General features: G+C 38.6%; 1 protein-coding gene across 1 annotated transcript; it reads right to left on the minus strand.

Moving 5' to 3' along the window:
- Positions 1-24,350: 24,350 nt before the first annotated feature.
- Positions 24,351-91,514, minus strand: FRMPD4 (FERM and PDZ domain containing 4). The gene is made up of 16 exons (XM_008948064.1): positions 91,353-91,514; positions 88,983-89,085; positions 54,789-54,834; positions 45,595-45,699; positions 44,314-44,421; positions 41,081-41,212; positions 38,945-39,064; positions 38,045-38,181; positions 36,760-36,886; positions 34,373-34,462; positions 33,612-33,794; positions 30,089-30,227; positions 28,499-29,560; positions 26,909-28,165; positions 25,022-25,702; positions 24,351-24,985 (listed from the first exon to the last, which is right to left on the minus strand). The coding sequence occupies exons 1-16, from the start codon at positions 91,507-91,509 to the stop codon at positions 24,351-24,353; spliced, it is 5,082 nt and encodes a 1,693-aa protein (XP_008946312.1). The 5' UTR covers positions 91,510-91,514.
- Positions 91,515-102,477: the final 10,963 nt, after the last annotated feature.

Consider the following 102,477-nt stretch of genomic DNA (forward strand, 5'->3'; position numbering starts at 1 on the left):
CCAATAAAGAAAAAATTCAGACACTGCTGTCCAGCAAAACAAAGGACATTAGTAAGGGCAAAATAGACATGCTGCTAAAGCTGCTCTGTTTTCTGCAGGTATAAAAATTCTGAATTTCACCCAGTGCTGAAAATCTACAGTAAGACTACAGACAAAAGGGCTGATTTTCTTTTCCCTAAACAAGAGTATAATTGCTTGGGTACAACAAAAGTTCACTTTCTGCCATCAGGTCTTACACAGTTCCAAAGAGTAGTTTCAATTTGTCATTCTTTGTCTTGTTCTTAATGATTAGAACAAAAATACACTATACATTTTCTTCAGTGTAAGGTGATTTTATACTTTTCAGTCCTAGTATTCCTACTGTTTGGCTTAAACATTCTTGTAAAGGGCAGAACCTAACCTCTACTTGTCATTTAATAGAAAACACATTGTATGTTATTCCATTGTAGAACCTCACTGTAAGTACTGGGTTGGAAACGGTCACAAGTACAACAGCCTGCAGTCAGGCTTTAATTGCCTTGGGAAAATGTGGGCATTCTAACAGCTGCTCCAAAGATTTTGTATAGGTCTTCATATTTCCAATTATTCATCACCTTCACAGTATGTGTGCCTTTTCCTCCATTTTTATCACTTTTCCTTCACGTAGTAGCCTGGTGCTCCATATTCTAATCTAGGTCTGATCACAGCTGCATGCATGTTCTATTTTAGTGGCAGTCCAGAAGAGAGACAGAGAAGCAAGGCAATATGCAATCTTTTTTTCATTAAATAAGTAAATTGCAATGCGATGTAATGTGTTTCAGTAGCATTTCCATTTTTTTCCACAGTTTTAGAGTTAAATCCTTGCCTACAGGGTCTATGGGACAGGGATACTGTTTCCCCTTCACAGTGCAAACGTTGCACTTTATAGATAATGTCTGTTAATTGATGGCTTGGTCCTGTTCACTTAAATATGAAGACATAAATTATAAAACTATATTAGCCTGGCTGCATTCAACTATGAAAAAAAAAAAAAAAAATCATGTAGTTTCATGCTCAAAATTTTGAGATCCATAAATATGTCAAAAATCCCTTTGCAGCATCAGTAGAATAACTAGCATCTTGACCTGGATGATATTATTTTCTTCTGGAGTAACTATGGAATTTCATGCATACATTATGTGGTTTAGATAAACTTTTTAAATCACCTCTTCCCCTAGAAAGAAAATCACATGCAAGTTCCACAAATGGACACGGGCAGAACAATTACCTCATTAGGGGGAGTGCACTGTGTTCTCATGAGACAGCAACACACCTCTTTTAGCTCTTCCACTGAGGCTGTAATGTGCCTTGCCTTTCTGTAGGAGGAGTTGGTCCCAACCTTTTGTAAATCATGAAGGAACAGTGGAAGATCACTACTACCACACAGCTTTATAAATCTGCTTACCTTTCTTCAAGGTTTTTCCCTTGAAAAACAGAATAATCCTTAGGATGATGAATAAGAGTTGTAGCTATGAACAATATTACTTTATTTTCTCCAATATTCTTAAAAGCAGGGCAAGGTGATATATCCCTTCCTTCTCCTGCACAACCTGTTTACTCTGCTTTTAATCACCAGACCACTCAGAAAAAGTGCACTGGGAAAAAAAATATATAGAGACGTTGACACTTGTCCTACCTCAATAGAGATGAAGTATACAGAGGCTATCCATGAACTGTGACATGTGGAAGAGGACCTACCAATGGAATAATAGAATCATAGAATAGTTTGGGTTGAAAGAGATCTTCCTTAAAGGTCACCTATTTCCAACACCCCTCCCCTGAGGGGGTCACCTATGGGCAGGAACACATTCCACTAGGTAAGGTTGCTCAAAGCCCCATCCAACCTGGCCTTGAACACCTCCAGGGATGTGGCATCCACAGCCTCCCTGGGCAACTTGTTCCAGTGCCTCACCACCCTCATGGTGAAGAACTTCTTGCTTACATGTGATCTAAATCTACCATCTTTCAGTTTGAAGGCATTACCCCCTATCCTTGTAAAAAGTCCTTGCAAAGAAGAGAATGTAACTTTTATTTCTGTTTTTGTTGTTTGCAAAAACACTATTGTATTATTAAAAAGAACATTTATAAAACTTTCAAAAGCTTCTGGAATACATAAGAACAAAATATTATTGCTTTCTGTTATTTCTGTAATATCTATTCTGTTATCTTAGGCAGACCTAAGGCCCGTACCTAGAAGTAGCCTCAAATTAAGATATGAAAACGTCAATCCAATTTTATTGCTGGGAGTAGCTTAATTTAGTTTGTCTGGAACACAGAGGAGTTCTTTAGTGGTTTTCCAAAGGTAGTTTCAGGCACTGTATTGTTTCACCTAACATTTTACATGAACATTCAATATCATTTTTACATACATAATTGTATCACAGTCAGATTACAATGACTCAATTACTTTTTATCTCATTGTCATTCTATAATGTCTGGCAATGTAGTTTGCGATACTGTAAAAGAAACAGTATTTAGGATTCAGATGATAAAACTCTGGATCATCTCCAAGAGGATCCTTTTAGGCTCATTTCAAACTTACTGTCTTGTTATTCTTCAAAACTCATTTCAGATTCAAGTACTACTCAGTTCACATCATATTTTACAAAAGAAAAATATTAAAGTACATCTGTTACCCATGAAACACAGTGCAGAGACTGATGAATGAATGAAAAAAGAAACCAAATCATGGAAAAGAGACTGTCTTAGAATACATGAAGAGAAAAAAAGGAAGCCAAAATGGAAAGACAAACACTTCTGAAACCTCCATTCCTAGATTTCAATAAAAATTATCATCTCTAATTCTCAACAATGACTTGCAGACCACTACCTTGGATCACAGTATAGCAGAAAACCCTACATGACTAAGCCCTTTAAACTTGCTGGTACTATTTATCTTCTCCCGTCACAGAGCTTCAGCAGGTCAAATGCCTATTTTGGAGATTCTAAAAGGATCGTTAAAAACAAAATTAGTCAGCAAGCTTATTTATTGTAGCAAGTTAAAAATTAGCTACTTTGTGGCTCAAATTGCAAGATGACCAGGAAAAAAAAAAAAAAAAGTGCAAATTTTACCTGTAACCAATGATTTTTTTAATGGGCTCAATGGGACAAATGAAGAATGCCCACTGCTTCTCTGTGGAACCCAGATCTCTTCTTGGAGGTAACAACACGCTGCTAAAAGTCTAGCTTGATTCTCTTATAACTTTCTACATGTTAGTTTCAGATCCAACAAATGACAACTGAGCTGTGAAAACTAAATCAGGTTATGTCCAGCTCCGTAATACTGCTTCTGGAGCCCGCATCTGTGCCCTTATCTACATTGAGAATGTTTTCAGATGACCCAACCAGCTTTCTGAACACCGATAGAGTGAGAGAAGAACCCAGGAGTTCCATAAGGCTATTCATCTAGGGTATTTGTCCAAGGGAAAGTTCATACCCTATGGAACTGAAGGGGGGGAAATTACATGCAGACAGAACAAATCAATTTTGTAAATGCAGTTATGGCATATGGATAGAGCTGATGTAATGTCCCATACACTATGGTAGAGTTTCCTATTCAAGCATGAAATATGAAATAAAACTACTGGAGCAATGGTGGGATTCATATTGTGGTTATATCTAGAGTGCATTCAAAATCATCAAAAACACAAGAACCAATGAGTGTCAATTCTCATGAACAGTTCTGACCACTGGGTTACAAGTCTACTTTCTTCCCAGTCAGTGGTGTTTAGTGTTTCTAAACTTGAACACTTTTATTAGCAGAATTATTTAGAGAATTTAGCACTTATTCACAAATCGTTTTAAAATGGTGCAGACAAGGAATTGACTACTTTTTGCAAATACAACCTTCTACATTCCGATGCACGCCTCTCCTTGTTTCTACTGTTAGAGCACAGAAAGCATGTGCACTTCTTTGAATTTCAAAATCAGAGGACAAACCTTCACACCTTCCCCTCTCTAGAGAAATGTATCTCTTCTGATTCTTTCTGTCCCTCCAAGGAAAAAAGTATGAGGGGGTTGGGGGAAAAGGTGTTGTTTGCCTTGTTCTTTCAGTGCTGTGGTTTGGTTTGTTTTGGAGTTGGGTGTTTTTTGGTTTAGGGTGGGTTTTTTTTTGTTCGTTTGTTTTTTAGTGTAATTCTGGTCATAATTACACCAAAGGAAAAAAAAACAACAAAACAAAACAAAACCAAAACCACAACAGAATCTCAGGAGGAAGAAGATGTGTGCTTTTAAAGGTCAGAATTACGCAACTTTCAGAAAATAGTATTTTTAAGAGTGACATTTTAACAGCACAGAAAAAATCAGCATAATGGAACTGACAGTTCTAAAATATGAAACAGTGAAGGACATGGATTTGATTCTAAAGTTCCTTTCCTGTTGAGGTGTGGGGCCACCTACTGAGTTGTCTGCACTTCCCAGGCTCAGAGCAGTGCAGCCTCTCAGGGAACGAATGCCAAGATGGTTTTAATGTTTTACTGTATAAATTCTTATCTGAGGTGCTCTCATGGTGTGTTAAATGATCACCCACAGCTTTTATACCTGTACAGATTTTCCAGCAGATTGAGAACTTTAATGAAAAGAGCATGATTCACACAAAATAATTTCAGTCTAATTTCCCTCTAGGTGTTACAAGCAGTAATTCTTATTGACCTTTATTTTTTTTTAATTATTAAATTAAAAGCATTAGTAAAATGTTAGTCATTAACATTTCCCCCTAATTCTGCAAAGAATAACTACAAGCTACAAGCTTTTGTGATTTGATCCAGTCTCATAGACTTAATGGATGTGATTAAATTATTTTATGCAAAGCAAACATTTGCAGTGTTTCTCTTCTTGCTCCTGTCCCAACCTAAGCAAATAAACTGACTGCCAGCATCAGTCTCATGCTTCTCATGTGAAACCTACTGTGAACTTTCAAAGCCCAGTACTGTAAGGGAGAACCTCATGTACTTCTAAATAAATTCACAGATTAATTTGCTTAATAGTTTTGAACAATTAAGGTTACGGCCCTAGTCATTTGTCTACTAAGTATTGTGTGGGAAATTAAATGCAACCAGAAGAAAATAATTCTTTGCTTTTTTTTTTCCCCATTGCTTAAAATGCCTCTCCAGAATAAAGTATTTTTCCCACATCCATTTGCCCTCGACAAATTTGAAGGAAATTTGAAGGGAGTGAAATTACATCACTTATATGTTGTACTTTTGTAATAAAAAGTTAGCGTTCTAGAATGAGGAAATCACCCAGCAGAACTGAATGTAGATTGGTGACAGAACTACTTATTCAGCATTGCTTTCCTTCACATGCATCTCTTCTGGCATTGCCAAATCCCTGATGAGACTTCAGTTTGGATGTGTAATGTACCAACAGAAAATTTTCTTCAAAGGATTATTAAAAGCCTTTACTTATCAATCCTTAAAATCCTTAAATACCTTCTAATTTGTTATGTTTAAATGAATTATTCGAGATCATATAATCAGCTAGTGGCAAAATCAGGAATGGACATCAAATGCTACTCGAGGGTTTGGCTTCCTAACCTTATAGGATAGGAAAAGAGGTAACAAGCTCCTGCCATGTGCACACACTTGCTCTCTTCCCTTGTATGCTGCTGCACAGCTTTAAAATGATTAACATTTGACCTGACTGGAGAAAGCTGGATAGAAAGTTGTGAAAGAACTTGTTTCAGGACTACCTCTAGGTTATGAGAGATGCCCTTTTAGAGTTTGGTATCGCTCAGATACAATTTCTACCCAGAATATTTTGAACAAATTCCATGAACTGCCTCAAAGTCAAATGGTAGTAAAAGAAACTCTCCGTGTTATGAAGTATGAGGAATTCCTCAGAGTTCTCAAGCAAAAATGTTTACCTTTTGTAACCTGAAATTTGTCACATAATTATTGCTACACAGTGCACTGCAGAATAATACATTTTTTTCTAAACCAGTTATTCAACTGAAATTTGAATTTTGAATTAGTTTATGAAAACTAAATACCAGCATTTTCAGCAGCTTCTCAAACTTCAGATATGACAGAGTACATTCATAGCCAGAGACATGCTTAAAAGCAGATAGAGACTAAAGATGATGTTGGGCACTTCTGTACCCAATTGCAGGGTTTCCAAAGGGCTTGGGCTCTGTGCTTTCTGTTGATGTTGTAAAACGCATGCCTTACTTCCAATAACATTGGTGAGATGAAGATAAATTGCCTGCAGCTGCAGCAGAGGGATATAATGGGGTCAAAACTTTTCTTGTTGAGTGTTTCTAAAAGGACAGTTGTTTCTTATTTCCAGATCAACCACCAGAAAAACCTCATGAAAGTATTTAGAAACCCGTGGCCAGGTGCTAATGATTCCTATCCTAAATCTCTTGCTTCTTACAATGACTTTCTGTACACCTTCTCTTATATTAGGATATGAACAAACTAGCTAAGATAAGCCTGTCCTAGCTATCAAGCTAGCAAACAGAGGACATGACAAGAGTGAGATCTTCCTTTTTGCAGGGTTATTTGAGTGGTTTCTTTTTTTTTTTTCCTTGATAATTCAGCTCCCAGCTGGTGACCTTCAGTGGTTACAAAATACAGATGGTAGCAATAGTAACCAGGACAATTGCCTTTGCTAGCCAGGCAGTTTCAACACTTTTGTCTGCAAACAGTCTCTAGACTGTTCTCATTCAGGGTGTCTCTCAAAATCATGGGTCAAGGGACCTGATGCAAACTGTGGCATTCTCCTAATTAGGGGGCATTAGGTGACTGTCTTGGTGACATCTGGGCCCCACAGTTTTCTTTGGCTATCTGAGACTCTGCAAACAGAATTTAGGATGTTGCTTTTGACCTAGAAATGCATATAGGGCCAGCTTTTTTGACCATCTGTGTCTGTCCTTTCGCAATATCAATCAATATTAGCAAAGGTGTTTAGCTTCTACATGTTAAAAGATGAGATTTTTTTTCTCTCTCTAGAATTCATTCTCAAATGTAATTTTTAAAATGGCTGCTTCTATGATTTTTAACTTTTAGGGCATACCCTGAGGATGCTTCTCTGTGCTTTCTTTTAAATGGGAGTTAATTAAATTCTTTGTTTGTGATTTTTCTTTCCTTGGAGACAGGAATATGCTACACTTTTATTCTCAGCTGGGTTCCAAATTTTCACATCTGTCAGACAGCACAGATTAGGGCAGGCCACCCAAAGAATAGGGCTCTGAATAGCAACCCCCAGGATGAAGTAAACAAATATTTTTCCAATGTTAGATACACCTAAACAACCAAACTAACCAGAGCAGCAAGGCTCATCCACTTGAAAAGTCTGGACCTGGACAAATGCCCTCCACCTAGATAATACAGCTGAAGAGGAACATTCAGGGAAAACAAGTGTGATAGAGCTGGGTCTGATGGAGGCAAACAGCTGTGTTGCAAAGCTGCTCATGAACAAACTAAATCAGCTTCAGTGAGCAAGATATTACCAAGGTTAACAAGTGTTACCATGAGCATACTTGCAGTCAGTGGAGCAGGACAATACTGCACTGTCTCACCGAGTGGAAGCTATTGGTAGGTAATGGCTGGAAAGCCAAGACTGGTTGGTTTTTTTTTGTCACAACTTTCATGAATAAAGACCTGTGGCAGAGTGTTTAGTGCAGCTGATGATGGATGCCACTTCTGACAAAAGTATTAAATAACAGGCTGGAGAGTATTTAGTAAAATTTTATAGTGAATATTTCTACTGAAATGGGCCTTAGGAACTTACACCAGGCCACTTAAAAATAGGAGCTGAAATGCTGCTAGAAAAATGAGAACTAAAAAGAGAGCTCTGCAATCAGAGAATTATACTGAGTTCTTGAAGTCAGTACATATATTCAAGGGTTATATCTATACTATGATTAAGTCTGCATAACTTCAAAACTTAACCTAAAATATGAAATAAAAGATGAACACAGGAATTAATACCTGTATAATGGCCTGTAACAACATCGAAAAATTGACATATGAATCCTGCTTTCTTGTTTTCTTTTGATTTTTATGCTTTCTCTCTTTTTAAAGTTATCCAATAAGATTTCTGTTGTTAAATGTGACATAAGATTTTTCCCTGTCTTCATGAATCTGAGAATTCTCCAAAAACTGAGCTGCAGCCAAAGATTTAAAATGTGCCCATTCAAATAAAACTGGGCTATATAACAAAAAAATATCTGCAAATCAGAAGCAAACTGTTATCAGTACTAGGGTTAATCTCATCAACATTTACAGATTTATAAAATAGAGTTCTATATAGCTGCACTAGCCTCCCTGACCCCCTACACAGCACCCATTTAGTCAGTGGAGAAAAAGAAAAAAAAAAAAAGAAGAAAAAAAACCCAACAATTTCTTGGGCACAAATAATCTGGCTTATTTTGTTACCTTCATTAGAATGCAGTATGAGAAGAATTCTGCTACAGAATTGCCCCTTGTTTTTCTGTTGCCTATAATGTGAAGGTTAAACGATTAGTATCTTATCTGATAAATACCATCCTGAGTGTTAATGCAAAACCAACATTGTAGTTGGAGCTGTCTGAAAATAAAGAGATGCAACAACCAGCCCTCCTTGCCATTCACTGTGTCAAAAGAGGCATCCACAAAATTAGAATGAGGCTTTTTTTGTCTGGAAGTGGCAGCAGAATAAGTAACAAAGTGAATAAGCAGAGTCAGTTGATCCTACATTTTCAAAGGTAAATCCAGTGAAAATTATCTGTGCAAAACTTTTGTAATTTATTGTAGAGGTTCATACACTCATATTAAATATTTACTTTCCACTCCTTTTAGGCCAATATGAAACAGATGCTAAAATCTCTTTCTGAAAAGCTATGAGCTTTGAGAAAGTTCAGATCTGCCTGTCAGTCTCATTATTTGCATGTTCAATATTATTACTAGGATTTTCCTTAAGTGATTTCCATGCTGTTCCTCTTGATTGTTCTAGCAATTGGAAGAAAGATAAATATGCCCCTTCTGATTTGCTTGTTTAACCTGAGTGTTAAATCTACTAAAATTAATTTTCCTTTCATATGTTTGCTAATAAGGAGACATTAGCAATCAGAAGATAGTCCCATTAAGCATTTGATTCACACAGGATAGAGATGCAGTGTTACATTTCTCCAGCAGCATTGGCCTTATTCATCAGATCTTAATGAAGGATTGATTTTGATGCAATCTTTAATGACTACATGAACAAAAAGATTAAGTCTTTCAGTCCAGCTTATCTGAGACTGTGACAATAATTTTAAAAGCTTAAGGTGACAGACTGAGACAAGACTATTCTAACGTAACCAAGCCACTAAAAATACCAGGCTGTCAAGACAGCTATCAAATACTGATTGAGTGTTTGCACAGAAGAAACAGAAGTGAATATTTGTTTCCAAATTAATAAGGATGTATTCCGGAATGGTCAGTTGTTCTCCCTCACACTTTGTGCGTACTCCAGAGATCTCAACAAAGTCATAAAATGCAATAACCTGTTCCAGGGCAGCACCTACTTTTCCTGGGCAGTTTTAGAAAACGTGAAATGACAAAAAGCAATTGAAACTGGCACCACCACTTAACTTTAGAATTTTTAGTCTTTTAAGAATATAATCTCTATCTTCCAATCTTCTGTCACTAGAGATTTTTTTTTTTTTTACATAACTAAACCCAAAATAATTAAAAATATTACTTCTCCTAGTTTCTGTGTGCTTTTTGTTAAAAGTCATGTCATGATTTAAATATCAAATCAGAAAATAGAAGAGATAAGATGTATTTGGCAGTTTGAATGAATATTCCTTCTGTAATAAAAAAGTCTTCATAAAACTAAATTTGCAGATGGGTCATCTATAACTATTTCTTTGCCATGTACTGTAACTTAAAAACTTCTTCCACCAACCTGATGTGGTTTAGACCTTTTGAGGTCTATCTTTTGAAGTCAGAGTGATACGGCAGCAGTCCATTAGGGTGAACTGCATATAGAGAAAATAATAATAGAGCTTAAATGGTTTCTCTTGCTGTGAACTGGGTAGGTCTAATCTAGCATGGCAGCAGAGACACAAATATTTCAGTTGAGAATCAACTTTTCTTTTTACTTCCCATTGAAGTGTTTTTTCCTTCTTTTTCTCCATCATTTCTTTAGTCTAATGGATCTAATGGACCTACATAATTACTGAGACTGGAAAATTGGACACCTTTGAAATTACAGTCTTGGAAAAAGTTATTTGCAACTATATGCACACACATGCACTTTGGAAATCCACTCAAGAATCTTTATTTTTAGAATAAAGAGTATAGACTATTTCAAGTTGGATACATGACAATTTATTTCTTTCTGTTTTTTTCTGTTGATCATTTTATACATTATATTATCTTTTGTTCTTTGTTCCCATTTCCATTTCATTTTTTATCTTGCTATAAATAAAAGTACAGAAAACAGAAAAATGTCTGTACTCAACCTTTTGATTTCAATTTGATTGCTGCTTTCACTTTTGGAAGACTTGAGGTCATATTAAAAATATTTCTTAACTGCTTCTCCCCCTTCCCCCTCCCAAAAAAAATCTGAAAGGTAGTAGACTGACTGTAACAAAAAGCTATGTAGCCTTCATATTACCTGATCTAGGAGACAAAAAGAAAACAAATCTTTCATTTAATGCTTTGAAACATGTGTTGCTTAAATGCATTACTATAAAAGAGTTTTATTTTTCTTGTGTAGAATTGTCACACAATCTCTTCCAACTTCCATTTGGTCAAGTATTTAATATATCATCCAAGAGTCTTACTATGAAAATCAAATAAAAGACTCAGTATTACTATAAATCAACTTGATTTCTCCTGGTGAAATCACAAAGCTTCTAAGGAGAAGATAAAAAAAGTACTGCCTCTCTTCAAAGATCCTTTTTTCTGAAACACCACCCAGCAGCTCATGCTTGTTGGTGATACTGCTGTAATACAGCAGAGATCCTCAAGTTCCCTAGACCCTTCAATCTAAACACATTGTCTGTCCCTGCCTCTATCCACCTCCTAGCCTTAGTTCACACTTTTTAATGAAAAATTGTCATGAGTTATGTAATAGTGGAATAATATCTAGTTGGTTTCTTTCCAGTCCTGCTCAGAAAGTGGGCTATTCTGCTTGGATGGGCCACACAGTTTATGCTGCAAAGTTCCAATGGCACCAAGTGCTCATCCTCAGTTTTGAACCTCTCATCCCACTTTTTAGTTTTGTTTGCTTTCCCCTCCCCTCTGAGCTTGGCCAATGTTTCTCCTGCTTGAAAAAGAAACAAGGGGTGGGGCATCCACAGCCTCCCTGGGCAACCTGTTCTACTGTCTCACCATTGCCATGGTAAAGAACTTCTTCCTCTACAGATAATCTAAATATACCCTCTTTGAGTTATAGCCATTACTCCTTATCCTGTCACTACATACCCTTGTCAAAAGCCCCTCCCCAGCTTTCTTGTAGGCCCCCTTCAGATACTGAAAGGCTGCTATAAGGTCTCCTTGGAGCCTTCTCTTCTCCAGGTTGAACAACTCCAGCTCTCTCAGCTTGTCCTTATAGAAGAGGTGCTCCACCCCTCTGATCATCTTCTAATCTAGGTCACCATTTCTCCCCTGTCTCAGCTTGCTCAAATGGGCCTTGACGAATATCAGGCAAAGTCCGGTTCTTTGAGAACTGCCTAAACTCTAAATCTTTGTTCCTATTCATGTATGTCTGATGGGTTTTGGTTTATGGGTTTAATTGGTCTGTTTCTTTGCCATTTGCAAAACAGAAGTGTCCCTAGCTTAAAAATACTACCAATATCATTCTCATTACAACTTTCTTCTACGGTTATGTGACTTTTTGGTTTGACCTAGCACAGCTGTTTGGCATGCTTATTATTAAAGGCACACTGAATTTCAGATAACTGCAAGACATGTCCTTGCTCTTCACAGAGTGTCAGATGCCTCTCCCTTAAAATATGACTTTTTTGAGAGTCTGATAAGACATTCTGGAAGTTCAGACCAGTCTTAATGAAAGTCTTAGATGAAATCTTTCAAGATAAAAATCTTCTAGATAAAGAGCCTTCCAAGGCAAAATTGAAAAATTATACAAAAAGCTAAAAATAACCTAACTATGAAAACTGGCTACAAGTATTAACCAGGCTGTTAACTAGAAGTGCTCACATACTCCATGAGCTACTCTACAAGGATACCTGAAAGTGCTGGGCTTTTGGGAACAACAGCACCTCTGGCCTAAAAGCAGCAAATTTGCTCAGCCTGTGTACTGGAGTCCTTTAGAGAGGCAAAGTCCTGTATCTGGGGAAGAATAACCCGAGGTACTAATACAGGCCAGGAGACAAGTGGCTGGAAGACAGCTTTGAAGAAAAGGGGGTGCTGGTAGGCAACAAGTTGAACACGAGCAGCATCCTGGGCTGCATTAGCAAGAGTGTGGCCAGAAAGCCAAGGCAAGTGTTTCCCTCCTCCCCTGCTCAGCACTTGTGAGAGCCCTTCCCGGGCGCTGGGCCCAGCTTTGTGCTCCCCAGTACAAGAAAGTCAGTGACATGCTGAAGTGCATCCACCAAGATGGTTAAAGGATGGAAGGGGAGAGGCTGAGAGAACTGGACTCATTCAGCCTAAAGAAGAGAAGACCGGAAGGAATATTGCTGCTATCTTCAACCAGCTCTTGGGAGGTTATAGAGATGGTGGAGCCAGACTCTTTTCAAAGGTGCACAAAAACAGGATGAGAGGGGATACATGGGGATTTCTGATTAGAGACAGGAAAACCTATTTCACCTTGAGTTGTCCAGCACTGAGACAGGTTGCCCAGAGAGGCTGTGAAACCTTCATCGTTGGAGGCATTAAAAAAATCAGCTGGTCCCAGAGTAACTTGACCTTCCAAAGTGACTGATGCTGTGACTACATCTCCTGTTGCAGGAGTAAGGCCATGTGGCTGAGCTCCCAACCTGCTACCTTCATAGGTTTCAGAAGGAATAATACATGTTAGTTTGTAGCATGAGTGACAACCTCCTGTGACATCCATTGCTTTTTATGAGCATTGCTTTCAACACAGAAATTCTGTGCTCCATTTTCAGTAGAAAATTACATTTACTTTTCCCTGTCTTTTCTATCTTTTATCCTACTTCAGGTCTCCAATGTTTCCAGAAAGAAGGTTAGAAAAGTAAAAAATATCTTGGTCAGCTAAATTAAACAATGTTGTCCATTCAGTGACATAGCCATGCTGAGAAACTTGGATCTCAATTGTAACTCTTCAAAACGTTTTATTAAATGTAAATGTCACTCTTTACACTATGTGAACTTCTGAAGGTATTTAATAAATTCTGCAGCTTTTTAAAAAGCAGTGTTATTTTGTTGTGTTTCTTTTCCCATTTTGTTTGGTTTATTTTTTAAAGAGGAGTATCAGGATAAAATTTTGGAATAATCAGATGCCCTGAGGGACTGAAGTAATAGAAGTGGGATAAATGTGCAGTGTCAACAAATAATTGTAATAATTGCTGGCACTCATCAATGCCAGAATGATTAGGAGCTACTGATTTGCTGATACTGAAAAATGTAAATAAGATCATATTATGTACATGTGAGATATTGTCAGAAGAGATAAGTATCAGTGGTCTGATTAAGCAGGTTCTGAAGAATCATCTGTACCAAAATGTTAAACAAGCTTGAACTTAGCTAAAGAAAACCAGTGGGAACCTGAGTATGTGAAGTGGAAAGTTGCTATCAGAGGTTGAAGAAAACTGCTCAAGAGGCCCCACTTGCAGAGAAGATGAGTAATATTTTAATCCAGAAAGAAAAATGAAGTTTCTAGGGATGGAAGGCTACAGAACCCTTATTCAGGAAAATGAGGTATAGAACCTGAGTGAATATCAATACAGCAGGTAAAAGGATTTGTGGGGGTTTTGTTTGTTTTGTTTTAACTCCAGAAAATTGCTTTAAAAATGAATTTTAAAAAAATCAGGGAAAGACCCAAGTCAAGCACTCAAAAAGAATATTACAAAATTAGACCAGTCTGCCTCTGTAAAATTTATTTTGCCCTTTCCCATGTGCATGTTTTCTGCAGAACTCTTGTTCAACACACAGGCACTAGCATGGCATATGAAGCAGGACATGTAGAAAGATACACGGTGAAGGCAGTAACCAGATTTGACTGTACAGAATGGGGTTCTACTCTTTTGCCTGTCAAAAAAATTCAACATGTTGCTGTATCTAGGATGGTTCACATCATTCTCTATAGGCTTCCCCGTGGAGAACACAAGAAGTTCAAAAGCCTCTTTTTTCCTGAGGTAAAAGAAGTATTAGTTCTGACTCTTCAACACTCTTCTCTAAGTGAAATGGTCAAACAGGGAAATATAAGCAGGCTTGTTTATCGTGCCCATTGTTTTAAATTAAAGGAACAATTATCCACACACAAAGGAACTGGCCTTGATAAATTAAGGTTGCGGGGGAAAAAAATTTCAATAATTTTTTTTTTTTGAGTCTGTTTTATTTCTCAATCTTTATTTAAGAACCACCATAATGTTCTGATCGTCTGTTTTCAGGAGAGCTCATAAAACAACTTTAAAGAATTCAAATTAATTTAATTTTAGGGTTGCAGCCTCTATCTTTTTTGATGCAATGGTACAATCCAAAATGACACTGTCACTCTCAGCTGCCAGCCAAAACTGAACTTGTGCTAGGTCAAGAAGTGTTTGCAGAAGCAAGTCTTACAGTAACTCTTGTATCATAATGATCTGGATGGAGCAAGATTGATGGGTCTGGTCCTAGAAACATTGCCACAGATTGGAAGAATTTGATAACTTTAAAATATCTAACATTTCTAGATAAATTATTAATTAAGAAACAAACAAACCAATGTTTGCTCTTCAGGTTGCTCCTACAGCATTTTGTGCATTTATTCTGCAGCACCAAAAGAAGGGACAGAAGTTAATTAACAACTATTTTACTAGACTCGCACTGACATCACTGATGATGCACATTCAAAGTAAAGAGTGAATGTGTCGCATTACTTTTGATGTAGTTCTTTTCTGAAGTGCTGGCAGAATGTTTTAAAACCATCAGAATGTACTTTGCTCTTTGTCAACAAACCCACAGCTTTTAGAAAACTTTAACCTCCAGGTAGATACCATATTGGCCATTTTGAACTGAGAAAGAGATTTAATGAAAGCTGTATGCAACGTTGAGTAGTTTCATGGGAATCGATGTGTATCCTGAACAATAAATGTAAACAAACAGCTGTTACAATCCCATAAAATGGCCCATCTGAGATTGTGAAATTCATTTGTACAAAGCCTTAGCCTTTGAATCAGAATGTAAGAACTACGTGAAGGTTTTGTGAAGCTCTTTTAAATTATCAGCATATGGTCTAAGAAAAACACATGACATTTATTTAAGAAAAGGGAAAAAGTCTTTTGACTTCTTATTTAAAACTATGACGTTATTCCTGAAATAAAGTTTCACATTCTCCATCTGCCTTTTTTCTACTGTTTATTACTGGTATTATTTACTAATACTGATCTACAATTTACTTGATCCAGGATTTCAAAATAGGAGAAAAGGCCCAGTTAGGAAGCCTTCCCTCTATAAATTTTGCAAAATATAATTTATGTAATTTCTATACAAATACTAATAAGGATTCAGAAAGATCTATTGTTAAAGTGTGAACAATTATGAAGTGCTGTTAATGACTCCTATATAAGTTTGGTGCTAAACGAAATATTGAGATTTATACAGAACCTAAGCACTCCTTTTCAGGCTACCAAAGCTCATTTCTTTATCTTCAGCACTGATGGTACGCAGTGTATTGTATGTGTGCAAGAAGCACTGGCAGACAGTTCTGGGGCTTACTCAGGGAGACTAAGGAGGCTTCTACAGCCCAACTCGAATATGTATAGCATGATGGTGACAAAATCAACACCAAGTTAGAGAGTATTGTCGGAGCTGGACATGTCTTCTGTACTCTGTTAGCTTGATTATGCTTTTCAGAGGAGCTAGTGGGATACCATGGGATAGAAGTAGGAAGGGAAAACACTATAAAAATTATAGATAGTACAAAGAGATAAATGTAGAAAGCTTCGTAAACTTCCAGAATCAATGAATGTCAATACTCTTATAATTTCTCAGCCGAATTCTTTCACTTACTGGCATTAAGAACATAGAATTTTAAACATCTACAAGGCAAGCTCCACTAGTAATGAATCAGAGAGAAATGGGCATTTCCAAGATGTGACTCTACTTACCTGGTTTTGATCTCCACTTTCAAGGGATGTGAGTAGCATCTTGTAGCGCTGACTTCTCTCCAGCTTGAAGGGAGCCCAGCATGACTAGCTCGGATTTTAATGCCTAGTGTAGAAACATCTCCAGTTTTTTAAATGATCCTAAATGTTCCTCTTTCACTAACCATATTCCACTAATTATCCCGGAAAAGAAATTTTTATTTAAGAACCTCAAATGTATTTAAGCAAGTAATATTCAGCTCTAGCAACTAAAAGAAAACCTTTAATATTACTAGGTCTGGAACTGTTCCTTATTGTTTCTACTAAATTAAGCTGTAGTTTCATTCTTAAGCGTCTTTGGTTTAATTCATATTCTGTTCAGTCTTCAACCAGCTGACAGATCAAACAAAAATCAGATTTGGAATTACTCAGCATGGAAAAAATGAGAAGTGACCATGCTAACTGAAGAATACCGAAGTAACTGAAGTAATACAAAAAGTCACTTCGGCAAAACTGTCCTATAAATTCCCACAGTGTCTTAAAACTTTATAAGCAAAACATTAAGAAACGTGAGTACAAATAAGGCAAACATTTAGACAAGAAAAAAGTCTGAAAACTTATGGTCTAACTAGCTGAATAACATCCTCAAACAGATAATGGAAATAGCTGCACATCACTTGATTTAAATGCATTTATTCTGGAGAAACAATGTGCTTCATGCCTCTTCAAGCACTTCATCGACTCAAAGATGGGAGGCATCATCAGCTCAGTGATGAACAAACGTCACTCGCAAAAGTTAAGAGCAGATGATCTTGTCTTCTGCTGACCACTTGCCCGATATAGAAAGATATTATCGTTAACAGGCAGACTAACAGCCAAATTTCTCCCTCTGCTCTTAAATCATATGCAAACAATCCAAGGTGCCCACTACCAGAGGGAGGAATACATTAATATGCTCACTCACTGCATAGGATGCAAAGAAGGGAGTGAGCTGGCCAAGGATCCAAGCCATGGGAGATGGAATTAGCCAGGTCATGAGTCCAGCTATGTAGTAGGGACTCATCTTTCTCCCCACCATCCTGGGAATTCCACTAGCTATACACAAACAAGAAGCGTTTCTGGCAACCAGAATCTCTACACAACACACCCACTGTATAAGCAAACCCCACTGCAAGCAGAGTCAGCTCTTACAGAGGTGGCTTCTTGCCCCGCCTCCAAGTTAATGTGGCAGGGGGGGGGACCTGGGGGGGATCTCCTCATCAGTTCCCACCCAAGGCTGGGCAGATCCTGGGTGAAAACAAATCAGGAGGGTCTGTCTTGGCTGGTTGTGGACATCATCCCTGTGCCAACCCTCATTCAGGGCTGGGGGTTTAAACCCCAGTACTTCACCTTGACAAACACTAAGTGATGTGAATTACAATTCAAAATAGTGCAGTGTGAATACAAATGGTAGGGGGACCTTCATCTCATGATACGCATCACTGAGACTGAGCTGGTTGTCTAGACTATTGCCAACAGAGAGAAAAAAGCACATCCAGGAGGTGATTTAACTCAGTCATCCTTGAATGAGCCTCTGGAGAATGAGCCTCTCTCTCTTCTGACATTGACTAGTGAATGTTTAGTTGATTTATACCTGATAACCAGCACTTAGACAACTAAAGTCAAGCAAGATGAATTCTACTCTGGGGGCAGAAAAAAGAGGTCCACTGTAACTTAGGAGTTCATCAATTTTAATTGACTGAGGAGAATGAACGGAGCATGCTGGTAATTCACAGAATGACTGGGAGCCACCAGTGCACTTCAGGCATGAAAAGCAAATGGGATGCACATGTCATGTGCCAGACAAAAAAATTTCCATAGACAGATAAATAATAAAACCACTATATGAAGATGAGTCAGATCTCATCTGAAATTTGTTGTACAAGCATCAGTAACAGAAGAGAACTATTTAAATCAAAAATGCATTAGAACTAGCCTTTTATCCTAGGCTTTGGTTAGAAAATAAAAAGAGGTCCCTAAGTCTTACATCAGTGATGGTCTGGAACAGCCTTCTAGAAAGAGAGACCATGAGACCCCCAGGTGCTTTTAATATGGGTCTTGAAGCTGCCTATCTGCACTGAGAAAACACAACCAGACTCAGTGGGAACGTGGCACCTTTCAATCCAAAGGTCCTATGAACATAGGAGATATAAATGGTGCAAATTATTCTGCAAGGTAAAAGACTCCTAACTTACTCATGTTTAAACTGAGAAATACAAATAAGGACATTCAGGAATGATAAGGTGATTTTAAATGAGATTCATTTTCAACAAGCTTTGCAAAGAAAAGTGCATTTTCCCAAATTTCAGAATAAGCAGGGAGGGAAAAATAAAGCTTAAAAAAATCAGAAAATGGAAAAAAAAAAGTAGACTACAGTATCTTGAGATGGTTTTTACATAAGTTGTCAGTGAGTAACTCAGTTAAAATTAAGTTTCTTGTAACAATTTTTACTTATAATACTACAATTTTATAGGAGCCCTCAAGCCTACACTGACTATACCAATTTGTATATTGTTTCACATACAAGACAAGACTTTGTGTAGAATCAGTTTTCTTTTTATCATCCAGTAGTTAATTTACTCATTTATGTGGGTCTTTCATACAGCAAGAGAAGGGACAAAAAACATTCAAAACTATTATTTGAAAGATGGGCAGGAGAAATTCACTCAGGAGGAAGAATAACAGCATTAGAAATGACTTTGTAAAATGTGAAAACGATTTAATTGGAAATCTTACCTTCAAGCCACAAGCAGAGCCATGTGGACCGAGCAGGCTATCTCCACAGGGACACTTGTCCAAGGCTCCTCATGACATTATCCAAGTTTTGGTGGAAGTCCCTGAACCTTTTCATCAGATGCAACTTCCTTCTTCTTGAGCATCCACTGGCAGGAAATGTCCACAGAAGCACCTCTGAGGCAAAGATTAGTTTTGTTTTTTTCCAGACACTGTATTTCACCTGAAGTCCAATTGTACAAATGAAGCAGGTGAACTTGTTTGTTCTGGGGAATACTTATCCTTTCTGACTTCTCAAGGAATGCATTGCTGCCTTGCTCTCATAGTTCTTCCATACATTTAAAGAAGGTTTTCTTCTTAATATTCTGTTTCATTGTTTTAAAGAGAAGATGCTGCAGTAAACATTTTCCTTTTTAGAAGGCAGAACTACTTTTAAAAGCAAAACCCTGTGAAACATCCTTGATGAGAAATATATCAAATACATCTCTTTTTAAGATACAGTTTTCAAGTGTAAAAAAGGTAACAATGATAGGAGGGAGAAATAAAATGGGAAATAACTAATGAAAAAATAAAGTGTAAACCAAGAACTAAATATAATTATCTGCAAAGTATGAAAGAAAATTTTAATCACAGCTATAAACCCTTGAAATTTAGTATGATAAATTGCTTGTATTTAAGTGCTTAATCCAAGTAATGTCCTGCATAGCTAACTATGCTTCAGAGACGTTTGTTGAAACTGGACTGATATAAGGTACATCTGGCTGCTTCAGGCAGTGATCCTTCAGCATTATTAAGGAGAAAGTCAGCTGTACAATTAGCTGTACTACATTTGCATCTGTAACTTATTTGCTTGTAGAACTGATCTGTAGCAGAAGCCCTCAAGTATTTAATGAGACTGGGAAGCTTTAAAGCTTTTCACTGAAACATGCTGACTTTGTCAAGAACCAAGCGAGAGAGGCACATGCTGTTTTTTGCTGTTACTGCAGAAAGCATCTGAAGATAAGCTGGAAAAGAAAGCTTGGGTTTATGTATTAGGAAAAGTTTGATGTTAGGGCTGTTCTTTCGGAAGGCTGTACAGTTTTTCCTTGGGCTGTCCATGCAAATTCAAGAGGTATCAGAAATTTCAGAGAGGATAATGGGATGATCAGTATCAGAAAAACTACAGACCAGGAAGTTCTTCAGGCATCTATGGCCTCTGTACTGCTGACTAGATCCTCAGCTGCATCTATGGCCACATGGGCAGAAGAAGAAGCAAAGTAAGACTGGATCCTTTGGCATCTCTTGCAGCAAAACCAGCCCTGCCTATCTGAAAAATGGGATTTGCATGAGGTAGTCCTTCCATGGAAGCTGTTAAGACTTCCTATTTATATTAAGGAACTCCACACTTCTACTAGAAACCAAAGCCTGGAGCACTAGCTGAAGCCTTCATGTTGGCACCATAAATGTCTAAATACACCACTTTCAAACCTATCCTGTATACAAACTGAGAGTTTAGCACATGAAAAAGAATGTTTTTAAGGATAAAGCTATTGATGACATTTACTGTCACCCTATGCTGTCATTTTAAAGGCATAAACAATATGGAAGAATCTTGCAATGCACTGCTAAAAAGGATTTAGAAAACCTCTTTTTTTTTTCTCTGAAAAGCACTGAAAAAGTACTGATTTTCTTTCAAAAAAAAACCTCAAACCAAACCTCTGTAAAAACCATTGTGTACTATCTCAATGTCTTCTGTATCAAATCATGATATAAAAAAGTTTTTTATATTTGTTAGCAGTCCTCTGCAAATTCCGTACTAGAGCCAACTACCTTTTTTCCCTCTTTGCTTATAGTAAGAAACAACAATACACTTTTATAAGCTTAATTCCACCTTTGTTGATACAGACTGCTGTTCCACTGTCCTTTAACGGCAATTCACAGGTGGAATAGAGACTAGAGATTGGTCTTTGAGAAAGAAACATAACTTACCAGTAATTAGTTTTCTTTCAAATTCATGTTCTATAAATAAATCTATTCTGAGGGTACCCCTACACCTTTTCACTCCAGACTGCAGAGATTTTCCTCTTGCAGTAATCACAGATGATGTAGTCACACTGTTGTCATCACCTCTGGCACAATGTCAAAAAATCCACGGCATGGCATAAATCATTTTAATTCTTTCTCAATCACAGAGACACTGTCTGAAATATTGAAGGAAACCTTGCTAATAGAGCTCAAGATGTCATCTTTCTTTTTTTTCACTCTCAAAATCCGTGTTTGTTCACACTGAGCAACTTTACACAATTATTATCTAGCAGAGGTTCTTGATGTTCCTTATGCAACAGCACTTCTAGATTGACTCTGTCAAGAGCTGTCACAGCTCTTGAGGCAGTTCATCAGAGATGGCACAGTGACTGGGGAAAGAATGGTAGACATGTAGCAGTTTAATAACTCAACAGTCTCACAGAAGCTGTATACTCAAGATGGAAGTATCAATTTCTTAAGTTTTATAGCAAATACTGAAACAGCAATCATCCATCTAGATAACCACTGGATCTGTCAAAGAGATACACACAGTCTGCATGTTGTGATAAAGTCTGGACTACAAATATAAAGGGAGTTCTTTTGCTCATAAGATATAAAATATGGCATGTTTCTTAAAATCATAAAGGAATGTGAAGGAAAACATAAATCAAACTGATGTTAAGACATCACCTTCAGCAAAAATGATGGCTGCATCTTAAGAGATGGTCTGTCTTTGAAGGAAAGTCAGAGGGAACCACAGGGGTATGAATTTGTCTCATTTTTTAAACAGAGAAGATGACAACAATGAAAGCCACCTTTTTTTTTTTTTTTGAGAAGTAGAATCCATGAGAACATGAAACACCAAATTCAGATTCCCATAACTTGCTTGGCAGAGGGAAAGATCTCAATAATCTTAAAACTTAAGGCTGAGATGGATGTTAAATTTACTTCAGTAAGGGTGAGAAATTTAAAAAAAAGGACCATATTGCTTCAATTTGAGCAGGTAACTTATAATAGTCTGAACTGATGGGAATTGGGAGCAGACCAACAAACACATTGACCCAAAAGCTTAACCTAGTTAATAATGTGCAGTCCCTTCCATTACTTAAAATTATAACTTTCTCTCTGACAAGAAGCAGCATGGAGAAAAGCATTTCAAGATGAAGATGAGCCAAACAGCCCACAATCTGCAATAACAGGTATAGGAGTAGCAGCAAAAAGCTCTCTGAGAAAAGGAGGAGTCATTGATACTAAAACTCTGCCCCATCACTGTAGTAGGCATCCTTCGTCTTGCCTTACCTTGACTGAAACTGGGAACACAGTGCCTAGAGGATATGTTTTAACCACACCATCAGGGAGTTGTCCAAAGAGGCAGCCTGATTGCTGAACTACCCTCATGAAAGTGTTGAAGACACATGAAGGAACATTTGAGAAAGAGCGAAATTAGTATTGTGGTACACAAAATTATCTGTATCAACTGATACATCAATCTAATTCTGACAGATCCACTGGTAGAGCTCAGACAGACTTTTTAAAAAAGTTGAGGAGGGTGTGGTAGATGAGCTACAAATAAATTAGGTTAGTTCTCTGTGACCCTCAAGGGCTAATCAAATTCTGGGAGAGAGAAAGAAAATCCATGCACAAGCTCCCCAGGTTACGTTTAAAAAAGGACAGTTGAAGGTGAAGTCCTCACCTGAGTGAGCACTTTCAGATATGATGGAAAGCCTTGCATGCAGTTCAGATGCAGTGGCACTCCATGATACTGATGTGAAGCTTCCAGCCCTGTGGTCAGACCCTGTCTGATCCTATTGCCCAAACAGTAAAACCCAGAGTGAAACCATCTGAAGCTACTTCTTGGAAAGGCGGAGGCAATTTAAATGTCATTCCCCAGTGGAAATTGCCTTCATGCTGCCACCACAAAAGAAAGCTCTCATACTTCAAGGAACCACAATGCTGATTTAGGGGTTCTGTATACGCAATAATCCTTCGGTCACTTAGATCAAGAGGTACTCCCTTCGTCTTACCATGATGGAAAGGTTAGGGGAAAATGCCTCCTTGAGTACAAGTCTGGTTGCATCAGAATAAAAGTCTCCTTCTGTTCCAAGGGTAGCGGCAAGCATTCCAACATGGCCAGTATTAGCAGTGTGTAGTTTTGGCCTCACAGATGAGAAGAGGCCTTTGTGGCTTCCTGGGAAACTAGGTGAAACTGAAAGCTTCCGCTTTGGCTGTCTATCAAACACAAGACTACAAAATGTTTTCCAGAAAAGTTCAGATGGGAGAGATTATTCACAGATTGCCTTTGTCATCACTCAGAGAAGAACTGTCCCTAGCTGGAAATATTTCAGAGATATGTATTGTATTCTGAAAACTTAATTTTATTTCTAACTTATTTACAGTTAAACATTCAGAATCATAAAATATTAAGTATAAAATATTTAACAAAATAGATGCAGTTCATGTTGTTCAGGTGCACCATAGGTATATGATGAAACAGTAAACAGCATAGGAATTGCCTGACGGTCCTCACATTTACCAGGGAAACAGGTACGTAGACCTGCCATGTATCTTCTGGACTGACCAGTCATGGCATCAACCTTTCATTTCAGAGAACATCACCACCACTCTGGTTACTGTGTCCTCAGTGCTTCACAGTCACCTTCACTGTCTGAAATGCCAACACTAATGTTCAATATATCAGATCCCCTCTGAAGTTGGTATTTTCAATACTTTTTTTTTTTTAATTATTATTATTTTTAATACAGAATTTCCTAGAAAAGAAGAATCAGGTAATTCAGGCCATATGAACAAAAAAGTCATTTATTATATATATATTCTCTAGTAAGTTATAATAGTCTCTTGGATTTTAAATGTCTTTTTGCTATTTTCAATGCTTAAAAATTATAATTTTAAAACATTAAATATTGTTATATACATTATGATTTAATTTCTCATATCTAAACATGGAGCATTCTCCAAGTGAAAACTTGGATGAAACAGAGGACAACTTCATTGACATAACAGGCTTTAAAAGTTCACTTCATACAACCATAAATTTGAATATATGAAAAATAGCCAAACATCAATTTGCTCCTATATGGGATTTTTTTCTGTTTGTTTTTTTCTGGTCTTGTGGAAAGGGTTTTTTGGTTTTTTTTTTGGCTTTTGTTTTTGTATAAACAGAAGGACAGATCTGGTAATTACTTTTCTCAGTGTTCAGTACTTTAACTTTTTTTTTTTTAAATCTCATACCTATTTTATATAAAATAACAAAATATACAGAGAAAGCTGAGTTTGTTACATTAGTTCATACACATACAGTAAATAAAATTTTTTTTACGTATGGCTTTGCAAAGGTAGATTATGAAGTGACTTTTGTATTTTATTTGTTTAAAAGCATTTTAAGAGAACGTGTTAGTGTGCTTACAATAGCGGCCATGGTAGTCGAATGTCGAGCCAAGAGTTTAATGCTAGGATCACTGGAGGTCTTGCCTGACACTGCTTCTGCAGCCTTCAGAAGACAAATGTAGTTTATTACAACCTCATCTATCTTAGCTATAATTTCCTGCTGCTGTGTTTCAGAGTTCATGACTTTAACTAAACGCATGCAGGCTTCTGTTAAGCAACAGAGTACTTGAAAGCTGGAAGTCATAGCTAAAAGCATTTCCTCAGGGCTTTTATCAGCCATGGCCATTTTCCTGCAGGCACTTCCCAACTGTCTCGATTCCATAGATAACAGTTGTTTGTACTTAGAAAGTTTAAGGTCATATGTTTCTGGATGTAAATCTTCTCTCTTGCCCATACTTGCTCGGACCAATGAGAGTAGCTCATTGGCATCCTTTTGTGCTGCAATAAATCCATCAGGCATTGCATACGTCTTCTCTTTCAACACATTAATTCGTGTGATTTGTGCATCAAAGGCCACATCATTGAGATTCACGTCAATTTGACCACCTTGGATGTCAGCACTGCTCTTCTCATGTGCATTGACTGCCTCTTCTTGTGGGGGCTCAGCAGCTTCCGGGGACTCCAAGATTTTCTGCTCGTTTTCACTGGAAAACAACTGGTCAGCTCGTTCTGCGAGCTTACATGAGGCCTGTGGTTCAAAGAGACATGAGAGCTCATGGCTGTCTCGGTCATCTTCATCATCGTTGTCATCATTTCCTCTGCTTAGGAAACAATAGCTAAAGGGGCCATGACACCTCCAGGCACTGGTGTCTAGCTTCCACAAGGGCAACATTCGACACTGCTTGGAGTCCTTCTGACTGGCACCTGTGCCCAAACACCTCTTACTGTCCTTCCTTTCAGTGCTGACGTACACACAGCTCTGGGAATAACTTTTTGACAGCTTTTTGCCCAGGGGGAGCTCCACCCTTCTCTCCGATTTGGATTCTTCCCTTTGGGTGTTGTCCAGGCATTTCAAGCTGGCTGCGGCTGCCTTCTTTTCAAACAGCATCTCATTGCCTGCAGATCCTCCAATGATGCTGCTGCTGCGTCTCAGCACTTTCCTGTTGTGCGGCATCCTGAGGCTTCCTCCTACCATGTCATATGGCCGTAAACTAACTGTTGCCCCACAAGCCTGATTTACTTTGGGAATGTCACAAGAGTCTTGATTTTGACTTGGCACCTTTGATTCTGATAGCATGGATGATAGCATGATGGAGTCAGCTAGAGGCTGTCCAGGAAAAGCTGTAGGCATGCCTCCTTGTCTTCCCTTTTCAGGCTCTGTGAAAGCTACACTAGGGGTAGTAGAAGAGCAGATAGAATAATTAAGCATCACTCTGATAATATTCAGAACTTTTAAATATCTTTACCAGTCAGGACAAATGGATTCCTGGTATTTCCCAGTGGCTTCCATGCCTCAAAGTATTTCACAAAAAAATTAATTGCTAGTTCCTCGTGTCTTTTATATTTCATTAAGATGGCTCTTAAAATCTACAAATCATGTAGAGCCATTATTATCAACAAATTATAATCTATGAATAGTTAATTGTTCATTCCACTACAATGCACTTATTTGAAAAAAAGGAATAGAAAATCATTGATAAAGTATCCTAAATCTCCCCCAATGTATGGTTGGCATGTTTTCTATTAACTATTTAGTTAAGCATTTAAAATACAATCTTTAACTTCACCTGAGAGAGTATGGAAAGATGCATTCATGGTAATTTTGGCTCAGTTATGTGGTTTTTTTGACAAAAAACCCCCCACATTTCTCATTCTAGCTCTTAGTCCATTCCATTTTCAGATTTTCACGCATTAACATAGTACTGCTACATGTGGGTTGCAAACCAGGAAGGTGGAAACATTTAAAACACAACCAGAAGAATTTTCAATGCTATCTCTGGAACACTGAATTGTTTTATAAAAACACAAAATCTTTTAAAATTGGAATTTAAAAATGTAGTAATGATTCTACATGCAAATTATTCTTTAAGGAAGCACCTACTGTCAGATGGTGAAGTACATACATGCTTAATACGGTAGTGACATGTTCTCACATTTCGAGCTTTTTATTCCTACTTGCATGTTTTTGACAATCTGCTAAAATAGCATGTAAAATACATAATAAATGAATCACAGTTTTTTCTCTCCTACATTAATATGCCTTGAGGAGTCATGATATAATCTAACAAGTAACCTGTAACTTAAGTGACTATGGATTTTGGAGAGGCTTTCAAAGAGTAGAAGAGAGGCCTCTCCTTCCCCCAAAGATTTTTAACTATAAGGAGAGGGTTTTTTTAAAAATAATTAATCTCTGTAAGCAGTTCATAAAGAATATCTCAACCCGTACAGATACACTAGAAGTCTAGTCCCATTGCCTGCTACAGCTTGATGATGTAGTTTCAGGTAAAGGTAATGCAAATGCCTCATCTAGTCCTCAACATTAACATGGAACTTTAAAAATCAAACATAAGAAACACTTTAATACTGCTGTACCTGTAGTTTCTTTTATCTTGGGGATTCGATGACATCCCTCTCTCAAGGTGCCAAACAGTGGTTCAGCATTAATTGCTGAATGCACGACAGGCACCGTCATTCTGTGACACACAGCTTCAGGCTGCTGGTGCAGGTCCTTGTACGTTGTTCCATGGTTTGGAAGAATAGCAGCTCTTTCATCTGCTGGGATATAGGCAATGCCCTTCATTGATGGGTCAGAGATAATGTGCTTAACATCAGAGGTACAAAGAGGAGATTCAACGGGAGTAGCACACGTGCTGCTGCCTGTGCTGCATCCCGCATCCACTGAAGAGCACTGAGAGCTTTGCAGTGAGAAATGGCCTTCACTTTGCAAAGATGACATGCGTTTAGCCAAGTGATATTCACAAAGTCTAGCCACACTCTGCTCAGCTTCTGGAAGCTTTGAAGGATGGTCATCTGCAGATAAATCGGTATCTTCTGCGTCATTTAGGTCTTTGGCTGAAGACACGGGAGTCATATCAGACAGAAAGTTTTCACCTTGGCTAAGCACCGAGGTATCATCCTGATCTACCTCTGGAGCTACTTCATCCTTACAGTCAGTTTCTGTTTTACCAAGGACAGGAACTCTTGGAAAGGTCTTCCCATTCACTGTTTCTGTGCTTGGCTTATCTGTTGCCCCATCCTCGGCAGTGTACCATCTTTGGCGAAAGGCAGTTCTCTCTACATTAAAAGTGCTTAGGCGCTGACTGTCTCTTGCTGAAAGAGTTCCAAATTTAGCTTTTACATCTTCATCAGTCTCTGCTTTTTTAGTTCCCTGTTGCTTTTTCACAGTAGCATTGCCATCAGAGGGTGCTTTTACTTCGCTGTCTGTCATCTTATTTTTCCTTTTACTAGTGCAAGAATACACCAAGGATCCCATGTGCAATTTGCTAAAATAATCAGTGACAGATTTTGTTTCCATGGTCTCTGGCTCCATTTCCATGTTATCTGAATGAAGAATCTGCTTTGAAGGCACAACTTTTGACTGTAGCTCTGCAGCCTGACGACCAGGCTTCATGCATGGCCCTCCAGCCTGATTCTTAGCAATGGGAAATTCAGTTTGCTCTTCCACAAGAGGTTGGTAGCCTTCACTTGTGGTCAAAAACATACGTGCAGTGTTTTCTGACTGTTTCTGTGCTGCGGCTAGTTCAGAGCTTTCAGTCATTTCAGAGGAATTTGTTTCATTGCCAGAATCTGAAGATGACTCAGGGCTATATGCTCGCAGGATAGCTACACCTGCAAGCCACAAAAAATAACAGTCAATTAAATGACAGCAGCTGAAGCACCTGGATAAGTGACAAGCAAAGGGGGTATGTTACAGACAAAAATATGGTTTGTAAGAATACTCTGACTTTATTGCACAGTTCCCGGAACAGGTAGTTTAATAACAACATAACAGTAGTTCCGTTAAGTACTATGGAATATGATGTATGCAAAATGATGGGGGAAAAAAAAAAAAAAGGAAAACCAAAACCGAAAAAACCAACCCTCATAAATGGAGTATTTTCAAAGCTAAATGGATGAGATGGAATGATTTTCAATGAATAAATGTAACTATGGCGAAAGAACCTGAATTGTCATTCGTCTGCTGTTCCTCTGAAGCAGCCAAAGCTTCTAGTGCTTGAAGTGTAGAGACTACAGCATCATCTAGCCCCTTCTCACACTTCCCCTCTGTATTAGTAGGGACAGCATCGATAAGTGACACTGGAATGTCATCATTGCCTAGATTACTGGGTTGCTCCGTGTTGTCTCTAGGCTGTGTTGCTTGATTCTGAGAGTCTTCCTCATCTGAACTGTCCCTGAAGCCAGGTGGGGGAGCAGCAATGGCCATGTTTAAGGTATGTAATAAGAAATCATCTTCATTATCATCACCTTCTGGAGGTGGAAGTGAAGTCAAATCAATAATGTCATCACTAGAACCAGAAAGGCTGAGAAGAGCAGGCCTATTGATTTCTCCTACCATAATGTCTTCTTCACAGCTTACTTCATCTTCATCTTCGGCATCATCTGTGTTTTCTGAATAACAAATATCATGCAGCAAAGGCTCTTCTATCCCTTCTGCAGCTCCAAATATTTTAGCATCATTTATAGTTGCATAAACAGAATTTGTAGCGAACTGAATGCTTTCAGTATCTGGTGATAACTCCAGGCCTTTAATGTCATTGGCATTATTAATATAAATGGCTCTTTGTTTTTCTAGTACTTCTGGACTTTCATCCAAAAGCCTTTCATAGCCAAGAGTCTGGGGACTGATACCATCCAAGTTGTGATCTCCAAATATAAATGAAACTTTTGCTCCCCTGGGCGAATCCTGTGCTTTCTTGCCCGCTTCCAAACCTGAGAGTGACAGCAGTGAAGGCTGAGCAAAGTTTCTGCTTTCTTCTGCTTCAGTGGGGTCACTTTGCTTGGTCAGATGCTGATCAAATGCACCTGAATTATATGTATTTTCTATGTACAGATGTCTGTGCTCCTTTTGACATAACAGACTTTCAGAAATATCTACAGTCTTCTGCTTTGGATCAGCAAAAGATATTTGAGTCTCCTGATCTCCTTCAGTCAGGAAAGTTGTCGGTTTTGGTATACAATTCCACTCAGAAGCAAGGAGATTATGCTTCCCTCTATTTTCAATTCCTATAGCATGATGAAATAAAATCAGTGTTGTGAAATCAAAGAGCAAATTCATGCAATTTTTAAACAATAACTTGTCAATGCTGAGCAATAAACACTATGAATAGGACAGCTGAGCCATCAAACACTTCAGAAAAGCATTTTCAAACTCTCCTCTTCTCTAAATTAAGTATCTGTTGAATTAATGACCTAAAGTTTAACTGGTAGCTTTGTTCTTAATCAAAAAACTAAACCTCATTTCGATACAAATGCTATTCCACGAATAGCAACACAAAACAAAAACCTGAGCTGGTTTCTCCAACACCATACGTATTCTTACAAAAGATATATGCATGTAAAATAATAGCACTCACAGGGAGCATGCAAGAAATTAATCTCCTGGTTTATTCTACCATTAAAATGCTATCATTGGCTGGATATTCGAACATAAAGCTGAACTGGTATACTATGGTGCTATGTCTGAGGCAGCAATCAGATCTCATTTCACAGAGCCTTGACTGGACCACTGTTGACACACTGTGCAACGAGTACCTGTTTCTCGGCCTCCTGCATTTTTCTTGTTGGCCATGTTAAATATTGAGCGCCTTGAGTCAACCAGCAGTCTATAGTATCCAGCTGTTAGGCAAGCAAGATTCATTGCATCTGATGACTCCATCAGTAGAGTAATAGGCTAAGAAGAATTAAGACCAAGTCTTGGTTAAGGCTGTTCCTCCTCAGTCTGTTTACCTGCTAACAATACTACTATATGGAACCAAACACACCACAAACACCACATTGAAAAATACACACGAAAACTTTTCCTCACTTCTAATATCAAACAGTAACAAACATTTAGAAAAGACTGGAGTTGCAGTAAGACACAAGTCCAATAGCTGATTTTGCCCTCTCTCTCTCTGAATGAAGCTAACCATTTTAAGACTCTTGCTCCATCTTGCATAGAATCGTTATTCTCACCAAAGGACTGTTTGCTGTTACTCTAAAACTGCCAAGGGCTAAGAACCTGAAACATTAGGCACTGGAAGCTTGCAATAGTACGGGAATCTGCAGCTTCCCAGAAAATAAGGCACCCTAAGAGAAAAGATGTAAAGAAGCAAGATACAGGAAGCAAACAGCATCAGAGAAAGCTGAGGTTCAGAAAACACAGTAGTGAGATTAAAGCTATCATTACACAGCAGTGACAGTGAGTATTACAATGGCAACTTAAATGATTTTTATGTTTGTGGCCTGGCATTATCAAAAAGACAAGTGATGAAAAAAATAAGCAGACAAACAGAAACAAAGAGAAAGGGGAAAGATCCTCAGAAGAGAGATCAGCAAAGAAAACAAACTCAAAGCATTTAGAAAATCAGACCTAGCAAAAATGAGAGACCTCAAAGCTTTGAAAAACTGTGGTTGCCAAGCTAGTGAGCATCAAAGCTGACACATCCATGTGAAGCATACTTTAATTCCCTTTTCTTTTGCCATGATATAGAAATTTCTTTACCTAAAACTTTTGTTCATGTGTCTGTAGCTTTTAACAACAAAAGCTGCTCTTCTAATATTTATTTTGAAGTTGCTAGCCTCTACAATTCCTAGAGATCAAATAAAAATTAAGCCACTTACCATGACACATAGATAGAATTTACACTGTAGACAACCCATCTTATCACTCACAGTTTATAGTGACTCATAGTTATGTGGGCATTTGTGACAATTTATCATAACTTAGCACACCAAGCTCGTTGTCACAAGACAGATGCAGAGATCTGCATCATTTGTTCCAAGAGGCCCATGACATGCAAGAAGGATGGCTCTCCAAGTTACTCAACCCCTTACTAGTGAAGACTACTGATTCTGATGGAGGCTGTGGCCAAAACACAAAGGATGATCATAGCTTACTACCAAACCCACAATAAGCCTGATAATTCTTTAATGCCTGTGCTGCAGCACCATAGCCCAAAAGATCTCTAGTGCCCTGAATATTGTATGAAAAGTTTTCAACCATATAGAAAAATGTATGCATGTTTTTTCCTTTAAAGTATTTTGTACTACAGTTTGAGATTCTATTAAATACATGCTTCTCTCAAAACATTCAACCCTAGCTATAAAAGTTAACTACAAATTATTAAACCTACAAAGGGCTAATTTATCATCATCATCATAGAATCATAGGGGTTGGAAGGGACCTCGAAAGATCATCTAGTCCAACCCCCCTGCCAGAGCAGGACCACCTAGAGTACATCACACAGGAAGGCGTCCAGGCGGGTTTTGAATGACTCCAGTGAAGGAGACTCCACAACCTCTCTGGGCAGCCTCTGTTCTTTCAAATGACTACTAAAAACTAATATTTGAAATGCCATGTTCATCTCAAATTTTCTGCAGTGACTGACAGAAATCAGTGATCTCCACAGAAACCTCAGATTGCTGAAAACAGTGCTATGAACTGCTGAGCAGCTAAACATTTTTGCTGCTTCTGTCAAGTGATACATGCTTGAGAAGCCATTAAAAAGAACCAAAAATAAAATTATAATCTAAACTTTTAATTCATACATTCATTAAGACTATGTTGGCATATATAACATATATTGACATATTCAGAGTCCAGATAAATGAACATACTAATGTAGGGTAGCCAAGGCATGAAACCACTAGTTGAGAATGCCTACTTGTGTGTGCCTGCATCTCTTCCACAGGACATACTGATAACCCCTACTTGTGCCCCACAAAGAGGCAATTTTTTGTCAAATTCTATCTAGAGCCTCCTAGATTTGTAATTTTCATGTCAGGTTTAAGATCGCATGTGTTGAAATGGAAGGAAATGGGTCTGCAGTAACAGTATTATAATATAGAACAACATAATACCATGGTAATATATAATACTATGATATACAGTGCTGCATTTTACATATGAGCAGATGGGAAGGATTTAATTCCTATATTATTTTCTCCATCTGTAAAAAGGTGATAACAGCTTTCTCACAAGGAGACTATGAGTTTAGCACAGTAACGCAGGAAGAGTATCCTGAGCTCCTCGGATGTTATCATTGCTAAGTAAGGTGAAAGAGATGCTGTGTTCACCAGCCTGTATATTTCTCTTAGGCTGCTGTCAAAGAGCATCTAGATTAATTTACAGCAATGTTTTTTTTCATTAACTAAAATACAGGGAAACAATTCCAGGTCAATAAACCTAAAGCATTCGAAGCAAAACTTTAGTAAAATATTCCTTGTGTATGTTTTTATTGTGTATAGCTGGGCAAGCAAAAAGAACCATCAGGCTCTATTTCTTTTAGTAAAATACTTAAGTTTGAAATATAATGAGAATTCTTCCTTCCGTCTCTGATTATCCTAGTCTATGAATCCTTTCACTTCAAAACCAAATAGAAATCACAACAAGAAGAAGCAGGACAGTATAATATACAAAACTCCACTCATTGCCACTAGATGCCACAAATGTAAAGTGTTAAGTGGGATTTAAGAGAAATTAAATCACTATAGGTAGAGGAAGAGCATCTGTGAATATATTACATAAGGCAAAGCTCTGAACTGGAATTATAAGGACTAAAAAAAAAACCACTTTGCCTTTTTACATACAGTTTATTTCATTGGCATGTGCTAAGGAACTACTTGCAGTGAACTTTGCAGTTAAAACACTGGATTCTCTAATGGAATAATATTGCCTGTTACACTAAAAGGAGCTTCTAGGGGCTCAACGAGCTTCAAAAGAAGGCAAATTTCATCCTCTCTTCTTCTCAAGACAGACATCAAGGAAGACAACAAAGCGAGTTGCTTGGGGTCAGCCAAGAGAAAACTCAGAACAGGACACAAGAGCTGCAAACCACCAGTCTGGTGCAACATAGGCCCCTCAAATTCCCTAGCACTCTACCTGCACCGTGACCCAAAAAAAAGCTAAAACTGCACCCTTAGAATATGATTGGCATGAAAAATGTTCAGAACAGTACAGCTTGATCAAATACACAGAGACAAAACCATTATTTATTTTTATTTATTTAATTAAATTTATTTATTTATTTTTTTATTTAATTTATGTATCAGTATAAATCAACAACAAACTTACCTTTACATCTAAGACATGCAGCTCAACTCTAACATTGCTTTCATCTTCTGTAAACATCTCAATCCTGTTCACATGGCTGAAGTCTGCCAGAAGAGCCACCAGGTTTGTTTTGGTGTTTATCACATGACTGATTCCGTACCGTGGCCCTACTAACAGAGTCACTTCTGAACGCTTTTCTCCCTGCTGCAGCAGAAGAAGACAAAAAGTAAAAACACGACAGGTACTGCACAGTGACAGAAATCACCACTGCCTTCTTTCATTTTCATGGAGCTACATTTGCATGGCATTTCTACATTAAAGATTACTATGTTTTTCTGAGAAAATGTGATACACAAAAACATACTTGATGCATAATTAAAAACAAAAAGTAAAGGAAATCTGCTGCTGGATATTGACTATACTCTAGTTTTTAGATAGATAATTGGACACACAGAAAGATGGACAAATGGACTCTGCTTTTGTTAAAATAAAATTGTCATTAAGAGTTTTCCAGACTAAAAATGATAGTATTCTATAGTTAATCAGATCGTATTATTTGCTAAAAAGGTGCTACCTAACTCCAGATCCCCAGTAAAATTTAAAATTTTAACAGGAATGTTACTTTCAAGATGAAAAGAAAAAAAAAAGGTGATTTGGGCTCAATTAACAATGATGAATAGAACTTAAGCCTCTAAAGAAAACTACATGGTCCAATTTTTTGCAAAAAGGCACTTGGATTAAAAAAAATCAGAGCAGAGAGACTATTTCAAAAGAAATATTACCACCAGCGTTGCCTTGAAAACACGCCCTCCATATAATCGTAGATCACTTAGGAACTTTAGGTAATGCACCTTGGCTTGCAGAGCAGAGAGCTGAGGAAGGAGAAAGAGGGTAGGTAAGCGGTAGTGGTGGAAGGCAACAAATTACCAAATTCAGAAAGAAATCTAAAGACAACAGATTGCAATAACAGCTCTTTAGAGCTTGAAACTAAATCATTAGATGTTTGAGTTTCAGATGAGGAGAAACAGTTTCATTCTCAAAATTAAGATCTTGCTTGTTCAGTTAAAATGCACTGAGGACTTGGGTATGGGCACGTCAGAGCACTGCAAGAACATCGTAACTGCTCCAATGAAGGGAAAATGTGAAATTACTCAGATTAAACATCTGCTCATTGAGGGATTTCAAGGCTAGACAGCAGCTTTCCATTCATAATCATCATCGGTTCTTAAACATTTATGCACCTATACAGAGAAAGACAATAAAGAATTTGCTTTTGTCAGCTATGTTTATTACATTTTGCGAGGTACTTGTGGCATACGGTGTATTATTCCACTTCATTACTGCATTTACTATTTTTTAAAACAAAATTCTTCCACTATATTTAGTAGTGAATCATCTCAAAGCTAAATACAGTACATCAATACATATGATTATATCATACAATAGCTGTCATAATTTATCTCCTTTTTTAGTCCTCTGAGCTTAAACTACCTACTTAAAAAGAAACAACTTGGAAATATTTTATGAGACTGAATGGAAACAAGAAAGATCTCATTTCACCTAACCAGTCTGGACCCAACCCTTATAAGTCCTTGGCGCAAAATTCTTATATCAAGACTTTTAAAATATAAAATAAAACAAATTCATCTCAGCTGCCATTCTCATTTCAGCCTCTAGATTTCTAATCCAAAATCTTATTTGATCTTGAACAGCATTTTAAGAGCCCTATCCGTAGGTTTTTCTAAATACCAAGGAGGAAGTGAATCTGAAGCAGAGCAGCTAGTGGTAATGCCTTCCCCTTCATGTAACTGCTTGTTTAGTTGATGGAGAAATACACAGGGATTGTAGAAAATGGGAAAATCTTGAGAATGACAGGCTTCCCTTCATGCAGAGGGAAAGAAGTTCCCCAGAAAGAAATCTGGTTTTGTGTTAGTACCTACAACCGAGACAAAAGTTGAAGCTCAGATCAAAAAGAATGAATCAAAGCCAACAGGTCTGCTTGCTGCAAGAAGGGATGGTTGCAACCTCTCTTCTAACCAAAAACCTATACTGTATGTCACTGTCATCACCTGCAAGGACTGTGGCACTGATAGCTTCCAAAGTACACCCATATTTATACTTCCAGGATAAACAATAAGCAATTGGCATTATTTAGCTTTAGCTTCAGCAGTATAGAAGATGTGCAGTGCTTCAGTCAAAAAGGTGGCTTTTCTTCCTAAACATCACAGGCCAAACACATGGAGCTACTACATTCACAGCCATGATGTGATCTGAAATCTCCAAGCAAGATTTCTGTTGATCACAGTGAACCTTAGCTCTGGCACCAGGTGTTTTAGAGTTTTTCTGTTCAGAAACAGTGTGTCATGAAGCAGGATTCAGCTCATTTTATGTCTCCACTAGTCACTCTGAGGTTCTTTTTATAGTCCGTGGAGAGAAATAAGCATTTCTAGGACACAAGTCATCTGACCTATTTTTGGTTCCTAATGTGGGATGGGATGAATCGCTCCCTAGAAGTGCCTATTTCGCTCCATTGACTACAAAGGGATTAGATGACTTGCATAAAGAAACCTCACTATGGTGTCTAAAACAAGCCTTAGCTGTACCCATGTAACAAAAGCATTTCTCAGAGACACTGTCTTCTACATTTTTTGTTTTCCAGACGGAGTGAAAGCTTAGTGCTAAGAAAAATATTTTACAACAGCAAGAAGGGTCATTTACTGTAAGGACCATCATCTATCCAGTTAGATCTTGGCCAGAGAAAAGTCTCTATCTACAGCATAAGGGCAAACAATCCTGAAAAACTGTATTTATGTCGGGCCCACAGGTTGACATGGTTCAGATGAGAGCATCAGAGAGAGAACAGTAACTTCCCTAACAAGTATGCCATTAATAGGAAGCTCTAAAGGAATTAAACAATATGTATTTTTATCCTACATGAAGTACTAATAACTGATTTTCTGTTATTGTCAATAGAAAAACATAGTTTTGTTGGTGTATAATTAATTTTTTTTAATTGTTCTTGGCCATGTTGTACGGAGCACTAAAAGTTAAATCTCTGAAAATATAATGGCTAGGTGCTTCTCTGAAGGAATATCTTTAAACATTTCCCATGCATGCCACCCTTTCTGTTCTTTAAAACATATTTTCCATTAAGATGCAAATGTAATACCTTTTTACCCGGAGGAACTAGGTTTTGATTTGCTTTGACAAGGTGTGAAAGTGCTTTCTTTATGTTCTTTTCTTTCATGCTTTGCAGCACAGCAGATGGAAGAAAAGTCTCTAATCCCCATTCTTTTCTGCAATAAAAGGTACATACTTAATTTCACATTGCTGTGATGATTATTTATCTAAAGACTGGTGACTATGATGACAACTGAATGAACACCTGAAAACAGGAGAATCGATCAAGTCCAGAGTTTTGCAATAACACATTATTTTCTTATTCACACTATATATTACTTATGGAAAAGATGCTTTAAGATGATACATTTCTCTTCTATCCCCTTCATGTGTTCCATCATGCCATCCAGAAAAGGTGTTTTAAGTTTTTATGTTTTTAATGGCTATGCTGTAGTGTTAAACACCACTTAATTACATAAGCAAGTACCACTATAGAATTAAAATTGCAGAAGATTTAACAACATAATGTCAGATTTAATTTTCTCTTCTAGGCTTTTTCTAGAACATGAAAAGCAGCCAGCAATAGCTTCTTTGTAACTTACATTTTGTGGGTATTTTGTCCTCTCAAAAACAACCACTTTATTGAATTTCCTGCTTGAAGTACCCCTTTTGATAGAAGACTGACTCTTCACTTTTAAGTAATTACTTCTGCTGATTCATTAATAGGATACAATATAACATGATCTTCAGTAAGGTGGGTAAAGTCTATGAGACCGAGTGTGCAACTGTTACTCTTATAATTCTTCAAGTACACTAAGTGACAACAAAAATAATTTTGGAGTTGAGTTTATTTATTTTTTAAATCCAAACAGTTGTACACACAGTTGCATTTTGGACATTTTATTTTTCTTTGTAGTTCCGTAAAATAGGTGCATGCTGGGATACTTCAGTATTTAAGAACTCTTGCAATTGTAAGACCCAACAGTCTTCTGAAACAAGAAATCATCTGAATCTTGCTTTATTAAATTCTGACCCTAAAATCTTAGAATTCAGACCATGTAAACTTAGACCTGACCATTAAATCATTGAAAGCAAATGAGTTAATCTTATTTACATTTATACACTATTTCAGATGGCTGAAAAGATGACCAAAAGGTAAATGGACCAAAAGGTCAATACTTACAGCTCTTAATACACCTGAATCAACTTCAGCCACAAAGAATGAACCTAAAATGGGTGTGTGCATAAATGCATATTAAAGAAATAACCTTAAAGAATCTATAAGTTACTCCGAATGTTTTACTTTTAAAGAACACACTGCATTCTCGACTTACTCTATATATTTGAGGGAGATTTTCTGAGTTTGTTTGGTGGTCACAGTTGCAATATACATTTGTAATGCAGCCAGCCGCAGGGCAATGTCATATTTCAGTTCTGGTCCAAATCTTTCCTGAACCACGTCGTTACAGCTCTGCCAAAGAACCAGTAGAGGGAGCATCAAGTTCAAAAATCTTAAAAATCTTGCACTAAAAATTATTTTATAGTCTTTTTTCTTTTTTTTTCTTTTTTTTTTTTTTTTAAATTAACATTGCACGAAGCGTAACCCTGAACTCCAAAGAAGCACCATGGTGTAGGTAGGACAGTTGCTCTCAGAGGCATCAGATGCTCACCAGAAAATTGCATTTCTGAAGAACACAAGTACTTCTGCCAAAGAGCAGAAGGCATGACCACTTTGATCTAAGCTCTCTTCATCCTTCCTGGGGAGAGCAGTAATCTTCTGTCACAAAGAGTGCCAGAAGGGTATCACGGTATCTGGAGTCAGGGTATCAGGATTCTACCTGGTGAGATACCCAGGAGAACCACACTGCTTCTACGTCAGCTTTCTCATCCATTTTACTGTATGTTTCTTTTCAGAAATCATTTCTGTCTGGTATTGCAGTATCAGAAATAAGTATTAGCAATTACTTCAGCTTCACTCTTTTCTAAAGCCAAAGATATTTTGGAAAGATATCAAAGCATTACTATTTGGAGAGACTTATGAAGGAAGGGGACGTTGCAGATGATGAAGATTTGCACATTCCCCAAGTGCATTCATTGGCTTTACGCAGCAGAAATAAAACCCAGGACTTACTGCAGCCATGCTTTTCTCTGTGCAGATATGAATCTATGTACACACTGAATGCAACTATCTTTTCATTGTCCTTTACACTAACAATGCTCGAGCTTTCCCTTACCTGTACATAGAGATATTCGAAAGCAACTGGATCTCTTCTTAAAAGATCAATGGGATCCTTTGGGACAAAGCTAATCCTGAAAAGACATCTCATTTTATGTGAGCTTGGCCTCTGGGTCACCTAGAACAGTGCAATAATCATATTAGAACTTGGCCACTCTGGTCAAACAACAGTCTTCAGTCTGGGACAACGTGACCCTGCTCCAGAGCCATGTGTAAGCAAGAAAAATAATTCTATCCAAAAAAGAGCTTTGCCACGGGCTCCTTATAAAGTTCTTCACATGAAAACATCATAAACATAATCTTGTGGAAAGACTGAGACTCATATAGGCATGACTGCCCAATATAACTCATCCTCAAAGCAACATAGTTCACTCATTCAAAACCAGAGTGAAAGGACAAAGAAAACAGACTTTAATGAAAACCATCCAAGTGAAATACAAACTGAGCTGTGCTTCAACAGGAAGAAAATACTCACAGACGATAGGGAGAGGTTACATTTTATTTCTTAGACTGACTGAGAACACAGGTGAAGCACAGCTTCTTAAATTTTTCTCACTTGTTTTAATCCATTATGCAATTTGTGAGAAATTAGGTATTTTTTCCTCAGTTGTTCTGAAATAGGAGATCTATCCCATGACTTCTGACAAAGGCAAATCTCTCCCAATACATTAAAAAATGAAAAAGACATGCTTTGTATGTTGGTCAGCAAAAGCATGTAACACTGTAATCTGGGTATATTCATGGGGGACCACTGCATAGCTAATAATAATTGGATGAAACATTATATTGGAGCAACTTTATAATGGCAAATTAAAGTATTGCTGATTTTACAAGAATTTCAAAGAAGACACCTTCAGAATTAATATAGTTTATGTAGTTTGTTTGATTAGACTAATGCAGTTGGAGAGTTAGTGTACTTTATAATCAACATCTTTAACTGATAAAACTATCTTTTAAAAAATCTCCACTGAAGACTGTCTTGCCCTAACAATTTTCAAAAAGTATGGTTATCTCACATTGTCTCTGACCTTATTCCTAAGTATCTAGGCATATTCTGTATGTATAAATAAAAGCTCTGGATGAGATTTCTGAAAGCTCACTGCATTTGTTTACTCTGATCCTTTTGATTTCAATAAGAATTTTACCAGTTACTTCAAAGAGATACAGTTAGGCCAGAAGAGCCAGTATTGAGTACTTCTGGTTATTGCTCAGTCACTGGGTAGCTTACACCCACAAGAAAAGAATGTTAACATGGTAAAGTCAAGTACTTGAAGGTAGAAAATGCTAGAAAGACTGTTAGTTGGTAAACTAAGTTCCTTCATACCATTTCATAGACTCGAGTTAGAAGATCAAAGGATTCTAGCATTTAAGTTAAATATTAATCCCCCATCTCATCTAAGAATCAATTTCTCTCTATTTTTTGCAAAGTTAGGTGAAATTTAAAAAATGCTATTGTTCTCCTGGAACACAGATATATAATCCAAAATTTCAGGCTAAACAGTTTGGCATAATGATAAGCAGCTAAAATTAGGGTCCTTTGCTGGGAACTGTGATGCAACTTTACCTCTAGTCACATCTCCCTGATTTAAGGACAAAAGTTACACCAGCATTTTTTGTGTCACAATTCATCACCACTGAAGTGACATAATTTATCACTGAGTAAATAAACTAAATTTGGCTTCATGAAGAAGAGTATTACTCCCTGTCACCTAGATACAGATCTGTATAACTGGATAGGAACCAAAGATAAAACTAAGTTTTTTAAAGGGATTTTGGCAGACTAGGGTTCTCAGAATTGTTACCATGGGTTTTCCAGCTTTTGAGAATGTTTACTGGCTGGACCATGTACGATATGAAAAAGGCTTGCTACATATTTTCTAGCTTTCAGTCTGATCTTTAATAAACTTTTAAATACTTTTTAGTGGCCCAATGAAGCAATGAAATATGGCTATATAATAGAAAAATAATTTTCTGTGAGAACTTGATTCTTAGAACCATATCTAAATACCACTGCTATTTGATAGACTGTATCAAACTACACATCTTTCAGTTAACTCACATGAGTAATGAAAAAGATGGATAATCTACTGATTAGCCTGTCTTGCTAATGTCTGCTTTCACATATTACACAAACCTGAGTTAGAGTCTCCTGTTCATGTAGCAAAAGGAGTTTCGTTCCAGATCCTTCAATTCTCTGCTCCAGCATCAGGGAAAAGTGTTCAATACACTTGATGGAAAGCTTTTCTTGGAGTGTTAAGATGACATCCTAATTAACAAAGGATTTATAAAATGTGCTTAAATTAATGAAGTGCTTGGGACCCAGTTCTTCACTGCCATACACTCTGCATATACCCAGCACAGGCTGGAAGCCCAGAGGTTAAACAGGAGGGCGGTTGTGTTTTGTGCCTGTTCTGTGCAACTCTACAGGACATCACACACATTCACCCAGTGAAAAATCACTGCCTTTATTTTCAAACATCCCTGAGATGGCATCAGGTATGCACATGAAAAACATACATATGGGATTGCTGTGTACGGACAACCTTCTGTGCAGTTTAACGTACAAATGATACTTGTGTGGCCCTTAAATCATATCTCTGTCTGCATGGAAATAAAAGTTCTCAATCAGTAAAGTAGAGATGGTCTTGCTGCTATTCTCTTCACCTTCTTCTGGGACAGGGCCACCAAGCAGTACAAACCAAATTCATGTTCAATAACAAAAAAATTAAATGCAGGGGCTTTATCGCAAGCATTATTTGAAGTCCACTGAATGAGTTTTCAATGCTGACAGAAAAGTCAACAATGACGATATCTGTGCAGAACAATAGCTCTAAATTCTGGACCATGTTAATTTATAATATAAATCCCATTATTAGATGCTTTTAATTAGTCTTTTTTACATTTGATTATGTCCAATGGTATTTAATTTGAGCACAACTGTTTCTAAAATAACAGCTAAACAAACATCCTCACAAAACCATTCAACCAGTCCCTACTTTACCTTCATATAACACTTTGTAAATGCATGCAGAGTATTAATATCATCTGTCAAGGTACATTTTGCTTCAGTGAATGTAGTAGGAAAGAAAATATATAACAGCTCCTCGTTTTAAAAGAGTTTCACATTATGTTGGTGAAAAGATTAAAACATTTCTATCCATCTAAAAGATTTTTAGATATAAATAAATATACAGATAGATAGGACTTACTAAGATCATGATGAATTGTAATCCAAGTGTTTTAACATAATTTAAGAAGATTAACTGATCAATTACAGTGCATTCATGGAAAATGAACACCAAATTGGTGAAAGGATGAAAAATATATGTAGGAGGATGGGGACAACTCTGTACAATGCAAAGAATATAAGACAATATTAAAGGATTGCAAGTAACCACACTAAATAATGGAGGTTAATATTATAGTATTCTGACTAATGGGAATTTGTTTACACATTAAATCTACTTTTAATTATACTCCTGAACTATGCTCAAAGACAAGGGGCATAATAGTAACATAAAGAGACATTATAGCAAATCTAAGTTTTGAAGAGGGGGTAGTAATGGCACTGTTTTCCACTAGCTGTCTTGGACCTTTTAAAATATAATGCACATAGGCACTGAATTACTGAATTAAATTTTTTGCTAGCCTATCCTCTCCTCCAGTAACTTAGAGTCAGCCCAGGTGCCACCTCCCACCAGTAACAAAAGTGAGGACTGAAGGTAAGGCAACCTTGTTTTTATGTGGTGAGCTACTGGACTGCTAGAGGTGGAAAAAAAATTCATTTGCACTGACTCAACTGGGGCATGTCTACTTCACTTCAGTTTAAGGAAAGAAGCAGCAATCAACATCCATCCATGCACAACGAGGAACATACACACACATACATGGAAGCATATGTAATATACAACTGTGCAGGCTACAGAATATTTAATTGCCTGAATTAGTTGCCAAGGAAATTATTCCTATGAATATTCAGAATTTCTAAGGTCAAAGCAGCTTGAAACACTAATACAGCTTGGTTGCTGGGCCCATCTGGGTGCAAAGTCATTTGCAAATGACTTCAGATTAGACATACAGTCTTACAGTACATGACAAACCCATGGCTGAACTATTGAAAACTAATGTAATGTGATGGCCAAAACTGGTCTTCAGAAGCAAAATATCCTGGAACAGATTGGTTGTTCTTATGCTCATAAAAGAAAATACTGGAAATTTGGCTTATGGCCTAGAATGGTATGGAGATGTCACTATCTACATGAAGCACCCACCTTAACTTTCTTCACCCAACCAAATTATCAGATGGACTGGAGAGATTCAGTATTCCACGGCTAAATCAGTGGAGGCTTGTCTCTATTACCTGCACTTAATTTATTCCTAAGGTATATATATGAACTGTAAACAGATATTAAAGCCCGTTTTTAAGTGTAACTTCAGTATCTGTTTTGATTCCACACTGCAGTAAAGTTCCTCTTGTTTACCTTAGTAAATCACTCTCCGTGCTGTTCTGACTGAGCACACTGCTGAATCAAGTAAAGTACCTTTTTTCCAATCTGCATACCTTTACAATCTCTTAAAACCAACACAGGCTGGTAGTACAGCTGAAAATCGCATCCCCAGCTTTCACTGACCATTCCCACCCACAGGTCTCTCTTGTTTCAGTGTCCCAAGCACGCACGCTAGCATGTGGTGAACTAGATTTGGTAACCAATCTCTGTTAAGAGTAGCTTGCCTAACAAAAATGCTTGAGACACTAGGACATAACCAACAGCTCCAGTCATGCTGCCTCGGTTCACTACTCCAAGGCACTCCCAGGCACCAACAACGCCTTGGGTGTAGGAATCTGTGTGGAACAGTCAGACACTCCCTAGCAGTCTCAGCTGTGTGCCAAGGCTTCACCTCTTTATTTCTGTATGTGAAATGTATTATGCAAAGCATAGAGAACATTACACTGAGATGAGCAATTTATCACCAGCATAACCCTAAAATATCCCATCCCAAGATCACTGGATGACAAGCCAGATGATATTCAATTAGCAACCAACATCTTAATCTTCTTAGCTCCTGACTTTTGCTGACAAATCATGCTAGTATTTGGCAGCATATCAAAATGATAGGACCACACAATTTTAATTGCACTCCAGGCACATTAAAATGATCACTTCTACTTCATTGACAATACAATACATTTTTAGCAGCAGAAAAATGGACCGAAACCTCATTATTTTTGAACTATGAGTCCAGCTCCAAATGAACACACTAGCAATTTTGTTCTTAAGGCATTCCAAGTAAATTAAAATTACTGAAGGTCTTAAAAAGAGTTAACTGGCATTCTTGTCATTGCATAGTGAAGCGTATCTAGCCTACCTTTATGGAAGTGCTGCAGTCAAACCGGAAAGATTTCGTTTGTCCATTTTCAAGATACACCTTCAGAACATTTGGCATGAAAAGAAGTGAATTGTCCTTAACTGTTTCCTGCCAAGCAAATTAGTGAATCAGATTACAATGTGTAACATGTGAAATCTCAATGTTGTTCTATAAAGAAGGACATCATTCAGATGGAAAGGTAACATCTGAAAAGGAGCATGTTGTCTCAAAATGAAAGCAGAATTAGCAATGCACTGCAAGGTCTGGCCGTGCTCCTTACAGCTGCACTCCATAGGTGTCTTTCCTGGAAAACTATAACTGTTCACATACATTCTATGTCTGGCTTGGAGCATTTTCTTTCCCAAAACACTATCTCTCTGGCAATAAATGCTACATCCATAAAACACGTTAAATAGATCAGAAAAATAGATTACTGTTTCTCTGAATATAGCGAGCTACTTAGTGTCTTCAATCTACCAAATAGGCACTGCAGATTCATTAGCAAGAATTACAATCAAGATGTTTTACATTCTCTTCATGGGTGGATATTATATGTTAATATCTGTCATCATTTAAGAAGTGTACCATATAATAGCACTATTTGTGATAATTGATAACAAGGATAGCAAAATAAACAGGAAAAAGGGAGGGAAAAAAAGCTTTGTTTTGTTTGTTTGTTTGTAAAGCCGAAATTGCTTTTGACAAAATGTAGAATCAATTTATGTTTGTAAGAGAGTTGGATAAAGACATCAGTGTGGAACGATGCTCTGTCATATTATGAAAATGAGCAGGGAGTTCATATTTAAGGAGGAGTTCAGTGCCTCTCAAAGGGAAGCTGACTTTGCCTGAGGGCTGGAAACAACAATTTACAAGTAGATAAAAAAAATTTTAAAGAGGTCTGTAAGGTAATGTTAATCTGTTTTCCTGACATGCTACTTCTCTTGAGCTTATGGGTTTTCCTGCTACAAAATAACTGAAAAAAAAAAATAACAAGCAAGCGTTATCGAGACTATAAAGACAGACATTTATGTGCTATCACCACAAAATGCATTCACTAGCATTTTAATCTTATTTTAAGAAGGGACACACCTTTCATGGTATTATGGGCCCAACGGACTTTAAAAGCAGATCTTTTTGAAAACTTCAGAAACAGAAAAACCCTTCCCTTTTCAAGCCGATCACTGTTCTTCCTACCATATAATTCCCTCACTTTCCAGTCTTGAGGCATACCTTTGGATGAAATGCTCAGTCGTTCCTGAAGTTAAACAGTTGAATACTCACCGACACCTGGCCATTGATAATTACTTCTTCTGAGAAGCGTACTTTGACAGGATTTGACTTCAATCTTGCCTTTTTTGCAGCACTAATAAAAGCTGATTTAGGAGACTGGAAGGAAAAATGATGACAAGATATATCACATCATTTCAAGTTAAAACCTCTTTCCTTTTTCAGTTACTCCCTTTGTTTCTCACATAATGGGAACTCCATGTGTACAGCAACACTTTGCATACCATTCACTGAAGAATGGAAATAGAGTTAAACCATAATGTTTCCTGAGATAATACCCACGTACATACACATAAGGAATCACCAATGCATACTGAAAGTTATCCCACTGTCAGACTGGGGTGATGAGAAGGGCTCTCGGTGTACATACAAATTCCTTGTAGTGCTTCCACAACGACCTCTGTCATCCAAGCTTGTTTGCTTGAACAGATGCTGACCAGTTACCAGCCAGTGACCCTTCCTTCAAACAATGAATGGAAAATTTTTGCATAATTTATGATCCAATAGATAAAGATGTACACGCAACTGTTGCCAAAAAAAAAAAAAAAATGTTTGAGGGCTCTCCAAGTGCAGTGTTGTCTCACTATATTAGTCCACTTCAAAACACAGGTTAGAACCATCAAAAGTCAGCTGCAAGCCAGCTGTCTTCCCCCAGATGTGTACCTTAAACACACTCTGTGCAAGGCTTGCCTTCAATAGATTGGACACTCTGTAAGACTTCATGGATTAGAAGTCTAGAAAAATTTCTAATTGTCTTCTGGGACCTAATTGACTTTTGCCTACCCCATTATTCAATGGATTCACCTGTAATCAAGTGTTCAACCCTTGGAATAAGTTCTTTCTCCATTTCAGGATTTTGACTATCAACCCATTTTTAGTAAAAAATGAAATATTCACAGTCAGTGGGATTTCCATTTTCAGCAGCAGAAGCCAGGTAGTTTTATTCTCAGGTCAGTTACAGACGCAGTGTGTCTGGCATTTCCATGTAACCATGATAAAATAAGCAATGGAAGAACTTCTCAGTTTGGCTGAAAATCACTGGGTTCCTTCAGGCCACATTTTGGTCCATTTATTTCAGAATAATGTGAATTAAGATTTTCAGAATCTTAATACTAACTCCTTACTAATTTTGGATACTGAAAAGACTGTCATCGTTGCTTTGCCTGTGAGAAATTAGTGCAGGCATCAGTGATGATGATCCTGGAATAATTTCCTGTTATCAATGTGGCGTGACAGCAGCCCTTGTAAACACAGGAAGTCTTGTCACCATCACTCAAACTTTGACTCAACAGACAATCTGCAGGAGTGATGGAGTAATGCAAGGCCACACACTCTTTTTGTCTCTGATCTCTGCTGAAACTGCTTTAGAAGTTATTTTCTTGTGATGCAGAAACCTTGTTTCTAGTAAGTAACAGGAAGAAGTCTCTAGCTCATTTCTGTATGCAGCTGCTGTGTTATCACATCGAAAATGTGGTAACTATTACCATAGGCTCAGTATCAAAGAGTGAACAAGGAATGAAAGATGCCACATTCTCCCAGGAAATATCAGAGCCATCCAATAATTCCTGGAGCACAAAATAGAACCAAGAAATAAAAATGAATGCTTCTTCACTTTTACAGTTCATTCTTTCTTACCTCTTCTCTAGCAGCTATGACCATACATCTTTTTTAATCAGTAACAGTGAATGACAGAAAATTCAACCCCATGACCAAACCAAGCTCAGCTTCTAAAGGCAGTGTTGAAAAATGCAGAAGGTCCCAGAGAGGATTTGAAACAATCACAAAAAGAAAGAAAAATGGAGGAAAAAAATAATGTCTCAGGGCGGAGGACCCAAAACACTTCTTCAGCAAGAAGAGCCAATATGGAAATGCTGAAGAAGCATGCTTATATGTCGTACTCTAGAGATGAATTCCTAGAAGGACACAGTATACAATAAAAGCATGATTAATATAGTAATTCCACAGATCTTTTCTAACTTCTCCTCTCTAGGTAGTCACTTTCTACAGTGTGCAAGTGGGATAGTCTATATGACATTCAAACAATGGATTGCAACCTGTTGATTCCCACTGCCATGGGGCAGCACAGCTATAGCAGATATATACTGGCTCTCCCTTGTAAGGGCAAGGGGAAGAGTTAGTTATTTATCTTGCTTGAAGTGGCTTTTTACAGTTGTTTTCTCTTATTGCAGATGAGTCACCAGTCTGGCCTTTCTTTACAGGCAGACTGCCAAACTTTCATCCAGGTTCTGGCAAGGTTATTCCCATAGAGCAAACCTGGCAAAGCGCTGTGTGGCTCTGTTGCTCCCTACAGACTCTCTCTTTGCCTCTCTGCAAACTCGTAAGTCATTTGGGGGGACATAAACACGTAAATTTTCTTATTGCAAAAATGTCATAGAGGAGTCCAACAGAACTGAAAGATCTGAACATACTCCAGTTCCCAGCTATTCCAGGACATGGGATTGAATGCATGTATTGTACGGCCAGGGGAGCACACCACGGTCTGCCACAAAATGTGGGGCTTCCGTCCCTTCATGCTTCTGCTGTAGCAACGTGGTGAGGACTCTGGACCCTTACCAGACACTCTGGGTGAGCCTGGAAGTAGACTGCTTTCTAAAAGCTTCAAACTATAAATCAGGGGTTTAAGAAAATCTAGAGCAGCTCTGCCAGGTATTTGGGGGAAAGTCCCCTCTCTGCTGGTTAAGTGTTTGTGTAGTAACATACCTTTTGCATTTAATTGCACAATCTCATTGTTTCTACCTCTGTATCAACTTGGCACTTGGAATTTTCTCTTTAAGAAAGGATCTGTTTTGAAAGAGTGCAGCAAATACCTAGGAAAACAGTTTGATTTGATTGTTGAAACTTACTTGTCTAAGAAAGCATCAGCTAGATTATGAGTTCCTCTATTCTATTTTACTCTCCTCAGGTTTGTAAGTGAAGAAAGTTATCAATTAATGATTCTCAGAGTGCCAGTTTCATTTAGTTCTGATACTCCATCTTTTAGCAAAATGGAAGCCATTATCCTCAGTTAATGACCTTAAGCAGGAGATGTTTACGCTAATGCAGAACATTTATCACCGCAAGTGAAGTATTTGCATTGTCACAGATAAAAACAGCTTAATTAGACTGACTTTTGCAAAATGAACATACAGATTTTAACAAGGAGTCAAAATACTTAAAAATCCCACAGATTTTACACTGTGTGACCTAAGCTATGTTTCCTGTTAAATGTTCATGTGTATCAGGACTTTAAATAATTTTTACTTGCTTACACAGAATTCAGTAAAAATTCATCTAATCATTTCAGCACTACCTGGAGGAACTGCTAACAAAAGAAATGAAGCACTGCATATAGATTTGCAATATATAGTGATATGGTGAAGACTGAGCTCATCCTTTTAACCCTGCTTACTAGGAACTGCAATCAATGGACATCCCATCAGCAGGGTCAAAACATGAGACAGCTATAACAAGAGGAGGTTTTCTGGAAAATATTATTTTTCCAAATCAGATTCTGTTTTTGTTAGCAGCATTATAGGTCTTTTTTAGATAGATCTTAGAAACAATATCCTATGTTTTGAGGGAAATTGGCTTTTGATGAAAATAAGAATGTATCGTATTTCGTCCACTTTTGCGGGTAAACTGTAATTTGTGGGACATTCCAAGTGAAATGGTAATTATTTGCTGCAACAGCCCAGAGGTGCTGCAACAACAAACCTCCACTTATGGTCCAGAAAAAGAAGGATTTAGCATGTAGAAGATGATGGTGTAGTATTGAGCTACCATAAAGAAATGAAGCAGTGTAGCAGTATGGGACAGTCACAAAATGAAAAGAAAACCTGCTTTGTGAGAACATGTGTCAAAATCTGATAGAAATACCAAAGTTTTTAAAAGCCACATATTGTATATATGCAATCAATTTTAAGTTTGTTACTTAAAATTGGTCATGAGTTGAGTATGAAAAATTATGGGGTTTAGGAAATAAGGGAAAAATACATGAACACAAAAATGTGTTAATTTTGGATGTATCCCTAAAGGCAATTATGAGAGACAAAATTTAGCAAGTAAATAAAATAATGTGAATATGTGAATAAGAGGAAGAATTAAATTTATTAAGTGGAACAGCACATAATACCCATAGGCAAACAATACACTGCCACTCATAGCTGTGAGCAAGGCTGAAACAACTACACTGACTCACAAGAGCATTGAGAAGAGCAGGTAGGGACACAGAAGCAATAACGTGGAGAAGTTTTACCACACAGTAATTTGTTATAACCACAGGGCACTGACAGATCATTATCAGGAGTATTTCTTTGTTAAAGTCTTGGCACAAATTTAATTGCTGGAACAGTGGTCAGATTTGGGTTCTGTCTTAAAACTTGGTGACCTATTATAGACAATTATATTTTAGTATTTTCATTATTTATATTTTACTATTTTGAAATGGTAATCCCAGTCTGATCATTAGTCTCATACATGTATAACAGGTACCTCTATGGTAGGGAACAGACAAACTTTACTTCAATGCAGGCATGGAGAAAATCCACTCCATTCTGTCTAAAGGAAGTGACAGCCTGGTTTACTCTGGTTGGCCCCAAATCCCTAAGTGAAACCACAGGTCAGCTTCAGACTTTGTGGAACATGCAGATCATCTCATGACTACATGGACCTGGGCTATGTATCTCTGCATTTATGAAATGTGGAGGTCCTTTACAGAATGCCCTTCGCTGTCCTTTTGGGATTCTGCCTCTCTGAAGTTCAGCCCTTTACATCCATGGATTATTCTATGTTCATGACTATTTCTCCTACACAAGTGACCTCTCTTAATCAAGTGTAGAGAAGCACAAAAAAAGTCAGCCATGCCATACTGCTTTCAACTCTACAGCTGTGCAAGGATGAGGAGCTTTTGGAATGAAAGAAACCTTCACTCCATATAAACCTAGGCTAAAATGAACAAATCAAGGACTATATGAATACTAATGCACCTGAGATGAGAGAAAGGGCTAATGAAGAGGGAAAACAGACCTAATGGTAACTGTGGGGGAGGATCTTCAAGGAGAAAATGGTGGACCTGGTGAATGGTAGAGAGGCTTTTTTCCACTTTGTTGAAACTTATCATGGAAGTTCACACTGAGTTTTCTCACAGTCTTGACTGCTGGAAAGATCATATATTCTGTACGAATGCACTCCAGAAAAACCCACATAGCCTCCAGGAAGAAAGGTCAGGAGAAGCAGTGCTCACTGGGACTTGCATCACATGTACATGGAAGAAGAAAGTTTGTGCAGCACAGGTCTAACATGAGAGAGGGATTCTTCAAACAGCAAAGAATGTTTAGAGAGTAGCCATGGATCAGTCAGGACTTCCAGAAGGCAAGACAGGGATGGCAAGTTTGTCATTAAACACACCATGATCCTCTTCTGTGTAGGATTAAAGCTGTGTATGGAAGGGACCATAACAAAAAGCTGATGTGGATGTTATGCAGTGGAAAAGGTCCTCAGGATGACTGTAAAAAATGCCCACATTCAGAGAAAAAAAAAGCCATCATTTCTACACCAACTTCACAACTTCAAGCAGTCAAAAATGATCTCGTTCAAAATGTTCACACTTCTGACCTCCAAATAATTTCTAAAACTACACCTTGGTAGTAATTTTCATTTTGATTTTGAAGTCTTTGTGACAAACCTGTTTCTCTTTTATATCTTTCTTTACAACAAGTCTAGATGTGTTAGTTGCTGCTGTTACATGGCTCCAGAAGGCAAAGCAGCATGAAAAACACTGTGAGACTGTCAATAAGAATGTTGCCATAATCATTAAGATCCATAAATAAGTCTTATTTATCAGAGTTTTTCTGCAAACATTGCATCTCAGACATATAACTGTGTTATAACAAGAAGCATCTCTTTCAAAACAGAAAAAGATCTTATCCTTTTCCTGCTGCAGAACTTATGCACAGCAAAACTGTCACAGATCTCAGCTGGGCCTGGACTACATTCAAGGAGCTTAAGAGATTAATCATGAAAGCAACTTATTATATGATCTCTACACATAAAAACTGAACAGATATCAAAACAGGCAAGTTATTTGATTTGAGTAATGCTTAAAACTTAATAAGGCAACAATCAGAGTGGTAGCCCATTTACAGAATAAAATGGTCAGAAATTATAATCAAATGCTATACTTCCAGAAATCAAAACTTCGAACTACTTCAACTGCTTTAGCTGTTTGGTGACCTCCTTATGAGCAGTGGTGATATGAACCTTGTAGAGATTTGTAGATTGATGGAAAGAAAAAGATAGCCTAATGCTTTTGTTTGGGCATAATTAAAATGAAATTTTAATGAGTTTAAGCATTAAACAAAACTGGATGCACTTAAGCAAAGAAGATCTACAAATGCTTTCAAAAAGTAGTAAGTGAAATACAGAGCACTGTAAATCTAAGCTATGTCTATTTTAACCTGCAGTCATAAAGGATGGTTATATGAAAGCATGAAAACAAAACACACTAAATAGTTCAGATAAAAACTATTAAGAAACAGCACTCTTCTAATCCATCTTGGCAGATATTTTTCATGCAGTGACAGAAAGAAAAAGTTCACCATCAAGACGAGAGATCGATTAAATGTTTGTAAAGGTGTATTTCTGCCAAGAACAGGGAAGAATTTTAGTCTTTATTTAAAAGCTCTTACTTTTCCTTTGTCTGGTCTCTACTTCATCTTTCCAGTTTTATTGGCAAAATAGTAAAAGGAAACATGGAGGAGGCAAAATTAAAGAAAAGGGAAAAATATATGTGCATCATAATTTTTGAAAACATAAATACTGTTTCCAAATAGTACGACAACATGTATTTGCCAGTGGACCCCCTGCAGAGAAGACCAGGACAGATATACAGCCAGAGTGCAGCAACACTCAGGATGACAGTGCTGAGAGGGATGTCACCTAATAGGCTCAGGCACTACTGACAGTAATGTTGTGGCAGTATGAGGGCCAGCATGGGCCAGATGTTCCAGGCAACTTGGGAGTCCACAGGACACTTCATAGCCAGTGTTTGCATAAAATGAGGGACCTTGCACTCCTTCAGGGCTCAAACTTGGCTGCACACAGTGGCAGCATCCCAACTACTCGACATCCCTAGGCACACTTCCATTTCCACTGCAAAAAAAAACTTGGGCTTGAAAGTGAAGGGAAGGATGCTATGAATCAACAAAGACCTGTTCTGGACAGGTAGGGAGGTACAATATGAGTACAAAAACCAGAGCAGATCTGCAGGTTGCAACAGTCCTGCAGTTGAAGCTCTCCTACCAAAGCTCATGCTACTGAAGCGTTCCAACTCTGGGATAAAAATGGATCAATTAAACTTAGCACTGATATACATACACCAGTTACATCTTCTGACTGCTCTATGGACGTTCTCGGGAAGATAACCTTCATGCTTATGTGAGATAAAACATGCATCACCACCAAAAAAACATGTGCTTTGTCTGCTGAGGGGAGACAGCTCTCCTTGAGAGCTGGGGAACTCTAACAGACATGCCAGAGTGGAGCAACACAAACGCATGTATAAGATGGGCACATCAGCCCAAATGGCTGACAGGATGGGAAAGTGTTTCATTGCCACTCCTAACATCTAGAGGTAGATCAGTTATTTGTTAACCTTTGCTGCTACCTAATGAGAGGTACAGATTCTGCCTGGTTAGTCCTCAAACAGGGCTTGGCCCCAAATTGCTGGGAAAATACCAAGTTATGACTTTTCTTCTTCTCCACATCAATGGCTGGAGGGCTATACCCGTGCTGCAAGGTCTCCCATTGAATGTGGAGCGCACAGTTCATTTGGGATTCAGCTTTCCTTGTGTTCAGTACATATAGGCTTGCTTTCATACCAGCAACACAGTGGTAAAAAGCCACAGCACCTCACAGACACAACACTTCACTGTCCACTTTTAAGGGCTACACATACCTCCACTAAAAAGCACATGCCCTTTCTTCACCTGATATTTAAAGATGAGAATGAAGCCTATTAATAGATGAAACTAAGGCAATCTGCATAAAAGAGGCGAGTGGGTGAGGATTTTTTTTCCCACCATATTATATATATTCCCTGTGATGAAACCCACCGACTGTAATCCAGTAAGCTTTAAAGGCAGTTAGGTTTCTTTATTTAGTCAGGCTATAACTGCACTTTTATTTAAGGGGCTGATGTCAACCAGATCCCAGCTCACCTTTCTGCCAGTGGCACTACTGCAGCACAGCAGTCCGTGCCTGGTTTTGCTGCAGAACGTGTGCTTTTCCCCCATCATTTAGCTGCTGTGCAGACTGGCTTCTAGAAAGGGTACAGGAGCAGCAAAATTACATGGCCACCTCTAAACCAGCCAGAAAAGCAAACAAGTAGTATGAAGCCACACAGCACTGGCAAAGCTGAATTTGCAAGATGCATATTTTGGCAGCTTCATCAGATAAACTTGTTTTCACATCTTTGTGTCAAATCTATCTCATCTCTTATTCTTGGGTGAAAAGGATGCAATTATATCCCTTGTTAATCAAAACTGTTGTGTATCAGGCTAGCCAACAGCCAGCTGAATGGACCTACTGGACCTGACATCGCTCCTGACGTGTGGCTGAGGCCCTTCAGCAGCCTTCAAGGTACACACCTACCTAGCCATGAACCTGCTCCCACAAAGTGCAGAGTGAGGTGCAAAGGCATGTTGCATCAGCCAGCTCCAAAGCGGGCCGCAGTTGCTCCCAGTCCCTTCAAACCAGCCTCACACAATCACTTCTCTGCCTGTTCTCGTCCCTCACCTCCACACGCCCAGTGCTGGAGATGCAGACAGAGCCCTCCCTTGCATAAAGCACAGCTGCTTTGACAGAGTAGTGTAACTCTGTGGGACTGAGCCAGAATCAAGAAAAAGCCAGGAGCTGTAACAGATCAGAAATTGAAACAGAACTCAGCACCCTGCTCTACCTATCTTCCCGGTATGAGTTTAAAGATAATGTTATTATTTAACTTGCTAATGCATTCTTTGAGTGCAGGACACAGTAACACATTCTTAAACATCACCTTTAAGAGACACAGCCCTTATCTCACTTATTCCTTTTTATTGCACAGATAAGGTAGAGACACAGACAGAATATAGGCAGAAAAAATGCTGCTATGTTGCTAGGAAACTAATTCAGAAAACACTGACAATACTTACAGGGTAAGGTTGAACAACAGTAAGTAGGATTGATTCTTTGCAGCTTCTATAAACAGAAAAAAAAAAGTATAATCAAGCAAAGATTCATACTTTTATTCACTACAGATAACCAGCTTTCCTTTTTAATGGAGAAAACTGCAGTAATATGGCAAAATATTTATTACAGTGACATAGCAGAGAATTACAGAGATGAATAATCTGCCAAACAATCTGAATAACAAAGGATATTAAAAAAATAAGCTTTTTTCCAATCTAATAAATCGAATTGACTTAACTTTACAGTTTATATTATGAAATATTTGCTTCATCAGAGAGACCTGCATGCTGCAATAATGGTTTCCTCCAGCAAGAATAGAATACATTTGATTAATGCTAGCAGTTCAACAGCTGTAGACTGTGAATTTCTTTCACCTACTTTACAAAAGCAAGCCACTTTTTATACCATCTAGCTCTAGTACACTTAATGCCAAATTTATCAGAAGACAGCAGTGTTTACAAAACAAAGATGAGCACAAAATTTAGGCCCCATTTCTTCTCTAGCTCACATTTAGTGAATACCACCATTAGAACATTTACATTTTTACAAGCTTGCTACGGAAACTTTTTCTTTTTTTTTAAATTACACAGTTCCTTAGGATGAAATTAGTAAATGGAAGACATATAGGTAGTTTTTAGAAAACTCAACTGATTTACAGGGTAAAGAGAAGAAATTATTAGTAAACTTGATATGATCAACTCGTTTAGATAAATGACATAGGTATAATTTGACTACTGGTGGGCATTTTGGCATGGTGGGTAACTGGGAAAAAGTAAGGGTGAAGTGGAAGAAGAAGGAAGAGAAGCCAGAGTCATTATCTCTTGTATTACATTGCTGGACAGATGGCTGCTGATGACAATATTAGCTAAGAAACAGTCAGTTGCCGTTTTGTTGAGATGGAGTTGATTTTCTTTTGGTTTTGCTACTTTCAAACACAATTAATTGTTTATGTGATTTATTGCCTGGCTAACTGAAGTGCAACTGCTTTGGCATGTCTGACCTGTTCAGCAGAACTAAAATAAATCACACTGAACTGGTCTTATACAGTGTTATTTATATGCATATTCACAGCATTGATATGCAACTTAAAAAGCCAAAAAGCAAAGAAAATAGAGGATAGACAAAAAAATTAGTCAGAAAATCATTCTAGAAATTCAGCCTATATTTGATAAAGCCTACTGGCCAACTGGGATAGCAAATTCTATTTCTGTCATCAGTCATGCAAAAGGTAAGGTGTGACCAAATATCCCCTAATAAAAGAAAAATCTGTTAAGCTTCAATTTTCACTCCTCTTATTAGATATTTGTATTATTACACTGAAAGAGTATAGATAGACTTTTCAAAGAGAGAGATTGAAGGTTTTGATTGCTTGTCTGTCCTTGGAACAACAGAAAAAAAATTAAGTTAAAGAGTTAAGAAAATAACAGGAAGTCACACATGGCAAAAATGGAATATTCTGCCACAAACCAGCCTAATTTTATCCCCTTTAGATATAAGTAAGGAAGTTCCCACAATTATTTTTCATTTCAATAAAACATTTTCCAAAGTTAAACTCCAGAAATTATTTAGTCAACCATGAAACAGCCTTTATTTACAGTGTTCATATTTCTATAAATTTACAGTTCATTTTTAAGGTCTGTAAAGTTCAGTTTTGGAAACCTCCACAATTATTCATTATTATTCTCCATTATTGTTCTTGAAGAGTTTGTAGCTTACAGTTAAAAAAAAACAACAAACAACCCCCATTCTGTTCTGGCTAACAACAGGATTCCCTCTACTCGTTTTTTTTTTCTGTTCTACCTACCACATTTTTGGCAATCTGAAAATGTACTATAAGAAATGTGATTTATTATAAGAGTCTCACAGTCACACCTATGCTATCTGCATCTGTCCACTTTGTCACTGCTATGTTAATCTAAGCATAGGAGTAGACAGAAAAGCCCACAGTTGCCAGCTATGGGACAAACTGCAGCCCTGGGGTAACTACTGCAAGCCCAGTCGACGTCTTCAATTCCTTTCAACCCACTAATTTATGCTTCTCATGCAGCACAACAATACCACTATTCCTGCCTCCTGCAGTCCAGCTACCTTAGAGAGCTGCCTTTAAAAAAATATCAGCTTCTGAAAATGTTTTTTGGCTATTCATTATTTTTGGATTAAACCTGTCCAGGTGCCAATGTAGTCAAGATTCATCCTAGGCTAACAAGAGCTTTTTTAAACCAAAAGGTCAACAGATTTATTTTGGGGACAAGACTTTCTTACAGGATAATCACTTGCATTGAAAGGATGTGATATCCTGGTCCATCCATTCAACATCTGAGGCTTTAATGAGGCCATTTGGAGTATCTGGACACAAGCATGTTACACCTACACAAAGCAGGTGATAAGCACCACATACAGTTCTCTCATCATTGCAGAAAACTGTTTCTGTAAAACACATGCTACAAACAAAACACAGCAGTTACAAAAGAAATATTTGAGCAGCATCTTTTTGATCTGCAGTACTCAGTCACAACTCCACCGCTCATTTTAAAACCTTCTCAGTTCCTGGTGACAAAACTCCACACCACAGCACTTCATTTTCGACTTCCAATGCTGTTAGCAAATTCTATATACCTAAATGGTAACCCTTGCACATCACTGGAGACTTGCAATCATACTGTGTATTGTATACATACCACAGTAATGGAAAAGCAATGGAATCACTGACCACGTACTGTGACCTGTAAATTTTATAGTTTAAATGTTTGTGTACCTACTTATGTCCATGTGTGGCAGTAGAACATATAAAAAGTTTAGATTACACAAAGTATATATAACAGATATTTTATTACCTTTCATACTCACAACCTAATTATTTCTCTTTTAAATCTACATATTCTTTTAAAGTTACTCAAGACCAGACATCTGCAACTCCAAGACTGGACATCAGCTGAGGACTTTTTGGGTGCTCTGCCATCTGACCAGCTAGCAGAGAGACCACACTAGAATATCACATTTCTTTAATTTCCTGACATTTGAATCAAATGTTGAGAACAAGGATAAAATCTGAAAACTGCAATGGAAATTTCAGTGATTCATCTCTCCGTCCTTCCCTGTGCCCTGTGTGATGATTATATTTGTTCATTCTCCCTACTCATTACAGCTACTTAGGCTGCAACAAGGAGAGAATATAGATGGTTCGAGAATCAAATTATGGCACATTATAAAGGTTAAAGTTGTATTACTAAGTATCACGCATCTCAGGCGGTGTGAGACATTAACATTCAGCTACAATGACAGCAACTGACTTTATCTGTGAACTTGCAGCTGGAAATCACTGTCTCTCTTCTGCTTCCTTCTTGACAGAAGAGAGGAAAGGATATGAAGGCAGACGAGGAATGTGGAGGGACTCCCAGTATCTGAGCAATATGGACTAAGTGGCTCTGCTCTTTGTATGCGTCTTACAGCAAATATAGCATATGAATAAAAGATATATTTTACCTGTACTCACTCTTACCACTGAGAATGAAAAATTATTGTTTATGCTAATTTAAAAGCTTCCAGCAATTTTACATACTGGAGGAGTATTAGTTTTCTTTCTCAGTGAAGATGTACAGATTAGGAATTGACATATAATAAACAATATCTTTTACAGGTAATGTCATTTAAATTTTTTTCTCTTAACCATATTCTATCTCAGCTTCACTCACACTGAACATGAAATTCTGAAACTCTTGTTTTGAAATGCTTTGTTCACTGCTATTTCAGGATTCCCTGTTTCACTTTATGTTTCACTATTGATGACAAAGGCCTTAATTGCAGAATTATGGAGTGTGATGCCATTTTTAAGTAAGGAAAGAGAAATCAGTGGGTCAAAAGCTAACTACAAAATGTAACAGGTTGCCTAAAACATCCTGTTCAAAGCTAACGAAAATGGAATTCATCTCCAAATTCTTTCAGCTAGGCTAGAGAAAAATAATTCAATATTTGAATGGCTTTCATTATTACAAACATTAAGGCAGTAATAACTAATGCGTTTGCAAAGTCATTCTATTGTAGTACATTTAAAATGATTTCAAAAGGATCATTTTGATTTGAGCTGTATATACATTTTTTACATAAAAACTGCTACAGTATTTATCTTTGCCTAGGAAACCTCCAGATTTCACTTCTGACTTTTACCATGAGCAACAGTTCCTGTAGAAGAGAACAGTTAGTCCTAGAGATCAGCCTGGACACGTTTCCAGGGCTAGAGACGTTTTCTGGAGGGATGTCTGTGGGACAATGAAAACCTGTCTTAACCCAGTGCTGGCTTATCCTCTGCTGTTATCACACAGCCTTCCCCTAGCATGCCTCCAGGTCCTGCAATCATGCTGACCTCTGTGAATGGACTAGGGGAACCTTGATAAGATAGTGGAAAAAGTCAGTATTCATTGACACCCAGAGGGACAGGAAAAGAGAAGCTTTAAGGAGATTATTACTTTCCCTAAGGCTATTTTTGTGACAGAAGAAGCACCACCGGGCAAACACAAATACACAAGCTAACAGCCTGTGTGGCCCAGCTCCCCTGCACCAGAAAACTCCAGAAAGAGCCATGGTGTGTGTGGCTCTTCCCTCTCTGCTTCCATGTGTGGCATCCCAAATTCCATCTCAGAAGACAGCTGCAGGAGTGAAGCAGGCAAGAAATGTAGTAAGAGGCTCATGAAATTAAGTGTGCTAATGCAAAGGTGAGGTGTGGGGTCCCACTTTGGGAAGGAGAGGTAACATTGCATGGTTGCAGACGGGACATGAGGTCAAGGTCTTGCTTTAGGGGTGGACACAAGGAACAACTAAGAAATGACTGGGAACATCAGGTTAGATACTGTTTGGTCTTTTTTTCCAGGGGTGACAGAGCACAGAACACAAATACCATGGTGTTCAGGTCTTATTTTTGGAGATAGGTAAGGTGTGTTGGAAACCCTGTTACTAGATGGCAGAGAGATCATACTGACATTTGGAAAGCTGGTGGCTGCTTCTTCTACCACTGTTAATGGTATTACCTGCACTTAGCCTCACTATCAATGCAGTGAAATACTCTTGACATACAAGCACTTCAACTTGTGAACTCCTGAACTCTACAGTTTAATTTGAAAAGCCCTGCTGCTTCACAAGGTCCTTAAAATTTAAGTCTGCCATTAAATATGTGAGGACTTGCAGAAGCAACCTTCACAAGGATCTGGGAATTCTGCTGGATTCCTGTTTGAATGTCTGAGCTCTAAAAACCATGCAAGTAACGGACAGTTGAAATGACCACTGCCACATAAAGTATAAAAGATATAAGCATGGGATTATTACTGCACTGCAGGATTAAACAGCAGCAGAAACACAGCTGAGAGAAAAGAACCTCTGATTCAAACATAAATAACTTCAATAACAGTGTACAGAAAATTACTGTCAAAGCAAATTGTGTTTCATATAAATGTTCTTCTTCCTTTTAAAAGTCTGGCATGGTGTGAAAGTCAATCTTTAAAATTGTCACAGTTTGCAGCTGGCACTAATTGGAACCTTTATTGGCAGTCTCCATAAGGGGCCAAGAAGGCAGTGCATCTGCAGGCTGAATTATGCTTGCTTCCTCCGACAGAGGTGGCCCCTTCAGATCAGCGCTGTGGCACACTGGTGGGCTTTCATACAGGAGGTGCCACTTCAGATGCCTCTTCAGGAAAAGTTTTGAAAATAAAAGAGCCTTCCATTCTCTAAGGCTGTCCATCTGTCAAGCTTTCACGTGTCATATTCACTCTGTTAGTCTCCTTTATTAGCACTGTGGGAAGCTGAGCCTTAAAAAGTTCTTGAATTTCAGTGCTTTATGAACACCTATATTTACTTCTAACCAAAACAATCCTCCTCTCCACGAATACCCAAAGTTTGTCCATTTGCTTATATTCTCAACTTTAGGGCTATAATCTGAGTTACTTAGTTACCAAAATGTTTGTCAAACAGTAAATAACTGTGTGTGCTGTTCAAGAGTGCCTTGATAAGGCTACTTGAATATCAACGTCAGTATTATGCTGCTAACTGCTGAGCAACGTTACCTGCAGTCCTGTATCTGTGACTTACCAGCTGCTTCTTACATCAGCCTTCACTTAATTCTGGAGTGCAACTCTTAATAAAAGCAATATGCAGAAAACTCTGCACTGACTGGGCCACCTTCCTTAGACAATCACTTTTCATTCACGATGGTTTCCCTTAGCCCCTGAGAGAACTCAACATGAAACCTCAAGGCATATTAGGGGGAGGATGTATTAGAAGTTGCTAACACTGGAGTTGTCTACACCAACAGAATCAGTATTTCCTTGTTTTGGCTAGTGTAAAAACCGAGAACCAGATGGGCATGTGTGTGTACCTGATGGACCGAGACGTTCACCAAGTTCAGCTGTTACCAAGCTACTTCCACACGATCACAGCATAAATTACTGCACGCTGCATGAAGATGCCATATTGCCAAGCAGAAAAATGCAGCACTTACTCCCCTATTAATTAATTGTTCAGCTGTCCTCTTCTAATTAGACTTTCTGCACATTAGTTTTAAAGGATCAAAGACAGATAAAGTGGGATAATATTGGTCTCCCAGGTCACTCATCCAGGCCAATGCTTCAGTGCTAGTTTTGCTATCACTAGCTGCCAAAGCCTCAGGAGCTTTGAGGAGAAGTTAATTCTCAAAGCATAATGAACAAAGTGCAATACAAGGCAGCCCCAAGATGTCTATTGAGAAGGCATCTTTAGGAATGGTGCTATGGAGCTACTATACAAGACTATCAAAATATTTACAGAACAGGGTGTTCTCATCATGGAAAGGGCAGTTCCACTCCCCTCAAAATTTCTCTTCTTTATTTGTCAGACTATATTGCTTCCATCAGATCGCAATGACTTGTAAATGGCACTTCTGTGGGCGTTTCCAGTGAGCCCTTTCAGACAGGGTTTCTACGTGAGGTAAGTGCCATTTTGTTTTCCCACTCTGCAGCTGCCCACGCGCAGGAGGCAGCAGGCACAAAATGGCTGTCCACTGCACACCCCAGGCGGGTACCTGAAACCCACGTCATTAACGTGGGATCACTTATCTTTTGCACTAGCGTATTTATTGAGGGCTTCCAGGAACTTGGACCATACTGAAACACTGAGGTCGCAGAACAAAATGCACAACATGGTAACTTCTAACCATTCCACAAAATCCAACCCAATGCTGGCATGAAAGCTCACACTTTGAAACAGTGGCAGGAACCAAATCTCTGGTGCAGCCACCAGAGACCTAGCAATGATTATGAAACCTATTCTGATCATTCCATCATTTCTTAACTTTAACTTTCAAAAATAGAGCCATCATGACTTTGTTACAGTTGCATACATGGTCACAGAAAAATATAATTTAAACAAAATGCTAAATGGAATTACAAAATTATTTTAATATTTGAAGTTTTTGTAAATAAGCCTGGATGGTCACACTGGATTCAGAGTTCATTTACCTGGGAGAGGGAAAGAAAAGGACCACAATACTTTGAGTGCTTTTCTGTATAGGTCCCAGATGTTCCTCTACATTACCTGAATTAAGAGAGGCTTTCTTGTGCTCTACTGAATATCCAGCAGTTGCTCAGACACCATGATGCAGTCACATAGCCTCTTGAATTTTTACTTCAGTCGTGGAAACAGACAAAATAACGAAGCTTAAAGGACTGAAGGAGATTATGAGGTAACTTCCCAAACCCTGAAAATTGATGTTATTCTATTCTTACCTCATTGCAAAGGAGAGATTAACAACATGATCTAGCAATTGAAAAGGATATTTCAGAAAAAAAATGTAACACTAATATTCACATAATGAAGCCTTGTTAGCGTTTTATTTTTTTTCCTTCCAAAGTGAAACAACATGAATTTTCTCTCAGGAAATAAATGCCCTAACGGTTTCTTTTTAATGTTTCTTTCTGCAGACACTATGTTAGCAAGTAACTATTTAATATTTTTTTTCTCTAGTCTGGCTGCAGCAGACTTCTCATGTCCCATGGGAAGTGAAAGTTTTGATTTCATTGATGCTAGGCTACTTCTCTTCATTTTAAATGTCAGAATAGCATGTTCTAGATGAGGACACCTTGACAATGGGAAAGAAAGAATAAAAGAGAAATACAGGATCAGGATCAGGTATTCTTTCCTTCAGCAAATGCCACAAAGTTAGCTCAGAAGTCAAATGAAAACTTCATGGCATGCCTAAAGGCTAATTTCACAGAAATGTTAACTCTGCACCCAGGTTAAAACTTTATTGGTGATTGAACAAACAAGGTGTAGCCCTGCTACCACAAACCATGAAAGTAAAGCAGAACTCACAAGTGACTGCTTATGGCCACAATGACACGAAAGGATGTGAAGGGAAGTGTGCTTGCTGTGATGGTCACGGTATCTTCTGGCAGTAGGCAAAGTGTTGCTGCTACCTTCCACAATGGAACCCTGTCTCTAGCAGAGCTCTTCTTTGTCTACCAAGTCCTGACAAAACTTAGGCACCTGATATAATGATATTAATATAAAGCAAACATTACATCATTAGTGTTTCTACTCACCCAACAGTCTCCCTCTACTCTGATTTTTGTCATGGGTGGACATGCTTTGGACAGAGAGTAGATTTCCTGTATATGCTGATGTTGCATTTTGCACAGTGAAATTGGGTCAATCTAGGTAGCATGGCAGTTAAGAGATCATTAGAAAGAGAAATTCAATAAAATGCATTATGCAATGCCAAATACTTTGAATAAATAATTATGGCAATGAAAAAAAAAAAAAAAAAAATAAATCAGTGGTATAAACTTGTTCCTTGCTGAGAAACACAGAAATCATGTACTCTAAAATCACATTTATAATTTGTAACACAGAAGCAAAATAAAACATAGTTGAAGATGTCAGAAACTGCAGAGGAGTAGTGCCTGTATCAACAAGATTGCCAGAGAGATCTATGGAACTTAAATATTAAAGAGGAATAAAGATCACTAAAAATGGGAAAATCTTAAACATATTTTTATTATGTGACAAATTAACCATTATCTTTTATGATCAGAGTTTCATTTTTATTTGCACTGAAGGATTAGAAATCATTACAGCTGCTATTCATAATCTGTATGGCACTGGCATTTTTACTTTCAGGTTAGGGCATTGTGTATGTAGTGATGAAAGGTCAGGTGTTCACATACATCCTCCATTCCTGCAGTTATTAAATTTTTTTCCTTTCCGTAATGCACTTCAAAAAGCAGAACATTAGATAAATTTTGCTGATTAAATACTAAATGCTTTAGGAGCATCTTGTTTTAGAGTTATATCTGAGTTTTTCGTAATAACGCCTAAAATTCATATAAGGCTATTTTGTGTTGCAAGTCCTTCAAAGACATCTCAGCTCTAAATAATCCAACCAATAAAGAAAAAGAAATTTAGAGGAAGATGCATTCAGAAATGAAATAAAGCTCTTGAATTCTGAAGAATATTTTATTTTCAAGCACTATTTTATATACTGTTCTCATTTCATTATTATTTGCTTTATTACTGTTCCTTAGAAAAACACATTCATTCACAGAGTAAGTAACATCTCTTTCAGATGCCTGAACACTATTTTTTTTGCATTTAAATCTTACCTGCGTTTTTGAACCAGACTATGTAATCTAACCTAAGATCACATCTGTTAATTGTTGTGGAACACATTGCTACTATTATGTTTTAAGTAATTAAAGATTGACAGAAATAGTTTTAAGAAATAAATGTTTGAACAAAACAAGTTTCATTCAATGCCTCTTTAAGAAAAGTTTCATTAGTCAGTGGCTTGAGTTTTGTGGTTTTATTATTACTATTATATCTGCAAGGTTAGACAACTGATGGATACTGAGCTGCAGAGACTAATAACAAATGATTTTTGCTTACTGAGTCTGGAATAGAAAATTGGTTGGTGAGATGCCAAAGACATATCCATGTGTCACTGAAGCAGTATAAGTGATGGCAAATGTGATCTTATAATGATTTGGATGGGCAGCCGAAGAGGTTACTCTTCTGCAGCTACCATGCACATGGTGCAGTAATTCAGACAGCAATAGTCCCAATATGCAAACTGTTTGACCATAGCTGTGTCCCCACACATTATTTAGTGTGTTTAAGATGTAGAATGATATGAGGAGAAATTGAGACAGAATTGTTGCCAACCAATTAAGCACTTGCTTCTGTTAAATTGCATTAGTTATGAAAATGCCCTGCCATGAATATATAACATACATCCAGAATGTTTAAAATTCAAAGATTCACTCCCTCTTTTTTAATAAAAGGATGTACTTATTTACTGTGCTAAAAATTAATAAGATATTACTTCAAAAATGTATTTTATTTAAAGCTCTGTCCAGCCTTTCAGAATCATACTGTTAATTTTCATTTAATACATCTAAATATTTATTAGAGTTAATAATGCATTTATGCTGTTATATCCTTTTTTTTTTTCACCTTTTGTATCACTAGAACTATATAATTTGCTTTACATTTTCCTTCAGAGAAAGAATCATCAGTACAAGCCTCACTGAAAAGTTACAAAGCACATGTACACTGCACATAAACGCAGCCCTTGAGATAAAACTTACATTACACTTCAGCAGAAATTCTTCCTTGATAAATGCAGTAATATTGCAAAATATAGGAGAGGAAAGAACGTTTGAAAAGGGGAGAAGAAAATTACCCTGCAGACACAAACCAAGCATAAAATGCTGAATGGCTGCACTCTTCCATCCACACAGAAATTGAAGACATAATTGCAGCGCAGTCGGACGCACCAGCATGAGCTTTAGTAGAGATACAACGGTTAACAAGAGCAGTAAAAATACAATGCCACTCTCTTCAGTATCAGTTACACCCCCCCAAAAAATGCCCACGCTTGCAGAGAGCTGGTGGTTGGTTATCTGTAGCAGCAGGACTGAAGTTCACTCGGGGATAGGATTTGCACACGTGCTGCATGCAGGCCAGCCCCAGCCCACCGCCTCTGCAGCACAACCACGCTCCGCGCTGAGCAACAAAACGTGGAAATTAACCACTTCTGTCACTGTCCTCTCCTGCCCCTTAGAAGCTGTGGGTAGCAGTCGGGACTGAAGAGAAGGACAGTAAAACGTCTCTCTGCTCTTTAGGAAAAGGTTGAGCGGCAGGAGGGAAGCTGTTTGTGGAGGAGGAGAATACGTAACTCACCGTATAGCTGCAGCCAGAAGATGGTAGGAGGGAAGATGGATATTGGTACAGTGAAAAAAAGAAGAGAGAACTGACTTCATGTGACTTTCTAAATTAATTTTATAGACATTTTCTAAATAATTTATCTGGGGCACTTGTATTTTTTTCAGCTAGATTTATGTCCCTCATGATTTGACAGGGCTCTTCTGTTTCCCCACAGAGCGCCGAGCCCCGTTGCAGAAGGCAGGACCTCTGGAGCAGTCTCACCCTGCACAGAGGGGCTTCAGACCCTTGATGCTGGGCAGGGAGCATGCCATGCCTTGGCACAGGGCTGTCCTGGGAAAGCCACAGCCTCCGCTCCCAGCACAACCACTCTACTGAATCAAGCAACTCTTTGTCACAAAACACTAAAGTAAGCAGAATCACCTTACACAAGTGCCTTCTACCTACCACAAGCCATTACACCAACGCTGCCGCTGCCTCTGGCTGCCTGCCACTCTGAATCAACCTGCCAAAAACCATCTCCTCTGGGCAAGTTATTGCATGGGCTGTGTTCACTGCCAGCAAGTTTCTGGGGTGGAGCATAGGGACACTTGCCTATGAATTGCAAATGGGCTGAAGTGAGAGACTGCAGCTGAAAAGGTCAGTCCAGCCAGCACAGCCCAGCCAACCACCCCCAGCACCCATCCTAACAGGACTTCCACAGAGAGATTCATCTCAAACTGTCTAATGGGTGCAGTATCACGGCTTAAAGTAATCCTCTAAAAGCTTTCTGTTATCAGAGAGACAGCTGCAAATAGTTTCCCCTGTCTTCAGCATAGCTACAGGTGACTAGTTTGGGCTAAAGACCAAACTTCAAACAGCTGGAGCTCACAGAGATGACTTTCATAGAATCACTATGGTTGGGAAAGACCTTGAAGATCATCGAGTTCAACCATTAACTCTACTCTACCATACTCTACCAAATCCTCCTCTAAGCCATATCCCCAGGCACCACATCTCCATGGCTTTTAAATACATTCAGGGATGGTGACTCCATCACCTGCCTGGGCAGCATGTTCCAATACCTGACAACCCTTCCAGTGATAAAGCCCTTCCTAATGTCCAGTCTAAACCTCCCCTGGAGCAACTTGAGGCCATTCCCTCTTGTTCTATCACTAGTAACTTATGAGAAGAGTTGTTTTCAATCAGGTATTAAGTTTTACTGTTCAAAAAGGCCCCTGGCCTGTCACACTCACAAACAGACCAAGCATTCTGCTCTGTGGGCTGCACACAGGGTGTTAGGCACCTCATCTTCACTATCTGGCTTTGGACACTGCAGAGCTTGCTCTTATAGTCGGAGCCAACTCAAGTATGCTGCATAAAAATGTCTCCTGTATAAGAAAATCAAACAACTTTAATGAGCCTGAAAAGTATGCAATATCAAGGTTTCCCTTCTACAAAATAAATCCTATAAAGAACAACCTTAGGGGTTTGTAGTTTTCTTCTCTTGTGTTAATATCCCATTCTTCTCTTGAACAGCTTATACTTGTGTTTCATGGTTAGTGTGTTGAGGACTTTCATTTAAAGCCAGTTGATGAAGTCATTAGGCACCACAGATAGCTCTCACTCGTGCTGCAATCGTGAGATAAGCATTAAAAAAAAAGCTTCAAAAGTCTTATCTTCTTCATTTGTACACACTGACAACGATCTATCTGCAGAAGAATAAATTCCTTGTTCCAAGGACACGCATTAAACTGCAGTTCTCAAAGAGGATATAACAGAGGATTTAGCATGCAAAGGATACATGTTCTTTAAAGGCTATATGTCAAACTGCAAGATTAAAAATAGACTTGTCAAAATCGAGTCTGACAGAAATCACTGTAACATCTCCTATGTTCCAATGGACATAATGTTCTTCATTATGTAGTCACATAGTAATTTTTCTGGGCAACCTGGAGACTTCTCTGGAGTCTACTTAGACCACAAATCTGATTTCAAAAAAGCAAATTAAACCATTATTTTAAAATTACATTTACTGTTGATGCAAATTGCTAGATTATGAGCATTGGCTGACATTTTTTTCACATCTACAAGTCAGTAGTTTTTTGCCATACATGTAAGTGAGAACTGTTAGAGTCCATCTTCATGCATACTTTTGGCCTTTAGGTTGAATCTGTCAGTGAAAAATGGATGAGAGCAAGAACATGTTCTGAACAGATAGGTTGTATAACTGATAATGAATTTTTATCACCTGCAACCCAAACTAGATATAAAACTGGGCAGGCACATTTCACTAATTCCTCATGTCACACATGGCAAGAGAAGACTAATAAAATTAAAAAGAGTTTAAAAATATTAATCTGTGTTCTACATAAAATGATCCAACTATTTGTTGTATCTTTTAAACCTTACAAATCCTTTTAAAAAAAATTATTATTTTATTTTCAAGATATTTTTCATTCCCTAATTCTGTCCTATCCTGGCAGTTGCATTTCAGTGATGCTAACAGATAATCCCAGGGAATGAGCTCTTAGTCTACAAAGGATCAACAGCCACAAAATTGTACAAAGAGGCAGGGGAGAGAAGTATCTTTATAGAATCAGATTGCCAAAGCTAATCATTAAAAAGAAAAGTGGAGGAGGGAGATCAGAGAGCTTTGAGAGGATTTACTTTGTTTGGTTTCCTCCCTCTCCCCTTTCCCCAGCTACAGCTTCCTGAGAAATGTTCAAAGTTCATGCCTTTCCTGTGGCTCTTCAGAAGAGCTGATCTCCAGAAGGGAAGTTTCAGGAAGCTCACCTATGAAGGGGATCTTTGCCCCCTCAAAAACCAGGAGTTCAGCATTTGAATCATGTACTATTAGCATTTCTAAAGGCAAGTAGAAACAATACACTTTTCTAGTTCTTTGCTTCATCCTGTGAGATCAGATATCTAACTTCTGCTTTGCTGTTCTGCATGCTGCTCTTGCCAATATCATTAATGTATTTATTCAGCCTGATGCACCTCAGTGTTTTGCAAAATGTGGTAGTGACTTCAGACCTCTCTTGCAATGCTCCTGCTGCTGCCTTGCTGTACAGTGGGACAATGTCCCGTTCTCAGCAAAGGCCTGAAGACCTCTTCCTTTTCTGGATATGGGCAAAAAATTCCAGGTGTCCCAAAGGCCACACATGTTCTGGTGGTTTGCTCAACAAATCATTGGTTGCACAAAGCCAGCCACTGTAGGTGCTTGTAGATCCCTACAGCTGTGTTACACTGATTTTATATCTGTTGCTTCTTTTATCTCTCCCAAAAGCTGGTTCTTGGAGAAGGAGATGGAAAGATTGATAGGCTGCCTCAGCTGCCCCCAAGCTCACCATAAGAAGCAAGGACAGACAGGACAGCTGCTCTCCAACCTGTGGTCTTCTCCTCCTGTTTCTAGACTGGGAAATATTCTATCTCCTTCAGATGCCACTCACAGCCTGTTGGTCTACAAATTACTAAGAAGTAATTTGGAAACTTATATTACTCTGGAAACATGAGTCCTTTCCCTCTTTTAGAGTTTTCACCTCTAACACTGTACCAACAGCTGGAAAACTAAACCAACTAACTTACTCTCCTTAAGTGAAATTTGATTTCAGAAACCTTCCCATTATTATTATTACTGAAAAGATGGTAGTGATGATACATACACTGTATTTTATGATACATAAAAAGGTACTTTGTACAAACCATCAGAGAAATGGCTAAATTACATGTAGCATTTGTGAGGAAGAGGATGAAGTCCGAAGCAGCAGAAGAGACACAGCAAATGCAGCTCTCCTGGGCATTGTCTCACTTTCCTCCCCCCTCTAACCTCTTTTCATAGTAAAACAGCCCCTGGAAAAAGAAGATGAATCTATTTATATCAGAAACTTTATCTCAGTGCTGTCAAACTCATGCATTAAATAATGGTGTATCAAAGCCTGCCATGACTTAAAAGCCATGATGCCAGCTATGATAAACTTGTATCTTCTGTTTTCACATTTTGGGTCTTTCAGAGCTCATGATTTTATGCTTGTTCTTTAGTCAACAGAATTGGATTCTTCCACTTAATTAAAACCAGGATTTTCACCCATGCACATCAATGCCATAATTCATAACAAAATTAGCTAATTGTTTAATTCAGACTCATGAGAGATATACAGGGAAAGGACTTCCAGCTGCCCGCTATTATTCAGTACCTACCTTAAAAATATCCACTTTCTTAGCTTTCAGCTAGAAAGCAACGTTGAAGGCTGCTATTGCAACCTATAATAGCCCTCCGCTGCACCCCACATGCTTCTGCACCCTGCCTGAGATGCTGATATGAAATTAGTAGAAACAGAGGGTTATGCAGTGAAAAAATGGTAGTAAGGCCAGTTCACAGACCATCCTACTAAAGGCACAAAATAACCACAAAGGGTTTGAACCTCTAAACATTTTCATTTATTTACAAGTGTCATTTATGGTCATTTGAACAGTCATAAATTCTAACATTCTAAAAACTCCTCCAGTGACTTATTCCTCAATGGTTTTGTTTTACAATATATAGCATTATCTGAAAAATGGTTTTGGCCTATTTGAAATATCTAATTTTAATCTCATGTCTTCTGATGCCCTTGGTAGGTACCCAGTTTCAGAGAAGGGAGAGTGAAAGCAGAGAATTAGGGAGAGTGATGCCATCCAGAGGGACCTTGACAGGCTTGAGAGGTGGACCCATGCCAACCTCATGAAGTTCAACAAAGCCAAGTGCAAGGTCCTGCACACCTGTCGGAGCAATCCCAAGCAAAAATGAAGGCTGCATGGAGTATGTATTGGGAGTAGTCTTGAGTAGAAAGACTTGGGGGTTCTGGTGGATGAAAAGCTCAACATGAACCAACAATGTACTAGTGCAGCCCAGAAAGCTTGTTGACCCTCTAATTCGCTCTCATGAGACCCCACCTGGAGCACTGCAACCAGCTCTGGAGCCCCCAGTGCAAGAAGGACATGGAACTGTGGGACTGGGTCCAGAGGAGGGCCATGAAGATGATCAGAGGGCTGGAACACTTCTCCTGCAAGGACAGGCTGAGAGAGCTGGGGGTGTTCTGCCTGGAGAAAAGAAGGCTCCAGAGAGCCTTTATTGTGGCCTTCCAATATCTGAAGGGGGCCTACAAGAAAGCTGGGGAGGGACTTTTTACAAGTGCTTGTAGTGATAGGATGAGAGGTAATGGCTTCAAGCTGGAAGAGGTAGATGTAGATGAGGAACTAAGTTCTTTGCTGTAAGGGCGGTGAGTCACTGGAACATGTTGCCCAGGGAAGCTCTGGATGCCCCATCCCTTGAGGTGTTCAAGGCCACGTTAGATAAGGCTTTGAGCAATGTGGTCTAGTGGGACATGTGCCTGCCCATGGCAGGGTGATTGGAACTAGATGATCTTTAAGGTCCCTTCCAGCCCAAACCATTCTAGGATTCTACGAAAAGGATCTGCAGTAGCTGGCATGGGCAGCCACCAGGAACAGCATGTCACAAAACCACTCCTTGAATTGCCTGAGATCAAATAGGTAAATGCTTTCTGAAAGCATGTTACTACACAATTTGACAGCTATATCTTAAATAACCTGGCAGGCTACAAGTAGACACACTACAAGTAATCCATGGAGTAATCCATAAACAGCCTGATCCAAATCCCCCTGAAATCTATCAAAAGATTTTCATCATCTTCAGCAAGCCCTGGATCAGACCCATTTTGCTGGAGGATGAACATCGCTCTGTAGTTCCTAAGAAAACTAAGCACAGGTGGCAAAGCAACACCTTTCCTGGTGCTTTTAAGAGATCTTTGTCAAATGTTTCCCTTAACAAAGCCTTAAACAAGATAAGAAAAGCAACATATACGTACTTCCAGTAGCAGGCAGTTACATTTTAGTATTTATAGTCACACACACATCATTTATAGATTCAACATACAGCATATTAATCATGTTCAGAGCTGTCCCTAAACAAAAAATAAAATGAGCATTATTCTCACTGCCCACAAAACCAAGTAGTAAAAAAAGTAGTAGAAAATAATTAATTTACAAAGCTATAGAATTTTCTATTTGCATTTCACTGTTTATGGGAAGGCTCTTTAATACAACTGGCACACGCAGGACAGGGGGAAACAGCATGCTCACTACTACTGTATCATGGTTAATAATTGTAAAATGCTGTGTTTTGTTGCTCTACTTACAATAATAACAGCATTGGTAAACAGCTATCATAACAAATGTATTTTTGACCTAAGAGCCACTGCCATTTGTCTTTATATAAATTAAGCTAGATATAAAAATCCATGTTTATAATGATATTACCTTCTTTGCAATAACAAAACAGTGCATCAGTGGTGTACCATAAGCAGCAACTAGTATCCTATTGGGAAGTTCATATTATCCTGCCTCATGCATCACATATCTAAATGAACAGCCTTGACAAGAGCTTCCCCCAGCACCCCCCTTGTTAATGACATATATGCAAAAGCACTGTAATTATGCTAAAGCAGCAGCTGAAGGAAAAGCTCTCATGGAGATACTGGAAATCTGTCATTATGAGAGTACTATGAAGACAGCAAGCAATTCCAAATCCCAGTATTTTTTGCTTGAGACAATTTAAATGTTCAGAAGCATATATCAAACACACACGCACATATTGGAATAGTTTTTTAAACTTTACTATTTATTCACCAGACTATGATTTCTGTGAAATATATGAAGAACAGTCTATGAATACATTTTTTTGAAATGTGATTTACAGTAGCTATTCAATGTACATACTGCATGCTGTCCTTAGCTAAAATGTCATCTTTCTAATCAAGACATTAAGAGTAATTAATCCTATCAGATTAAGTCATATCTTCACCACAATACAACCAAACCAAATTATTATTTCTTCCTACCATTTCTGGCATTTAAATCTATAATTGCCAAAACAGAACTTCTCCAAGCATTCAGTGCAGGGGAAAAAAAAAAAAAAAAAAAAAACCACACCAAACAAAAAAATACAACAACAACAACCCCAACCAAACAACAAAACCATTAAAAGCTGAAGGAAACAACACTGTAAACTGTGTATGTTCAGCATTGCCTATCAGAAAAGTAACTGCTTATCATGCCGCATTTCACTTCCACTGAAAATCGGCTCACTACCTCCAGTGAAATAGAAAAGGAAAAGGAAAAAAGGGAAAAAAGGAAAAACCCCATACTAAACAAGAAAATGAAGTAATGTCCTGCATAGCATTGATATCTGGTGAGGCTGCAAGGCAGGAGAATAAATACACCCAGTTACAGGCAAGCCTTTGAAAGAAATTGCATGCCGGTAAGTCCAGGTAGCCAGAACATGGGCATGGGTGATAGTGAGCAAGAGACCCAGAGCAGTAAGTTACCTCTGTAAGACAGGGCTTTGCTGCCTTGCCAGAAAAGTCCCACCTTCTCAGTAAGGGCTGATAACTGCATAAAGACTGAGCACAGCTCTTTGAGCTGCTCATAGCCAGAACTGAGCCGTGAGGTAGAGCAGTATTATTACTCCTATGCATTCAAAGGTCTGAAGACCAGCACATAACTCCTGTCAGACTTCCTGCAAAACACAAAATCCCCTGTTCACTATACTTTTTGGGTTTTCTGTGAAGACCTTAACTTCTGTTTGAGCTACAGCTCATCTTTCTAAACAGATACAAGATCCTCATTTAAAGACTTGAAATGATGGTGAATGTCCACAGGTTGCTCTCTCTCTCATCTCCCTCTGTATTATTAGCTGTAGTTTCATAGGGCTGGACCATGCTTTCCTGCTAAGCTGAAGAGGTGCCTGGTATCCAAGTTCTTCTTTGTTCAAATGTCCACATTCAAATAAAGCTATCTGGATCTCCCCTGCAATAACCTAATTAGAGTGAGCTTCTTATGTCTCTCGTAAAAGGGACAACTTCTGGATCATCTTTGCTGCTTTTCCCAAACTACATCCAATTACCAGCACACTTTCAGGAATGTACAGCACTCCAGAACTTCCATGGTTATATACAAGGTTTATATTGCCTTCCTACTCCCACTTGATATTCTCTTCCTTTTTATATCCTTTTAATAGTCATTCTTTTAGATACAATGTACTGCTCTGAAAGGTCAGATTCAATGAATTATTTAATGCAATGGCAAGATGAGGCACTAAATGCTGTCTCTTAATAGCCTCTGGTAGTTTCACCCTAGGCTGAGCTTCAGTTCTGTGACCAAGAGGAAAAAGACAGGAACATTCATGATAACAGCTTGGATTTAATTCTGTTGCTCTGAGCAACAGGCACATTCACCTTGTGCTTCACCTTGGCTAGGCTTTCTATGAAGCAAAATTTTTACTACCAGAGGCCATATTCAACACGCTACACTGGGAAATACTACATGCCTTGCAACATCAGTGCACAGCTTTCCTAGAATCATAGAATCATTTAGGTTGGAAAAGACCTTTAAGATCATCAAGTCCAATCATTAACCCAACTCTACCAATTCCCCTGCTAAACCATGTCCTTAAGCACAATATCTACAAGACTTTTAAACACATCCAGGGATGGTGATTTAATCACTTCCCTGGGCAGCCTGTTCCAGTGCTCGATAACCCTTTTGGTGAAGAAGATTTTTCCTAATATCCAACCTAAAACTCCTCCCCTCATGCAACCTGAGGCATGAGGCTCTTGTTCTATCACTTACTACTTGTGAAAAGAAACTGGTACCCACCTCACTACAACCTCCTTTCAGGTAGCTGTAAAGGGTGATAAGGTCTCCCCTCAGCCTCCTCTTCTTCAGACTTAACAATCCCAGTTCCCTCAGCGGCTCCTCATAAGGCTTATTCTCTAGGCCCTTCACCAGCTTATTTGCCCTCCTCTGGACCACCTCAATTCTTCCCTGTATTGAGGTGCCCAACACTGAACACAGGACTCGAGGTGCAGCCTCACCAGTGCAGAGCAGAGGGAGATGATCACTTCCCTAGTCCTGCTGGCTAGACTATCTGTGATATAAAACAGGATGCTGTTGGCCTTCTTGGCCACCTGGGCACACTGCTGACTCATATTTAGCTGGTTGTTGATTAGTAACCCCAGGACTCTTTCTGCCAAGCAGCTTTCTTAGCCAGTTGTCCCCAGGCCTGTATCACTGCATGGGGTTGTTGTGACCAAAGTCCAGGAACCAGCACTTGGCCTTGTGGAACCTCGTATATTTGACCTTGGCCTATTGACCCAACCTGTCCAGGTCCCTCTGAAGACCACTGCTACCCCCAAACATACCAACCCTTCCATCAAACTTGGCGTCATCTGGAAACTTACTGAGGATGCACTCTATTTCCTCATCAAGATCACTGATAAAGATGTTAAAAACAAGTGGTACCAATACTGAGCCCTGGGGAATACCACTTGTGGCCAGTCACCAATGGACTTAGTTGGATTCAACAGAACTAAATTTAGCTCCGTTTGTCACCACTCTTTGGGCCTGGCCATCCAGACGGTGTTTTACCCAGCAGAGCATACACCCGTCCAAGCCATGAGCAGCCATTTTTTTAATGTGAATGGTGTGGGGAAATAAACAGTTTCAAAGGCTTTACTGAAGTCCAGTAGACAGAATCCATGGCCTTTCCCTCATCCATGTCTTGTCATAGAAGGAGATCAGCTTAGTCAAGCAGGGCCTGCCTTTCATAAACCTATGCTGACCGGGCCTGATCGCCTGGTTGTCCTGCATATGGTGCGTATTGGCACTCAAGATGTTTTGCTCCATAACCTTCCATGGCACTAAGGTAAGACTGACAGGGCTGTAGTTCCCCGGATTCTCCTTCTGGTCTTTCCTGTAGATGGGTGTCATGTTTGCTAACCTCCAGTCCACTGGGACCTCCCTGGTTAGTCAGGGCTGTTGACAAATGATGGAAAGTGGCTCAGTGAGCAGAAACATTTGACTTTCAAAGCTTATTTCCCTAAATTTCTAAACATGAAATTTGGCTAGATGTTTTCACATTACAATGGTGCCATCACCTAGAGATGGGAAGACCCAGCACAAGGTTACTGCAATGTCATGCTTCACAGACAGTTCACTCTAAGATGGTAGGCACCATAGGATTTACTTGAGGCAGCTCTAGAAAATACTATGCATCATCAACAGCTTGCAAGGAATTCTGCCTAAAAAAAGGGGGCCATGAAGGACTGCCATCCCCTAATCAAAACACACAAGAGACAGCAGGACTGCCTCTGAGAGGCAGGCACCACATATGTTAACCTTGATGCCCTACATGTAATCTTCTCCCACAATCTCCTCAGTCAGCTCCCCTTTCCTACAGTCAGTCTCTTCCCTGATCTCATGGTCCCTCTGTACCTTGCCCATGCAGCCTCTCAGCTCAAAGGCCACAAAGCATGACCTTGCAGGTCCTTGGCTGCACCACTCTCTTGGCCAAGACATATTTCCACCTGCTCGAGAGCTGACTGATGCTCTTCTCTGGGGCATAATGCCATGGGCTGGAGCGAGATGAGGATGAGTACATGAGCCCTTTCAGAGGGCAGATGTGGTATTTGGTCCACAGGCCCAGTGAGTGGACACCTGGGCTTCATAACCCACCAGCAGTAGTCTTCTGATGGATATAGCCTCCCAGATCCTTCCCTCATAAACTCCTGGAAGTACAAGTGTCTGCTGCTACCCAGTGGACAGCACTACAAGGACAGAAAAAACTGAGAAGTTTTGCTTTAGAATAGTGAGGTCAGCTCAGTATCTTCAGGAGTGTTTTTGCTCCATCTGGAAAACTCTATTATAAAATACTGAAATTATTAGTTTGTCAGCTTGATACCAACTGTGCCTTGGATCATGCTGATCTCCAGCTCTGCCCTCCTGAACTCCTCAGTATCTCACAGGAGCTGGAGCTCCAGCTGTGACTGTCCGACTTACAAAACCCTGATGATACCCACGCCTTCTCCTGTGGGTGATTGGAGGGATTAGATTAACTATATTAGGTATTTTTAGAAAACTACTTGCAGCACATATATTCATAGCTAACCTGTGTATGATATGAACACTAACAGTCTAAAACAAAACTCCCATAAAACCAGGAATACTCAAAATTATATGGGTGATAAAAAAAAAAAACATCACATTCCTCCCTCTCTCTGCATTTATATACAAACCTATGCAAATGCAGAAGACATACTGCATGCTTGTGATATGTTATTTGTCCAATAAACAGCCCTAAGACTTACATTAGCAAACTATCCTCAGTCTATGTACTTCCGAGCACAAATAATATAATTTCCTCTTTCTACAACAAAAAAAAAAAATGGTTGCAAAACTGTGTGTTGAGTTTGCTTTCACTCTTATATATCAATACGTTGTACAGTTCCTTCCTCTAACCCACAGCGGTTTGTATGACTTATTAATTAACTCAGCAAGACTGCTGGACACCATAATATGACTATAATTGGTGTAGAACACTAAGAAATTGTTTCAGTACATTTTAAGGAGAAAAAAAGTGGCATCTTTACTAATGCATTTGTTCTAATATTTAATTAAAGGCTTTGAACATAAACAGAATTTCAGATAAAATGCAGAACAAAAGGGTTTTTCTGGTCACAAAAATATAATTTCCATGTAAAATTGGAGCAGTAAGGAGAATGACACAAGATAAGGAATTAAAAAGAAACTGGATTGCAAAGTCAGTTAATGAATAGTTTTAATTTTTTTGCTGTCTTCCAAAATTAAGAGTTTTTGCTATTATTCTTGATAAACTCTTTAGTAGATATTTTCCTTTTAAGTCTCAGGCACACTGTAATGATGCATAGAAAAGAATACTGAGCAGAAAGACAATGTATGGAACAGAGATTTCAGTGCAACAATTAAACCTCATGACTCTCGTAGTTTTTATGAAATACAGATGACTTCAAGGATTTTAAACTCCTATACAAACAAATTTTCTTCTCAAGAAGAAGAACTGCATTTTTGGATATTGTTTTCTGAGGAACAGACTTGATGAGAAGCTGAAGTGCTCAATATAAAATGGGTAAGTTCTCTGACACGAGATGACAAGATCTTTTCCTCTTCAGGAGTCTGATTCATAAACTGAACAAATCTGGTTTTAACTAAACCTCCAACCAAGCTGAATTTCTTTACTTAACAATATAGACTGCAGGAACTTTCCCTTGTGCAGTAAGTAAAATATATTAAGCTTTAGTCTGCATGAAAAGGAATCAGACCTAACAGAACAAATAACATTTCAGCACATACTACATAAGAAATATGCCTTTGGGGTAGTGAGCTTGATGGCAATCTGGGTTTATCTCTGCAGTCTGTTTTGGCATTTGCAGTCTCTATTTTGATATTTCTTACTTCTGAGTTTCTCAGAACATTTCTCTTGGTTTCTCAGACAAAGTAAGACTAAGACCAGCATCCTTTGGAAGTCACCTGCTGTGAAATATATGTGATTCACCTTTCCCCTATTACTGTTGCAGCTTCCAGGATGTTTGTTTGACTCTGACGTTTCAAGTCAAGCAAAAAGTCAAGCAGAGAATGGTATCTCTGGGAAAAAGCCTAAATAAAGGCTAAAGTGGAAACTAAAATGCTTCTCTTACACTATTTTTCATGTATTGCTTGTAAGGCATTACAGATGATCAATTGCCACATCACAAATCAAACTAGGAAGAGTTGACTGATAAATCCCACAGAAATCTACCACGTTAAACTGCCTTGCATTCAATGTTTTTTAAAGGTGAATTTATTTTTAACCCCTTCTGATTCAAACTATTTTTTGTCTCAGATCCTTTGTTTAATGAGAAACTGGTTTTGTCCTTTGACCTTCCACTATGACCCAGAGTCATCCCAGTCACTGGCAGCATTTAACTGAAGTATCTCACTTCAGGGACTAATGAGTCATAATATGTAAATCTATTCTCCTTCTCTTTAAAACAACCTTCTGATTTGGTGTATCAGATAAAGTTAGATGGAGATACTCTATCTCTTAGCAATTCTGGGAGTCCTTGTAAGCTGTACTCTTGCTAAATTAAAAATATGATCTAATTCTATGTTCTAAGTTTTCTAGTCCACCAACCAACACAGAAGTCCCTAAAACATTTCTATTCCAATTACATCATGCTATCAACTGAGTCACAAAATTATTCTTAATGGAGGGAAACAGGAAAGAGAAAGTACTCACTAATGACAATCTTATGCCTTTTGATCTTATTTCTCAGTATCTTTGAAAAAGTTTAAAAAAAAAATTAGGCCTTGCCAACATAAAGAGAGTCATAAAGTCAACTGCCCCAAGAGCCAGATCAAATTTTCTTGTAACACAATTAAATCTAGACATCTCCGAATTAAAAAGAAGTCTGGATTGAGAGTTTTATTACACTAGTATTTATCCAGGCACTTCGCTACTATTTTTGTGATTTTCCAGCTCCATAGACAAACTACAAGTTACTGGTGTCAAGCACTGTCACCCCAACATACCTTTGGCTCACTGAAAGACAACATTTCTGTCAGAACAGGGATATGAAATAGGAGTGCAGAGATAGCCACTGTAACTGGACCCTAATGTTACGAGGGACAGCCACCTTGCGGTCCACACAGCTTTAGAAGGCACCATCCGTTATTTAATTTTACTTAATAGATTAAATGTAGTCTGGAAAGTAAATAGGATTACGATACTAAAAACTAACTCTGAGAGCTAGAAAACCAGAAAGATACAGCATCAGCATGCCAAAGAGCCAGAGAAAGGTCTTGACATCTTAAGGAACTCCCGACTCAGCTTTCCATTACAAAATTCATTAAAAATACACCATTATACCAATGGACCATGAGCTATCAATACCTCTCCATGACACTTTGCTCTGAGTAGGCTTTACCTGTTTCCCAGTCACTCTCCTTATCTCCCTCCCATCCCAGGGAGTGCTGCTTCCACCTTGACAGCAAAAAAAAAAAGTGCTCTCTTAACAGCAAACACAGGATTACACCACCGCTCAATATGCCAGCTGCCCATAGCATCCAAGCAGACCCAAATAGAAAGTCTTAAGATTTCCCTTTATTCCTATTTTCCAATTACATGGTCCAAGATTTTTTCTAAAAAGTATTCATTTTTGCTTTCCCTCCCCTCATTCTCACTGTGCTATAAAAAAGACATACATAGCCACCACACTAAAAATTAGGCTAGCTTTATTTTCTTCAATTTGACAAACAGACAAGTTTTTGTAAAATGCACAAAATCCTTCAAATACAGGCACTGCCAGGAGCTTTTACAGAACTAACAGCTAAAGGTATTTCAAATTCATGAAACTATACAAGACATTGCAAATTGGTCACAGCCATTTCACCCTTCACTCTCAACAGTTTAAATTACCTTTTACATTTCCTGTGAGCACCGGTGCATATAAAACTGCCACACCCTAAATATAATTCCTTAATAACAGGAGATTAAAATCATTCTGCCTTTCCTTGATACAAGGCGTCTGTAGCAGAGACAACCCTCCAAGGATCAATTTACAAAACCATAAAAATATAATGTTTGCCTCCCAGCTCCTGACATCACTTTCGCCGTCTTTCCATCAAAATACAGCATTTTGGTATAATTTTTAGTAACTATAAGATTTTTGCTTAATACTGCCACCTACCTTTCAATCTTTTAAAGAAGTTATTTCTCTGTCATCCTGAAGCTACACAGTCAGCAGACAAAAAGCAGTTAATCTCTATGATACAGATGTCCAGCACCATCTCAGGATAAAAAGGAATGCTGATGCCACCACTGTCCACACTGTGTGTAGCACAAGCCTTCACAACGCATCACAGGCCTTATACCACGCAATTATCATATCTTCTCAAAAATGGCTATGTTTTCCATTACAACAGCTTCATTAGCTGATCTGTAAGTGCTGAATCTGTCAGCAACTGACTGGCAGGACAGAGGGAACTGTAAACTTCCCACTGAGGGCAGTCATACACTCCCGGAAGGGCAGAGCTGCTCTGCCAGTTCTGCGCATGCAGTGGTGAAGGTATCTCTGTAATCTTCATACTTCACAGTCACTCCTTGCTGGCAGCCACAGATCACAGCACAATCCTCTCTGGTCAGCCCATATTGCTTCTCCAAGCTCAGAAAGTACTGCAGAGACTGACACTTTACAAGCAAGCTCTTGAAGCTCTCTCTGTCTTGTCTTCCTCCCTGTTTTCTTCTTTCTGCTGATTAAACTGCTCCATATCATAGTGCTTGAGTAAGTGCAGCTGTCCTGCAGCCACCCACACAAGCCACAGAATATTCAAGTACCAACAGCATGAGGGCTGGCTTACTCAACATAATCTTTTATGACTTGTAAATGTCACCCCAAGAGAGACAGATAATGGGGTTAGGGAAGAGAAACCACAAGATTTCTGTAGTTTGACACCTCCTCTCTCTCCTTCCCCACCCCAAACACAGGACATGAGATTTTTAGGTACCTCCTGCTATGTATTCCCAACAGGAAGTAATCTTTTTATGCACAAGTCTTGCTTGCAGTGACAGCACAAAGGACACACATCTACTACGTAGCATACAATAGAGAGGAAATCCATCACATGGAAGGGTTAATAATAAACTCAAAACTGGGTGTTCATTTGTATGACTTTACATGGATACAATTACTTTCATAGAATCATAGGCTAGCTTAGGCTGGAAAGGACCCTAGAGAACATCTAATCCAACCTCCCTTCCATGGTCAGCCAGACTAGGTTGCTCAAGGCCTCATCCAACCTGGCCTTGATCACCCCCAGGCAGGGGGCATCCACAGCCTCTCTGGGCAATCAAGTCCAGAGTCTCATCACCCTCATACTGAAGGACTTTCTAAGATCCAGTCTAAACCTGCTCTCCTTCAGTTTAAAACCATTTCCCTTTGTCCTGTCGCTGGACACGCTTGTGAAAAGTCCCTTTGAAACATTCACATCAGTGCATCCGGCTTCAAAAATCCTCACTGCAGAGAAGCCAACACTTTTGTGTAGTTGTATGAGAATCAGTAAGTCTGCTTGTCAGAACAAGCTATATGAGAACAACAGTTGCTGGTTCACAGCTGAAGAAGACATTTTGTACAACTGCTTGTTTTTTGGGCATAGCCGTTTCACATCTCTCTCCATACCCTTGCATTCAGTTACCATAAAACAACTTGTTAGGGAGCAGCTGACCTGAAATTGGTCAGGACTGACTTCTCTTTCTAGCTGATGACAGAGTAAGGTGAGGACACAAGACTTAACCCGGATGACACATCAAGCCTTGGAATTTCAAAAAGACCCCATACTTACTAACTCCAGAGAGCATCCACCATGGTGAACACATAAAAGAAACTATTAAATCAAGTTGTTAGCATTCCATATATGAATTATTGAGCACAAACTCATCTAAACCATGTCAGGCAATTTTCTGCTAAGAACAGAGCAAGGATATGAGACTGCATGCTTTCACAGATATCATGGATTTAAAAGAGAACCATTTCCACACTTGGTATCGATTTAACAATAACAAGTAATATCTCTATACAGCTTTCAACTCAGTTCAACTCTTACAGGCCTTTGAAAAGATGGGCAAGCATTTCTAAAATCACATTACAGATTAAAAATTAAAATCTAGAGAGATCTGAATTAGCTCTCAATCTATTAACTCAAGTACCAGAAACACCTCATCATGGCAGTCAAGAAAAAAATCTAAAGCAGACAGTACTAAATCTATGCTCTCACAGTTAAATTGCAGCAGCTGGTTTAAAGTACTTAAATTATTTCCATATCATGTTGCAGAAATACCTCAAAGAGTAAAAGATATGCACACAAGCACCACCCTCAAATCAGACAGGAACCAAGTTCTCATATCCTGACTCCCAGCTCTATACCTGAGTCAGCTGATTAGAGGTAGCTAATTAAATGCCCTGGCAGAAAGCTTATCTCCATTACGCCACTTGTAAAATTCCTACAGGTAATTTGGTCCAACATTTTGTCCCTCTGTCCAGCATTATGTATCTAAAACCTAATACACTAGACATTCATAGATCAAGGACTGAAACAAAATGAGTATAGCCTCTGGATTTATATACCAAAGTGGGAGAATAATGGAGTAGCTTCAAATTAAAAGGTCCACATGACCGTTTTTTTTCAGGAAAAGGAGGTTTCAAGATTCTCAGTTGCTAAGCAGTATCGTAGCTTATAGATTAACGTTTGATTTTTTTCTCTGTGATGTTGATGAAGAACGAACGTCTTTAACCTAAGTCCAGCAAAACTGCCTGATCCAATATACGATACAGTCTCAGCCCAGAGACAGAAATTACATTTGAAATGTGGTATTTTCATCTGCTGTGAGAAGGTGATGATGACAGGCACTGCCACTGAGCTCCCTTTTACACTGGCATTTAGCTATGATGAGGCAGAGAGAGCAAACTGGTTTCCTGGCACACACAGAGTCAAATGGAAGCAACAGAATCCTCATCCGCTCATTGACAATGGTGAAAAGGGTCACTCTTGATTAAATTCAAGTTAGCACTTAAAATACAATGTGTAGCCTGAAATCTTGGAGGGTTCCTTCTCTCCAGACTTATGGTAATATAAAATTAATCCAGAAATTTTATAGCCAAATTGAAAGAATCTTCAGATTCTCTTGATGAAAACTTGCTGTGACATCAACTTCCCAAAATAAGAGTTATTTCAGAAAGTTTTTGAGTCATTTCTCTTAAATAGAAAATAGAGCAAACAAAGAAAGAGAAGTCCTTAATGAATTTCACCTTTTTCAGTTCTCACTTTGCAATTAAAGTTTTTTAGTGGAATTCCACAGGACATCAACTAATAATTTAATGCTGTTACAGTTTCAATGAACACACTAATCTAGCCTAATTCAGCAACCTAGAAATCAGGTTTCTATTTTAAGATATCTTTCACAGTAGTTTATTTCAAAACAAGTATCTCAGATGGATCAGTCTCTTCAGGTGACAGTCTTTTCTCAAAGACTGCCTCAATAACTATTTTAATAAAATTATAAACAAAAGAGCACTACCATGCCCTACTCAGAATTTCCCTTATGGGGTAAGCAGTACACAGAATCACAGAAACATAGAATGGTTTGGGCTGGAAGGGACAGTGAAGATCACCTAGTTCCAACCCACCTGCCATGGGCAGGGACACCGCCCACTAGACCATACTGCTCAAAGCCCCATGCAACCTGGCCTTGAGCACCTCCAGGGATGGTGCACGCACGGCTTCCCTGGGCATCGTGGTCTAGTGACTCACCATCTTCACAGTGAAGAGTTTCTTCTGTATTATCTAACCTAAATCTACCTCTTCCAGCTTGAAACCATTACTTCTCATCCTATCACTACAAGCCCTTATAAAAAGTCCCTCTTTCTTGTAGGCCCCCTTTAGATAGCAGAAGGCTGCACTTCCTTTAAAAGTGCAGTCCTTTAAAAGTGACGCTTTTAAGTGTCACTTAAAAATTCATTAAAGTATATTGGTAAATAAAAAGACATTTTACATATGCTGGTATTTTTGTAGATTAATGCATACAATCTAAGATGATTGAGTCGTTCACATTATAAAAATTAACCATAAGTATATTAATAGGCAAATTAATTGTTAGAAATATTTCTGTAAGTGTTTTCAAAGAAATTTTGGTTGGTTAAAATGTTTTTTTAAAAGATACAAAATTAATATTAGCCAATGATAATGAAACACATGCATCCCTGAACAACCAATTAATTGATATAGTACATTAATACACCTTTTGATGTTAGTTCTGTATTGTTGCTTACCTTGAAATGGACAAAAAATTGCTATATTGTGCAGTGACCTTAATGTTACCACAAAGTACTTATTGTTATGTAGGTGTGAAAAGCTTTAAGACATAGAATCTGTATCAGTAGTAAAAGAAAACCAAGATAAGTAGCTCCTGCTACAATTTGAAACCAATTGCACTTAAATGCATCTTCTTTCTTTAGTATTCTTCTCATTTGCTCCTTGCCTGGCCCATAACCATACATTTAGAAAACTGGGCTTGTTTCTTCCTCTTTTTCCAACTTCAATAACTTTCTGTCTTGAATGGAACACATCTAGACTGCAGCCGTAAGTGATGCCCATAAAGGTGACCTCTCTTTGTAAGGGAAACCATAAACATGACTTCTGGGTTTGTGCTTGAGAGTAGCTCAAGAGAACATAATATGGTGCAAAAGGCATTGAACTTATCACAGAAATAATGAGTCCTTATGCATTTTGTCTGAAAACCATACTGTATTCAGATTTCTGCAACCTTGTCTTTCAAAGGACAACTTGAACGCTAATTAAATCTTGCCAGTAAAGCAGAGCCAAAAGAATTAGATGGATGTGAACGACCTACAGGACATATTTATAATGAATATCCCTGATAATCTCTAGACCAGAGACCTCCTAGGATACAACAGTATCCCTCAATTCTTAAAAAAAAACAAACAAAAATCTTTCACCAGGTTCCTCTCAGTACCCCCTGGAGTCAGCAGAGGTGGCTTTAATACAGTTTTCTAATTAAGGAAGCTTATTTTCAATAATGAATGTTTAGAAGGCACACACATAATTAAAATATTACAATCCAATAAGGAGACAATATGAAAATTTCTGTATTATGTGCTCCCTTTATCTTCTTGTATTTTTCTGTACTAAAACCATTACACGAAGGGGACTTTTCTAAAAGACCAATCTAACTATTTCTAATCCTGTAGGAGTAAAATGTACACAATGAATTTGGAGCTGATAGGAAAAGGGCTGAAAAGGAAACAAATTGTCTGAAAAAAAATTACTCTGATGTATTTCATGGAAAATTTGAAAATAAAGCAAATATATTGCTTAGCGAAACACTATTCTCTAAAATACAAAAACAAAAGAACCACAAACCAAAACACCCGAATTAATTGACATTTTTCAAATACCCATCTTCTTGGATATTCTGATTTTTTTTTTTAATTATTATATTTTGGGCTTAAGATAGACTGTAGCAGAAATTATGTTTTTCATTTTCTTTTCCTTCAACGGCATAACTCTTTTCTGAAGTAAATATCCTCACAATTATTTCTTGGAAAACTATTAAATATTGCATTACACTAAAAAAATCTGTTTAACATTCTAGGTTGACTTAATATCTAACATTTGGCTATACTTTTGCTTGGAGGTTTTGCATCTTGCTAAGCTTGTTAAAGCATGATGCTCACCTGGTTATGAAATCTGCCTTTTTTTCTCATGCAGTTTGTTTCTTTTTCTGCTTGGCATACTATGATCTTCATGGCTGTACTTCGAAAGTAGATTAATTTTTTTCCACACACTGTTTTTATTACAAAGACAAATTGTTTCTTGACTTTACAAAAAACTTTGAGGGAAAGCTGCATAAGAATAGCCACAGAATTTTACATCATGAATATAAAACACACCTTGTTAAACCTAATCAGCAAGAGACCATGCAATCACAGAAAAAAATATGGTGTCAGAATATCAATTTTTCATTGATGTGCTTCAGTGACCACAAGATGGTACAGTGTAAGATCCTGAAGGAAAGGAGCAAACTTCAGCTTGTTCAGGGCATTGGTGGGCAGAATCCTATGGGATCCAGCTCTGAAAGGCCTCAGCCCAGTTGAGCTCCGTGATCTTCCTGGAGAGACTCCTCCAAGTGCCATAATCATCTACTGCAATCATCAAGGAAGCAGGAAGGCACAGGAGGACACCAGTATGGCTCCACAGGGAACGAAATCCAGTGCAAAATGGAAGCCAGCCATAGATGGCTATGGAGAGAAGTTAACAAGGAGAAACAGAGAAGCCCTACCTGGCCAGGCAGGAATGGAGTTTGCAAAGCTCAGCTGTCACTGAAACAGGCACAGGGTGTAAAGGGTAACAAGAAGGACCTCTGTAGCAGTGGAAGCCAAGGGAAACATGAACTTGCTGCTAAATGGGGTGGGCAACTGAAGGACACTGAAAAGGCTGAGGCACTCGATGCTTTCTTAGCTTTGGTCTTAGTGGCAGGGTCTGCCACCCTGGTCCCTGAGCTTTAGCTGTGATCCAGCTACCAGCTGGAAAACAAGATTCCAAAACTGCTTCCATGCATATTGAAAACTGAAAGCAAGTGTTTTCAGAGTTGCAGATGTCTCTAACTTGTATGAAAACCTTCTATTACACAGAAGAGATTCATTATTTCATTGGTGAAAATAATTGCTTCTGCTACGGTGTCAGGACTGTATAGTGACAGTGTAATCATTCCAGGTGTCCCCATGGGCATGGAAAGAAAGCTCTTCATTTCCAATGCTGTAATATACAACTGCAATACATTCCACTCTGAGTCTTATCAAAGAACAAGTCTCTCTCAAAATTCCAATGGCAGAGAGATTTTTGAGAGCAGAGGTAGAATTTCAGTGTAAGAAAAGTGTCACCAAAAGCTTCCTGTGGAATGCAACAACACTTAATTTAAGACACTATCTATGTAGTCAACATAATTGGGAAGGGTGACATTGTTACTCAGATTCTCATTTGAAGGCAGACAGAGAATCAGCCACACAAGAAATTCAGTTTGTTTCAGGCCTTAATCAGTCTATTTTCCTTGTTGTTATTACTACATATTGCTGGCAGCAGAGAAATCAGATAGAGATCCTAGTTCTGATTACTTACATCTCAAAAGCATCAGGGAAAGAACGAAGACTGCAACATGATCACTTTGTGAAGAAACAAAGACATCACAAATGTGTTTAAGAACCACTTGTGAGGCTTACACTGATGGTCAATACAGAGCAAAGGACAGAAATTCATTATGAACAGGGCAGTTCCTGGGGTATCTGTCACAAAACCCAAGAGGGTTGAAGCGCCCTCATAACATGTTCTGTTTCCATTAGTTAACTTGGAGGTTAACACTTTTTTAAAACCTGAAAATGTCTTGAGTTTTCTCCAAACCCACCTAACACAGATAAAGGCATCACTGTTGCTGGCATCTTTATAATATTTACATATCTCCTTTGGAAGTTTTCTTCACAGCTGAATCCCCAGGAAATGAGCACCCATTTGCTCAAACTGTGATCTTCAAGAGAAGTGCAACCATCCCAGCAACGCCTGCCCAAATTTCTAGAAGCAAATGTAACTCTTCAAAATTACACCTGTAACACTGACCATAGACACAGCTACCAGTTCTGAGGAGAAGTATCTGTGCAGTTAACACCTGACTATCTCCCAGGAATGAACTAGATCTACCAGTACAGTGTATACACCAATGAGAAGGAAAATACAAAGCCAAAACTGGCATCCAGCAACCAGGCTACTGGAATTTAAAATAATTTTTATGTTTAAGCTTTTAATCACTAGTCATTTTTCTATGCAATGCACTAGCATTTCTCGTTACTCAAAATGCAAAGCTTTTTATGTGAACCATATCACATCATCTTCTACATCCTGAGCATGTCAGTCCCCATCCTTTGTTTTCTTCTGCATCCCATTACAAATATTGCCATTTCTTCTTTCCACCACTCTCCACAGTCACATTATCTTCTTTTCTGCCTCATATCTACAGAGCCCTGTCTGCTCTTTCCACATGAACTCAGCTACCTGCAAACCACTCAAATGCTCTTTGAGCTTCCATACACATTCCCATTTATATGCACCCATCCACTCTCAAAAATCACCCCACCACATTTTGTTACCTCTTTACATAAGACAGAACTGACTCAACTTTCTCCAAGTAAAAAAAATGCAACAGAGCAACAATAACTGGAGCTGCCTTGCTCCACAATTATCTTTTCAACAACCCACACCAAAACTAAGTACCAGGAGAATACTATTCCTCTTTTGGTAACCAAGTATTTTGGAGCTGTTCCAATACCCTATATTTTTTCAGATACTCAAAGGACATTTAAGAGAACACTTCACTTCAATACTAAAATACTTCACTATTCTTCATTATGACTAAAGTAACATTATCTTTTCTCAGCCATGAGAAGGCAAGACTTGCCATATTATCAAATGAGTGCACATGCAATAAGCCACTGGGTTCATAGTTTAAATGACAGGACACCAACTACCTGACAAGGTCGATGACTCTCTCCCTTGGAGCAGCGCTGACTGGCTCATCATTAATCATTATGATCTGATCCCCTGGTATAAGCTTTCCTTCAGAGGGGCCACCTGGAGACAAATTAAAAAAACAAACAAACAAAAAAAATAAACCAAAAAAAAAAAAAAAAAAACCACACAACAACAAAACCAAACCAACCAACCAAAAAAAAAAACCACACCAAAGAAAAAGCACAGTTTAGCTGACCATTGTAAATCCACAGACATAAGCTGTTGTTCACATACTGGGAGTGTTTCTTGCTTCAACTAACGGCATGTTTAACACTAAATTATTTCTGACATTATCAGTACTTCCTCACCAGCAAAATCTTGAAAGGTAGTGTCTTAGCAGCTTCTACTGAAGTTCCTGAAGTTAAGTTCCAAACCCACATCTATTCACCTAAAATTAAGGGCATGATTTTCTGAAGGGCCAAAAGGACCCCAAAGAATTAGCCTAATTCATCCTCTAAATGTGTGATCCACCTTGAACTGATTTGGCATACTTTATTCATGCCTAATCAATATTTGTTTGATATTTGTCAATATTTGCCTGATGACTCCTTTTCCTGTAAATAAATTATCCTGTTTAGCTACTGTTAAGATCAGGAAGTTTTTTCCCCAGTGTCTACACCAGATACTCCTTGTTGCAACACATTACTTCCTATCCCAGGCAAAGAAACAGTGCAGTACATCTTATTGCTCTTTCCTGTGAAACATTACTTACATATTTGGAAGTCATTCGCAGGTGTCTCTGACTTTTCTATTCTAGGCAAAACAAACCTGTTTTCTCCATTTTGAAGACAGTAAGTTCCTATACCTCCAGCCTCTGAGTGTCTTTTCCTTCGGATTCCTACCACTTGGTGAACACAGGTTTTACATACATGCAAAAGCACTGCCACTTTCAGTTAGACACAGGTATTTAGCATTAGTCTGAACAGTCAGATATGTACGTGTCTATGTGCTTTCAATTCTGACACTGCTGAAATGCATATTGAGTTTATGCATTATAAAATGCACATCATACTTTGCTTCTCAGCATGATTACATGCCCAGAAGAGGGTGTGACATTGCAGCTGCTAGACAAAAGATATATCCTCTCTAGTCTCCTGTCTTTAAACTCTGCAGTGATGATACTTAAAAAAATGCAATAGTATTACCAAAAATGAAGATTGTCTTAAAAGAAAATGTTTCAGTATCAAACCAAATTCATTTAACAATTGAGCTAATTCTGTTCCTTTCCTCTGTTTGCTTCAAAAATCTTACTTCCCTTACATATTCAGGATAAATGGATACAAATGCATGTTGGAGAATGGTGTCCTGAGCACATCATTCCTCCTACTCACTTGGAACAGAATATAATAAACAACTTTTGCAAACTGAAATTTATCGTAAAACTACATTAATAATGCTAACTTGGGAGAAAACAACTGTCTGGATCTAGTCCAAATATTAGTTCCACTGCATGCTTTATCTGAAAGCAATACAGATACAATCAATGCACACACGTGGGTAAATGACATCAGAACTTCACAGAATTGATTTTGCCCCTCCTCTGCTCTCTGCAGGGGTTCTGGAGAACATATTGAACAAGAGGAAAGTCAAATCCCTGCCCTTGGCTCCAAGGCAATTTTATGTAACTAGTGAACTTTTAAGCACAGAGAGCAAGGGCCCACTATTTAGGAGACCGATTAGTCCCAAGTCTGGTCTCCCATAAGTTCAAAAGTATCACAAGCCACTAATTTCCACACCAGACAAGATGTTTACAGATCTATTTTGACCTGGCTTTTTCCAACATAGTTATACAGCAGTATCCATCATAAAAAAAAAAAAAGGGGGGGGAGGGAAAGGGAAACCAGCAATAACATCCTCTTTTCCAGAAACAAATATTATAATTAGAATCAAGTATTATAGAACAAAAACTTAGTTCTCCTTGGGAAGCTGATGATAAAAAGAATGAAAAATATGCATGTTTTAATCTTGCAACTCAACATACCTCTTAAAAACAGTGATCCAATGGTAATGAAGGTGACATCAAAACAATATAAATGTAAGAGGGAGACGACCTTCTTTCCTTGAATGAAGTGGGTCAACTTTTTGCAGGCAAACAATAGTAACGGCTCAGAGCGATAAGCTAAAAGTGGCTTTTTATTAACACATTTACATAATGTTGAAAAATGGCTGCAAAGAGGGAACTACTGAGTAATAGAAGGCTTAAAATACTAACTAGTATTCGTGATTACTTTGCCTGAGTATTTTAATAGTACTTAAGTTTGTAACTGTATTTCATCTCAATAGATTAAGTCTAAGTTTGCTTCTGGGGTCAGGTGGAGAAAACATACCTGGTGTTACTGAGCGTACAACAACTGGCTTTTCACTACCAGCCACAAACCCAAATCCTAGCACAGGATCCCTCCTCATTTCCACTTTCCGAGGGGCTGGAGGGGTTATTTGGCAGCTTTCTATTCGAGGGTCTTCAAATGTGGCTGATTGTGTCATGTGACTGTGAAAAAAAATAAAAGATGGAAAAAGGAAAAAAATCATTAAAACATGATTTTGTGGTATCTACTCGAGCCACGCAATTTCTGCAACGATATGAGATGAATACCTGAAATTTTTCTCACTATAAGAACTAAAAAATCAACTTAATAATTTTCTATTTATTTTCTTATACGTAAAGAAACAATGCTGTTGGCAGGTCTCAAATACTAATCAATAGTATCAACCTATAAAGAGGTCTCTCTTTGACAGCATACATTTAATCATACCCCACATACGAAAGAAAAATAATCCAACAATAAAGCCTCTGTCATCTGAGCTTGAAATTTTCATCCTTTATTTTTTGGAAGGGAAAAATAATAGAGTGACCTACTCACAATGTAAAACACAGCAACTGGAGGCTGACAGCCTCTTGCAAGAGAAGAAGACACATTTAAATTTGGTTTTCTAAAATGTCAAGCAAGTTTCTGAGATGAGTCTTCTCAGACAGACTACCTAAGGCACAGGTGATATCTATATTTCCTACTTGTGTAAACTCTCCAAAGTCAATCTGAACTGTTCAGGGTGCAAAAAAAAAAAAGGTATCGATATATATTTATCAACAATTGCTAATATACTTTACTTTCAGCTGCAGTGTTATGACAAAGTTTACTTATTGTACCTAGAAGGAAAAATTCTGATGGCTGGAGGGAAAGATCTTGATTTTTTAAGCAGAAACTAAAAAGGATGCAAGCTATTCAACGTCACATATCCATGAAAGACGTCATGGTTTCAAAGCATGGAGACTTTTAAATTAACATTAATAAACACTGCAATGTGACTGATGCTGTATGCAGACTGAACTGGAACACACTTTGTGATTCCCACCCAATGTCTTGAGCTCCCTGCTGAATCACAGCTACCAATTCCCAGCACAAATTAGACAGACAAACAGACCACTCCAGTGTCATACACTTTCAAATGCCATTAATTGAACTCACAAGCTTCAGGAGATCTAGTCACCACTGCAGATAACAAGCAATGCCTGGTCAGCATGGCATAAAGAATGACAACAGCTCATGGCATCAGGTTATTGCAGTCTTGACAGAGATCAGATAGTATTTGTTTAAAGCTGTCTGGCCAAGAGTTAACTTTGTCTTCAAGAGACTGTAAATCTGCAGGTGCTGAACTAACTCTAGCTCTTGATGGACAAACACAGTAGACAAAGAGAGCCAAGTCCCAACCACCTCTGCAGGGAGGGAACAGGCTTCTGTGTTGAGCCAGGTAATGGCCAAGCACCCAACCTACGAACGCAGCAAAGGACGTCAGAGAGGCAGACATTACTGCAGCCATAGGCAGTATCATTAGTTTGAAAGTTGGTCTCCTCACAAATAATTAACAATATGATAATCACATCATTTTCCTCCATCCTTAATAGTCTTACATAGAACACGCTATAACATGAGAATTAGAGGACACCCCATGCGACCAGAATTGCTCACCCCTGTTGCTATTCCACCTTCAAATACAATTCCCTGAAGAGCTCCATATAGGTGGTCCATAAGGAGGAAGGCATCATTCAGAGATCTCTTTTCAGCATCAATGATATGCAAAAACTTTCCCCAACACATACACCACACCTTAGGCATGACATCAGTTTCCTTTCTCTCCATGGTCCGTTTCTATTACTGATGCACAGAAGAGCAGCAAAATCTCAGTAGACTCTCAGTGGGAGTTTATTCCTGTGACTGGATTTTTCTAGGGCTTTTTTTCAAAGAAAGTCTCTAACTCTATCACTAGATTCAGTCTGTCTAAGAGTAACAGGCTGTCTTGCTATGCTTATGATCAGAGGTAGCAGAAGCTACTTCTTCATAAAAAAAGAAGAGAAAATACCTGTGTTCTCCTACTATCTGCATAAGGTGAAATCAGAAAATACATTTTCTTTTACTAGGTAGAGCATCACATCTGATAATTCATTCTTCTCCCCCCGTTCCTCTAGTTTTTGTCAATTAATTTTAAATAATTCTCTATTGTGGTTATTCAAAAAACCTGTTAGATGATTGTTCTGCCAATGACCAGGCCCAACAAGAATGATATAGCCAGCAGAAAGAGAAACCAATACACAGGCTGTATTGTAATCAGAAACATCGTGACATGAATGACCACCGGGGGTACAAACAAGTCAATCAGCTGGTACATAAACGACACCACCCCCAGCAATCCCACAAAAGATGTGACTCAGCCCACAACAGGGGGTACAAACAGAGACCCAAGGTTTCCCATAGCTGGCATGGGAAACAGCCAGACCAGCCAGTTAAATACATAAGAGAAAGGTGCCCACATGGCAACTCTCACCCGATCCGCCCGCCTTCACAAAGGTCTAAACAGACCAGGGCCCAGCTGCAGGGAGAGTCAGGAGGTCTGCCCTGAACCAGGAAGCTCTGTGGAGTGCACTCCACAGACAGACACTCCTGACTCCCTGCCAGTGGTCCCAGCTTTTATCCCCAAGCAGACACCTGACCTTTGTCAACTCAGTGCGGGACCCCTGGGGCTCATTTCCCTTCTGGCTCTCCCTGCAGGGCCGGCCGCACCCTGGGGGGAAGCTATAAGGCAAACTCACCACCTCTGTATGAAGGGCTGTGGGAATCACCCATATGTCAACCTGAATTCGGGGCTCAGGGTTCAAACCCCAGCATTTCAACAATCCACACAATTTTATGCAGACTCTTTATGAAACCTATTTTCAAAATCTCTCAGACACCCTCCTCTGCATCAACTCCTATTTATGATTTGGGCTTCTAGATATTCAAACAATTTGTCTTTCAAATGGAACACTTTCTGAGGTGTCACTGGTATTTCAAAAACTGTTTCAACTTGTGAACTTTGCTTTGGTAGAGAACATAAAATTCTGCATTTGTCATCTCTTTTAGGTCACAGCCTTACCAAACCTCCCACAAAGTTAAAATGTTCCATTTAATAATTTCTTCCTAATAGCTGTTTCCATTTTTGTAACTGGAGCACTACAAGCTGATGCTGCCTCCGAAGAGGAACGCTGTATTTACAGGCAACTTGAAAATACCGCCCGAGCCTTTGAGAACTGCTTCCTGCCACTGTACATCCTCTTTCTTCAAGCACCTGTGTGGCCTGACTTGAAAAACAAATCACGAACTAAAAAAAACCCAAAACAACCCCTGGAAAACCCCACCTAGAGCTGCACTTCAGATAACAAATTCCAAGAGCAGTCAGTCACAGCGATTCACTCAGAAAAGCAGCTTTGCTGCTGGATGCCCCGTTCCAGTCACAGCACCAGCTTGTACTGAGAATCTGCAGCTGCACAGCATCAGTTATTCAAAGCCTAAGCAAGAGGATCAGTGAGGAAGAGTCCATCACAATTCTGAGTGGCGCAGCAGGTTTTATTGATTTTTAAGGTTAGCCACCTTCAAATATATCAACTAAAAAGACTGCATCTCACGCTTCCACAGCTTGCTGCATCAGATATTCTTGTATCATTCAGCACGTTGCAAGTGTACTTCAAGAGAGCAGCAAGATAGATGAATATGATCCCAGAAGAGATTATATGAATACGCAAAGCTTTGCATGATGGTGTGCTGACAAACGCACTTCCTCCTGCGGCTAGTTCATTATTGAGATGCCACTTGTAGTACCATAGTTCAAGACTAATTTGAATTTTGCATTAATTGGAGGTATTTGATCTTCATCTCAGCTATGGAAAATATTCAGTCCTGAAGAGTAACTATACTAAGAGTTCTAAACCAGAACCTATAAATATGGACTCAAAACAGCCACCTTAGAGAACCTTACACAGAGCATCACTTGAAGAGTGAAACACCTTATAAGAATAAGTCCAACACTGCTAATTTCCTATTTGCTTCAAACACATTAAAAAATAAGTGTAGATGGTACTGAGCCTAGATTATACCTAAATTTACAAAATTTATATTTATATATACACCTAGATTTACTTTTCTGATGGACACACAGAAGGAAAAAGGCTATGATTTTAAGTATGAACTGTTCTTTTCACATGCACAAACACAAGCTGCCCTCAGATCACCTTTTCAAAGAGAGATACTTATTTCCTGCCATTTTCAATGACTGAGACGAGTACCTGCTTTACAAAAGCTTACCTTCCCTGATGTACTCGTATTGAGAGCAGTGGGAGACAGCTGCCATTATTAAGGAGAGTAATTCTTAGAGAATTTCTTGAACTGAGATTTTATAAACCAGCCTCTTTTGAGAGATAAACTACCAGCTACGGTAGAAGTGTAATTCCACGCACTTAGTCAAAAACTCTCTGTGGCAACTATTCTACACAAAAGAGAGGGTAACAGGGGAAATGAGAGAGAAGGCACCTAAGTGTGCATGCACTGATGCACAGAGCAGAATGGAGGCACTGTAGTGTGGCATAAAATTCATGTGCACATTCATCCACAAAGGGGCCTACAGTGAGTGGGTGAAGATGAAAATTAGGAAGGAAAAACACTTTGGGGAATATTGCTCAGCTGTGGCAAGGCAGCCAACACCTGCAAACACAATTCACCTGCCCAGGTCATCATGAGTAGCCTAACGTAACAAGTGTATACCTGAATTCACCCTTGAGAAAGTCAGAGCTATGGTTTAAGGCTGGCCCTTTGAATCTTCATATCATTAGCTTCATAACAATTAACTTGGTAATGCTTTCTATGGAAACCTTCCTAGCATCTTCCTCATTCAAATTACACGCTGAATAACCCGAGGACTATCTACACAAAATCTGTAATTAAAATGAGAACTTGACTGAATAATGCATATTAGTAATTAAAAGCAATGTATCTGAGCATAATGCTTTTTCAGCCTCTGAATTTTGACATGTCATTCCCTGACATGTCCTCAGCAGGCTGAAATCTGTTATTCAAGAGTTTGCATTTCCACAGGAAAATGCTCAGAGGTCTAACTCTTCTAAGAAACAGAAGACTACAGCACAAAATCAGCAACCCTAGTTATGATTAACATTATTTTGGAAATACATAACAAATGTACCAAACAACATTAGCCTCATTCTGCAATGACATCCAAAAAAAAAAGAGCAGAAAAGTTGATACCTCAAGGCGAGTTTAATACAACTGCACGCCCACAAATGCTAAAACTTCTTAACCATAGTCAAAGGTTGCATCATACCAGACAACGTGGAGACAGGCTGTGTTTTGATGTTTCATTTTGTATTTCCATACTAGGGCTTGTTTCAATTACTTCAAAGGTTAAAACCAATGCTCAATACTGAGAGTTTTAACCCTTAGCTTTTAAATAGTTACAATGTATCTGCTATATAGATTGATTTAACTACTAAATAGACTGTTTTGACTTGAAACAGAGCAGACATAATCCTGGTCAATGACAGACAAGAATCTGTGGAAATGTCAAACCACCCATGGACTGATGAGTGGAAATGGACAAGGAGGATGAAGATAAGGGCTTTCTATCAAAGATTTAATTCAGAAATAACAAAACCACTTCAAATTGTTGAGCACTGTGCTAAAATCCTGTCTCATTAATTTGGAGGAGGTGGAGGATCTGCCTTGTTGATTGCAGATGTGGTTTTCAAAAAGACCTATGCAAGTTAACAACACCAAACAAACCTTCATTTACAATTGTCCACCTGAATTCCTGAGACCTTGAGACCTCACCCATCTTGTACAGAAACTACATCTTGGTTCACGCTCCATTAAGAGCCTCGGGTTGCACACACAGAATTCCCTTTGCAACTGGAATTCACAGAAGCTAATGCAGCAACAGAAGAAAGCGGATTTGGTTCCCAGTGGCTTGAGACTCGAGACAGTATTATGGAAGCTGATAATATCAGCTGATAATAAGGGTATTTCATAGTTTTCCCCTTGATAATCTGGAAAGACTATCCAAGCAATGATGACAGTTCAAAGGAAACTGTCATCGGTGAGAACAAGTACACAAACAGAGGAAAAGGGAGGTGATTCTCACCCTGTACTCCACTCTCATAAGATCACATCTGGAGCACTGCATCCAGCTCTGGGGCTTCCAACGTAAGAAAGACATGGACATGTTGGAGTAGGTGCAGAGGAGGGCCACAAAGACTATCAGAGGGCTGGACAGGTCTCCTGTGAATATAGGCTGAAAGAGTTGGGCTTGTTCAGCCTGGAGAAGAGCGTGCTCTGGGGATACCTACTGGATAGCCTTCCAGTACCTAAGGGGGGCTTACAAGAAAGCTGGAGAGGGACTTTTTACAAGGGTGATCAGATAAGGGGTTATGGCTTTAAAAGAGGGTAGATTTAGATTAGATGATACAAAAGAAACTCTTGACTCTGAGGATGGTGAGACACTGAAATAAGTTTCCCAGAGAGGCGGTGGAAGGTGTCCCTGCCCACAGCAGGTGACTTGGATCTACATGATCTTTAAGGTCCCTTCCAAGCCAAACCATTTTATGATTCCTTCTTTCCTTCCTTCTCTCCTCAAGTTCCTGGCACCTCTCAGTATACGTCAAGTTACTTTATTTTCTCCAAGAAACTCCACAAGAATTATTAAGAACTAGGACACAAGTGCCAAAATCATGCATCAACTGTATCTGTCTTCTACTTGGAATGACAGTTCAGAAAAAAAAAAAAAAAAAGTGTCCAAATAGTTATTACATTGCTAAGTAAAACTGATGCTCCTCCAGAGAATCTGGTGGCTTGACAGATTCTTTTTTGCACCAAACCCGAGAGTTGCTCACAGCATAGAAGTTCTTTTTTGACATATTCCAGAAACAAGAGTTTTATTTTCAGTTGTTCAAAAAGGAGTCAACTTTTAACACTTGAATAAAATATTCCCTACATTTTCACCATTTTTGTGCAGTTGTGTATGCTGAGAACTCAATGTCACAGGCACAAAATACAACTGGGTAGATTTATCAGATTTTTTCCCTTCTTTCTAAGACTAATTTTCTGCCCCAGTGTCAATTCTATTCCTTTCATAAGCTTCTTCAGCAGTTAAATCCTCTAAAGTCAGGTCATTTTCTAACACCCTAGAAAATGTTTGGCATATGCCATCTGGATGAACATATGGTAAAAATGTAATTAGAAAGAAAAAGGTTTGCTAGTTTCAGAAGAAGTTGGTGACAGTTTTTTGATAAAATTGGATACAGGGAAATCTGACACGTAAAAAAATTTCAAAATCCATCTTCCTCCACTGCCGGGTATGATGTGCAATGTAAAGAAAGACAAAAGTGAAGCAAAATCACAGCGAATAAAACTGACATGAATACAAATTTAAAGGGACAAAAAAACTTATGCTCAGCTTCAAGGCAGGCACTGGAAGACCTATGCAGGACACATAACACACACCAAAAGTATAAACACACCATAAGTATATTTTTCAATGACAGTTAGAACTCTGATGTTGAAAACACTACATGAATAATATGTGATTACTTCTGTAATCTATATATTCTGTATATGAAGGCTATATATGGGGAAGAAAACAAACTTTTATAACCTGGACCCCACAAAGACATGGAAATAAGCCTCAAGCTCCAGCTGCAGACTAGTGGTTGTTTTGAGTTGTGTATCACAGATCGTCAGAGAGGCTCCCTCTTATTTTCCTTCTCTCAGGATGTCTGTAAGCATTTATCGAGCTCTGTTCAGGATGAACACCGAGTTCCTGCCTGCTGTATTGAGATGGGGCTTTTCAGACACCAGACAAACAGCAGAAATTGCATAGAAACATCTCAGTGAAAATTTGCCATAGCAAAGAAAGGGACATAGAGGATGGGAAGGAAAGATATGAAGGAATCCTGCAAAGAGCAGTTATGAGTATCACAAGATGAGCTACAGAATAAAAAAAAGGATGAGAAGAGGAAAAAAAAAAAATGTTTTCAGCACTTGGCTGTCTTAGAAAAAAGTCTCAAAGGAGAATCTCTCCATCTCAGCTTGTAAGTGGAAGGAGATTCAGTGGCATATTCTGTTGGCTCAAGGTTTTCTTAGCCAAAGGAAGCTCACAAATTATTCATATGTACTGGACTGCGGCTGAGGAGCTAACTGTCCCCCACAAACAATTCCAGGGCAAGTCCTGTGCTGGGGCTGCTTGGGCACAGAGAAACCTCATCACCAGAGGAAGCAAGGCAGCAGAAAAGGCTGGGACTAACATCAGCTGGCTATGTCAGCGGTCTCAAATGCACCACCAGCTTGGCCTTGCCTTTTCCTGGAACAGAGATTTAGGACCCCACCAAGTCACTGGCATTTCCTTCCTTGATGGAGCCTTTGAGCAAGCTGGCTCTCATGTGTGCAGCACGGGCTGGTGGTATAGCTCATGGAGGCAGGGTATTTGGCCACTTTCCTGGACTGGCTCCTTCAAGAAGGAAATCATGTGAATTGTTTTTGTTAAAAAACAGAATTACTGGCTGTCCTCCAAAGCAGGAAATTCTCACACATACTGGGGTAGGATCTGAAGTATACTTTGTTTTTCCCCACAAAATGGATTTTTCTTTATGTGATCAGGGCAGCTCCATTTAGGTTAGCAAACTGTGTTGAGGCCTTGAAAGATGAGCTGAAATGTAACTTCTAATTATCTTCTATACCTGCATCTATAAGCCCTGCTCTAACTAAAGACACGGCAAGAAAAAAAATAAGATTTACTGAACTACAAATACACAATGAATACATATGGGCCAAAAGTGTTCTCTGGAAAAAAACAGAACAAGCAATTCCTATTCATTCTGCCTTTGAGAGGTCTCAGGCCAACCCCATCAGCCATGATCTGTTGGCTCCTGCATAGCTGAGCTCTGCAGACAACAGCACAGAGCTATGCTGAGGGCCGTCTGCGATCTCCAACTCGGCATGAACTATATGTCCAACTGAAATGTTAAAAAAAAGGGGGAGAAGAAACACCATGGAAATAGCTTCTAAGGTGCTGGTTAGATTAGATTAGGAAAGGTCCTGACTGAAAAAATCTGGTGTAGCACAATGTCACTCGCTGTAAACGCTAAGTGTGTGTACTCTGATAACCTGGTAAGAAGGCAGAATCCAGATTTAATGTGCCCACTGTAACCCCCTGGTACAACTGAACATGGCATGAACAAGCAACTGAAATACCAAAGCCCCAACTTCAGCGTATCTGTATCTGCCTAACTCCAGGTAATTCAGTACAATTTCAAGCTTATGGAGATAAGCATTTACAACAGAAGTCAACTTCATTTGTTTGTCCTTTGAACTCGCTCTTCCTCACTTCTTCAGCTGTTGAATGGATGAGCAGGTCACAAAAAGGGCTCTGAATTATCTACTCATTTCCTTCCTTTTCATAGTTTACACTGGAGGGCTCCTGAACCAAAGCCAGACCCAGTAGTACCACGTTTCCCCAGCATTTTATCTATGACCTCTTTAGCAAAGCACAGCTTTTGTCAGGTGCAAATGAAACATCAGGTGGAAGCAGCAACCAGGTGAAAGGAGCAACATACCAATTAGTAGATAGAAAGTTGGTACTGCAGCTGCTTAGTTTATCTACAATCACATATTTATAAGATTCAGGGATATAAACTACTATATCATTCTGATGGGTATCTCTGCACTCAGATGCAAGTTGGAGAGTTGACTTCACTACAGAGCAACACAGCAACCCCATTCGAATCCTCAGTTTCTCTGAGTTCAGGGAACATGGAGAAGCAGCACGCATATCAGTACAATAAGCTGCTTCCAGTTTCCCATGCTACACATCAATTCTCTTCCCTAGAGACTCATGCACAGGGAAGCTTCGAAAGCTGCTGTGCTTTTATAAAGAAGTTCAACTTCTCCACTGAACCAATGAGCTCAAGAAAAAGCTGTTCATTTTCTGGCTACCAGACAAAAGTGAGTTCATGTAAAGTGAACGGGATCCACAAGCAACCAAGGTTTACAGAATGCATTTCAAAGATTTTTGTCATAACTCATAAAAGCGCCCAAATCAAGTCTTCACATTCTGTAACTAAGTTTTCACAGTCAAGTGTTAAAAGCAAATCTTCTAATTCTGTAACAACTCCTGAGAAGGCCTCCAGGATGGAGAGGAAAAAGAGAAACCATCGCTTTCTTTCCCCTTTCTTTTAACAACATACAAATAGAGAGGATTACTCCTCTTGACTGCTGATTTGGGAGTATGCCATTATGACTCCTCAACAAATGCAAAACAAGAAAGAGAACTTAATTGAAATTATCCAGAAAGACAGATTGTATTGATGGGAGGTGAGGCTGCCAGATAGAGCTGTCATACCAAAATTAAACTTGGGATACAGAAAGAAGAAAAAATCAGGTGTGTTTGATTTATTTATTTTTTTTTCCCTCCCTGATAGATTATTCGCTATAATTTAGCATAACATGGCTGTTTGGATTTTTCTGGGCCTACTTTTTCACTTCAAAGTAAGTTAGTAACCTCTAAGTCACAGCACTTCTAGTAAGCACAGGGTATATTATATACCTTAAAAATATGGGTGCTGATGATCATATTTGAGTGTCATTATATTCAAGAAGCTTTTGCTAAAAGCCTGTGGGTAATTTCTATTTACTCTATTTATGCTCAACTATAATCCACTATGTCTGACAGTATTTATATCAATATTATTAAAGACGGTATGCATGGTAATGATGTACAAGAAACATCACCTCCTTGCATTCATAACTTCCAGCAAGCTTCCTCAAGAGGTGAAGGAGCTAAAAGGCAATATTCGACATTTCAAAACAGACCCCTTGGGGTTAAACTGGGTTGAGAGCTGCTCTAGGGAAGGTTATTCAGATAGAAGCCCCTAACTTACAGGTAAAGAAAAAGGTCAAACAAGTGTTATTTACAGTAACCTTGACAAAAAGATAAAAAAATAAAAAGGAAATTATAATGGAAGTTGCAGCCAGGCTCATCAGCACATCAAATCTCCCTGCTCAACTTGAGAAGTCCCAATTCACTGTAAACAGAGAGTGGAACTCTTCATAAAGGAAGCAAAGTAAATAAGCCAGAATGGGAAAG

The sequence above is a fragment of the Merops nubicus genome, unplaced genomic scaffold, assembly GCF_000691845.1.
Source record: "Merops nubicus isolate BGI_N331 unplaced genomic scaffold, ASM69184v1 scaffold6549, whole genome shotgun sequence".
NCBI lineage: Eukaryota > Metazoa > Chordata > Aves > Coraciiformes > Meropidae > Merops > Merops nubicus.

Coding starts and splice junctions, on each gene's coding strand:
- FRMPD4 (XM_008948064.1), bottom strand. CDS start 91,509: ATGACACAATCAGCCACATTTGAAGACCCTCGAATAGAAAGCTGCCAA. Junction 34,463..36,759: donor TAGTTCCTCCGGGTAAAAAG/GTATTACATTTG, acceptor CTCCTTCCTCAG/CTCTCTGCTCTGCAAGCCAA. Junction 25,703..26,908: donor CAAGATAAAAGAAACTACAG/GTACAGCAGTAT, acceptor CCCCTAGTGTAG/CTTTCACAGAGCCTGAAAAG.